Source organism: Enoplosus armatus, chromosome 1, assembly GCF_043641665.1.
Source record: "Enoplosus armatus isolate fEnoArm2 chromosome 1, fEnoArm2.hap1, whole genome shotgun sequence".
Taxonomy (NCBI): Eukaryota; Metazoa; Chordata; class Actinopteri; order Centrarchiformes; family Enoplosidae; genus Enoplosus; species Enoplosus armatus.
The window spans coordinates 8,717,103-8,832,048 of NC_092180.1; the positions used below are offsets into that span (position 1 = coordinate 8,717,103).

Genomic DNA, 114,946 nt, shown 5'->3' on the forward strand with positions numbered 1-114,946 from the left:
TCAATCAGGCCCTCCAAGCTCCAACCAGGGATACAACTCCCATCATCAGAGACCACATTATGACCGCTACTGATCTCTACTCTAAGCTCTCAGGTGTTGTCAATATTTGTAGTATTCGCAGTGTTACTTGCATTGCAATACCATATGTGGCAAAACTGTTGATTTCTTTTGTATGGCTCTCAGATAGTTTTGCAGCTACATCTTTTACATGCTTTGATATCAGATTGTTGGGAATTATACAGGACAGTATTGTTGAAAACAGTGTTTCTGATTTTCCAGAGAGAATCTATTTGTAATGCTGCTTTATTTTTCTGTGTCACAACATTATGTTTGGATACTCATGATCTGAGCTGTTGTCAATAAACATGTATTTTCTTAAATTGTGTTTTGTGTTTTTTATGGTTATGGTGCTCAACATTAACAAAATGTAACTCCTTGTCAGTCCTAGTCAGCACACTATCATTACGTATTACAGGCGTTTTGTAGCAATGCACCAAATTGAAACGCTGGAGTGGTATCTGTGCTTTTTAAGGGGATCAGGTATTCAAATATGATTAAAAGCATAAGATAGAAAGATAACCCTAACGCACAAGGAGTTGCTAGTAGACATTGACTTGTTTTAAGGGGCTATAAGCTAAAAGGGAACCACTGATTTACAGTTGGACATATTGCTTTAGAGTTGAAACTGCCTTCCCAGATGTGGTCTGTGAGACAATTTTGTAAGCCCCACTGCACCCTCTCCAAATCTTAAACTCTCATTTAAACATATTAAAAGTGTAGATCAACAAATTGTCTCCTAGAATATGTAATTATGCTTGTTTTAAAACTCTCCCTATACGCTCAGACACCAAGAATTTACTGAAGCCACATTTCACCACTCTCACTGTTTCAGCCTTTAATGTCTGTCTAATGGATGGCACATTAAACCAGATGGCCTGAACAACTGTATTGCGTGTGGAGGGAAAGCAGCATTCACAGTAAATGGCTCAGAAGAAGCCTAAGACCAATAGTTCACATTGTGAAAAGCAACTGAAATATTTATGTGCATCATTAATGCATTATAACTACATGCATCGTTGGCTATGGCATATGTAGCACATTGCCTAAAGATGTCAGCGCTTGTGTACCTCTGTCCATTCACAGCAGATCTCCATTAACAAATTAACAAATTGGTGACTTTGGACGCCCACTCCAGTGATCCACAACACAAGCAGGAACATTCTGCATTGTTTTATCACTGCCTGAATGCCATTCTGTGGTTACTATTTATGGCCATGGTGAAGACGGGGTTAACAGTTCATTTAGACCTCAGCAGTGCAATCAGCTGTGATGATGAGGGAGGAGGTTAGGGAGAAAGTGTGTGGGGGATGTGCTGAAACTGGCACACAGCGGGAAAAGCTGTCATCGCCGCTGTAATCAGTTTAGATTAGAGAAACTTCAGCCTAGATTGCTGTGTCTTCACAGAAGGGATGTCCTGGACAGAGATGGAGACAGTAAGAGTAAAACAGGGATTTATTAGCAAAGAAATATCAAAATGTCACTGATGCACTGGCATGGAAAATGAATTAGATTTGTGCAAAGGGAATAAACATGTCTTTAAATTTTACAGTTAAACAAATAGTTGAACATGTTTAGAAATACCCATATTCACTTTCCTGCTGAGTCTGTTATGTCTGTCCATTAAATAGAAGCTACTGCCAGCAGCTAGTTAGCTTAGCACAAAGACTGTAAACAGGGGGAAACAGCTAGCCTGGCTCTGTCCAAACTAACTAACAAACACATTGTCATTTAAGCCTTAATTTTGTGTACAAACGAAACATTGTGGTTTTATAGGGGGGTTATATGCCAGATTATTTCTTGACCGGGCAAAGTAACCTCCTGGAGCTAATAAATGTATTTCCCAAAATGTCAAACTATTCCTTTAAGGGTCAAGTCATATTTCTCATGGAGCTGTTTTTAGCCTTGGCTCTATGGATGGCAGTATCAGTCAGGTCACTTAGTTGGTTCCCATTTGTGGTTTTGAGTGAAATGTCTTAACAAATATTTGATGGATTGTCATAAAATTTGGTTCAGACATTCATGTTCCTGTCAAGATGAATTGTAATCACTTTTGTGACCCCTTAACTTTGCCATCATCAGGTCAAATGTTTAATCCTTCCCACTTTACTTTGGTTTATGTCCAAATATCTGCAAAACTAATGTCATTCCCATCAGCCTCAGCTGTACTTTGTGTTTCGTGCTAATTAGCAAATGTTAGCGTAGCCACACTAAACTAAACTAATTTGGTGAACATAAACATTACACCTGCTGAACATCAGCATGTTAGCATTGTCATTGTGAATATGTTAGAATTTAGCTCAGTACAGCCTCACAGAGCTGGTAGCATGGCTGTAAACTTGCTCTCTCTTGTCATTTATTCCATGTGAACACACTACATACTCAAAACCTGCTTTGAATCTGTGCACAGTATGGAATTTAGTACACAGCTAATAATAGGGTTTCTGATGAAAACAACTGTCCTTTAGAGTAAGATACACTGACATCCTCTGGAAATCCTAAAGAGCTTGACCCTGTGTAAAGTTCACACTGCTACCAAGACTAATCCAACATGTTAATCTGATCCTTTGGGTGCCACAGAGCATTAAGTATGTCTTACTCAGTCATTGCACTCATCTTGTTAATGGAGCATAAAGTATTTGGATTTCAGGGTGAGTACATTTTTTCTTATTGCTACATTAAGAAATAAATCAGCACTATTAGCATTGTTTCAGTTAAGGATTCATTCAACTCCTTGCTGTTACATTTTAATTAATAATCTGTAAATGCATAGTGAAGCTTGTAGAATGTGAGAGATAGAAAACAATAGAGAGAGAGCCACAGCGAAGGACCAGTGAGAGTCCCCTCGGTCTGGTCTGTCGGGCTGTCAGGCTTCATGTGGCCTGTTTGTGACAATGCAATGTGACAGCAATGGAGACAGTGTGCTGGGGGCCATGTCCTTGATGATGAACTCACTACAATCATCACTCTACCCCCCCCCCCGCCCCCCCCCCCTTTAAGTCCATACACACATACACGTTTGCGCACAAAACACCACAACCTCCAAACCAACGCACACACATACCACATCCCCCAGCCCCTGCAGCACTCGCCGACCTACATCTGGTGTTGGAGAGTGCAGGGGCTAAGGTTGGCCCAGGCCATGCAGCCCCCAGCAGACAGTGGGTTGTGTTCATGATGTAGCGTGTGACGTATGTGAATGGCGGAGTACTCTTTCTGATGAAATATACGCCCCCAGCTTTTTAAGGTTCATACAAATCTGGCACAATTGCGCCCTGTCACATGAACACACACGTGCAGATACTCATACATGCACTTAGACTTAATATAGACCCTAATAATTGCTGCTGCAGATCAGATTTGATGACATCTTGTCCCCTGCTCATCCAACTGCATGCTCTGTAACTTAATCATGCAGCCGCTCAGGTCATCCATGTAAAGACAGTGGACTCTCCTGCCGAGGGGAGCTTGTTAGTCTGATTATATCTGGTGGTACCTCCACAGGAAGATGCGGGCAGGCTTTAGGAATACTCAGCCGTGGAAGAAGTACTCAGATCCTTTACTTGAGTAAAAGCACCAATACATCAACGTAAAAAATAGTCCATCACATTACATTCTCTAATCTTTGCTTTTTGTGAACTATCATTTGAATTCGAACATTTATTTGAATGAAACCATGTGAGAAGTTTAGAGGGGAAATCTCTCTTTAGTGGAACAACCCATAGACATCTGAAACGTGACAAGGGGCCCCAAATAGACACTGATTTTTCATAAGGGGTCATAAGCCAAAAAATGTCTTTTGTTTGTTTTTAATGTACAATTCAGTTTTAGTCTGGAAACGAACTAGGAACTTTAACTATTAAATACGGACACCACAAGTCAAGATACTTCTATTTTGCATTTGTTTCAAATGTAATACTTTTTTTCATTACAAATGAAAATATCAGCTTACCAAGTGTTTAAAAAGTTTAATCTTTGAAAAATGTACAGCACTTTCAGAAAATCTTAGTATTTGGTATGTTCCCCTTTAATGACAGCATGCACTCCGTTATCCCAGCATGATTTGACAATGTTTCCAAAGGGCTTCTTGTGATGTCACAGAGTGTTTGATTTTCTGAGTCTTCAAGTGCCCCCATAAATAGTTCAATGGGGTTGAAGTCAGGTGACTGTGGAGGAAAGTCCATGACAGTCACGACTCCTTGGTCTTCTTTGGTCCTCAAGTAGTTCTTGCAAAACTTTAGGTGTGTTTGGGGTCATTATCCAGCTGCAGTATGAATCCCTCTCCACAAATATGCAAACCAGAGAGTATAGCATGTCTCTGAAGAATGGAGTGGGACTTCTCCTTGGTCGGATTGTAGTTGATTTGGTGCAGGTGTCCAACTCCAGAGTAGGCAAAACACCCCCAGACTTGAATATTCCCACCACCATGTTTCACTGTTGGTTTGATACACTGTGATATCATTCTCTCTGCAGTTTCTGCTGGAAACTTGAGGCACAGCCATATTTATAACAGGTGAACACTGGCTGCAGGCTGACTTAATTGAACGATACTGAGTAGATCAAGTCCACCTGAGTGTCATCTGAATGCATGCTTTGATTGAAGGGATACGACTTTAGGAAATCTGACCTTTTGTATGAAGGAGTTAAGTTGGTCAGTGCCACAAATTTGCTTAAATTTGATTGGTGACCTAAAAATAACTTCATCATAACTTCTTGTGTTTTTAAATATCTCTGAATCCTCAAACTTTGTGATTATTTCCAGGTTTACGTGAACATATTTGAGATTTTCATTGTTGTCTCAGACTTTTGGACCCTACTGTACATTCCCTCTGAATTGTTGTGGAGTAAAATAAATTAGCAGAAAATGGAAATACTCAAGTTAAGTACAAGTTCCTCAAAAGTAGCAGTACTTGAGTAAATGTACTTTACTTTTACTTTCCACGACTGGGAATAGTGCCACACACAGTATGGTAAGAAATAAGTATTTCACTTGTAATGAAAACGTCCTGGTCGATCTCCAGAACCAAGAACTTTGTGAGAACTGAGCTCAAATAAACTGAGCCATCTGTCAAGACGTCACATCCAGTGTTCAGTGCATCTCTATCATTCAAACCAACCAACCAATCAAAAAGGAGTCAAATTACAAACACCTGAGACAATTAAATCATCAGTAACAGGCCTTTTTCACAGAGGACATTTTGACACGTCACAGTATGAAAAGCACAGATGTAAATGATAAAGATTAATGATGGCTGAATTCCATTTAGCGGATTCACTTTCAGGCTCCTGGTAATGTGCATGCTGATGGCTCGCTGCCACACTCGAATAGAGCGGAGCCAATCGTTAATGTAATTAGTGACCCCTGTGATTTTCCTATTGTGAGAAGTCAAAATGTCTGCTGTGAAAAAGGCCTGTTGATAAAAAAAAAAGACATCCCTAAAATAAAACATGTTTCTTATAATTTATGGAATATCAATGGAAGCCAATTTCTGCCAACAAAAGAAAAAATAATGAAGAATTAGACATTATAAAGATAAAATTCATTCATATTAAACCAATAATATGATTTACTATAAGTCAGAATTATGACATAGTAAGACAAGTACAGTTTTGACTCACAATGCCATTATTTTGATCTCAGCATTTTCATTTCTCTCATGAATAGCTTTTATTGTTTTCTACTCCTGGTGGAAATGAGCTTCCAAAGTATACAATAGAAAAATGATAATAGAAAAGAACAGAAAATGCAAAACAAGTAACTTTTAACAACTGAAGAAGTTCAAATTGAGGAGGGGGAGAAAGATCTGACAGCAACCAGACTCATATGCAAACTGGAAATAACCTCAACCTTATAACCTTAACGAAAAATAGATTATACAAAAAACAAAAGTCTACTAATGAAGACAGATAGATAGAATCAATTACTATTAAATGAATATTAAGTAAATAGTCTACTATTACACAAGACTTTGGTCTGCTCTTTTCTTTCTTTGCACCTGTCCACCTGGTGTGCATGGACTTTTCACTGCTGTCACTATAATCATATTTTCATGTATCCTCCATCAAGACCAACAAAAGCAAACTTCTGTAAAACCTGTATTTGACACAGTGAGACAGGAAAACCAAAATGGCCGCCCTCTTCTCTTTCCTCTTGTGAACTATAAAGTGAGAGAAGTCACAAATTAGCAGTTGCAGTTGACATGAACAAAGTTCAACACCCAACGGTTCAGAGGCTCAGGGGGTTAGTGATGCTCACCACACAGTCCTATATCTGTATGTGGTAATTAATTACCCAACAGTCTTACATCATTGAAATGCAGATTGCATAACTCCCACCAGCTGGACAAGGAGGGACTCACACATGCACACACTCCAGTGCTGGATCTCACACCAGAACATTCTGTATAAATGTTTTTAAATGGATTACAGCCGCTGAGGATGTGTCATACTAACTAACGGCTAAGATTAATCACGATGGCAAATTGCAGAATACGCTGCACAATGAAGTCAAATTTCAGGATGACAGAATTGAGTCTTGGACTAACCCAATTCAGTTTTCAGGAACATCCTCAAAAAAGGATTTTACAAATGGCCTAATGTGATTCAAACTAATCAGACTGCACAAAGGAGATAGAATGGGACTGAATGAAGCCCCAAAATAACTTAAACTGAATATCTTAAAGGGGAACGCCACCGATTTTACACAGTTATTTGCCTTTTTGTGGCTGTCAGCCTTTGAGTTGCATTATGGGTAATGTAGCCAGGTTTTTGACAAGGAAGAATAATGCATCATGGAATAAAACAAATCTCTGATTTTAAACTGTTCATCATGAGACTGAGAATGTGACAGGAGAGCAATGCAAGATTGGTGCATTTAAGTCATCAAAAGTGTAGAAGACAAAGAACTGACTTCAGTTTATGTATTTTTAATGACTATTTTATGGATGATTCTTCACATCTGAGTGAATCTCTTGCTTTCGTGAAGTCGCTATTGTCATGAGGATGCACTCTGTCTCACCCTTCAGCCACTTTTCACTTCACAGCATTTCTAAGGAACTCTCCAGACCTGCGATATACCACCTGTCCACCAGATGCCCTCAACCGTTCCCACCTTTCCCACATCACCTGATCCTTATTTTCCAGCCTTCTGCCTGACTGTTCCTGGTTCCCTGCTCTTGCCTGCCTTGATCCTGTTCTAGTCATGTTGTGATCTTGCACGTGTTTTGACCAGCTGCCTGTCCCTGACATCATATTTCATTGACTGAAGTTATTTAGTGATTAAATTTTCACAATAAATCTGCACAACAGTAGTTACAATCATCGAGGATTAAACCACAATATATGTATGTTAAAAAATGAAGTCTAGGGGTGAATCTGATCTGAAAATGTTTATTACAATTCAGAAATTAAAAAGATTGTTATTGTTGATTAAAATGTAATCAACACCTGTTGTATCTCATGCACTCTGTGTACATTCATATTCTTTGTTGTTTATTCTGTTTGTTGCTGTTTGTTGTGGTACAATGAATAAATATCCATGTGTGTAGTAATGTGTGTATAGTATACAGTATGTTTATGTATTCAGGTGTGTGTGTACTATGTGTACATATACGTGTGTGCATGCGTATATATGTACTGTATGAATGGATGTATGAGTATATGAGTATGCATGAAAATATAAGTATGTTTGTGTGTGCATAACTACCTCTTTATTCACTGTGCGGACTGTGCAGGTTGACCATAAATGTTGTATTTTTTGTATTGTGAGAAAGGAGGGCGTAATGAGCTCCGGCTTCAGCCTACATCTTATCAATCATTGTTATAATCTGCTTTTGTCATTTACTCATTCATTTGTGGCTGTTTAAGCACTCTGATGCATTACTGTTTCAGATGATCAAATTATCAAACAACATAATGAAAATTAAAAGCAGGCTGTTCACCAACCAGTTTGACCAAAGATTTTGCCTTCATGTGGAAACAGGGTTGTGGGCTGTATTTGATGTCTTGTTTGCTTATGGCAATATAAATCTGACTCTGCAACACTTCAGTCCTGTACACTCATATGTCATCAGAGGCATAAATCCTCTCCCCTGCTCTCAGTGTTCAAGCAGAAGGCTCAAAATGAGAAAGACAGCCCATTCTGCTGCTGTCTACCCACACACACACACACACACACACACACACACACACACACACACACACACACACACACACACAGTAACACTACCACACACATCAGAAAATCAGTGTCATGGATTTAGCTGTAAGAAACCATCCACACGCTTGAGTTATTCCCCATAAGCTTCATATTTGCCTCTTTAATGCCTCAGTATCAGTGGAAACGTCCCTCCATCATCCTCAGAATACATGACAAAGAGCTTTTTTTAGTCCCTTAAGACCTTGAAACATTGTTTGACACAACACAGGTGAGAGCAGACGACAGTTAGTCTTGTAAAGTGTTGGTCCTCCTGGTTTTTGAGCGTTTTGTGTGTAGTGGGTGGTGAAAACTTGTCTCAAACTGATTTTCTTGGTTCTTCCTGTTTTAAAGGCTGTCTAAGTGGGTAGTCAGCGGGAGAAGCTCTCAGGTCCCGGTGACTCACCTGACAGCCTCCGTGGATCACTCTCCTCGTCAAAGCCCACTCACAGCCGTCTAAAGTGGCCTTGTTTCCACCGCCTTTCTCATATGAATGTGCAGATTATGCAATTTAAGAGCCCTTCATCTCTGTACTGTAGACGCAGCTTTCAGCAGACAGCGCGGCTTTATTTTATTTTCACTGGCAGAATAAGAACAAAGCCCATCCAACAAGAAATAATCTGCCATGATTTGCAAAAGGATTTAGGACGATTTAACTGAGGCTAAACTGACAATGCTGATTATTTTTTTGTTTGTCTTTCTTACAGTAGTTACTGTCTGATTTGAGGGATACAATACTTTGCTGCACTTTTAGCATCTTAAATGCTTGATCTTCAATTGCAAGATTCTAATAAAATATGTTTAATAACAAATACAATTTTGAGCACAATACTTTATAATTAAAACTGATCTATCATCAACCTTTTTGGCTTGTGACCCCTTAAACTCAACTACAGCACATAAATAAAATTCTGAGGTATGTGTACTTAAGTATTTCAATTTATGCTTAAACTTCTACTTTCAGAGGAAAGTACGTTTTACTACATATTGTTGACAACTAGTTATTACTTTCATTACAGATTAAAATTAAGTTTTTTGTATACATCATTACACATTAAGCAGTACACAAAGTAGTAGTACAAATAGCTCCACCTGGACCAGCTGCAACAACCTTTTTCTTCATCCATCGTCTTCATCACCTCACAACCGTCAGATTTAACCCCAACGTTGGAAGCCACTGATCTATCCCCTCCTACTCAGCAGTTAATCTGTCAAGTACTTTGATAGCTGGCTGTTCGAAGTATCTGGCGTCACCTAGTGACAGAAAGAGGAACGATATGAACTACACAAACAATTTAACGACTTAATGTGGAGTTTATCAAAGGAAACAATCTGACTTTCTTCTTACCACATTTTATTTCCAAAAAGCTAAAAATAGAGTTGTTTTTTTTTATTTATTTCACCATAAAAGTCCTGGAGCGTTCTTTTATTTGTTGTTGCTTTACATTTTAATGATGTGCTAAGCAAACATGTAGTCATAAATTACAACATGTACCACTGGCAAAGTTACAGAACACACATGGATCCTTAATACAATGCAAAAACAAAGTACTTGAAGACACCTGCTGAATAAATGATAACAGTGCACAATAAAAAATATGCAAATATTATACTTTCGGTAAATGCATCAGCAAAAAATGACAAAAAATAACAAAATGAAATAGCGTCGACCAACATATGGTAGCAGTCTCTGTAGTTTCACTCGTGCAGGATAAACTCCTGCACTGACAGCTTACTGGTAACAACACACAGACAGGACATCAGTATTTAGACCATTTACAACCGATGATAGTTTATGCCCTAAAAGCTTTTTTTTTTCCCCCACACCAGAGCTGTGATTTTCCCACAGCTCCGACTGTTTCCACATTCCTGATCATGTCTGTACACCACTATTGTATAGACAGATACACACATACAGCATACACACACACACTCAAACGCACACATTCTTTATTACAAGGGATCATGAGGCACTACGTTTATCTCCAGCAGTCCAGTCTTCCCAGCAGTCTGAGGTCTCCCTGGTTCAGTGTACCTGCACAACACCGTGTTCAGTCTAGGTGTGGTAGATGATCTCTGGTATCTGCCCGTCCTCCACTGATGTACCATTGTTATTTCCAGGTGAGCTAAAAAAGAAAAACGTTGTCTTGGTCCCCGTTGCCAATTCCTTGGTCACCTTCTTCAACCCTTTCGTGCCGTAATGGGAGTCTGGGCCCTGAGATGTGTAAATAAAAAGCAGGTGTTTGGTTAATCCTAATATGAGCTAAAACAGATCTTGTTCATTTATTGTAGGACATATTTTCAATACAGCAAGTTCAGACTGACCTTTAAGGTGGCACATGCAGTGTAGCTGACATTGGGTAGGATTTCCACAGGCTCTTTGAACATCACTCTGAACGTGTTTGCTGTGCCGTCACAGCTGAAACCTGTGTCGTTCTGTCCCAGTGTAATGCGTTTGTCGCTCTCTAAGATCTACAGAACAGAATAATGTCTTTATTGAATGAACAACAAGGTACAAAAGGAAAAGTGTACTGTATAATAACTTATAAATTGTTGAAAACACAGCTGGCTGGTACTTTGTGTTTGAGTTCATCTGTTTGGTGGTGTATTTTTCTGGTTGGCAACTGAAAGTACTGGCTGTTCTCGAAATCATTTATTATCCATTATATATTCCACTATGTCCCTTTTCAGTGTTGACTAAATTATACCTGCTTTAGTGGTGCTTTAATTCATTCAAACATAAATTAGTTTTTTTCTTGCATTGCTGCTTGTGTTAAGACACAGTTGACTTTTGAGAAGGTTTACTTTTTTTGTGATTTCTGATGATATTGGTATTGAAACTGGTTTATTGTATCAGTACTGATATAAACTTCTTTTTTAATGTTTTAGGCTAATAAACATTTAATGATACCCACCCCTACCAGAAAGTGTAAATTACAACTCTCTATCACACACACTGAAATTAGCAGTTTTTTCCGTCAACATCATTATGCTTTAATGTCTGTTACCTGTATGTTGACCTGATAGTCAGTAGGTCCATGTATTGAACCATACAAGCCAAAACCCACTATGGATATTCTTCTGTTAACATTGAATCTACAGAGGGAGAAAGACAGACAGACGGAGAGAAAATGAGAAAAAAAAAAACTTAAATTCAGTTTGCTCAGATTAACCAACTGACAGCTGATGTTCGTCATTTCACCTGATTCGGTCGCTGGTACCACTGTACCCCCATCGACTCTCAACCTGCTGGAATCTATTAATGCTGCACTCCTCCCCCCTGAGGCAGCAGCGGGGCCTGTCAATGTAGTCGACCCGTGGTTTGGGGTTTACTGTAAAGTGTAAAAACAGATTTACCACCTCCCGATCGAACAATATTCCAGACTGGGCAGGCCCTGTTGCACAAGAAAGAATATCAAACTGGTTTCTGTGGTTTGAGTTGTATGGACACATCAGGAACATGACGATTATGTTCAGTAATGGCTGAATTGGTCAGTAAAGTGTAAAAATAAAAAAGTGACATTGCAGCATGAGAAACAAGTTATATTTTTGTGATAGGCTTACCTGCAGCAAACTCCTCAACAGTCATGAGCGGAAAGCGTATGAGAGGGAGGGCTTTCCCCAGAACCTTCTGTTTGTTCTCCGAGGTCGGGGGAAGCTGTTGTCTGTAACACTCGGCCTCTGCCCAGCGTACCACCGCCCCAAACAGACGGTTCTCCCTGATGCTGAGTGTGTCTCTTTGTAGCACTGCACATAAAGTGTCTACACACACAAATACACAAAACATTCATCATTTCACATCCAAAGAGGTTGTAGAAAAGGAAATATCAGGTAAAGAAGACTCACATACCAAGGTCAATATCTGTAAAACCCTCTGCATTTATTGCGTCCGCAGTGCTTTTGTCTATGGTGTCTAAGCAGAGACTGGCAAGTTGAGGCTCATCAAATAGCCTTGCCTGTAATGAAAGCACAAAAGAAGCCACAAAAGCATTTATTAGATGATACTGGTTGTTTACTTCACATGCACCAAAGAAGAATTTATTTATTGACTAAATATTGTGTATTAACCAAAAAGATATTGGGCTGAATAAAATGTTAAATTTAATGAAAACACTCTAAGTACATTTTCCATATCTCGAATTATGACATCACCTGATTTGGGAAATCCTACAATTAAGTCTGACAAATTGACAAAAATATCCTTCAAACTTTATAAAATGTTAATGAAATTAAAATATACAAGCAATGACATTTAAGAGTAGACTGCTGGGATATGACTTGTTTTCTTTGGATTACTTAAGGTGGTTTATAGCCAACTGTTCTTTCTGTTGCCGTGCTGGACGAGAAAAAAAGGAGTGTGTTTTTTTTTTTTAAATCAGAAAACAGCTCCACATGCAGCCTGAAGGCATAGCAGCCAGCAGCAGAACAAAATGCTGAGCCCAAACAAATGGCAGCATAAACCAAAAATAGAACAGCTAATGTCATAAAAACTCAACCATCGATGGCTGGAAGATGGTCTGCTGTGGACACAAAGAAAAAAATGGTTTCATCCTCTGTTGGAAGGGCTATAAAGACAGCTTCCAGCAGAACACAAAATTGTTATTACATTATTTAATTTATTGCCCCAGAAAACACTGATCTTATTTTGGTGCCTTATGTCTTAAAGGTTGAGTTCACCTAAAATACTATGAACAGATTTTCTCATGTTGGTATCTGGCCAAGCAGCGGGTTTTGGTTCTCTGTGGTAAGATTTGGAGATAACCGCAAGTTTCTGCTGCCATTCCAATACAATGGAGGTTAAATGGAATTTAATTTGTGCTGATGAAAGCCTCAAAATATTATATCTGAAAAACTCGACAGCAATGTGAGTTTCCAGAAAGAATGGCCCAGACGTTAATGGTTTTCATATGAACTATTTCTTTGGCAGAAAGTAGATCCAGTGAAAACTGATCACAGTAAAGTCTGTGAATTATCCAGACCACCATTGCAACCATTTCTGGAAATACATGTTGCTGTCAAATGTCATTTTTCAAGACTTTGAGGACCACAAATGAAATCCAAGAGAATCTCAGAGACAGATAACTCAAAACCTCAGCACATGAAAGTATCTGTGTGTCTGAGTGTAATATCTCGTAACGATGTACTGTACAGAAGATGTGAGTGACAATAACCTGAGTGAGGAGCATGAACGCGTTGTCGGCTCTGAGGTGCTTGGTGAGGAACTCCACACAGTGACCCTCCAGAGCAGGGACCGCGTACTTCTTAGCCGTATACAGAGTTGTCATCACAGTCTCTGGACCAATGTGGACCTCGTCAGAATACAGAAACCTGTACAGAGGAAACAGAAGCATGTGTGCGGTCGGGTATTCATGTTGTTACCTGCAGTATAATCCGGAAAGCCATCACATTTCAGGCTGAGAGATATTGCAAATATTTGCAGCATGTAGATAGATAGAAAGAGGCTGGGTATCAAACCTCAGCACTTCTTTTATACTGACTGAAATCTGTCATGCAGAGTATCGAAAACTGGCATCAAATGTGTGGTCAGATTTATGGTCTTGTGTACTTAATCTCTTATCAGACAGTACCTGATTTACATCATCGTTTTGCCAAAGCTCTAGTACAGCTGCTCGTTTTCATTTTTTTTTTTTTTTGAAAAACATGTTTTTATATCTTAAAGTAAGGTATCTAAAAAAGTATTGTTTTGGTGTCAGACATGAAACCAAGCATTTTCACAAATTAAGGGTATTTTATTAAAACCTGTAGCCCTTAAATCATCATTTAATGAGCAATAAAACATTAAATGGACTTCATCTTCAGTCCCACCTAAATCACATAGCAAACAAAGTCTTTTCTCTTGAGGGACACCAGTAAACATGCCTGTTTGTACAGTTAATGATAATGACACCTGAAAGTAACGGTACAAAAGAGATGTTTGACTTCTGGCCAAATTCTGTTTCACAATTTAGGTTTGTACCAAACATCAACAGACCACCTTTCTTTGTACGTCAGGAACAATTTGTGCCGAGTAACATGAATACTACACTGTTTCAGCTCTACTGTATACTATACTCTAATGCTAATGCTTTTTAATCTAGGAGTGTCTATAATGATCTGAGGGTTATACTATTACATTTACTTACTGCTACTGTCATGATGTTCCCATTTAGTTATTCCAGTGTACAGTGCAAACAACTAAACATCCTCCTTCAAATGTAACTGAAGCTCGGTGTTGGAGGACATTGAGATTAGTGGGCTTTAATTTAGCTAGTGGATGGTGATCACTTGTCCTACCTGAGCAGGGCGAGGAAGGCTGCCGGTTCCACATCAGGCAGCTCTATTTCAGTCGAAGTTGTGGCCATCCCTCCGTTGAACATGGCATCAAAAACGGCACTGCCAGCGGCCAGGACGAATTTATGGGCCGGTATCCTCTGGGCCTGCCTGCCCTTCCCCACGATGAACCTTACGTCGCTGAGCAGCTCGTTGTTGAAGAGGAAGGCGAAGCGCTCCTTCAGGGAGCTCTTCGTCGCCTGCCAGTTGTACATGGGCTCCCGGTGAAGGCCGAGGACAGGTGGGGAGGCGGACCGGGCAGGACCGGAGGCTGGCACGTTGGAGAGCCCTGCTGCGGCTCCAGACTGAGCCGAGTTGGATGCTGCCTCCTGACCGTCATGGTTTGACGCTAAGCCGCCGCCGACGCTGCCGCCGCTCCCGGTCGCCATAACGACACACTTCTATTTCTTATTCAACCTCTACAAAGAACCAGCAATGACACACGAACATACACCGACCGTACCGTACGTGTTATTTATTTACGTGGTATCCATCGCAGCAGACGCCATCGCTCTTAGATGTTTAGCTAGTTACCTGCTAGCTTGCGTCGCTCCAAAAATGACGCAGGCGCACACCACACTTTCTTCAAAATAATTTTTTCATTAAACTTTATTGCTGAATTCAAGAGCAGCAAACAAACAAAGCAACAGTGTCATAAAGTGACATGGTAATATCTATATATGCGAAATTAAGACTCAAAATAATGGACCAATAAAAAATAAAAAATAAAATAAATATGTGATATATATTACGTATACATTGACTTTCTTATTTAAGGCGGATGAGGTTGGGGCAATTTAATGTTCCGTTTCCCTCAAATGTACAGCAAAGCCAAGTTTATTTATATTTGTAAATTAAAATCTGTGAATTTTGCCACAATGAGAATCACATTTATAAGAAAATACTGTCTTTAGGATAACGCAGATATAAACCAAATATAATATCTTCAAAAGAAAAGCAAACGTTTTACATAATATTTTCAACTATGATGGTCAAAGTTCAAAGAATATATATATATATTTATATATATTATATTATATTACACTGGTCCTTATTTTATTTATATAAAATGTATCTATTATCTCTATGTTGTTCAAGTAATTGAATTATATTTTGTGTTTCATATTGCCTGTATTGCCTCGTATAATGCACGATTATCCTGCTGCCTGCTTCAAGTTGTCCAATCGACCGCTAGATGTCAGAGTCTGCACTTTCACTAACAACATATAAAAATCTTCAGAGCCTATTTATAGATGATAATAATGAAAGGTAAACAAATTATATTTATTCTGCTAAGCACTACAACTCAAGCTCGTTTATTAAATAAAGCAGCGGTTTAAGATCCTTCACAGTCTGAACAGCTGCGTGTGTGTTTGTGTATGTGTGTGCGTGCGTGCTTGACAGTAGGTAGGAGGCAGAGAGAGAGAGAAAGCCAGAGGGACCAGAAGAACAAGACAGAGCATGCAACCAGAAGCAGACCTGCAAGTTTGTGTCTTGTTCACATTGAGAGACACACCGTGACTTTTTCCCCATTCCTTGAACTATGACTCGCCGACTAAACGTGAGAGTTTTTTGCGGATGAATTGTTTTAAATTCTCAATTCTCGCACAAGATAAATCGCTCAAAGCTGCAAAATGAGCGCGTCTGCAGGGACTGGGGTGTTTGTGCTTTCCTTGATGTCCATCCCCATCTGCTATTTATTTAATTCCCTCATTTACAGCAACAGGTGAGTGACAGCATGCCTTTATCTTTACATTTTTAATAGATGTTACCTCTGATTTATCTGCTGATTAATAAACTGTTGCCACCAGTGGAGCATCATTTGAAAAGCATGTGTCAGATGTTTAAAAATATACATTTCTTTTAGTGCTGAAGCTTTCTTCTTCGCTGGGTGTACAGCAGTCCTCATCCTGGCCATTTCAGCCCGTTTTATGCTCAAGAAGAAGGCTCCAATAGATCCTTTTTTCTATGGTATGAATTTATTCATTTCTTGTTGTGACCAAACCTTTTTTCTTTATTTTTGCAGTCTTTGGAGAGAAATATTGATTTAACACCAAGTCATGAGCTGTGAATCATCAACTTCTGTCTGACTTTTAAATCAAAATATAGATATCTGCATATAGGTTATTGTATGTGTGGTGTTATATTAATAAAACCTTGTGGTGTTAAATATTTAAAAGTGACGCACAGCACATTATGTTTGCATGGTGTCCATCTGAGATAGAAATTTGTAATTCCAGACTTAGGAGCCAGTGTGCTGTTTTGTCATCCGATTGAAATACACTGAATGTGTCTATCTGCATCTATCTGTCCAGTTTATGCAGTGCATGCATTCCTCAGTGTGGTGAATCTGATCATCGGGTTGGAGCAGGACAACATCATTGATGGATTTGTGACATTTTATCTTAAAGAGGCAAGTGTTGTGCTGTGAGACCTGTGTTTGAGTTGTCCATAATGTTTCTCCACACATTCTTACTGATAAATCTACCCTGTGTTTCAGGCAGATCCACACATTAATACAGCATATGGGCACATGATCTCCTATTGGGATGGCTGTGTGCACTATCTCATGTATCTGCTCATGATTGCTGCGATTACGTGGGGGTAAGAGTTGCATTATCACAGCTGCATCACTAAATGAGGAAGAATATGTCTCACTTTTTTCAATAGTCTATACAATATTATTTGATATATTAAGTTTACTATCTAATCGATTTGAGTATAATATCTTCATGTGGCTTTGACAATGGCAGTGTTTCATGGTTTGCACAGGGACAGTTACCGAGCCATTGGACTCTACTGGGTGGGATCTTTTCTCATGCGTGCCATAGTCTACATTCTTGGGAATGCTGTGGGTAAGTACACTAAAAATAATGGGATGCTTTTAGATGGCTAGTGTAGGGTAGCACCTGTAACCTACTGCACATACTTCCCCTGAGAATAAATATGGTCCAAACTTTACAATTTTTTGTAGAGTTTAACAAGATGCACCCTTTGCTGTAAATGCTGCTACTTGTTGTATTTTGTATGTTGTGTTTTGGTCTGTATCTTTCCCACAGTGAGATATGATCTTGTTATGTCTTTTTCCAGGGAAATATGGGACCCAAGTTGGTCCTCTCTTCCTCCTCCACATGCTATATATCTCAGTGTCTGTCTGGGCCTGCTTCCGCATCTTTAGCCAGCCCAGCGCACAGGACGCTCAGTTGACAGTAAGTCAGTAAGATCAAAAAAATGTATTTAGGATTCCCATAAATAGCTTTTAATGAACTGTTTTATTCTATATGAAGAAATGCAGTGTGCAGAACAGTTTTTAATTATGAGATGTCACAATTTGACTTCTATTTTTCAACACATCAACCACTAAAGCAATGCAAAAGATGTGATTAAATTATAATCCCCCCCCCTCAAACAAGGGGAACTGCTTAGGAAGTATACACTGAAAGTGCTATACAAGTTCAATCTTTGGCATTGTTTAAATAAGCAAGGAATGGGCACCACGTTCATTTCAGGCAATTGGTTCTCATAAAAATTTGTTTTTCTGTCTTTATAATCGAGACCATTTCAGTCACCCGCCTTTGAAAACAGGAGCATGATTTCCAGCCCATCACAGCACGATTAGTCTCTTGGCTGTGATCAATCCGAGCTTCATATATGTTGTATGGCTGTAGGTAGATACAATGTAGATTCTAAACTCCAGGCTTAATGTTTTTGTCATACGTCTCAGAGTACCAGCCAAAAATGTCTGACCTGCTAGAGAGCACAGTTTGAATATCATGTTGTTGCTTTCTCTCAGAGCATCCAGGAGGCTGAAAGAAAACATTTACTCCACAGACCTCTGGACTTACTGTTCATTATCTGCCTCATCCCTGCTTTGGCTTTCTGTGTCTTCAGAGGCCTGGTAAGAAACCCTAAGATGATCAACTGCCCAATTCACGCAGTGTTAGAATAATGTCTTTATGTAGAGTGCTTCTGTATTTCAAACTGTTTGGGTTTTAGATTGTTCTGGACTGTTCCAGCAAATGGTGTCAAGACTACACACAACAGTATGAGCCTTACCTGAAAGACCCCTCAGCCTATCCTAAAGTACAGGTAACTCAGTGAAGTTATGAACACCAAACTTTCATGGCAGCATTTATCATGACACAAATCTCTGAGGCGGTAAATTGTGTCCATGTTTGTCAGATGCTGGTGAGCATGCTGTACTCTGGTCCATACTACATCATTACCCTCTACGGGCTGATGGTACCAGGATGTGAGTGGATGCCAGACCTGACTCTTGTACACTCGGGAGCAGTGGCACAGGTACGTCCTGTTGGTTATTCCTCGCTTAGGATAACTTAGCCTTTCCAGTTAAAGACCCTGCACTAGCACACAATTGTTTTCACATAATCTGGATGATTAGACCTCTGTTTGGGGTGACTGCACCTCTACGAGTGCAACAAAACTAATAGGAGGAACATTAAACAAGCATACAGTCCAGAGAAGAGGTCGAAGTTATCCAACTTATAAATATTGTTCACGTCAACATCCAAGTCATAATTATAACTGGGAAAGTCAGACTTTTTTTGAAAGCTTGACTCAAAAAACTGAAAATCAAGCAAACATGGACGCCTCTCGTCAGCCAAAGTCCGTCGTTCAATGTAATCAAACCCACATTTAATGGATAGTGTGCTATAATGTCAATGCTCAGTATCTTTAACCCTCAATCGAACTGCAAGTTGTTAACATGGGAATCTTCCTCATCTAAACCATTCATCCCGTGTGACGTGAGCGCAGCATAATCAGGCACGATAAGTGAAACACCTGTGTGGGTGGACCGTAGGTGTGTAGGGTCTTTAAAGCCCCCAGACTAACCCTTTTTTGTGAATATTTAATTTGTCTTCTGAATTCACAACTCAACTCCTGCCATCTTGTGTTTTGTTTGTTTTTATCTACTTTTTTTATTATGTTGTGTGCTCCTTGTGTTTTATGATGTTTGTATTTTGCATTTGTTTTGTGTGTTATCTTATCTGCAGAATACTAAGTCTTTAATTTTACAACATACAGAGGAAATTACACTGAACCATCTGTGCAAAATCTTTTCTTTTCCCACATGACAACATTCCAGGTAGATTAGGCATGCTAGACCAAGAGTGGGTGACCAAGTGTAGGCTGTTCCCTAACTCTCTCTATATAGTGGTGACAGATTGGTCTCTGAGATTATTCTTCACTGCAGTCAAACACCAGCGGCTGTGCATGAAGATATATGGTCTGAATCAGCGCCAAATACACTTATCTGTTTACATCTAGAGATGGAAACTGTGACGAGTGGTCACATCTCAACTATACAAAGCAGCTATTGTGTTGGAGCATCAGGCTGACGCATCACTCATCGGCGGGATAAGGGCAGAGGCTGACTTCAGACCAAGAGGAATGGTGGTATTGGTGGTATTCACTTAAATGTCAGCTGTTCAGTCAGGCTATAAATAAGGACGCTGATGCTGCTACAGTCATGGTTGCTATGAGACATGTCATGTCATGTGACTTTCTTTGAAAAGCTAACTGGCAGGAGTGTTAGACTGAAAAATATTTGAGGATGAGTGGCAATATCAGAATAAGTCAAGGTTTTATGGGTCCGTTAAAGGGATAATCCACCCTTAAACTAATGTTCCCTGGGGTTATTTTGTTGATTAATAATTTAATAATTTCCTGTATGAACTGTAGAAAATGTAGACAAGGTGATGCTGCGTCAAGGTATTTTAAACACTGCTACAAGGCAATTTGATAGCGTACTTTTTTCAGCAAACGTCCAGGATTTGGTATCAGATGATTTCCCTCCAGATTCACAATTTTGCACTCATGTTTAACACAATAATATAAAAATAAATCTGTTTATAGAGGAGACAAAGATAGCAAACTCGATACATTTTCAATAAGACTAAGACTCAGACAGCAGACAGATACAGCATGTCAACTAAAAAAAAACATTGCACTAAACATCACAATGAGATTCAGATATTGTGTTTTTCCATCATGAAAAAGGAATCCTAATAGGAAATTCCAGTAAGACTTTATTTAAAAATGAATCAATGGTAACATAATATTTAGAAAACTGAAGTCTTTTTTCAGATATCAATGAGACATCATCTTGATGCAGTTGTAACATCAGGAGCACAAATGATATAAGACAACAGTGTTCCTGTTAGTGTGAATGTACTAACTATGAAGCTTTTAGTCATCACTGTCATTTTCCCATTTCCCCCTCCCTGTTTCACTTCACAGGCCCAGTTCTCTCATATCGGTGCGTCTCTTCACACACGGACGCCATTCTCCTACAGAGTGCCTGCTGCCAGTCAGCCTGTCTTCCTGCTGGTCAATGTCCTGTACGCTGTGGTGCCTCAGGCTCTCTGCTACCGATGCTGCACCAGGCCTGCCTTCTTCCTCAGGCCAACGCCAGAAAAGAAGACTGAATGACAGAGAGTGGCAGGGAGAGAGAGTGCCCGGGATGTCAAGGATGCCTAAATAAAAGGATGAAGTACTTGCAAAGTACTGCTCTGTGTTTGCAGTTATTAGCAGTTGCTATTTTTGGAGAGGGAGCTGCCACCCGTAATTTTAATGAGGGCTAGCTGGAGGTTTTGGAAACATAACAAAACACTCCAGTGTCAAACAGAGTTTGTCATCTAGCATTTATGTTCTGCGGCTTATTTTGAAAATGTGTGTAAAACAACCAAGCACAGGAAGGCACACACAGTGTCACAGTACAGATGTTTTAGTGCTGTATGACTTGTGTATGGGATTCAAACTACTTGACAATACTTATTCTTATCTTTTTGGTATGTTTTTTGGTTACAAAAACTGCTCTCCTGTTGACATTGAGGTTTCTGTGTAATGTCTTTTTGAGAGTGGGTTGGCAAATAAAGAATAAAGAGAAGAATGTGTCTGTATGTTTTATAATATAAAGTATTATTTATACAATGCTCACGTTAAAACAAAAAGATATGAATCTCAAAATTTCTCAAATAGAAAAAAAAACAATATTTGAATAGAGGTTTTAAACCGGAAGTTCTTTGTGTTCACTCCACCGCTTCCTCTGACGTTTATTAGCAATACAACTCCACATGCAGCTAACTAACGTTTATAACAAACAGAAATTATTCAGTTATGTCACTACCTTGACGAACCAAATCCACTTTGGAAGTAGCTCGTCCTGCCAGAGAACATCTGGCGTAATGTTTTTTAATGAAACGCGGATGAGAAGAAATAACGAGGGCTAAAATTTGTTGGCTGCTAAAGGTAGCCGAACAAGCTAACTAACTACCTAAGCTACCTATCCTTAGCTGTGATGGCAGCACTGATTTCTGCTCCTGTGTTAAGGTCTGTGTCTCTTTTTGAGTCATGTGGAGATAACTTGATAATCTACTAATGTCTGGGTGGTGGATCACAATAACAAACAGTTTAAACGCTATTATAATGTTGCAAAGTCAATGCAATAACGCAAGTTCTGTCGTAGCTACTAAGCTAACTGCTAGCAAAACACGTTTGTAAAGTTAAACATCGGTTAACCGTTACACGTTTATTTTGAGACTATAGAAAGATGATAAAAAATCTGGTAATTTTGAGACAAAGCAAATATACATTGCATTAGTCCCGGTGTAATACTACCCAATTATTTTTTTTAGGCAATCGCAACGCTAAGCTAATAATACTATAATGCCCAGGACACGCTGAAGTTGTATTAAAGAGGTGTTCATTGAGCTCTACAACGTTATCACAGTAACTTACCGAGATTTTATCGGTTACAGTTGTGTTTGACAGGTTAACATAGTTAACTCAAGTGTCACTACACAGTTTTCACCCTGGTCATTTCTGAAATGGCTTGGCACCCCCCAGGAGCACTTCTTTCTACTCCTCTGATCTGATTATTGTTTCAAATGTCATCTTTTTCACTTTAGTCAAAAGCAACGCAGGGCTGCTCTGAGGAAAGAGAGAAGAAAACGGAAACGGCAAGCTGTCGCCCAAGCCAGAGAATGCGGTACGAAGATAGCTGTCATGTTGCTGTCTACAGATGCACCGTTAGCCAGACTAACCACATGCACTCTGTTATAGGTTTAAAAAATGGAGCACTTGAAGAGGAAGAAATAAATGATGATGATGATGATGAGGATAATGACATTGCTAAGGAGGAAAGGTAGGTCAATACTAACTTCACTCTGCTATCCTAGAGCTGCGTCTTCAGTGATAGGCAGAACAGAAACCTGATGTATTTGTATTTATCTTCATTGTGTTTGCATTGTGTCTTTCTCTAAGACTGCGGCTGCATGAAGAGTGGTTGGAAAAAGAGAGGCTTGCCCAGGAGGAATTCAGGATGAAGTCTGAGAGGGAGGAAGCTGCAAGGAAAAGGAAAGAGGAGGAGGAGGTAATCTGCTGTTTGTATTCATCATAGGGAGCATGTACAATTCAAGAAACCTGACTATTTTTGAAAACATATTTACACTTTGTAAACATGGTAAGTTTACACATCTTTATGTGTTCACGCTGATGATGTGTCGTGTCTAGATGGTAACCCTAGATTTGTGAAACTCTCCTGAGATTTTACAAACACAGAAACCAAGTCAACGTTGAGTTATTATTTTAATCCAAACCATGATCTTGAACCAAACCTAGTTGTAAAATGTTAATATTCACTGGCTTTATGTCTTCTTGTGTTCACAGCGGATGATAAAGGAAGAATGGGAGGCCCAGCAGAGGAGAGAACAAGAAGAAAAAGAGCAGAAGCAGCAGGAGAAGCGAGGCAGAGAGGTGAAGCGGGCCCCAGGAGGATAGAAACAAAAAGAAATATATCCTCTTCTACTTAATCATGACTATATTATCCATCCAAAGGGGAAGATAATCATTTAGTTAAACATATCTCACCAGATGAGTGTTTCTTTTGCTGTGATTTTGCTTTGTACATGGTTCTTTTTTTCCTTGACTGAGTGGCACAAGCGACCATCCAACTCCTTAACTAAGATACACACAAAGAGAAAAACTCTTCAGCTCTCACAGCAAGGATGTATCTTTTACTTTGTGTGAAAACAGTCTGTGAAATTTCTTTCCAAAAGTCCAGAAAGTTTGAAATGCCAGTCCTTGTGAAGATGGTCTTAACACACAGTAACAGATATGCTGCAGTATGTTGACCTCTACACATTTTCACCAGCCGTGTCTTTACACCATTTGTAGGAGGCTGTTCAGAAAATGTTGGATGAAGCTGAAAACCAGGTATAAACACACATGAATGTCATGTTACACAGATAACCCCAAGTTGATCATGTTGACTTTTTCACAATCAATATAACACATGGGTAAAAAACTGTCAAGACGCATTATTTGTATTACTAAAATATATATTTAGTTCAAAGTCAGTATATCTTTTTTTAAATGTATTTATTTTTTATGAAAATCTCTTGCAAACCACCCTTAGTTTAAGTAGTTTATCCTACTCCTGGTGATATGGAACTCAGTTTAATGTATATATATTTTCAAGTACAGTTCAAGGCATCATGGCTGTAGAAATAACCTTTCTAGAGCCTGAACGATAAATCAGCCAGGCTGAAATATATATTTAATGTAGTCAAAATTCTTTAATAACCAAATTAAAGATATTTCCATCAAAAAATGTTTTTTATGTATTTAAAGCCAATATATCGCTTATCAAGTTTTTAAAACCCTTTTTTATATCAATATTGGTATTGGCTCACAGTTTTCCTTGCCTTTGCATTGATCATATTTAACCTATAGATTCGACCAAATCAGTTTACTCTTATCCAGAGTGACTTACTGTGACCGCAGCACTAGAATATTGCCAAAGTATAGAAAAAACTTGTAAAAGAGTCTAGGGGTTTAGGAATATACGTCCATGACAAGTCTTGTGACCATGTTAAAGACTAGAAGCTAAGAGGTACATGAAATGTATATTTTGCACAACATCTCATTCTAGTTTAAAGTCAAACCACACAGTGTATATATACGTTTGTGTTCATGTTCTCACTTCCAGCTAGATAATGGAGGACCGTGGATGAATCCTGAGGCTCCTGTGACGGAGAACTCTGAGAACTTTGGGACAGAGCGCGACGTAGCCAACTGTCCGTTCTTCCTTAAGACCGGAGCTTGTCGATTTGGAGACAGGTACTATTTGTTTCTCTTTCGCTGTGACTTCCTGCCTTAAATTCATGAAGATGGATGTATGGACGCATTAAAGAAGTCTTTCCCCATATCTTTGTATATTCTCTTCTCTTCTGTCTTGGTGAGTCCAGATGTTCTCGGAAGCACGCTTATCCCACAGCCAGCCCAACTCTGATGATCCGTGGTATGTTTAGAACGTTTGGCATGGAGGAGTCACGCCGCGATGATTACGACATTGATGCTTGGTTGGAACACAGCGAGGAGGAGCTGCAGGAGTCTTTCCTTGAGTTCTACGATGACGTCCTGCCAGAGTTAAAGAGCATCGGCAAGGTGGTGCAATTCAAGGTAAGAAGAGATCAGGACAGTCAGTGTGTTTACATGAACTTAAATACATGAGTTACAGGCAGCGATTTCTTTATGTCTTCTTGTCTTCACGTATATGAGAAACACAGTTTCTTAATCAGAATGTTCAGAATAACATTCACTTGATGGATGATCAAATTGCTACCACTTAGAATACATATTTGGTTTCCTTGATATCTTTCCTTTTTTAGGTCAGCTGCAATTACGAACCACACCTGAGAGGAAATGTTTACGTTCAGTTTGACATGTAAGTCATCACACTACCGCTCCACAACTTTCTCCAAGTAAATAAACTGTACATGTTTGAATTCATTCTTTGTCCTCTTGTCTCTCTGTTGTCTGTCCAGAGAGGAGCAGTGTAAACAGGCCTTAATCAAGTTCAATGGGAGGTGGTATGCAGGCCGGCAGCTTCATTGTGAGATGTGTCCTGTAACACGGTGGAAGAATGCTATATGTGGTGAGTTACTTATTCACACTGATTGAGGCACATTCACTTGGTGACATTATTGCAGAGATAGAAGATTCAGTTCAGTGTGTTCACTATGTGGCTTTTGTGGTTTTCCTCTCTCAGGATTGTTTGACAGGCAGAAGTGCCCCAAAGGGAAGCACTGCAACTTCCTGCATGTATTTCGAAACCCTGGCAATGAATTCTGGGAGGCCGACAGGGACCTGCACATGTCACCAGACCGCAGCGTCAGGGGGAGTCGTAGAGACGGGTGGCATTCAGAGCGATATGGAGACCGATCGTGGAGGCAGCGTCACTACAGCAGAAGCCCGCCGAGATCTGAGAGATCCCAGAGATCCCACAGCAGACGAGGGGGTGAGAGGCGGAGGAGCAGGAGCAGGAGCAGGAGCAGGAGCAGAGAGAGGAGGGCCTCCCACCAGCAGAGGGAGGACAAATGGTCGTCTAGATCCAGACACAGTGACAGGAGGAATGATTGGCATCTGAGCAGGAATAGAGACAGGTCGAGGAGCAGAAGCAGAGACAGAGAACAAGACAGGCTGAGAAACAGGAGTAGAGATAAAGACAGGGAGCACAAGTATAGGAATAGAAGTGAAGAGAGAGACAGTAGAGACAAAGATGTAGACCCTCACGGAAAAGTGAGAGAAAGATCAAGAAGCACAAGCAGAGAAGAGGAAAGAAACAAGCACAGCAGAGAAAGGAGCCCCAAGAAATCGGATAAAAACGAGAAAGCCTTTAATGATGATCCCAACACACGCCGCCGCCACAAACACTCCAAGAAGAGCAAGAAAAAGAGCAAGAAGAAGCATAAGAAGAAAAGCCATGAAGGGACAGCCTCATCTGGAGAGTCTGAAAAGGAGAAAGGGTCAAAGGATCTCAAGGCAACCAGTCCCATTCAGGAGATAAATGAAACTAATTCAGAGATAATTCAGAAAAACAATGACTCGGATGAGCGTCCCTGTGTTGAAAGTGAGAAAAGGTTTAATCCTGAGATGAAAAGTGAACAGTCCAACACAGAAATACCAAGTGACCCTGCTGGAAATGGTGACATGAGTATCTCTTAGCGGCTTTTCTCCTTATAACTATGAATGTATAGAGTAAGTTAGCACCCATCACCAATATGTACACGTGTGAATATTTTGCTTTTGTAAAATGTTAATGTTAATGTTAATGTTGCTTTAAAATTGAACAATCGATCACTGGAGCTGTGGCACTACATGGTTATTGTTGCTGAGTAAAAACAAAACATCAAAAAGTGGGATTTCTTTTTGAATACATTTATTGTTAATAACTTTCAAATATAAGAAAACAAATGTTGGCAAGTGTGTTGGCAGTGTTTAATTAAAAAAATGATTTCTTTTGCACAAATCAAAGATGAACTTGTTTTAATAATTACTTGTGAATGTTCAACAAAAACTTTGTGGTTTTAAGAATGCAGATAAAAAAAATGTGACTGCCATACAGTTTGGGATGAGTGTCTATTCATTACTCGTTGGCTTGTTTTCCAGCATCCTACTGACAAGTGAACAAGCTGACAGTGATGAATATTAATGATGTACCCTGATATGTGCAGTTCATCTTCTTACGTTCCAATGTCAGGATAGACCGGTCTTTAAATGCATTGGAATCATTACATAATACTGTTTTTGTGTGGCCAAATAACCCCCACATACATTTTTCGTCAAACATCCTGCAGTTCTAAATCCCTTTTCTGCCATGTTAGCCTTCCATAGACACCATTGAGAAGGTAAAACACAGTGTTCTTTGGTCATATGTTAGTCTTTAAGAGTAAGCCAAAGTGTCATAATACATAGAATAGTGTTTGATTTGGGTCACTATCCTATCCTGACCTAAGATTTATCTCCAGAGGCCATTACAAACCTCAATGTTAAATGTTTTTGTCAGGAAAATAAGTCAATTGTCAGAAAAATAAAGAACAGAACGACAATTTGAACAAACATGACACTAATTACACAAACACAGCTCATGTTTACCAAAAGTAAACAATTCATCTTGAAAAGGAAATATGAAATGGTTCATTTCTGGAGGGGAATCACCAAATACAAACTTGTACAAACTTACTTAATGTATGATATTGATTATGGGTAGTTGTTTAATTTCACTTAACTGGTGGGTTGAATTTACCCGTGTAGATTGTGACAGTATCAGTGATTCCCATAACAGCACTGGCCCCAGTTGGTGCCTCATGTATTACCATTACATTCAAGTCACAGAGCTAAGCATCAGATCTTCTGAAAAATTAATACCTGATCTTTTAAAACTCCACTTCTAAAGGTCTTAAAGACTCTTCTAACCATTTGGATGATAAAAATATTCCATCCACTGCACAAATGTTTAGATTTTTGGATTCCCAAGTTGTGCCTCTTTCCTAATCCAAAGATGATAGCCCAAAATGACTCATGTCCTTGCTCAATTTGTCCGTGAACCAAACTTAAAACATTTATTATTAGTTATACTGTTATATCTTGATGGTTCTTTCCAGTATTTGAGATTCACAAACAAAATAATGTGTTAATATTTTACTGTTTCGCTAAAAGAGCAAAGACATATGTCATCTCTGCCTGGATAAGAAAAGAAAAGTTACAAACATGTTTTATTGTGCAGCACACAGTATTTGATCATCCAGATGAAGGTAGAAGAGTCTGAGGATTCGGGAAATACCTTCAAAACAGCTTTTTGTTAAACGACCTTGTGGGTTCTTCAAAGGTAGCTGAGTATTCATGAAATCGGATGCTTAGCTCTGTGACTTGAACGTGCTGGTAATACGTGAGAAGCACCAACTGCAGCTACAACAGCACCTTAAGTCCGTTAAGCCAAACAGCACATACATCTCTGCAATCGGTGATGATGGATGATCTTGATATGATGCTGGAGTTTTCATGTCATCGCTACATTGTACTCTGTGGAGTTTTTAAGAAGTTAGGAGGGTGAAGTATGCTAATAGTACTGCAGAATACAGAGAGAGAGCTTGCACATATGAGACACATTAAAACCACCGTTGGCACCACATTCAAAAGGACATTGCAGGATAGTACAGTACAGAGTAATACAGTACATAGATGGTGATTATATACAGACAACACTGACACAGTGAACAGGAAAAGACGGGATAGAGAGAGACATGGAGGTTGCCAGATCTGCATCTGGGAGTAAGAACTGCGAGGCAGCAGCAGCAGCATGATGATTTATGTCAGCCCAATTTCTTCTAAAACACTCCGTGGCGCCTCGGCCTCCTGCAGACGAAGAAAAGAAAGATAAACGATCCTTGCTGTCATACTCGCCAGTTTGTTCATCTGCCACACATTTTGTAGTACCCCTCCAAATTATAATTAATAGTACATGAGTCTGAATTGCAAGCTTCTAACTGTGTGATGGGAACAGGAGGCCATTCCAGTGAGATAAACCTTTTGCAATCCTGCACAGTGATCCATTATAACAATAGTGCTGCATGCTTTGCTATAAATAAATCACTGAGCACTGATTCTGTTGACTGCAAAAGACAACAGCTAGACAGCGACGCAAACGTGCAGGACAGCACTTGCTTTAGTGAACTTGCACAAGGGAGAGGGAGGTATTAATCAAGCACTGCAGGCTTAAAATAAATAGATGACAGCAGGTGTAGAGGGCCGCAAGGTCAAAAAAGCAATACAACAACATCTTGGATCGACCCTGCTGTCTGGTTTAACATTGTTGAGTGAAATTAATTTACACAAGTAAACATTAGTTTACACAAAGTTAAAGCTGAAACGATTACAACCATTCTGATAATCGATGAGTCAACATTTCAAGCAAATACGGCATAAAATTGCCAGTTCCATCTTCTCAAATGCAACCTTTCTTTGTCTTAAATGACAGTAGAGTGAATATCTTTGGGGTTGTTGGTCAAGCGAAAAAAGTGGAAACTTGTGATGGCCATTTATCCCAATTGTCTGACATTTTACAGCTCAAACACTTAATGAATTACTTGAGAAAATTATTGGCAGGTGAAAATAATCTACCCAAGCTATCTGTTGATAAAGAACTGTGCGTACCTCCTGCAGCAGGTCAGCCTGCTCGATGGCCTTCAGCACGTTCTTCTTGGACGTCTCCTGAGCCTCTCCACCCAGCAGGAACTCATCCAGAATAAAGTAGGCCTTCTCGAAGTTGAAGATAATATCCAACTCACACACCTGTGAAGCCACAACACCACAGACAGCAGCGGGTCAGAGGAGATCTAGTCCTGAATGAAAACGTACTTTCTTGCAGTACATTTTCTATTGTTGTTTTGTCTCCACACTATCACTCAGCATGTTACATGTGTGACGTTTACGAGACTCACACTGCCAAAATATTTGTCCAGCAGCTCCACATATCTATGGATGATCTCCAGGGTGATCAGCTCATTGTCCTGATCCTCTACAGCACAGCAGAAATACAGGCTCGCATATCTGAGGAAGTAAGGACATAAGTGTACAAATAGTAGTGCCTTTGTTCTCTCAGCAAACATTCAACATAACAGTGTTGGTAATGTGGGTGGTAATTTAGCTGTGATCACTGTCCAGAGCTGAGTCTGCAGTCACACAACAGCTGGTCTTTAAAGGAAAAATGTTACTGCATGCAAGTGTCAGTCGCTCTTCTGTATCACTCCAAGTCACATTAAAACAAAAATTACTTCCATGTAAGATACCTGTAAATGCCAAGAAAAATGCAAAAAGCTTTAAAATCTAAATACCATTGTATTTTATTCCTGAATAACAAGTGTATCTTTAAAGGTTTTATGGCTCTGCTTTTATTTTACCTTTTAAACAATCCTGCCACTTAAATCCTTCAATCAAATAGAATAAAAACAAATAAAATGACAATAAATTTGAACAAAAAAGGTCACTGTAACCTTTACACAGAAAAGATTTACTGCAGGGACCTTAAAGTTGATAAACTGGACACCTCTAACAGTACTGCATCACTGTGTCACTGTCTCCTGGCTGTTCAGTTGTTTGTCTTTGTTTATTAGTTTTTTGTTTATTATATTGATGCACATGATGACGTGTCTTTTGTATTTTTATGACTCAGCAGTCATAAGTGCGGGACAAGTCAGGCGCTCCTTATATATTTGTATCATTGTCCTCCATTCTTTGGCAGTTCTTATTTCAGAGGGGGCGTTTCTGGCTTTCATAACACACCAGAAGGTGAGATCTAAATGCCAGAAATCTCAGTGCTTGACAAAATAATCACTGAATCATTGGTTTTCATAAACAACCCCCCAAAGATACACAAGTGATGTAACAAACCAAACATTAACATCATCCTCTGAAATGCCAAAAATCAGAGAGCGGTGTATTCATACCATTGTGACATGTTTAAAAGTTTAACAAAATAATCTTACGGTCTACTTGCTATCTTTTTCCACGGATTTCAACCACAACTCAGTCTTCATCAGCAGACAAACTCCATCAGCGCAGTCTCTCCCCGTGTACAACCACCTGTTATCATGTGACCGAAACTCCACACTTAGGTCACGTTTAAAGAACTAAACCATCTCCATCCAAAATCCATCTGCTGATGACGACTGTGAGGTACAGATGAAAGCTCTGGAAAAAGCTAGTAAGTGGACCTGGAGTTAAGATTATTTTGTCAAACTAGTTTTTCCATAGTCAGGAATGAACGTTAACGCTCAACAAGTTAAAGGTAGCTGCAATATCTCTTAATAAGAAACTGGTCAGCAGCTTTTGCATGATTGATTTGGTTTCAATATGTTGATTTGAATTAACTAAATTAAGCCTGCTGCTGTTAAGAAGTAAGTGTCATAACAAGTCACAGACGAGTGGAATAACAACACCGGAAACAACCAGAGATTCAAGGTACTGTTAAAAGCCTTGTTCAGATGAAAGGAAAAGGTCTGAAAAAGCAAACTGCATGTTTGTCCATAAGAGTAAAGTACACTATAAATGCCATCAGTGAAAGACAAAGTGAGTGACTGCAAGGATATCACAGCCAGTACTTAAACCACTCTTACTCACTTACCTCTTGTACACAATCTTGAGGTCCCTCCACTCCAAGAAGCTGCACATCTTGGGCTTCCTGGCCAGTATAGTCTGTACCAGGTCTCTGGAGATCTTCTTCCTCTCCTTGTCAGACAGAGGCACATACCATTTCTGTAACCGCAGCTTTCCCTGCCGGCTGAACAACAGCATGAACTGCATCTGAAGGAGGAAGTTCAGCTAAAAGTTATCCACGGTTGAGATGAGATAAACATTAATTTACATTGTTTTGAGAGAGGGATACATTAAAGGAAGGTGAGGGAAAAATGATAGAAAAAGGGACGGAGAGTAATCAGCAACCATGTGACATTTATGATGAATATTTTTTTTCCATGACAAGAAAGTTGATTCAGTACATCTGATGGAATACTAAGTATGAAACGCCCGAACAGGAAATACATGCATTATTTTCGACGATAACACAACCTAGCCATTTGGTCACATGTACTTTAGATTAGGTCAATTTTATGTCAGGAGGTTTCTGCACAAAGTTTCATTAACTTACGTTAGCTAACTTTGCTAAATGGCCACATATTAACATCAACAACACGTTATGTGTCATTTGCGCCCCCTCCTGCGACGCTTAGCTAGCTACAGCAGACACGAGAAGTAAACACGACTCTTTACCTTCGACCGGACCTTCGGTTTAGTCACTTGGACGACTGGTAACTTCAGTAAATTCAAGCGAAAAACATAACCAAACAGAGTGAACTGATATTTCTGTGTTTCTGTGGGTTAGCTTCTTAGCCAGGTTGATGCTATACTACCTAGCGGATGGTGGTTGCTGGTGAGACAACGATTAAGACAGCGGCGCTGTGATTGGCCGAAAAAGCCACATCTATGAAATTTGATTGGCTGGAATATTCCGTTATTCGTGACGTTATTCTTAGCACGCAGCTATGGCTTCCTGTAGCTGAAAGTTGTTTTCACTTCTCTTTGTTTGGTAGAAATAATAAAAAAAAAGAATCATAGTGTATCCAGTCCTCCCCTGTTTGAAGATAATATATTTTATTATGTGTCACTTGTTCTATTCAGCATTTTCATAAAGTAATTGATTTGTATCTTATCATTACAGTTCTTCAGTGGTGGAATGTAAAAAAGTATATTTACACAAGTACTGTGCATATGATCAGTTCTGAGGTACTCATACTTTACTTCAGTATTTAAATTTTATGCTACTGTATACTTCTACACTATATTTCAGAGGGAAATATGGTAGTTATGCAACTGCATTTATGTGACAGCTAGGTACTTTGCATGTAAAGATTTTAAAAGCCCATAATGAGCATATAAAATATGATGCATTGCTATATAGTAAATAAACTACACAACAGTATATTAAATAGGTAGAATTGGCTCTGCCACAACCAGCTACTGCATTCAAACGCTGCTAACATGTTAATGCATTAATAATAATAATCCAATAGTATAATATATACAGTGGTGGAAGAAGTATTCAGGCCTCCTTAAGTAAAATTAGCAATTCCACAGTGTAGAAATACTCTTTTACAAGGTAAAGTCCTGTATCCTGAATCCATCTTACTTAAGTAAAAATACGAAAGTATTAGCATCAAAATATACTTAAAGTACCAAAAGTAAAAGTACTCGTTTCAGAATCATTCAAGATTCGTTACTGGATTATAATTAGTGATACATTCATTTGTACATCACTTTAGTGTTGCAGCTGATAAAGGTGGAACTAATTGTGATTGCTTTATATTCTCCTGGGTAGCTTAACCTCTAATATATATGTATATATTATTATTATTTATTTGTTGAGTTGAGTTGTTGAGTTAAATTTTGTATTCATCATCTGCAAAGTAAATACTAACTCTAGCTATCACATAAATGTAGTGGAGTAAAAAGTACAATATTTGCCTCCAAAAGTAGTAGTAGTAGTAGTAGTAGAAGTTTAAAAATATCATAATATGGAAATACTCAATAAAAGTACCTAAAAATTGTACTTAAGTACATGTGCTTAGTTACATTCCACCACTGAATGTATGATAATGTGACACTGACAGACTTAGAGGTCATGTTGCGCCCCCTGTCGTCAAACAATCAAACAACAAGGACATAATGTATTTTTTCAGAATGGATTCACAGTTGCTTACAAACGTTCTCCGCACGCGAGTCTCTGACTGTGAAACCTCACGTATTGTCATCTGTAAGGCCTGACATATCAGGCAGTTTGACACCGGGCTGTGTGAGTGTGTGTGTGTTAGCACAGGCTGTGAGTTTAACGTTAAATTATTTAGTCGTCAACAGCTGGATGCTACTCGGCTAGCAGGCTATAGCAGAGCAGCAGCCTCTGCAGAAGGTGTCAGATCAAATCCGTGCTGCAGGACTGCGAGGATGTGTCACTGCATGGTGAGTTACTTCAGTGATGAAGCTACATTTAGTCGTTGTATTTATCATATTTACAGACAGGCTAATAGCCGAGCTTAAAGCGCTGTGTACTTGTTCAGACATGACTTGTTGTGTGTGCAGTGATCAGTGAGGATGAGGAGCCGCAGTAACTCAGGAGTGAGGCTGGATGGCTACGCCAGGCTGGTCCAAGAGACTATTCTGTGCCACCAGGTGAGTCTAAACATACGTAGCCCTACCAGGATACAGGTGAGAAACAGTGCACAGTGCATTCAAAACCTTACTTGCATGTATTTGCATCAAAATATGCTTAAAGTTCCCACAGTAAAAGTACCTATTATGCTGCTTAGCCCATGTCAGAATCATATATGTTATATAATTGGATTATAATTATTGATGCATTACCATGTAATCAATGTTGCAGCTGGTAAAACCAGTCCAACCAGTTTGAACTGCATAGAAATAAACAAGGCGTGAGCAAAGTTCATCCCCTGGATAGGTTGAGGGCCGGGAAACTGTGTGCCTTTATCTATCAGCACTTGAGCTCACACTGAGGCACCGTCAACAGCTGTCTAAGTGAGCCAGAGGGTTCACAGCTGACAGAAAACAGTGCCAACTTTCCCCTCTCTCTTCAACCAGAACCTGAAACTATGTAAATTGCTTTATTATTAATGCACTAACCCGGCTTTAAAATGTGATGCTTTATTTGCATCTTAACTAGAAAGATCTGTCCTTGCCTGTCTTATCTTTCATTAATGTTGAATTATAGTGTTTCTAGGACAATATGATAATAACACACTATCAACAATAAATCATAATATAGATTAAATGATTTAGAATTGAAGCTACTTCTGGAGTAATTGGTAGGTCAGTAATTAATCGATTAAGAGATTGAGAATCAAGATTGAATTTTTTTTTTTTACAGAAATGTCAAACATATACAGATTTCAGCTTCTCAGATGATGATAGTAAACTGAATGAATCAAGAAAACAATTGGCGCATAAATAGATAGAGAAATTGTTACCTGCAGCTCCAAAATGATTATCCTATCTGAATTATGGCAGCTGGAGATTTTAGTGAGTAAATCAAACAGAAACTGTAAAAGTGTCGTAAAAGTGTTACAGTCCTTACTGTAAATTAAGCCCTTGTGTGTGTGTGTGTTTGTTTCAGAACCCAGTGACAGGACTTCTGCCCGCCAGTGCCCAGAAGAAGGACGCCTGGGTGAGGGATAATGTGTACAGTGTCCTGGCTGTGTGGGGGCTGGGCATGGCCTACCGCAAGAACGCAGACCGCGATGAAGACAAGGCCAAGGCCTACGAACTGGAGCAGGTGTGTTTGTGACAGAGACTGAGAGAGAGGGTTAATGTGTACACCAGTGCCTGTTTGTTCTACCTGTTATGTTTAGTTGAATATTTTAGGGTAGCAAGCTTCTGGTTTGTGCTACAGTTAAACTAAAATATAACATTAAGCTAAAACAAAATATCTCACTCTCAAATTGATGTTTAAAACACTGAATATAAAGTATGAACTAAACTATTACAGATCCTACTTGGTAAAATAATTAATTCATTGCTAAAACAAGTTAATTAATCAACTGGTTGATTTAAATGATTAATAGATAACCAATTTGTAAGAAATTAAATTAAAATTAAATTAAAAAACAGTTGCAGGTTACAACTTCAGAAAGTCAGAAATTTGCATTTTATTTTTAGATTTTTGGCTGTTAGAGTAAGTAAGCAAATTAAAAACATTACTTTTAGCTCTTTGAGTCATTGTATAGATTTAATGATTCGCAGCAAATCAGTAAGTTTAATGCAATGTTTGATTCCTCAGTAATAAACATGATTAATTTCAGTTCTTATTTTAATCCTGAAGTCATGACTTACTGTTGTATGTACTAAGGTGCATTTGAACAGTGATGCGTTCACTCACTGATGTACAAAAAAAGGGAACAAACTACATGGTGACTACGAATCTTTGAACTGAACTGAGCAAAGTGTTTTGTCATTTCCACCTCTACTTAGAATACAAAATAATTTGGATTATAGTGACATTTTGTGTGACTTTTGTTGTTTACTGATGAAGCTGTTGTTTGTTGGCAGAGTGTGGTGAAGCTAATGCAGGGGCTTCTGCAGTGCATGATGAGACAGGTAAGACACACATATGTGCTTACATTACGCGTTCTCTTGTGTTTAAACATTGTATCTGTGTGGTAGAAAATCCGATAAGCCTGTGTTCTGGTGTTCTGAGAAACCACATCATGCTATCTGGGGTACTGTGGTATTTAAACAGACTGTTTTATGCAAACAGCTTCTCTAGGTTTCTGACCACAGCCTGCTACTATCTGCACAGCTTTGGCAGGTGACATAGGTAATTAGACAGAAAAACAATGTTCTTATGATTAACAATATGCTGGTGATGTAGAAGTGTACTGTTTGTTGCTCTCACCTTCCATTACTGGGATTAAGAAGAAGATGCCAAATCCACAGCAGAGTGTTAAAATGCTGCAGTGCTCATGGAGCCATAAAGCAAAGAGGCTTCATCCTCTGTTGCTGAGATATCATCGTCATCAGTAGGCCTAAAGAAATCACTCTTGGGATGTTAAGGAGTCAAACATATAGTGACCGGAAACCTTTATTATGTTCTAATCGTGTAAACAGGGATATGAATAACCACATTGCCCGTTTCCATGTCAACATTGTGTCCTGTATATGACAAAAACAGGATATGGAGCATAAGTGGATAGTAAACACACAACTGTATGTTGCACAACTTTTTAAATGTTTTGGTAAAATTAAATAATTTCACATGAAACTGAAACTGGGCTGTTGGAAAACCTTTGAGGTGTCCTGGGGGCCAACAGGTCCATATCCAGCCCGAGGTCTTGAGCCCTTGTAAAGGGCCTCATAGCATTGTCCTACCATAAATGTATTGCTTTGTATTTTATGAAGTATTGAATTGCTCAACTGGTGATATTTCCAGATTAAATTTACGTCCAGTTTGATTCAGAATAAAACTTCTAACTTGCAAGAACCTAAAAAAATGTGTTTGAGGTAGTTTATATTTCAACCATAGTTGATCAAATGACATCATTCTGTCCCCTTCAAATGAGTCGTTCAAAATTGTAATACCACAGAGAAAACCCATTAGTCGTCATTCCTGGAAGAAAATCTGTGTTTTTTTGTATTTGAGTAATTGGTGATAAAACATCTGTTATTTTTACCTATTTCTTAGTCATATCCCAAGTCTTTCTGATTTCCTTTCAGCTCTCTACTCTGCAATGTAATGATAATAATAATAAAGGACCACCAAAAATACAAGAGGAAAAAATGTATTCTTCATGATAATCCTGCCATATCTCCAGACAACACACACACTAAGCTGTCTGTCGGTATGTGTGTGTATTTCGTGTAAACATATTTGCATGTTCATGTGTCTTCAGGTGGCCAAGGTGGAGAAATTCAAACACACCCAGAGTACAACGGATTGCTTGCATGCCAAATACGATACCCCCACCTGTGCCATGGTGGTCGGGGACGACCAGTGGGGCCACCTCCAGGTGGACGCCACCTCCATTTACCTGCTGATGCTGGCGCAGATGACAGCCTCAGGTACAGTAGTGATGAAGAGTGGTGTTCATATTTGTTGCCTTTTCTGTGTCTCAGTAAATTATTTGAGAATGTGTTTTTACCCATCTCCCATTACCCATTAAAGATAATTTTTGGTTTAAAAACGCCACACATAGGTATGGATAGTATCAAAGAAGACACAAGCTCATTATGCAACAAACAACACTGAAGATGAGCTGGTTGCTGAGTGTGTCACATTATCACGCAGGTCTTCGTATCATCTCAAACCTCGATGAGGTAGCCTTTATCCAAAACCTGGTCTTCTACATAGAGGCTGCCTACAAAGTGGCGGTGAGTAACATTTTCAGATGTTTGGGAGGACGGTAGAGGCTGACACACAGCAGAGTTTACTGAAAGGAAACGATCAGAGTAAAAGCTAAATGGGAACTTGGTAAGCATTATGTCATGAACTTTTTGTCCCCCCTGTAGGATTATGGGATGTGGGAGCGAGGTGACAAGACCAACCAGGGCATTCCTGAGCTTAATGCCAGCTCTGTAGGAATTGCTAAGGTACAGGAGTCAGCATTTATGATACATTAAAGACCAAAAGAAGAAAGTATTGTATATAATGTGTATTGGTGCGTGGATGTGTGTGTGTTGGTTTGTGTGTGTGCGTGGGCCGGGGGGGTTTGCAGGCAGCTCTGGAGGCCATAGATGAGCTGGATCTTTTTGGTGCTCATGGAGGGCCGAAGTCAGTCATCCATGTTTTGCCTGATGAAGTGGAACATTGTCAGGTACCGCTGGCTTTGCCTCCGGCCCATCTCAGCAGCGTCTCTGCTCATCTTTCCTCTGCTCAGCATGTCTGTGTGTTTTCCCCCAGTCCATCCTGTGCTCCATGCTGCCAAGAGCTTCAACTTCAAAGGAGATAGACGCCGGTCTTCTGTCTGTCATTTCCTTCCCTGCTTTTGCTGTTGAGGATGCTGACCTGGTGGCCATCACTAAGTCGGAAATCATAAGCAAACTGCAGGTACAGACACGCGAAACACTACACAGTTCAGTATTTTACTTCCACCTCTTTCCTTGTACATACATGTAAGTCAGTCAGCAGGCTCAAATTTCCACTCTTTGGTTTAATTTCAGGGTCGCTATGGCTGCTGCCGCTTCATCAGGGACGGATATCGTTGTCCTAAAGAGGTGAGATATTCTGCATGTTGAAAATCTAAATGCTGGGATTTATAATGTATTTAATTGTTGGAAACATGCAGCAGGGACGGGGATTGCTGAGCAAGAATAAGTGTCATGTTACAGATAAACACTCAATATTATGTATTGCATAATTTGAGCTGGAAGGTTCCACTGTAGTTCCTGGCTGTTGTCTCACTAGGACCCATCTCGGCTGCACTACGATCCTGCAGAGCTCAAGCTGTTTGAGAACATCGAATGTGAGTGGCCCGTGTTCTGGACTTACCTCATCCTGGACGGTATCTTCACTGAAGATCAAGTTCAGGTAATGAAACCAAACACACTGGTCCATATGCAGTTTCTACTGTATCCACACAGTCATGGAGTCACTTTGAATGACTTGTGCTGCAGATGTGAAATTAAACAAATGACTGTGTGCTTTGCATAGGTGCAGGAGTACCGTGAGGCACTGGAGGGCATTTTGATCAGAGGGAAGAACGGCATCAAACTGTTGCCTGAACTTTATGCTGTACCACATGACAAGGTAGGAATTTAGCAGATGCACCTTTATTCTAGTCACATTCACAAAACCTGCAAACCAATCAGAGGAAGCTTCATGAACAATATGAGATTAAGTGTTTCATGAAGACAGAACTGGTCCTTATGTTTTTTTTTCGGGGTGGGGGGGGGGGCTGCACAGTCTTGTGTTTTTCATGGAGCCGCTTGACGATATTTAGTTGTAATGTGTTATATTCATATTTGTTAGAGTCATAAAATCTTAACAATAATATTGGCAGTAAGATAAGCAGACCAGGTTACATCCCTCTGAAGATGTGGGGTCCTTTAATACTCTACCTGCTGTAGATGAAATTACATAAATGCCGTGCTAAACAAAATTAAAGTAAGTGAATCTGTTCTTTCATGTTTATATGAATTACATGTAGCAGGAATATCTGCCGTGAATCTTGATTTCTTTTATTCTTGTTTGACTTAATAGTTTTGACATATTCTTGATTGTTAGTATTTCTGTTTTTTGCCATGCTAACAGTATGCTAGCACCATCATCTGTCCAATACTGTGTTGTCTTAGCATTCTGACGTCAGCTTTTAGCTCAAAGCACTGTGCCGAAGTGCAGCTTCACAGAGCAGCTAGCAGGGCCGTAGACTCTACATCTTGTTTTTCAATATCTACTCTCATGTATCTGGTCTTTTTCATCTATCTTTAGTCTATTTTTTGGTCTATTTCATCCATTTTGCCTCTTCCAGGTTGAAGAGGAGTACAGCAATCCTCACTCAGTGGACAGAATGGCCATGGGGCAGCTGCCACACATGTGGGGACAGTCGCTCTACATCTTGGGCTGTCTTCTGGCCGAGGTAGTCACAGGGTCCTCGTACACCACCTCTCAAGTTGGCTTGCAACACTTGGCAGCTACCTGTTATTACTTCTATAGACAATGTCACGCATCAGGAATAAGGCAAAATTTATTTTAGAAACATAAACATGTGGTAAAAACACTGCCTCTGTTTTCCTCTGTAATAATTCTCCCTCTCTGTCTCTTATAAGGGATTTTTAGCACCAGGAGAAATAGATCCTCTCAACAGGAGGTTCTCTACAAACTTCAAGCCAGATGTTGTGGTACAAGGTTGGTGATTCATCATTAGTTTAATGTTAGCCCAGAAGTTGGATTAAAAAATGGGTTGAATCCCAGAGAAACTGGCAAAATCTGGTTTTAAAATTTAGGAAGAAGTAGAAATCAACACTCCTCCAGCCCGAACAAGTACCAAATGTTGGTGGGATTGTGTCACTTAATGAGACTGTAATGGAAGATTGTTTTTTATTGGAGTGTTGCGTAAAAGGCCTTGCTTGTTGCTCAGCTTGTTGTAGCTAAACCAACAGGGTTTATCCTCCGTAAAGTGGCTGTTTTACACATTCCTTACCCAGGCTCAACTCTACATTGTCAGACTTGGCTCGACTTTCATCAGCCTCAGTTGTACTTTGGCTCAGCTGTGCTTTTTTTCGTCCAGTTTTGTTTAATTGTGAAGGAGGACATAAATCACACGTAGCATTGGCTTATGTACAGATTTCCTCATGGAAGGCAGGATATAATATATTTCTTTTCATGTGTGTGTGTCAGTTTGTGTTGTAGCAGAGTCAGAGGGGATCCAGGAGTTGTTAAGTGATCACGGGATCACGGTCCAGACGATGTCACAAGTTCTGCCTATCAGAGTCATGCCTGCTCGCATCCTGAGCCATGTCTATGTCAAACTGGGTAAACAAGCAGCAAACACTCTTTTCCTTTCGTGTACAGGTGTGTGTGTGTAATAATAGGAATAACTTGTGTCATTGCCACAGGGAACTGCAAGAAGCTGAATTTGAGCGGGAGGCCCTACAGACACATTGGAGTTCTGGGAACATCCAAATTCTACGAGATCAGAAATCGCTCTTATATATTCACCCCACAGGTAACGCTAGCTTGAGATGTTATGATGTTCATAATCACAATGATGAAACTAGATTGAAGATGGTAGTAATGAATACTACTGATTTCTTTCTGCCTGTTTCTCTCTTTTCTTCTTTTCTGTGCTCACTGTTCAGTTTCTGGATCATCACCATTTCTACCTGGCACTGGACAACCAGATGATCGTGGAGATGTTACGTATGGAGCTGGCCTATCTCTCCTCTTGCTGGAGGATGACGGGACGGCCCACACTCACTTTCCCCATCACCCGCAGCATGCTGGGTAATAAGGCTCTTAACCCAAAGCAAATCAGTCTGTAACTGTGTCCCATGTAGTGTCCCAAATAGTATACTTAGTATGCTGTTGGCATAAAAACAGAATACTTTATGTTTTATATTAACAAGAAATGACACAAAACTTGAGCTGTTTTCTAGCTTCTGGGTTTGCTTCCTCATCGTGCGGCCCACTGCACATGCACAGTGTAGAATTGTTATGCAGTAAGGATTTGGAACACAAATTTTGTTTTCAGTGTAAATGGAAGTTTTGATGCGTGAAACCCTCTGGCATTTCATTTTATCTAGCATTTTTCATGCCAGGAGCGTGAAGAAATCTCATCGAAAACATGATTGGGGGATATCTTGATCTGAAAATCTGAAAATGAGAAGTTACATCAATGCATGCTCTGTAATACAGTCTAGGTTTTAATTGGTGGTTGTGGTTTCTGTGCATGTAGCTGTGATCTTGAATGCACACACTGTATATTTCCATATTGCTATTTTGTCAAATGATTTCACCGCACTTAACAGCTTTTATTTGCTTTTTATGTCCAGTTGAAGATGGAGATGCGATTGATCCATGTATCCTAGCAACCCTCAGGAAACTACAGGATGGCTATTTTGCTGGAGCGAGGTCCGTTTCCGTCTGTAGCGCAGGACGTCATACTATTACTGTAATCAGAATATGTGTGTTTTTACTCCAGTGTGTTGAAATGTCTGTATCATAACAGTATATGTTATTGTGTGAATGTTACTATAGGGTGCAGATGTCAGACCTCTCCAGTTTCCAGACCACTTCGTTCCACACTCACCTCAGCTTCCTGGATGAAGAGAACGATGACAGCTTACTTGAGGATGAGGAGGATGATGACGAGTATGGAGAGGAATATAGCAACTGTGGGCCCTCAGGTAGTTTGTGATGAACAAAGTGTGTGTTCATTTTAGTCATATTTGAATAATTAAACTTAAACTGTAAGTAATGGAGTGTATGTATTTAACTCCAGAGGGCTCAAAAGACATGTTTGACCAGTACCTCACCCAGCTGCTCCACAGCACCACCACCAAGTGCCATCTACCTCCCATCCAGACGGGGCAGCACCACGTCTTCAGCGCCGAACACACCACCAGAGACATCCTGTCCTTTATGGCCAAGGTCCAGGGCCTGAACATGCCCAGTGAGTTATTAGGAAGCTAATAGTCTCGCATAGCCTCTCCACACTTTGGAGAAAGGTCTGGCTCAACCCATCATCATTGTGTTATAGGGAAAAAACACTCGTTTGTTTGTATTTCTTTAAACCAATCACAATCATCTTGGGCGACGCTAAGCCCAGGATGCAGAGACGGTGCCCCTGCAGAACAGTAAAACGCAGATAGTGGGTTGCCGACTGAAATAGTCGGCCAATGGCAGAACTATCCCAGCAGCCTTCGTCCGGTGAGTCAGACTCAGAAGTCTGTTTCCTGTAATGCGGCTGTCCATGGTTGAAGCTTAATTAAGGTTAGATGCTGTAGAAATGACTGGTTAGACGCAGCGGTATGGTAAGGGAAACACAAATCGATGGGGAAACTGATTTCTATGTAGATTGGTGGTCATTGTTAGTAAGTTTAAGTTTGTTTGTTTTTGTTTACAAATCTATTAACAATTTCAACAGAAAATTTGTTATGCAATTTTCATTTTCTGTCCCCCTGTGTATGTATATGACTAAATATACTACAGTTATCTGGACCCATGTTAACATGGCTCTCCATGTTGTTTAAACCCACATTAATCAAAAAATACGGTTAGAATAATATTGATTGACAGTGCCCTTAAGAGCCCATAATGCAATGCCAGACACAATTCGATTTTTCCCCAAATGTGAGACCTCTTACTCAACTTGTTCTTTCTTTCCTTCCTCTCTAAATCTCTAAATCTAATCAAAACAACACAGTAAAAGCACACTGGACTGTCACAAGCTTAACTGGGAAATGTTGGAAATCTCTTAGTGGGGGAAAAAAATCATGTTAAACTAAGTACACCAGAAATGAAAATGAATTGGCAGGATCTCAAAAATACTCCTGTTTCACTTTGTAATATGTTTAATGTGTGTGTGTGTGTCAGAGTCTTCCATGTATCTACCTGTGACTCCGGTTAAGAGTAAACATCGCAGATCTCTCAACCTACTTGAAGTTCCTCATCCTCAGCATGGCCCACATGTAAAGCAGCAGAAAGTAGGCACAGCAGATCCTTTCACAAGCAACCTCGTTTCTCTTGTGACTTCAGTATTGTTCTGAAGTGTGTTTGTCTTACACCAACATCCCTCACAAGTCCCACAGTGCTGCTGATCTGCACCTGCCTCGAGACTCTCAGGGCAACACAGACTTTGCAGCGTTGGTGAGGCAACTGAAGGAGTGTCCAACTCTGCAGGACCAGGCGGACATCCTCTACATCCTTTACGTGATGAAGTACGGACATAGAGACAACTACGCACACACAGAGCTAATTGTCTGCATTGGCACGCTAACAAGAAAGCTATGTCATTATTGTCATTTTGTCTTCTGATGACCAGAGGAGCTGATTGGCTGGTGGAGTTGTCGGGTCCTGGGCAGGGTGGGGTCAGCGTGCACTCCCTGCTGGAGGAGCTGTATGTACAAGCTGGAGCCTGCAAAGAGTGGGGACTCATCAGATACATCTCTGGAATACTACGCAAGAGAGTGGAGGTCCTCGCTGAGGTCAGTGAGCAGCTACTTACAGACTGTTTTTAAACTGAAAAGTTCTTTGTCAGCAACATACAGTTGGCTTAAGATAAGGATCTTTTGAAGCCTGGACAACATACTTATCTTAGGGCCTTAATATATTCCTATTGAACCATATTTCAAAACTCTAATATAGTAGCTATTGAGACCTTAATTCTTTTGGAAGTTTTCTTAGTGACACCATTTGTAGCAGCAAATCCCACATTCTTTCATTTTAGATGCCAAGCATGTTCATCACATTAGGTTTGGTGAGTTATTCACTGTTGAATGGTTCCTGACAGCTGCCAATCGGGATGATGATGATGATGGCAAAGAAGATTCAATAATCAATTTACAAAAGTGGCGAAACAATTTACTTGTAACTCAACTACACATCATATATACATGTTCAAATCATGTTTATTTTTTAAAGAAAGTTAAGAGCAATCTCCTTCCCAACTAGAGCAAAACATAAAACTGACACACATTCATATCTAAACTGCCCTTATAGAATCCGCCCTGATCTAAACATCAGTGTCCTGAATGTGAATTAACAAACATGAACAATTCATGGTTAAAAACTCATGAAATTATTTCATCATACAAGTGTGGAGTTCACTTGGCATCTGGATCAATCACTGGATAAAACTGTTGTTCATGTATCAATATAAAGGAATGGCTCTAACACCATCTACTGGCCACTAGAAAAACTGCATCATAACACATTCAATACTCAGACATAATGAAGAGTCTCTGAGCTGAATACCTGCAGAACATCTCGTGTAGGCGGTCAGGGGGAAGGCTCCTCTACAGAATCAATAAATTATGATTTAATTCCTTCTGTATCTGTGTTTTCCTCAGGCCTGCACAGATCTGATTTCCCACCACAAGCAGCTGACTGTAGGTCTACCTCCTGAACCCAGGGAAAGAGTCATCACAATGTAAGTCGTAGTTACTGCCACAAAAACTGGTGAAGAGATTTTGTGCTCACATTAAGCCTTTCTTAAATGAATTACCACATAATAAACCAACTCTTCCTCCTCAATGTTTCTTCTCAGTCCTCTTCCTCCCGAGGAGCTGAACACTCTCATCTATGAAGCCAGTGGTCAGGACATCAGTATAGCTGTACTCACTCAGGTAAACCTTTAACCTTTTGAACGGCCACAGGACTTTACCAGACTCTAATCTTACGGCTGTGAACTGCGTGTGTTTGTCATATAGGAAATCATGGTCTATCTAGCCATGTACGTGCGCTCCCAGCCCGCTCTGTTTGGGGACATGCTCCGGCTCAGGATTGGACTCATCATGCAAGTGATGGCCACTGAGCTGGCTCGCAGCCTGCACTGCTCTGGTAGGAAAACCAAGCATGCATGCACACAACTGCGAACAAACACAAACTACCCTGCACAGTAAAAATGAAAAACGTTTTTGTAGGGGAGGAGGCGTCTGAGAGTTTGATGAGCCTGAGTCCTTTTGGCATGAAAAACCTGCTGCATCACATCCTCAGTGGCAAAGAGTTTGGGGTGGAGAGGAGCAGTGAGTTTTTTTCTCTGTCTCTCATTGTCTTCACATTGTCTTTATTTCAATTTCAGTCAACACTGTAGCTACAATAGCCGTCGTCAGGATCAGTTAACTTAATGTTTTTAGCCATGGTAGTAATATCTCAACATCTACTTACTTGATGGATTGGCACTAACATTTGTACAGATATACATGTTTTCCAGTCAATGTGTTTTAATGACTTTGTGTTTAGTGCAACTGCAGCAGCAGCACTAATGCTAGCACAGTAAACTAAGACGGTGAGCATGGTAAATATTACACCTGCTAAACATCTCGCATCTAGCATTTTAGCAAGTTGATATGAGCATGTAGCTCCTCACAGAACTGCTAGCGTGTCTGTTGACTAGCTGATTTAAGAGTTGTTAAGTCTATAAGTCGACTTACAACAACCTGTGCAGCTGCGTACATACCTGGCTGTGGAATAAGTGTTGCGTTGTTTTTGTCTCTGTTCATCAGTGCGTCCAATCCAGTCAACAGCCACTAGTCCTGCCATCTCCATCCATGAACTAGGCCACACTGGAGCCACCAAGACTGAACGCACGGGAATACACAAGCTGAAGAGTGAAATAAAACAGGTGGGAAGCACAAATACATGAGACATTTGTGAATATACTATGGCACGTGCTTCATGTGCTTTGCTCTATCTATCTATCTATCTATCTATCTATCTATCTATCTATCTATCTATCTATCTATCTATCTATCTATCTATCTATCAGACTAGAATAACAGTGTTCTTGCTTTTGGTTGCAGCTGGATAACTCCCGGCCTCTCAGTGTGGGTTGGGTTTTATAATATCAAGCATGTAACTGTTTCTAACAACCAAACTGCTGGCTGAGTCCTGCTCATAAACCGCTCGCTGGCTCTTAACATTTCGCGAGCCACAGCGCCTTCCATGGCTGGAACGACTCTCACTTCATCACATATCAGTAGGAGAACATGCCTTGATTAAGCTGCTTTTAAGTAGCCCACCCTCAAAACTCATTTCCTGATAGCATTTCAGCATGGAGTGGCATCATTTGTTTGTCAAATGGTCTTTTTTAGAACCGTCATTTTGTTTCCAAGAGCCTCTCTCACATCTCCGGCAACATTATCCTCCGTGTGGCTGCAGTATCATCGTGACTGTAGTATGAAGAACCATGTGAACCATCTCAAACTGTTCTCCGTCACCTGTCATCCATATCCATGTGTAGATCTTCAGCGGCGGTCTTTCCTTGAGTAGCAATGTCACGTCTCCTCGCTCCACGGTAAACCATTTCACCTCATCTGCTTCAGATTAACTAGGTTTGTCCTCTCTAGCGTTGCTGTAGTTTGAATGTATTTATACACTGAACAAACTCATCCCAAAAGAAATTCATATTTCATATTTCCTGTAGAGAAATATTCCATGTCTCTTGCTGCATTTAAGGATAAGGCTGGCATTATTTTATCTTTTTATATTACTATATATATTATTATATTATAACTATAAATGTATCCTCCTAACAAGCGTTATCCATGTAGTCAAAGCCATATATAGCTTGTGACACAACACAAAAAAGTATAATGACACCAGCCTTGTCCTTCATGTCTGCTGTAGTGTATTGTAATGCATGATATCAATATGCATGAATGATTGCATGGATTGTGTAACTACAGATGAGTGTTGAGTGATGAGATACACGACTACTGCGGTAAATATTTCAACCTTATTTACATGTATTTGTTATGGTATGATAAAAACCTTTATATGCTATTACTGTCAGTACACTGTATCTTGTGAAAAGGCTCTGTTTACCACCACCAATCATAAACATGATGATGCCGTCAGGGGCAGAGTAGAAGGAAGACATTTCAGACTAATCATTCTCCACCAATTTTACACATCAAAGGGGAGTACTATAAAAGTTATATAAAGAGAAGATATATCTGTTCTGTTGCTTTGATTTTTATCCTTTTTTTTAAACGTCCATCACGAGTTCAACAATGTTAGAGGAATGCAATACTAAATTGGTGGACTACTCTTTTAAGCTCTGAAACCAGGATAAATGCATTATATTTTACATTAAATTCATTTGACATACAACAGTGCACTCAAACTCCATAGGAATAAGAGCTACATGCCACCAACAACTGGATGTGAAACCCTCCCATTTCATAAGAAATAATATGTAAATAAGTGCTAGCATGGGGTGTCGAGGTGTAGTCTGAAAGGGTGGATTTTCAGCCTGTGGTGGAAGAAGGGCAGTGAGTCGTTCAGAGGAGTAAAGTGGTGTTGGAAAAACTGCAGTTGTTATTGATCCTGTGGTGAAAAGAGTCTGCCTGTGTGGTACAGACACTACTGACAAGTGTGATGTTGTATATAAGGAATTCATTTAAAGAACATGGAGATAAGGTTGAAAATCAGTAGGACTCCATTAAATATGTTCTAATAGTATCTTCCTGTTCTCTCACCGCAGCGTTGCAGTAGCCCCTCCACCCCCAGTGGTATCCTGTCCCCAGTGGGCCCTGGTCCAGGAGATGGACAGCTGCACTGGGAGGAGAGGCAAGGCCAGTGGCTGAGGAGACGCAGGCTGGATGGAGCTATCAACAGGGTACCAGTGGGTTTCTACCAGAAGGTCTGGAAGATCCTGCAGAAGTGTCATGGCCTGTCCATCGATGGATATGTGTTGCCCTCTTCTACCACAAGAGAGGTAGCATCTCGCAGACATGCAGCTAAAGCTTAATTTAGGACTTCCTGTGTGTGCGTGTGCATGGATGTGTGTTTATATCTGTGTTTTCTGTGTAGATGACCGAGGGAGAGATCAAGTTTGCGGTGCAGGTGGAGTCCGTCCTGAACCACGTCCCTCAACCAGAGTACCGGCAGCTGCTTGTGGAGACTGTGATGGTTCTCGGCCTGGTAGCTGATGTGGACGTGGACAGCATCGGTGGCATTATCCACGTGGACCGTATCCTGCATTTGGCCAATGACCTCTTCCTCAGTGACCAGGTACTGCTACTGGCAAGAAATACATTTTAGTTTGAAAGGATGTTCATGTGTTTGTGCATGTTCACAGGGGTTCACTCTGTTCTACCTCTGTTCTACCTCTGTTCTACCCTGCATCCCCAGAAATCCCACAGTGCCAGTGATTATTTCCTTGAGAAGGACCCAGCGACCGGAATCTGCAACTTTTTCTACGATAGCGCCCCCAGTGGCAGCTATGGCACCATGACCTATCTGTCCAAGGCGACGATCACTTATGTTCAGGACTTCCTGCCAAGTTCCAGCTGTCTGATGCAGTGAAAAATCAGACTAGTGTGTGTCGCTGCTCCTGATGGATTCGAAAAGGCAGCAAAGCTTCCCATCATAAGCTCATACAATTCATGTGGTGCTTGTAAGTATTTACTCTTCAATAAACTCTGTAGCTCTCATATACTGATGTAACATCATAGCCTGGGCAGCTGATTGCAAACCACTATATAAGAATTTTTTTTTTTTTGTGTGACTCTGGACCGTGAACTTATTTATTACTTAAACATCCTGCAAATGTGTGTTTACAGGACTTACCAACATGCGTACTGATAGCTTCCACGCTCTTTATAATTCTGTGTCGATGATACTGAAACTTACTTGTTGTAGTCTTGTATTAACATTAATCTTTATGGGAACAAGAATCATAGTTTTGATAGATGTTTTTGTTCTTGTGTATGTGTTGTGTGTTTTGTACCATTAATGAAAATGAGTCCATCCGTCTGCATATGAATGTCACCCCAAGGTTTTGCTACAGATATGGAGGTTCAGCTACCTACAGTGTTAGGTTAGGTTTATTTCTGGTATGTTGGGGTAGAATTATGCTTTAATGCATGGAGGTGTTTTATATGTATACAGTATGAATATATACAGTATATGCATGATGTATACGTTAAGAATGAAATGCAAGTACAGCCAGATATTGGTGAAGTCCCAGAGAGGTGAGGAGGATGTTGAATAAGGTCTTTGTAAGTCTGAGAAGAGCATTATCTTTAACTTTCATCCCAGTGCTTTGATTTTGAAGGCAAAACAGCAGGAAACAGTAAAATGTTGATATATTTTAATGCTAACCCTTACCCTGAAATATTTGCATTTACTTAAAACTAATATAAGAAGATATATATATATATATATTGTATATTCATATTTGAAAAAAATCATAATATAATTTTGCTATTATAATACAGATCTCCTATTTAACATTGAATGACCCTTTCAGTTATTTTAACAATGCAGTTGCTCCTCATTTCCATAAGAAAAGTATGTTTGTTATGACATTTTCAAAGTGTGTTCATACAATAATAAAACCTTTGATCAACAATGGCAACCTGTCATTTATCTTATTTAGGGTTTGCCTCTGGGTGTATTTAGCTTACATATTAATATTACATAATACTATTATTACATATTAATATTACATAATAACAATGTATCAAATGACAAAGTGAAAACACTGTGGCAATGTGAAAAAGGTCGTCCGTGGAGCTTCATAGTGAGTTTTAGCTCATTGTTTCTGTCCGGTCTGTAAATTTACTGTTTGCACTAGTTTGCAACTAGATGGTGAACATAGTGGAGCATTTAGTAGCTAAAGAGCCAGATATTTTCTCAGGAGTCGGTAGAAACCAAAAACAGCTAAAATAGAGTGAATATTTGACTTTCATTCACCAGGCAGCCAGAAATACGACTCCTAATGAAAGCTAATGTTGCTCTGTAACTGCTGGATGTGTAAATAAGCAACATATCAACTTAAAAGGTGATGAATGTCGATGTTGTGCTCATAACTTGTTTCTTGTGCTGCCAAGTGGCCAAAAAAAAAAAAAAAAGTTATTGCAAAGAGAGCTAACTTGAATTAAAGTGAATTGGAAATTGTGAATGTTAAATAAATAAATTGAATAACAAACTGTTTGAATTTAAAAGTTAATCAACAGTTAATCAGAATAAGGAATATGTTTTTGTGAGCAGCACACTGTGTGCATACAGTGGACATACTGTGTGCATGCTAACAGTGGACATTAGTTCAGGCCCACAGTGGGCAAACTGTGGGCATGCTCTGGACCCACATTGGATATTGAGGCCCCCAGTGGGCCACGCATCAAATGGGGGCCATAACAAAATTAGTTTGGTCCTACTTTGTACCTGCAGATCATTACTATTATAATGCAATAATGCATTACATCACATATGAGGTAAATAGCAGTAATAAAATTAAGAGTCATGTTTCAATACTCACATTTACTGATTGACATGAATAACTGAATTAGGATAATATATTGAGAATATTAACTTACATATGGAAAAAATATAAATATATGGTACACTGTGGTCAATATTAATTTAAGCACGAGACACAGCTACGTAAAGTTGTGTATTTTTTAACCAAGATTCAAAATTCAAATGTTTTTTCTCTGAATCAATACAGAAAATACAGTTTTAAAGGAGAAATGGCCGAATACTAAAAATCTATTTAACAAGTTGGACAGAGGCTTATTATGTAGCGTTCACCGGGAGTATAAACAGTCATTTGTTGGTTCATGGGTCACTTTCATGGGTACAAGAGTTCTTTGGGTTTTGAAGACCACAGTCAGACGATGATGCCCACTGTCAGTGTAGTCAAAGTAGTAGTGATACTCGCTTCTGTGTTACCTCCTGTCTCGTCACACAAGGAGAAGACATGAAGAGGGACAGACTTTTTGAAACCAGGATGTCTGTCTTGGCCTGACTGAGGTGCTTTCCAGCTCAGCCAGCAGTGTTCGCTGTCGTCCTTGGTAGACATTTCTTCCAGCTGTAGGGGGAGAGGCGATGGGAAGCTGGGCAGGCACATTTATGCCCACCTCTTTGGTTCACACACAGGTGAGAACACCCTCCATTCTTCCGGCTGCACTCATTAACGTCTGGAGGAGAAGTGAAGAGGAAAACTCACTCAGTATACATAACTACAGTGAATATTTACACATAAACTCTCCCTTTTATATGAATTTCACTCATAAAACAGGATTTATCACAGGATAAAAACAATAATTTGATATATTAATGAATTGGTTTTCTTTACTTTTTCTATTCATGAATTTAATGTTTATGATTAAATTTTAGTTAAATTAGAGTATCCCCGTGTTGCCTGGCAACCCCACTGTGACCCCCTTGTTTCCAGTCTTTATTGCTGAGGTAAGCTAACTGGCTGCTGGCTCCAGCTTCATATTGGACGGACAGATATCAGAGACAGAGTGGTGTCAATCTTCTCATCTAACTCTCTAAATTCTCGGCAAGAAAGCAAATAAGCATATTACCCAAAATGTTGAACTACTCCTTTATGTGAACGTGATTAATTAGGCCATTAATTACATATTTTTCCCATTAATATTAATTTTGTGCAGCAAGGTCCTCCAAATTATCTACAATTTTGGAAAAAGAAACCTGTGTTTGAAGTATAAAGTTTCTATCATGTGTCTTACCACATACCATACACCGTAGTGTTACAGATGTGTGTGTGTATGACCCCACTGACCCTTGCAGCGCCGTCCATCTCTGTGGAGTGTGTATCCTCTGGGGCAGATGCAGCAGTGAGAGCCGGGCAGGTTGACACACTGCCACTCGCACTTTTCCTCCTGGCACTCATTTATATCTGTGTGTGTGGACACAACCAGGAAGCTCAGAATTTTGACACAAGTTGGAGAAATTGATTGATTTTTTTCCTACCTACACACTCCTCCTTCAGAGCTTGTGCAGTTGAGTTCTCAGGTGTTGGTGTCGGTTGCTTCCTGTACCCAGGTGGACACTCTGCGATGCAGCTGTGGCCATCTCCGGCTAAGATGCGCCCGAAGGTGCAGGAGCATTGGTAGGATCCTGGTGAGTTGTGACACTGCTCCGCACAAGGCCCGAGCCCCTGATTAACAGCACACTCATCTATATCTGGATAAGAAGGTTTAGGAGAAGATGACAACCAAGCATAAGTCCACACCTTTTCTATTTTATTTGTATATTATATTTTATTGTCATATTATCAAAATGCAAATGCACTAGGACAAAGTTGCACAAACTGTTTTAGTATTTTATTATTTTATTTTGTGCCATATAAGTGCTGGCCACAAAAGATCACTAAATGTATAATAATAAGTCTAATAAAATAACCCTGAATGGTGTCATGTAGGAACTACACTACCAATTTTGCCGTATGTTTAAATAAATTGGTTTGAAAATGAGATTTTGAATCATTCACTTCATATTCTGGTGCACCTCAGCTACTTCGAAAACAACTCTTCACATATTTTAGGTAAGTTTAAAATTTGAGTTGTGTGTCATGGAGACGACAAAACAAGACTAAGAGTCTACAGCCAGGCTAGCTACTCTGTGAGGCTGTACTGCTACTACTGTACTACTACTAACATGCTGATATTAAACAAGTAACATTTACCATGTTACTGCAGTACTTATGTTGTTGTGGTGTTATATGCTAATTAACAAATGTTAGCACCATCTTAGTGAAGTATAACATTCTACACTGAGGCAGTGCTAATGTCTGTGCAGGTATTTGGTCATAAATCAAAGTTATGGACAAATTAAATTGAAGATGGAAGATCAGGGGACAAAAAAATATCTTAAATTTTAGTGATTTGTATACCAGATTTCATGACAATTCTTTGAACAATTGTGGAGACATTTCACTTATGACAACCTCATGGTGGCACTAGAGGAAAAATCAGGGGATCAGATGTCGAGATGTTTCAGTCTGGGTCAAAGTGGTGGACCGGCCGACCGCCACTACCATCCATCCCCGAACAAGGCATGGTTCACAGTAATAGTAATGTTTAGCGAGTGTCCCCTCACCTTGGCAGTGGCTGTCTGCAGACTGAAGGCTGTAGCCAGCAGGACACTGGCAGTGGAAGCTTCCTGGAGTGTTAACACAGCCGAACACACAGCCTGTAACAGCCGCAGGCAGCAGGCACTCATTTACATCTGGAAAGATGGAGAGCCATGTAGAAAAACACTTTGTTCATAGACGTAAATGACAAAGACAGACACAAATGTACAAATACACACAGCCACACACCTGTGCAGGAGGTCTGATCATGAGCTGGTTGATAGCCGTCGTCACAGCTGCACATAAAGGAACCAAATGTGTTGATGCATCTCTGCTGACATTGGTGCTGCGCCTCCACACACTCATCTACATCTACACACAAACATAAATAACATACAGTACATACAGTATGTTGCACTGGTTTGAATTGCACAGATTTAATAAAGCACACACTGACAAAAAACGCACAGTCCAGGCGGCACTGAGATGAAAGAAAAAGAGCAGCAGATGAAAGGCGGCCATCTCCCCTGTCGCTCTGGATCAAGCTGGAATCTGAAACCTCATTGATGTGTCTCCATGTTTTGCTGGCTGTTTTGGCCTGTAATAAGCAAACCATAACGCAGATGTTTTCTGACTTCCTGTCCTTCAGAGACAGGAAACAAGGATGTGAAGAGAGGACTCAGAAAGCCTGTATATCAGCTCTGCCCTTGTTTTCCCAGGAAAGCACCATTTCCCCAACCTTCTCGATGTACCTGCCTTTTCTGTGTTCATGGCTCAACATCTTTCCACTTTCTGACACCGTCTCTACTTAGAGAAGACCATGTGGACAAAGTCTCGTCCGGAAAGAATGTCACGTTTTGAAATGAGGACCAAAATAAAGGCACATTTTTCTTTATTTCACTTGGTTAGACAGGAGACAGAAACTTTCTGGCTAAAACTAAACTTTAATCAGTCAAACCATGATTGTCTGGACGGGAGTATCTGTCAAAGTGCACACACAATAACACGGTAAAAAAAAAAATCAACCCCATCCACTGATGGCTCTCACAAATTATAAGTTGTCTGTGAGCAGGCACGTATAACTTGAGACAATATATTAAAGTAAATGTCAGCCTTCTAAGTCCTACAAGGTGATCGTGCTGCCATAAATTTCACAGCTCACTTACGCTCGTCTGTGAGCCTTGAAACATCAAACACATAAAACATGTGAAGGAGATTCCCTGTTGTGCTGTAACATGCCTCAGTGCACGCCGTCTTGTTATTAGGAAGAGCCCGGGGCGTCCACAGGGGATTCAGGAAGAATGTTGCAGTCACAGTGAGAAAATACAATAATATGCTCACCTCGACACGTTCGCCCGTCATCCAGCAGAGTGAATCCAGGCCTGCAGTGGCACTGAGTTCTGGTCTGGGTCTGGTTGGAGCTCTGTTTGTAGTGCTGCGAGTGAGAGCACAGCTGGGAACAGCCTCCGTTGTTAACTGAACATGGTGTCAACTCTGGAGACAAACAGTAAGGATGGAGGATGGATCAGTTCAGGGGTAATTACAAATTAAAGGGTTCAACAGTTACAATGAGACTTTGACTTTCAGAGTACACTATCAGAGAGAAGTGTAGGACTGGAGAAGACCCAGTTTGAATCTGTAACAACAGTAGAGGCTGAACCTCATCAACAAGTGAGCTCAAAATAATGTTTGGCACTATCATTTCAGCATGAGATGATCTGTATAGCAGAAAAACTGTCTTTAAAACAGATGACTGACATGAAACCGCTTGATTGAAACACTAACAAAATAGATGTGACTCCACTAGAGCTGAAATGTAATAAATCAAAAAAGTAATTTTAAGCATAAATCCCCAAAAAGTTCCATCTTCTCAAATGTGAGGGTTTTCTGCCTTTTCTTTGTCTCATGTGATAGCAAACTAAATATCTTTGGGTTTTTGACTGCTGGTTATCACCTTGAGCTTCAGTAAATTGTAATGCAATTTTCACAGTTTCCTGACATTTTATGTGCCAAACAATGAATTGATTTATTGAGAAATTTCTCAGCGAATAATCATTAGTTGCAGCCCAAGACTCAACACAGACCACAGGACTGCGACGAGACAACGCTGCCTTCATCTTAGAAAATGAATACGAAAAAGTAAAAGGGAAAAAGAAAATATGAACCTGTCAAAGTCAAACAAGTGTAGTACGAATGACGGACTGTCAGTTGCAGAATGAGTTGCCATTCACAAACAAGATCTAACATAAACTCTAGATAACACTCATATGTTACAGTCATTCATGTGTAAACTGAAAACATGAATAAACGCTAAATAATATTTTAAAATGGCTGTTTGCATGCAAACTGCATGTGTATTGTTAATGTATTTACGTCTTATTTTCTTGCGTTTTCTACTGCATATATCAATTCCACACTATTTTATAATACGGATGTTATTGCATATGTGAATTTTACTTATTTTACTGATGTTTGTTTTGCAGACACATATAATGCTGATATCTATAAGATAACTTTGATTGATTGCTGTGACTGTGATGAACCCATTACCTCTCAGGAATGTAAAGTTTATGACACGGAAATCAATGACAGGCAGCTGATTTTCTTTCTGTCTTTAAATCTGCTCTGTGTTTCAGAGTTGAATTCCTGCTGGTGCAAAAGTGAAGTGGGAAGTGAAAATAAAAAAGTAAGACAAAAAAAAAAAATACTTTAGGTGAGTCCAAAATATTAAAAAATATGATCAAAATAAAATTCCAGTTGGAAAACGGCCTTATATCAACAATAAACAACAAAACAATAAAAGACTAGTGCTGGGCAGTATCATTGGCAAATAAACATCTTGCACTTTCCCTTTTCTTTACACATCAGCACGTCTTTCCTTTCTTTATCAGTTATGGAGCAGCAACGTCACCTACCGAGACAAACAGGTGTGATGCCGCTCCAGGTGCCCCCCTGCTGGCAGTAGCTGTGTACGTCTCCGTCAGCCAGCGTATAACCAGGGTAGCAGGCGTACTGTATGTAATGTCTGTACTCTCTGGGAAGTGGATTCTCTACATTACGAAAGTAAAAGGTCCCATGAGCGGGCACAGGTGGGTACGGGCACACAGGTCGTCTACTGAGGGTCAGAGACAGCAGAGGGGGTTTGGAGGTGGCATTCATTGTGAGGTTGTGGTTTTCAGTCCAACGAGATCTCGGTTCAGCGGTGGTGGAGGTGTTTGAAGGAAAGGTGACATTAGGCAGCTGTGTTTTCATATTGGGTTGGGTGGAGCTAGGACTTGAGGAAGTTGAGGCAGTAAAGGAGGGAAGAGGGAGTGATAAGGAGTGTGAGGAAGTGGAGGAAGAGCTGGTAGAAATGAAAGAAACAGAGGTAGATATAGTGTATGTTGAAGTCTCTGTGGGCTCCTCTGTATCTACAGACCCTTGCTGAGAGAAAGAAGTTTCAGCCTGTTGGTCTTCATCTGCAGTTTGTGCAGAGCCTGTTGCTACTTCAGGGGGAGTCACATCGTCCTGGGATGGTACAGGTTCTCCAAACTTGAGCGCCTTTTCACTGCCGAGCACAGGCAGAATAGATTTTGTGTGGTGGAGGGGGGAAGTTGGAGCAAACATCACAGTTGGGAGAGTTTGTTTGACAGCAGTGTTTGTGACAGCAGTGATAGCTGGTGTAATGTAAAGGGCTGTTGAAAATGGTGGTGGTGAAGACGCTGATCGCTCCGTTCCTGACACTAATGATAAGGCAGATGAGACAGTAGAAGATAGATGTGATTTAGATGCAAAGATTTGTGTAACTTTGTCCACCTTTTCTGCTTTCTCGTGTGAAGCTGTTGCCTCTGAGCCATGCCTCCCCATTCCTGTTTCCGCTCCTTGCGCTTTGTTTGAATCCTGAAGTTGAGTGTCATGATGAGTTGTTTGGACCCCCTCTGTGACTTTAAAATTGTGAATATGCTGCTGCAGGTGGACTTTTGGGTTAGTCACTTTAATCCTCTCACTGGTGGACATCTGGGATGGCGTATGAGACAACAAGCCAAATTTGAGGTTTGCTTCTTTGGAGGCAGTATTAGTGAGGGTGTCGTAGTGGGATTGTTGCTGGGTCTTTAGAACTACGGCAGCCTGGAGGTTCTGGTGTATGTTTGGCTTTTGCACACTGACACTTGAAACTGAGCTCATCATGTCGGACTCTAACAAGGAGAAAATAGGAAAAATGGTACAGTTTAGGGCAAAGCAAAGTGTTTGTACAGCAACTGTCAAATAGTCCAGTTAGAGTGCAGAATAGAAGATTGATACCACTCTTAGATATGAGAGTGGTATCAATCCAAGTCTCAGCAAGAAAGCAAACAAGCATATTCAAAATTAAAATGTCAAGTTTTTCATGCTCACCTTTGCATACAGGCTTTGTGCTATTCCACGTGTGGCCCTTACAGTACAACATTGAGGGCCCATGTAGCCAAAAGCCACTATCACAGCTGAACGCTACCCAGGAGCCATCCTCATTCATGCTGCTCGTCCCGTGGGTGAGCGGCCCCGGTTTGGAGCAGCCAGAGCCTGAAAGAGGAGGAAAATATCAAGGAAAGTGATTAAAAGGTTAAGCCTGACGAGGGACCTTTGCTGTTGTCTCTCCTCAGCGTCCCGTCAACTCTCCACTGTGCACTGTAATAAAGCAAAGTCAACAAATACTAGAACAAAAGAGTAACGTTAGCCTCCAAATGTATCTACTGACAAAAACTGAAATAGAAATCCTAAATTAAAAAGGTTTCCAGTACATGCTCATGAATGAAGCTCCTCACCAACACAGACTGGGGTGTCCCGGGACCAGTGTCCAGACACACAGCTGTTGGTTTTGTATCCATGGAGCTTGTAGCCAGGATGACAGCGGAAGATCACCAGCAGTCCACCGTAACGGAAAAACGTCTGCCCGTTCTCCAGGTGTCTAAACCCACTGCATCCCTCAGCTCCACACACTGTAGACGGTTTCACAATGAATGCCTGAGGTGGTCTGAAAGCACTGCTTCTCTTAACAACACACAAGTATGGAAATTAACATGAAAAAGTACCTGGAGCGTAGATGCAGAGCAGAGCGGCCAGTGCTGCCAGGAGCCCCATCTGAATGTATGATGACAGTACTCAGCTGAGATACCTCTAGCAACATTTGGAGGGGGAGGGATGGGAAGGAAGGCTTAAGGGTAAAGTACTTGGAGAGTGAAAGTTAAGAAGTATAAGAGAGGTTGAAGGGGAGGGGAGATGTGGTTTGGGGTTACTACAGGATGGGCAGATGGGAGAAAGGAAGGGAGGAAGGAGGGGTAAGTTGGTGCATACGCAAACCACTCTGACAGATGGATAGGGAGGTATCAGGGGAGATGCTCTTTTTGCCTGCTTTATAGTAAGTAGCAACAATTTTAGTTGTTGTTTTAATATATAAAGTGATATCACACACTCAGACATGCCAACAAATAGGGAAACGTCCAAGAACCCTGGCACTAAAACAATCAGTGTAAAAACTATTCGTCTCCACACCTCCCTGTTTGTCTTTCTGTAGCCTCTTGCAAGTAGAGTGTGGGTGAATGTGTTTTAAGTGTATGTGTAGCACAAGACGCCTTCAGTTAAATCTGAACCCATCATTTACTCAGGCTGACAGGATGCCTGGGCCTGTTTAACTGCTCTCGCCGTTTGTTAATTATAGTGGGCAGGAAGCCAGAGTGAGGTAGCATACAAACACACACACACACACACACACACACACACACACACACACAGACGGTCTGAAAATATACACAAAATACAACCATTAGTTTCAAAAAAGACATTTTATTCCTTTTTGGTAACCAGTTGAACACACACCAGCTGAAACTCTGCTATTGCTACTGCTATTTCTTCTAAAGCCTTCAGTCATCAAGACATGCAATACTACAGTAGGTAACGGTACTGCATCATACTCCTGCTGTTGTACTCACATATGACAGCACTGTGCAAGTGCTGTCATATGTGACATCTGTACTAAATCAAACTGTACCTAAAATATGTAGCCCCAGGACCTGCTTCAGACTTCTAGCAGTTATTTTGACATGGTCTGGGTTTGTGTGGGTTCTTGGTGACTTGGTCTACGCCCCTGACTTCTATCTTCTGCCAAAGTGGGTCGTCGACTAATCACGGAGCGGGGCAGTTCGATCCCCAGCTCCTCCTGTCCACATGTTTAGGCGTCCTTGGGCAAGACACTCCACCCTAAATTGCCCAATGGGATTCATCGTCTGGGAAACATGAATGTCCAACGTACCAAAATGTATGCCAATTCATCTAGTTGATGTGGAGATATTTCACTGTAGTGGAAACTTTGGCCTATTGGTGGTGCTAGATGAAAGGTCAGTGGATCACCAAACTCATTAGGATTTATCCTCTGGGAAACATGAACGTCTTGAAGATTGACACTGTCATCCTTACAGCCAGTTGTAAGGTACATCACCAAATCACTGCTATTTGTTTAGTGTTCAGGTGTATAAAGGTGAATTTTTCCTTTAAAAACTTAAGAAATACTAAATTATATCATCTTATCCCTGCTTTCCTACTTTCCTTCCTCCATTAGTTTATCTGCTTATCATGCAGGACTTCCACAGTTTAGGATTCAGATTCTCCCCTTCACGAATACTTGTCTCCATCCATCTTCCCGCTGAGTTGCTGATCCTTGTTGTCCAGTTTGTGTACCACTCTGAAGGCCTCTAGGAACTCAGTGAAGTCTATACTGCCGTCCTTGTTGAAGTCGATACTTCGGGCCAGGTCGTCGATGGCTCGGTCGTCGATGTCGACCCCTAGGTGAGCACTGAAGAGACGCCAGGTGTGACGAAACTCCTCGATGGAGATCAGACCTGATCATGAGAACACACACATTACTGAACTTTAAGAAATACATGTTGAATTATTGATGCATCCTCTTCAAAGAGATTCAGTACTTTTTTTTTTACCTGAATGGTCTTTGTCTATGATGTTGAATATTATCTCAATGTCTGTCCTGTATCTGAACAGAGTTTCAGCCAAGTTTGGAGTGACCTAAAAGCAGAAAAGAGGAAAATAATGTGCAAAAACAGAAGACTACTATACAACCACAGGATTTGTTTAACAGCTTTTGTAGAAAAGTAGAAGACTTGTGTTTAAAATGTACTGTGAGAAGTATCTCAATGCTGTAAACAGTCTGGATGTAACGGAGTCTGCACTTTAAACTACATGAAGAAAAAAGGAGGGAGCCGTTCAATGCAGAAAAGTGGGAATTAAATATGGTCTCCCCTTCTGAAAATATTAATTTAGCATGCATGATTATATGCTTAAGAATATTATCCAACCTCATCCGCTTTCTAAGATTTAAACCTAGATAAAAACAAACAAAAGCACTGTCATGGTTTTTAAAAGTTCTACAGGCATCAAATAAATGTAGTATAGTAAAAGGTAAGTTTCCCTCCAAAATGTGAAAAAAGTATAAAGTTAAAATACTAAAACAAATTACATGGATCTCAAAATAGCCTTGAAGGACAGTACTTTCCAACTCTGATAAGGATTTACTTCTCTGACCTGAGGCAGAGAAATCCCCGGCCCCATATCCTCGAAGCAGGACTGATACTCCACACTGCCATCTGCTGCCAGGCGGGCTAAGTGCGGACGAAGTGTCCTCCAGGGCAGATCCAATCTCAGCACAGACTCCAACACCTGAGCCCATTCGCTGACTGACACACTACCTGAAAAAAAAGAGATGCTTACATATGACTACTACACATGTCAACCTGGGTAAGTAATGTGTTATAAGTGAGGCAAACGAGAAGAGCGCACCGTTGTTATTGTGGTCATACTGCTGGAAGCCCGACATCAGCTCAGAGCGATGGGTGAACAGCTTCTCCTTCAGGGCCCTGAGGGCAGAGCCTTCAGCAGCTCGTACTCTGCAGACACACACGCAAACACATGTCATTAACTAAGACTGAGCTGTCTTACATCATTTACAGATATGTATTTATGTCAATTCATTAATCATTTAGTCCATGAAATGTCATAAAAAGGTGAAAGATGCTCATCACAATTATACAGAGCTCATGGCTGCATCTTCAAATTGCTTGTTTTGACCACTCAACAGTCCAAAAACACAAAGATATTGATTTTATAACGGTTTAAAAACAGACAAATGCAGAAAATCCTCACATTGGAGCTAATAAATGACCCAAACTCATGTAAAAATTGCCGGCATTTATTTTTCTTTGAATGAACTAATCCATTAATCTACTTTTCAGCACTACAACGCCCAGCTGTGGGTAATCTGCCACATTTTACACAGACGTATGCACACCAGACACCTGTTGTACCTTTGCGTCAGGGTGAGTTTCCGTGTCGTGCGGCTGACTTGGTACTGGTAGAAACGGGGAACCAGTTCTCTGCCCACTTTGATGTAGGCACCACGGTTGCTTCCCTCCTCATAATAGTTTGACGCTGAGAAAATGGTGATCACCTACAGAACACACACATTTATTTCTCCAGACTCAAAGTTTTTGAACTCAAATTTGAATGAATGTATGGCATCCCGTCTACCCGTCCACCATGACAGAGCTCATATCCCTCCTGTTTGCACTCATGGGATCTGATGAGCAGCTGGAGTCCGTGTTGGAGCAGCAGTCTCTGGGTGACGTCGGGGCCGAAGTAGCAGCCTCCTCCTCTGAATGTGTTGGGACTGCAGCCTTCTTGGGTTTTAGGGTCACTCCACAATATATCCACTACCTGCAGGAGAGAGGAAAGCACATAAAAGAGCTAAATAAGACACATCCTGATAGGGCAGAGTTGAACAATATTATCTTCCTCTGACCTGTTTCCATTCCCGTTCATGTTGTGGAGGTGAAGGAGGGGGGACAGAGGACAGAGAGTCCAGGAAAGGAACTTGGAGGACATTGATGGTGTAAGGCATGCTGGGAGAAGACGGGCACGGACGAGGCGTGAGGCAGGACGGAGTTCGAGGAGAGCAAAGCGAGGACGAGGACGAGGACGATGAGGAGGAAGAGGAAGAAACGGAGGTGGCGCTGTCTTGTCGGCTGAGCCTGCATCGCCTCTTTCTACAGAAAGAAGAGGGTAGATAGAGGGTCCTTCTTATTGTACACCTTAAAGACCATGCAACATCTGTGAGCGTCTGTGGGCTGCTGTCAGACCTCTGGTTGGGGGTTCTTTGGTTCTTGCAGTGGCTGCGACTGCTGCTGGGACGAGAGTCTTTCGATCTCATTCTTTTCATCTGTCTGCAGGAGTGACCGATGTCCAGCTGCTCCAAACTGCGTCTGGGAAACCTCAGGGCAGATTTCACCTACGACAGCAGAGCAGAGACGGAAAGACAAAAACAAAGTGAAAACCAATGTATTTGTTTGTTTTTGGTAATTTGTGATTTTGGTTTTACGACTGTAAATTAATTGTATGGTATTTCCGTCTGACCCGCTCACATCAGTGTAAAAGCTCTAACAGCAGCTCAGGGACAAAACAACCTGCTAGGGGTCCCCGGAGCAAAAATGAGCGGAGGCCTCTATTAACCCTGTGTTTCTCCAAATCCCTGTGCATTGTGTTCGAGTTGACACACAGTAATCTTGATGGTAATCCAGCCTTACAGCAGACAAACTCACTGACAGACTGTTGAAGAAAGTCTAACATGTAAGGGAGCTCATAACCCAAATATTTTGCCCAGGAGTTTGTAGAGACCACAACTAAATGGGGAGAAGCATGCCTCTAAATGCTATTGTTGCTCCATGTCTACTGGATACGAACGTAGCCAACTGTTTGCTCACATCTTAGCCACAACAACTACATTGATGTGTGGTGGCTGTGGATTTTTCAGCATTTAAAAAAGGTTTTTTTCTGACCCCTAGTGGCCAAAATTGATTATTGCAGTTAAAAGAGCTTGGATGGAGGATGAAGGTTGGCTGCCTGTTTCCACTGACCTTGTGTCTCTCTATGGAGCTGAGGAAGTCCAGGTCAGTCTGGTCTGATATCCCTCCGTGAACGATCAGGATCTTTCCATCAATGACCGTCGCGACGGGCAGAAGGCTGAAAACATCCTGAAACAGCTGGAGGATCTCGCGGCCATGAATCTGCCAGTCACACCCAATACATATATTATATAATAAAAAAATAAAAAAAATAACTGTGGGCCACCCAGCCAGTTTAATCCACCCAGCTCCACCAGCTGTGACAGTCAGCAATCACATGCTACAACCTGCAGAGTTCTGTACAAAATAGAAGCAGCATAATGACGTATCTGTACCTTGTACTTCAGCATGACTTCTTTTGTGAACCCATATCTGAAACAACAATGTACAAACATCACATTTAGATATTGTTATTCTAATTTTACCACCCTCATGTCTGTGGTAAACCTAGATGGATACACATTTTTTTTCTACTCTTCTTCCAACCCACCTGAGGTTCATTATGTGGTCTTCATGGTTTCCTCGGTTCAGGTGCATGTAATCGGGGTAAAGCAGAAGGTAGGCAAACAGGAGCACGACCACTTCGATCGACTTTTTCCCACGGTCCACAAAGTCCCCGTTAAACACATATGGCGTCTCCGCGGAGGGAAGGCCATTCTGAACAACGGCAACGTAAGATCAACACAATGTCACAAACTTAAAGTCAGCTCTTAGAGAAGTCTTGAGTGCTTCAGCTCTGTTTGATGCGGCTTCTGTCACGATCATGTGCTTGTTTCACTCTTTTGTGTATTTATATAACATCTGATGTATCTGCATAAAACATGTTGCTGTGAAATAGGTAGTGAAGGGTGCTGAATAAAAAAATAAAACATAGCTTTACCTTATAAAATATAAGTAGTAAGTCATCAAGCCGCCCGTGCAGATCACCTGTAACCAAAAGACAAATCACAACAATGGAGATACTGGAATCCTATTTCTGAATTAATTGATCCCTGATTTAACCTCCTAAGACCCAAGCTCTATCTTAATTTCTCTTTGCTATTTGGGCTTATTGGGACCTGATAAGTATAAACACTAAGCATCATCCGTTGACATGATGTGGTTCTGCATACGGGGACAATTTTGAATTTCAATATAAGCAGAATTAAGTATTATGGTAAATGTGATGTCCACGCATGTGGATGCCAGGTCTTAGGAGGTTAAAGATGATGAAAATTCCTTCAGGGTATGAAAACTAGACAGTGAATTGCTTCACCTCAAAAATCAAGCAGTGTGTTTTTTTTTGTTTTAGTCACAAGTATTCTTGAGTTTAATGAGATGCGAATCTGCAGGAGGAGGCAGCCGTGGCAGAGGAGTCAAGTGCCTGATCAGTGTGCAAATAAACAAGACCTCCTTTCTTGGAACGCTGCCATTAAGATACAGTCAACTGTATTTACAACACATTTACAGACATCAGCGATCGTTTAACTAGAGAGCAGGTCATTCATTTATTCAATGGCCCTCTGAAATCACAGCAGCGTTACGATGAGACTGAAACGTTTTTACCTTTTTGTTCTCGTTTGCACACGTGTACTGAAAGCTCACAAACTGTGGTCATGGTCACCCACCACATATAGTGATCTCTTTGGTGTACGATGTTGACAAGTGGATGATGTTGGGCATCTGTTTGAGGAGCTTTTTGGTCTCGTACAGCAGCTGCACAACATATCTGGCATGCAGAGTCTGAGTGGAAGAAAAGTAAGTAAAGCACCCAAAAATCTAAGCCAGACAATCAAAAGTGAGAGTTAGAAAGACCAAAGAGACATATTCTGTACCTGCTGCTCCTTAAATGCGCTGAGGAGAGCGTTCGTATCAGAGACGGAGAGGGGAAACGACAGGCGGGGTCCCGTGTACGACTCTGGAACAGGGATCAAGTTGTAGCAGGTCTCTCTGTCTAACCAGGGGTCGACCACCGGGTCCAGCAGCTGGGAGATCAAGTCTGGGGGACACAGTGTGAGGAGCTGTGAACATACTGAGCTCATTCTCAATAAAATCTTCTACCTCGTCATGTACGACATATTTCACAATTTCGATATATATTGTGATATACTACTGATACTGATAGACAGGAATGTCCGTTTGTGGCTAAAGCAGCAGACTGAATACCAGACAAATCAAGATATTCAGGTAATCCAATAAGGCCATAAAGCAGTCCTGCTCATTAATCTGCAACATTATCCACAATGGCCTAAAACCAGGGATATTGGAGGGCTGGAAACCATGGAATAAACACCATATCAAAATCTCACCTCAAAGTATACAGTCATCACCCACCCGATATAACCAGAACTAAAAGCAAAAAGTATAAACCCCGCACTGTTATGCTCCCAGAATAATTTTAATTACTGCAATGTTTGGATCTTTGTCAGACCTGATGAAGACTTATGATGGATCCAAACTTTAAAGAGGAACACCATCAAGTTTATTTTTTATTACTGTTTACAGGTCTTGGGGAGTACTACTGCATATGTGAAAAAACTTGCATAAAGCCTTTTCAGCGTCGGGTTGGGTCTGAAGACTACAAGTTTGAAAGTCTGGATGTGTGGAGTTTGAAAGAAGTGAGCTCACGAGACCTCTGTAGCCCGCTCCTCATCTCTGCTTGAGGCTAGTGGCTTGAGGCTACAACAGCCGCTACTAGCATAACACACCCAAATCTCAGACTGCAGTCTGATCGGAGTTGCATTGTGGGTAATGCAGGTGCCAGGTTTTGACAGGAAAGCAGAATGTGTGGAACAAAAGATGTAATTTGTAGTTCCTCTTCTGTTGTAAAAACACTGAGCAGCAGTCAGATTGCGTCTTTAAGTAACATCTTTATTTACCCACTGAACTGAAACACATCACACATTCAGATTTTAATTTGTAGCTCCTTGTAATGAACAGCTTGACACAACGCCACATCCAGCTCTGTGTGACCTCACTGTTGTATTAAAAGACCACTCCAATATGCTAATGAAAAATGATGGACTCTAATTTATTCAAACAAACAAGGCATGAGCAGACATCTACCTACGGGCCAGTTTCTCTTTTGTAAGGCTTTTGTCTATTTCCCCCTTAGTGTCTATTAAATGTCCTCTATTCTATCACACACACAAACACAGATGCTGTATATAATAAATACAGACTCCAGAATCTGGCCTCTTTGTATCACTTATGTTGACTCGACGTACTGTAAAAAAACGCATGAAGAGGATGTGCTGTAGCAATCAGGGATGAACTAAGGGTTTGCTTGTCAATGGAGCATTATGCTTTTTAGCTGGATGAGTGGGTCAATACATACTTAAGCCACAGCTGTGTCAGTGCAACACACCAACACATTGGCCTCCACATTCACGGTAGTTGCTAAGCAACAGGGTATACGCAATGGGTTTTCTAATCTAGACCGAAAATACAGTGGCATGACTAACAAAACAGTGTTAATTTGATGAAAAGTGTGAGAAATACATCTATATATAATCCTTCTGTGTTAGAAAATGAAATAACAACCATTCAACAACAACTGAAAATAAACTGGTTCTCTCACCATAATAATAATAATAATAATAATAATAATAATCTCTCACTTCTTTTAATAATTCAGTTTCACACAATAGGACGCCAGCATCAAATAACCCTAAAAAATGATGTTAAGAGCTATAAAGAAAAATACATGGATAAAAGACAAAATGCCTCAAAATAGATTTAAGGTTCAGCATGTCTGATACACAGGTAGCTCTGAAGGTGCTATCAGGAGTGAATGCAAAATAATAAAGTAGAATAATAAAGTAGTTTCTGCATTCACTGAAAATGTGTTACATCACATCCACATGAAGGCACTTTTAGTCTACAATAAAATTAACTTTACCTCCAACATTTCCAAATAACGGAGATGAAATACACATAATATCTAACGTTGATATTCTGTAGATAAAGAGTATTTTTTGCTCCTAACCTGGCCCATTTCCATTCAGCTGAGTGAAGGTGTCGAGCATGAAGCTGAAGAAACTGGAGAGCTAAAGAAAGAAACAAAAAAACAACATGTTTAAGCTTTACGATGCCTCTGAAAATGATCATACAGAGGCGCCTGTGCTGAGAGTCACCTGTAGCTGGTCCTGCTCTCCGGCATATTCAATGGACTGAAAGATGTTCCAGGTGTACCTGCGCCTCATCTCCAGGCGGGCCATGTAGCGCCGGTACCATCGCTGGATCAAAACAGCCGCCTTCATAGCTACGACAAAACACCAGCTGTTACATTTCATTTAGATGGGAGACATGTTGAAATATCTGGAGTCACTTACATAACATACGTGAACATGACATGAGAGACTCGTCAGCTCTTATTTAGTATTTCCTTACACCCGCGTCTCTCATTCAAGAACTCATTCTGCTAATTCTACTGCATCTTTTGTAAATTAGCACTCTGGAAAACATCATCACGTGAATATGTAAAAATGCACACAGACACACACACACACACACACACATGGATGCATGCACACGTCACAGACTGATCTTTGTAGATGAGCGGCGTCTTACTCAGGGCCGGGCCGGGAGTCTTAACCGTGTCATCTGTGAGACGAAAAACTACAATTCAGCACAAGATCCTGGTAATTGAATAAAATCATGTGCAAGGCAAACACACACACACACACGCACACACACACACACACACACACACACACACACACACACACACACACACACAGAGTGAGGGAGATAACAAGACACAGGGGAGGTCATGAGCAACAGTGGGACTGGAAAAACTAGGCAAATTAAAAGAGCTTTCAGGAGAAACAGCACTCATTAAAAGAGAGGAGAGAAGACAGACTGCAGAGACAGAGAAGCACCATCTGTCAAACATCTGGTGTGTGTGCGTGTGTGTGTGTGCAACAAGTGTAATGTACTACTGTAAAAATTAATTACCATCTGATTCATACTACACAGTGTGACACTGAGATGCGTAAAATGCTCAACCATGATACTGCTGCCATGGCTACTGCTAATAATAAACTATTTAAGCTGCACTTCACAAATAATGTTACAAAATGCTTCACAGAGGAGATCAAGATTAATTAACAGAGCAGGACAAGAACTTAAACAATAAAAACTGTGAAATGAACAAGAAGTTTGGTTAAAGGGGCACAGGCAGAGGTCTACTAGTAAAAAAGCTACTTTCTCAATTAATCGATGAGTTGTTTAGTCTAATAAAAAACAAAAAAGATAAAGTCCAAGATGACGTCTTCAGTTTACAATGATATAAAACAGAAAAGTAGCAAATGTTTACATTTGGGAAGTTGCAAACAGTGAAAGTTTGACAGTTTTGCTTAAAAACATTATTGAAATGATTAATCAAAAATCAAAATAGTTGTTATAATAAATAGTAGTTCATTTTGACTAATTGATTAATCCACTATTTGACTGAGGAGAGGAAAATGTGATTTGTGAAATATGAGTAACACAGTGTTTCTCAGTTTCTGAGCTTGTACTCCAATTAGTGTCCAACACATTTATGGCCCATTTGTGCTCAGCCTGCAGACCAAGTGTACAAACATGTCAGCTCTAGTTTGATGCCAATGTGTTTCTTCACACCTTTCCTCTGGGGCAACGGGTCTAAATGTCAAAACTTTATAGCTCACAGGAGAAAAAAAACAAGTCCTGAACTGACTGAAGGGACCATAACAACAACAACAACAACAACAACAACAGCAGCAGCAGCAGCTACTTGCCTTTTGAACAAGTCAGATCTGCAAACCAGCCACACATCTTTACCTGTCTCCACTCTTTTCCCTGGTGTCTCCGTAGCAACGGAGGTGCCACATCCCATTATGACCAACAAGGAGTTTCTGGGTCACATTAGTCAGTTTTTCCTAAATTGTCAGCAGCGGGTCACATCTGGCTGGTGGCATGTGACAGCTGCCATGAGACCTGGAAAGTAAGAACATCACTGTTGTCATGCTGCATCAGCCGGTGGCTGTTGATTCATACATGAAGATGCATGTAGTCAAAGATATAAAGTCAGTGGTCGAATTAGTGGGAACATTTGGGATTAAGTCTCCATGCAGTTTCCATTTAACCCTTTAAGGATAGTCAGCAAAAGTGCATGAAAATTAGGCTTCAATCTACAAACCTAAAACCACACATATGGCACAATAACGAAGCCCCAGGAATAAGATTAAGCTTGTAAATGGCTGCTGTTCACGCTTCAACACTCTCAGACAGCCCGTGCTTTTAACAGATCAGTGAATTGCACATAACAAATCAAACTAAAAGGAACATGTCTCATCACTTTTTCTACACAGGAGGATATTCCAACGACGTGCTTATTTTACGCTGAGGTAAACCATCACACTGTTTGTTTCTGATGCTTCCTACCTGCAGCTGGTATCCGCGCGATCCGGAAATCATGAATGGGACACACAATCCATGTGATGCACAAAAACAAAACAAAAAAACTTGCATCGAAACTGCAGACAAAAGGTTGCGCTAGATGTCCTCTGGACGACAGTTAAAAGAAACGTAATAATAGAAATGTTTCCAGAGACGCTGTGGACGCTGCGGGAGCTGCTGCTGCTGCAGATGGAGACCAGAGCGCGCACAGAGGAGGCGGAGGCATCACCAGGTGGATGCAAACCTCAGACACCACAACGCAGGAGGGAGGGCCCGCTGTTCCATCTTAAATAACTGAAACATTTTCCAGGTGATACTCACCATGGCTCCGTTCACTCCAAATCATCTTTGAGCCCCACGTTTCTTGTGAGATTTTGACTTTTTAGCCTCATGGAGGAGGATACCAGTTCACACTTGGAAGATGTTATGAATGGAACCAGCCACGAAAGTGGCTGTGGATTATTGTGGTCATCAGAGGATGAAGCCTAATGATCTCAATAACCTTTACTGTGGCACCACCCTCAGGCCTATTAAAACAAATTGTTTATTTTTAATCCAAAGTGTGTTTTCTGGTGTGTGAACAGCTGAAACAGGGTTATTTGGACCTTTAATCTTGTTTAACACCCAAATCCAAAGTCAACACACATAGGCCTGTGTGTGGGAAAAGTAATCAGGAGCCAATTATACTTTGTCATTTACAACAAAACTAATTGAGAGAGACGTATCAAACTAAAGGTTGAGAGATTTGATAGGAACCGAACAACAAGCGAGGACAGATGAGAGCAACTTAAGTTAAAATTTATTTATTTATTTTTTTAAAAAGAGGCAAGCAGTGAGGTTCATGTATGTTTCGAATGCAGAGCAGGCCTTACTGGATTTGAGCTGGAAGTGTCAAAAAGACTGAAAATAGCAGCAAGATAAGGGGTGTCCTACTGAATGTATGCATGTTAGCCTGTTGCTAAAATGACTTCACCCCATCAAGTGCACCAAATCTGAGAAATGCAACCAGAGAAATTATTCCAGCATGTTTCCAGGAATTTTCATCCATAACCGTCCCTAAATCCTTTTAAATCTTGACATTTCATATAATACAACTTCAATTTGTTGAACACTTAAGTTTGTCATTAATAATATTCCATAAAATCAACTAACTTACTTCTATGTGGCAAGTACTTAATGTCACTTTTCTTACATGAAAAACATGCATGTTACATAAAGACACAACAGATTCAAAGTTAGAATAAAGTCTTTAATGATAAAGTTAAGAATAAAATGATTGTACAGCTCAAGCCCAACTCTTCATGCAGCAGCTCTTGTACAAATCCTCTGTCGTACAAGTGTGACAGCAGCATTGATCTCCTGCAGAGTGATGACTTTGAGTCTGTTGGTTCTTGACAGACGAGACGCCTCCGAGCTCACCAGTCTGAGCAGGACTGGTTTGGGCAAACTGAGCCGACTTGCCTGGAAGTTGGGACTCCTCATCCCAGCCGGACCGACCTGCAGGAAGAGATGAAGAGTAACACTTTAGACAAGGAGTCTTATCATGGTCTTAATCCAAAGCCCTGTAACCTCCACAGTCCACTGGGAAAGACAGGCTTTTCTTGGACCTATGTAATATTAAAATCATCCCATGTCTTTTAAACACCACACGTCCACTCAAGTTACTGCTTCTGCTGTTGTTCTGACCTCTTTGTGAGCCCTGTAGATGAGAGCGGAGTGAGCTCGAATCCTCCTCTTTGTTTGGGGAGGAATCCTGCGTGTTGTTCGGACAGGAGCCTTCATGTCACCGTCCAGTTTCGTCAAAAACAAACTCACAAAAAGAAACCAACTGATGAAATGTATAGCAGCTTTTTAAGGAGCCCACCAGGAGTGAGAGCAGGACAGAAAATTATGTTCTAATGAACACAAATTGAAAACAGCTTTGCTTAATTAGGCTTAATTACTTTCACCCACCAAGCTTTGAAACCCGCAGTGTGAGTTCAGACGTCTTTAGCCTGAATAGAGAGAGTACAGTAGAGAGAAAAGTCATCATCAAATATAGACAGGAACATGAATGTACATTAATTTGTTTTGTATGTTTATATGAGATTGTCCCCTGCTGTGGTTCTATATTAACTTGTTATATTATCTCTTTTCTATCTTTTTCATTAAGTCATCTACTTAGAATATATAAGATATCAGTATCTCAATATCAGTAATTGTTCTATGTACAAGTGAAGAGGGAACATTAATGCATCTTTTGTGGTTTTTTGGCATCTGGTCATTTTCACTATATTAATGTTAGAGATTAAAGGATCATTATACGCTTGTTTATAACTTTTGAAGGCCATGCCTGATCTTATTCTTGAGATAATAGAAGATGTTGAATTCTAATCGTGACTTCATCTTGCAAAGAAATGTATTTTCTGGAGTGAAAAACGTTCTCTATTTAGGCTTTTCTTTCATCACTTATCACAATTCTTATCACTAGAGAAATGAACTCATAAAGATGCAAAATTAGGGATTTATTTTTGAACCTCATTTTACAGTATAAATTAGAAAACTTCAGCTGTGAGAATTTGTAGATCCACTTGAGTGTAGAGGAGGTGTTGAAATGCAAACAGATTTTATTATAGGGAACGCTTTTTGTGTTTGTTTTAATGGCGTCTAAAGCTTCATGTGACAATCCAATTAAATTCTTTGGCACATCAACAACACTGGATTACTGAGCCTGATACAGATATTTAAGAGTGTAAAAACAACAAGAATATCAGCTGATATTTTTTTTTATTTTATATAAACACATAGCATAAACCAACATTTAAGAATCCTTTAAATTTGGCTCTGAAAGATTAGTGACCAAGATGTTTCTGAGTGGGACTTTTACAGTTTAAAAATAAACGTGTTAGTGTTTCTAAATGACCTCAAACGTACTGTATCTTTGGCAGAAATGACTTGTCACTTATCGACCGACATATACTGTTATATTTGTGAAAAGCCAATATCAGCGATTTAGAGTTTCAGCTCTACTAGTTTTGTTGCTGGACTATTGAGGAACCTTGTGGGAATGAAATGTTGGCTACATGTATGTAAATATATTTATTGTTCTTTCTTTTATTATATATTAAAATTGACATGATAATGCAAATGTAAAATGCAGCAAACATATAAGGAGAGCCATAAATTCACCTAAAAGTAGACCTTCTGGTCAATCATATGGATCACAAGGCCCAGCATAAGCCATCACCACCCTCCAGTCCATTCTCTCTCACTCTCTTGCACACACACACACACACAACACAACACACACACACACACACACAACCCAAATCTGTCACATGACCAATTGACCACACTGGCTTTTGATTTTTCTGCAGGATTTTTGACTTGACCCCTGTGACTCTGCAGTGATTTCCAGAATGTGTGGTGCTGGTGCTGGTGGTCGCTGATGGTGGTGCGTGAACAGCTGTAGGAGGGGCTTTGTCAGATAAGGACGGCATTAGGTAAGGCCATTAGCGTCCTGTGGATTATTGTAATCCAGCCTCTCTATCACTGCTGGTTCGGTTGCTCAGTCTACAGTCGGTCGGTTGGAAGATGGCTCTCAACGTGCAGCGTTTCCTGCTGGCCCTGCTTCTTCTGGGAGCTAACGGTACGATTTCACTCTTTACATTCTGGTCCTTGTGAACCCATCTATGTGATCAGACATCTTTGAAGGAGTTAAGTCACCTCAAACTGGATGGCATGTTGAAGAAAACCTCTGAAACCCTGCTGTGAAAGGACAAACTGATTACGAGAGGAGAATTTGACAAATATAGCAGATTTCCTCAGTAATCCTTGAGATTATCATACTTGATTCTCTTCTGTTGTTGTTGTTGTAATGTGGTTTAATTGACAGATTGATGCACAGATTTTGTTTGCTACAATGGGTGACTACTGTGTCCTAACAGTCTTTTTTTTTCTCCTCTGTGCTTCGTCGACTGGCTGGCATTTGTTTTGTCTTTCTGTCCATCTGCCTGAACAGTGTTCATCAGCGCTCAAGAGGTACGAAGAAGCCTCGGCAAAATGTCAGAGATGATTTCACTCTTAATGCGTTAAAATGTTTTTTCAACACTTCTAGATCAGCCACAACAGAGACATTTCAACTTGGAGTTTAGCTACCTCTCTCCAGTTGACATTGGTCAATGTCAAATGATTTCCATTAAAAAAACATTGAAAATCTGCTGTGATGAGATACTAGAAGGTTCAGTCTCTTTGCTGCATCATTGTCTTTTCAGTCATGCGTGAAATTATGTTTTTTGCATTTTATTTTGAAAACCATCTGTATTTTCAAGTAACGGTATTTATATTTAGATTGCATCTATTAAATGTTGTTTCTGTGTGTTTATATGAGGTGGGAGTGTCTGAAGCGTGGACCAGCAGGTCTTGCAAATGTGATTGTGAAGGAGGAGAATCCCCAACTGAGTTTTCCTCCATCGGGACTGGCTCTTCCATGGTGCGAGGAGTGGACTGCATGCCAGGTAAGACCCATCAAATACACAATAACTGTTAGTTTGTTTGTGCCAATACACTTTAAATACACCCATTCATTAGTGCAAAATACAATACAAAATAATTACATTTCACATCACACGTGCACTTTACCACACACTGAGCATCTCTAATGAGGCCACTCTTTGACATACTAATGAAGTGGCTTTTATTGATTAGATGATCAAATTCAATCATTAAACTAATGATAGTATTTGTAACGAGGAGTAAATTGTGATGGCAGAGTGAGATTCAGATAATGACCATGCAAAGCTGTGAGCTGACTGAGAGAGTGGAATTTGCAGAATATTTTCTCAATTGATGGATTAATCGTTTTGTGTATGAAATCCAAAGAAAGTCAATTTAGTATAATATAAGTAAAACTGCAAATCTTCACAGGCTGAAATCACCAATTTGTAGTTATTTTGCTTGAAAATTTATTCAAATCAAAACAAAATTCCTGTCGATTGAAGAATCGATTATTTGAGAAATCATTTAAGCTCTACAATGCAGATGGATGGAGAGTGTGTGTGTGTGATAGAGACAGAGAGAAGGAGAATCTCTATACATATATGTACATGCATGAGTGCATTAGACTCCAGATTTGACGCAGTAGGGTGGACATGCTCCATTGGACATCCTCAGAGGAGATGATGCAGATGGAGCCATGAAAAGAAGCAGAAATACCTCCGCCAAGGCTGCACAATCCTCTGAATTTAGTATTTGCTTAACAGAAAATCTCAATCTGGATCTTAATTTGCACCAAAATACATAATGTAGACAGATACAGGCAATCATGGGATACATTCATTCAAGTAAGTGCAGCAGGTCATGTTCAAAAACACTCAAACAAGCTGTATCTCACGTTATCCCTGGACCTGCACATGGATCCAGATACCAACCAAACATTACTCACTTGGTTGAAAATGAAAGTTCATTCTTGATCTTGAAAACTGCAACTGACAAAATAATCTTCACAACGTCCAATCACATTCACCAGCAGATGGAAATCTCCCTTTTTCTGATCACTTTAAGGACTGGTGTTTGACTTTCCACCAAATCTCTAAAATCTGCAAACCTGTTTTTGAGATCTCCTGCAAAGAAATAAACAAAAAAGGACTGATGGCTGCTTCATTGGCCCCGAGATATAAAGATCAGACTTGATGTCAGGCTTGAAGAGAAGAAGAAGAAGAAACAATTGATGTACAGTGAAAGGGTTTTCCTCAGTGAATCAGTGTGTGTCAACTGAGCCACAAATCACATGGCAACCGGTGACGGAGAGGAGAAAGGAGTTCAGCAGATAATCATTATCTCAGAACATGATGCTCAGATTACGGGGCTTGTAATAGACCGTGCCAATGGCACAACTACAGAAACCAGTAATTACCACGACATGGACCTGGTGATGTTAAATGATGAGTGAGGAAGACTTTCCTGCTCGGCCTCAGACTTTATTCCACCTGAATTCCTCACGTCTCACCTCTTGTTTTTTCCCCCATTAATTCAGCCATCTGAATATGTTTCACTTATCTCCTGACTCACACAGGCGCTGCTGCTGCTGTATGCGTTGTAATACTGGGATTAGACAGGATGTGACCCTGTGCCAGATAGGCTTAAGCCAGTAGTAAACAAAAGCGCAGCAGGTTTCTGCTCCACGCATCCACAGCTGATGTGTTTTTTTTCTGAAGCTTTAGGGGGAAAAAACCTCACTCATGTGCAGCACTCTCATCTGTCCCATTCATATAGTTATAATGTAAATTTACTAAGTCAACGAAGGACTTGCTCTCATGTGTTTTTAGTGGGAGTGAGAGGGCAGATTGACAGATCAAAACATGGAAGCAACACAGAGCTAAAGCTGTGGAGAGTAGAACATGGCCATCTGTCCGCCTACCGCCCTAATGGACATCACTGATCTCTCACTGTGGAGAATTAAACTGCAGGCTTTTAGGATGGGATATGGGTCACACTGGGTCTGCTGACGGCGGGGGCTTTGGGAGCGGGAGGGTGTGAGGATGGGAGTCGGCAGGGGTGAGGATGGAGAGATGGAGAACTAAGCACCTACTGTGGAAAGGCTTAGTGATGATCATTTGCTGGTCACATTTCACTGTTTTAATGCTTTGCTGTTGGCAGACGTGTTTGTGTTCTCCTCTGCTGAAGGGGTGACCTTGAGATCCATGGATCCAGGAGGTCTCCAAGTGAAAAACAGATTCAAATAAAGACCCTTGTTATAACTATGTCTCTGTCCCTCCTGCAGAGTGTCCGTACCACAAGCCTCTGGGCTTCGAGGCCGGATCGGTGAGTCTAGACCAGATCACCTGCTCCAACCAGGAGCAGTACACCGGCTGGTTCTCCTCATGGCTCCCGAGCAGGGCCCGGCTCAACAGTCAGGGCTTCGGGTAGGTACAGACCAACATGTAGACTCGTAAACAAAACATAAGCAGAGTTACATAGCTGCATGTATTTTTAATCTCTGGCAATGATTTCTGAGATTTGTCTATAATTTTAACTCGCAAGATGTTGCTTTTGCCAGAGACGGCTGACGGTAGACCCTAATAAACAAATGTCTAGGTACTTGCCATCTGTGAGAAACAGTATGAAAAAAAAATGTAACCCATCTCTCATTACATAAGGGGCATTTGGTAAGGTTGACATGCCAATACGCTCTTGTTTAAAAACATAAAAATATAAATAAGACAGGCAATGCAAGAATATGCTAAAGGAAGCATACAGACTCTGAGGAGCTGTTATGCTCAGTAACGAAGGCCACATGTGTTGTAACACTTGTGTTACTGTAAGTTACTCTTTTAGCGAAGAAATTGCATAAAGAGAAACGTCTACCCTGTATATTTCTGTAAAAACAAGTAAAAAAAAAGAGACATAATTGTAAGAATTAACCCCTCCGCAGAAGATAAATAAAATGAGTAAATATAAGACATAAATAAACTATATAATGTCATATTTCCCCCCAAAGAATAATAAAATGAATGATGGCTGAGTTCCATTTAGCTGCTTCAGTTTCAGAGTCCTGGTATTGTGCATGCTGACTCACTGTAACACTGTCATGACCGGGACATTTGAATAGAACAGAGCCATCGCTAATGTTATTAGTAACACCTGTGCTTTACCTCCTATGTCAAGTCAAACTGTCTACTATGAACCTGCTCTAGTTATGTGTCTTTTCTCTTTTAATTGGCTCTGATTCATACATCTCTGCTATTTGCTCTAAGAAAACTGAACCCTGGACCATGTGTTGTAAACTGCTGCATTATATTCACTGTTTGTGTTTCTCCTCCAGGTGTGCCTGGCTGTCTAAGTTCCAGGACAACAGTCAGTGGCTGCAGATTGACCTGAGGGAGGTGATGGTGGTGTCGGGGATCCTCACTCAGGGCCGCTGTGACGCTGACGAGTGGATCACCAAGTACAGTGTTCAGTACCGCACGGACGAGAAACTCAACTGGATCTATTACAAAGACCAGACTGGAAACAACAGGGTCAGTTGAACCCAGTCAAAACAAAAAAACAACAATATAGAGTATATGTGACACCAACAAAACATGAAGCTTGAGGTAACATCTCAGACACCACTGGTCTTTATTTGACAAAATCTGAAAGGATGAAGTCTTAACGACGGTTCACATTTTTAACTTTTGTGATGAAATCTGATCTGAAATCTGATGAAGAGCTGTTATCATCTTCACGTCTTTTAATTTAGATTTTGAATATGTGTTACTGAAGAACGTCTTTTATTTTTGATGTTTCACCTACGAAGCTGTCTTGTACAGATGAACTAATTGATTGACAGAAAATTAGTCTTGATAATCACATAATCGTTTTAGTCATTTATCAAGCAAACATCTGATGGTTCCAATTGTTGGTTTTGGCCTGTTGTTCTGACAAAACAAACAATTTGAAGATGTCAGTTTGAGTCCAAACTAACTGACTTCCCTCCTCTCTCCTCAGGTGTTTTACGGAAACTCTGACCGCTCCTCGTCTGTGCAAAACCTCCTGCGGCCGCCCATCGTGGCGCGCTACATCCGCATCCTCCCCCTCGGGTGGCACACACGCATCGCTCTGCGCCTGGAGCTGCTGCTCTGCATGAACAAATGCATCTGAACCTTTCCTCCCTCTGTCCCCGAGGCCTTCTCCCAAAACGTCATCAATACCTAAAGCCCCATCGTCTGAGTGTGTGGTCCGTTATTATGTCCACAGGTTTGGCCCCCTCCAGCTACATGTATAAAACCACAAGTTGAGACAAAATATTAAAACCTTTTAAAAATGCACATAACAACAGTTTGACTTAATTTCATTAAAATATTTGTTTGATATGCTCAATAAGCTTTCATTCACTCCACTCTCCATTGTCTGTGTTGAACCAGTCTCACATTGGGGCTTTAATTTGGTGAGTTCTCAATAGATTGTTTCATTTGCAGTGAAATGGCATAAATTCAAAGCAATAATTAGGCATGGAGAGGGAGAGGCAGCGTTGCTATGGAGGTTGTATCCACCAGTCTTCCAAAACATATGTGTCCTTCTGTGAAATCCTGTCAGCTTCTCCTGATATTTAATGGTAAACAGGGAATTTACAGCTCTGCACCTCTCAGTCTTTTTATTTTCCTAAAAGGAGTTGGCTGGTCATGTTCTAAATCTTTCTTACTGTTAAAAAATCCCATGAAAAGACCAAAACCAACAAGTTAATTGATCCTGCCAACAAGTTTCAAGTATTAATATTCCCAAAAACTATTAAAAACACAGTAATGAGCCACACTGTTGCAGTGGGTGAGATGTTCCGTCATTACTAAGAACACAGGCACTGTAGTTTATTTTGAGTCTGTAACATAACGGTCCTGCTGCTCTAAACACTCAGTGTGTATCAAGTGTGTATTAATCCGCAACTGAAAATAGTCCCACCAAATGCACTATTTATCCCTGTTTGAGTAATGTTTTTTAAAAACTACAGTTCGAAGCTTTTTTAGGAAGTTACTTAGCCTTTTTTTTTAAATATAAAAGTATTTAATTGTGACCCTTTTTAAAAGTATGAACAAATGGTGACATTAGAGAAGCCAGAAAGTATTGAGAAAAGGACTACGTTGTTGATTTTGGGCTTTACATGGGATTTGTTGATGGTGAGATAAATGTGGAATAATTCCAGGCTTTTTCTTTAAATATGACTGTTATTTGTTTTCTGTTTCTTTTTCATCATTTTTATCTCAGGCACTTTTTAAAAAATATATATCATAAAGATCGAGGGATGGAAAATTCAGTCATATTCAGATGTGATTTTGTATTGTGGTTAACTCCTGATTTTTTTCTGTAACATTTCAATTCAATTTCCCATGGTGCTTTGGGGATACATTTCAGAGTTTTATTTACTCTGAGTGTGTTTTCTTTATTGAATCCTTAAACTATTTCCTTGATTAAATTAATACTTGTGTCATGTCTGTTCTCATGTCGTGTCCGTCTGTGCTACGAAACAAACATATGGGCCGTTTAAAAATGTACAGTTGGCTTTTATTATGAGACCCTATCATTTTTAAAGTAGAATGGTCAGTATAGATACACTCTATTATTTCTATTTACACCCTGTAAGAAGTGGGAAACAGCTTAATGAAAAAAAAGAACTGATGTTTTTAGGAAACACATTCATAGTTGTGAACAAAAATTCTTTTTCTCATCTCAGTTCTCAGTGTAAGTGACTTACTGGTGGTTGAAGCCTCCATTTCCATCTGAAGTGTTGAGTCAGTAAGCTAATATAAGGCTTCGGGTCACTGGCAAGGCAAGCTTTGTCATCACTCTGTCCCATTAATGATATACACAAACCCACGTCAGCAGTCATTTACAATCATTGGCAATCAGGATTTTCTATAATACACAACATGGGGCAGTTTTACCTGTCCTGGGTCATGTTCAAGGACAAATTGAAAATAAAAAATGTATTGCAGAGAGATGTCTTGATATTATATGTGGACACTTGCTTTAATCACAGTCTCCTACTGGAAATCCTTTTATGTGCTATATTTGGCTCCAATTTAACCAGCCACTGATTTGGTACAATCTGCATCAGTCTGAGTCTCTTACTGTATGTTATTGCTTTCAATCAGCCACGTAGTCAATTGGTTCATTTGCTTCTTCTTTCTTTTTTTTGCTAGTGTATTTTCATCCTAGATGAAAAACAAAACATGAAATTCTCCAAAACTTAATTCTCTCTTTAGTCCACAGATGTCTTTAATTTTGAACAGATGCATCCATCATCCTTTCCTTCGTTTCGCCCTCCTGTGATTTAAAAAGCTTTTCTTCTTCCTTTTAAGCTTTAAAACCACAGAGGAAGAGGAAAGAACAAAGGATAAAGGTTAGTCTGGAAGGAAAACTATGTTGTGTATTTGCCTAGGCCACAAATAGTATTTTGTTCTATACTCTACTACTTTTTTTTTTTTATCATCCACAGGTCAGTAGACAACAAGTAAATGCTTTCATGAATAACCTATTTAGGTAAAATCATCCCTGATCATGACTATTAATATTATAAATAAAAGTTGTAATGCGAATACAGTAGGAAAACCAAATTCTGATTTACAAAAGGCTTTTACAAAAACTTTGACAACACAAGCTTTTAAAATGCACACAGAAAAATGTAAACACACACATTAAAGGATAAGTCTGTTATTCCATATCTTTCTTATCAATAAATCCCATGAAATAAACAAAAACATAAATGTGTTAACGGGCCCAAAACAGCCCTATGTTAAAACAATGCAAGGGGCTATGTTGGCGGGGGTGTGTTGTTTCAGGCACTGGTGAGGCGTGAAATACGATCCAGGAAGTCCAGTTGGAGAAAGAGATGAATGTGTCTGAAGGCTTATTAGATGCCACAACACTGCACAGCGGTTTATAATACTCTGAGACAGGATTTTACAACCCTGGAAAGTTATCACGAGGCAATTATTTTATCTATCATCACGACAATAGTGAGATAAACAGAACAAACACAGTGTTCACGTTACAAGCAACAAGTAATCTACCAACAATGTGCGCTAGTATGTACGTAAATCTTTAAAAACTAGTCACAAATGTATAGTTTTATTTTCTTTTATTCCTAAATCATGCTGAAGACTAAAATCTTTTTTTCAATTAGGGGTCACAATCGTATACTTTTATATTTAAAAAAGGTTAAGTAATTTCCTAAAACATTAATCACTAATGTGTATTTAATAGTTTCTGCATAACAACTACGGCACAGAGCAACAAGCTATATCAGGTTTCAGATACACAGACAACACTTGTTAGTAGCTTCAATTCATTGTTGGTTTTTGCTTTTTCATGGGATTTATTGACATTAAGAAAATATAAAACACAACCAGACTTGATCTTTAACATCTTAAAGGTTGTAGGTGAGGTATGCCTTTTTGCAGAATGCTCTCCTACTATCTTGAACGCTTAGATGTTGTATTTGAGTTTGTCAGACCTCACTTCAAGAGGCTAATGTTTCACCACCAATGGGCACCAAAGTCTTGATGCATGTTACTTGCTGTTAAGGCTGTAGACAAAACCAACATGGCAGCACGGAGCTGGAAAGCTGAAAATGGGGCTTATTTTAAAATGGTGACACCAAGAGTGGGACATAAAGTGAACTGACAATTACCATATGTGAAGCGCAGAGCCTAACAGTCTCACTCTGGCTGTTCTGCTACCAAACCCTGTTGACAAAAGCCCGACTTGTCACAAAACTTCAAAACTAATGTCACGAGGGTGATGGGCAGATTTGTACCAGATGTTATGTCTGAGATATTTTTTTCCCACTTTGGGCAACAAGTATTTATCAATATTTCTTTACATATTGATGAAACAAACAGAAAAAAGGGTAAAAATAACACAATATAACGTGAAAATCTGTTAATAACATCAAATTGAACAAAAAAAGGACATTCACCATTATTAAATATTCCTTGTGACATATTGTATTATCAACACATAAATATCTATGCATTTCTTTGTGTCGAAACTAAAGCTCTCGCAATTACACATTTAATTCTATATTACCTTATAATATTCCCATATAGCCTACATACTGTGTCATTTATAGCTTATATCCTTGAATTTAAAACAAATAAATATTCAATAAATAATGTTGATATAAATCTTTTTTTTTTCTGTTCTTATCAAATATCAGAGCTTGAAAAACATTTGAGTTTATTTGGCCACCTGTGTGACAGTGGCTGTCTGATGTGTTGCTGTAGTGTCCTGTAAGCAGAAGATGGCAGCAAAGAGGCCACATGGGCAGTGTCTCCTTGACAGGAAAGATCAGCTTATTCTGATGTTCTAACCTTGTTAATTAGAGAGAGAATAACGTACAACTGATACAGTACTGGCAACCCGACAGGGAGTGGGCCCTTTCATGTCTTTGACTCCCTAAACAACACTGCCTCTGGTGTTTGTGTTTGGCCTGTCAACTTCTAGTCTTTGTAGATTTCAGAGACATGAGCATCAACAAATAACTATGTTTCTGAATGAGGACTTGATCCAGTGAAATAGGCTTTCATGTAAACTTTCACTACAGTACCATGATGTCTGCGTCTGGCAGATGCTTCCAGGATGGAGACACATTGGAGGTGGTGTGGTTCGGGGGACTGGGGGGGGTTTACAGCGCGGTCTCCTTCAGGTCGTTGAGGTTTGGCATCCTGGTGCGGGAGGCTCGGGTAAAAGTGGGTCCGTTCTGCCCTGGTTTGATGCCCAGCTGTTCGGGGGTGAACTGAGCACCCTCCGCCCGCTGTAAAGCAGACACGTGCCAGCTGGACTCAATCTGTCCGGGGAGGGGGTAGCTGGCCTTGCGGCTCTTAGCCTGGGCGGAGCTGCTCACCCCGGGGTGCCCCCTGCTGTCGACGTGCCCTCGACCCTCAGAATAGCCCGCTTTGGAGGAGGACTGAGGGGGGTTGGGGAGGGGGGCTTGGAAGCGCAGGTCTGGAGGAGGAGGAGGAGGCTGTCCTTGATTTGAGGAAGAAGGGGAGAGGTGAAGGAGCCTGCGGAGTGACTTGAGAGGTTGACTCTGTGAGGAGAGACAGAGACACAGTTGATAAATGATCTTAAAGGATGAGGCTTCTACATTTTTCTTATTGTCCTCAAGTCCCACGAAAAGACCAAACAATCTCAGTACTCGGACTCTCCTGCCCTGTCCGTGTTCATTCCTACTGAAGGTGTAATTCTTAAAAGTAAATGTAGGAATATTGTATACTGTATGTTCTGTCTAATCACCATGAAATCAGCAGGATGGAATCCAGCCTGTAAACTGTATACCGCAGCCTTTGTCATGTAAGCCATTTTTACCTTTTCCGTGCAATAAATATAAGTTGTGCACACAACTACCTGCCTGTAAATAATATATCTCTGACATGTTATGTGGAAAGTGGATGATGTTCACAGAGGCTGGAATGGAACTTTTATATCATAGTATGCATATTACAGTCTAATACTTTATTGCATTTATAGTTTCATTGAAATAACTAAATGAGATCAGACTCAACACCTTGTTTGCCACACTTCCTGGTGACAACCCCTGCATTTCTGAATACAAAACCTCACATTTCAGGGGATATCATATGCACAGAATCTGCGGAACCACTTTGTGCGGCCTCACCTACAAATACCTATTGTGTGACTTAAACAACATGATTCACATATAATTTACGTATTCATGACTGATACTACGGGGCTGTTTTGGTTAAAATACAAAATGGCATTATGATATGGTCATTTTGGTGATTTAGTCTGTGCTCTGGGCCATGACCTTCAAACAAATACAAACTATCTCCTGTATGTACATACCTGAGAGTGTGAGTCTACTGGTTTGTCTGGTGGCCAGTCATTGACTCTCTCTCTCTCCCTCCCTCTTTCCCTCTCTCTCTCCCTTTCTCTCTCTCTTTCTCTCTCCCGTTCTCTCTCTCTCTCTCTGTCCCGGTCCCGGCTCTGTTCTCGCTCCCGGTCTCTGTCTCGGGATCGCTCCCGGTTTTTCCGCCGGCTGCCGTGGTGAGAGGACGACTTGGAGCTCCTCTGCAGGGACAGGTGTTCTTGTCCGTTACCAGGAACCTAACATTTCGTAAACAAAACACGGGGACATTATTATTAGTTATCCAAATTATTTACGTACTCTACGGCGAGGTTACCACCACACTCATTTTCATCACAGGACACATCTCACTGAAATCACATCTCAAATCCCGGTGAGGTTCTTCATGCACTCTGGCAGCACCAGACAAAACACAAGGAGGTGGTGATGGTGATGACTTTATACAGAAAAAAATGCACAAGGTTTTCAAACGTTTTGTGTCTGAGTGTGTTTTCACAAACTTTAATATACAGTAGGGATGCAACTAATAATTATTTTCATTATCAATTAATCTGTTGATTATTGTTTGATTAATGGATTAATCGTTGTCTGTAAAACATCAGAAAATAGTGAAAATAATAATAATAATTTTCTTCAAATTGCTTGTCTTGTCTAATTGACTATCCAAAAACAAGGAGATTAAATCTAAATTGATAAAAAACAAAGACAAGCAGCAAATTCTCATTTGAGAATATTATATTATATTATATTATATACATACTAGAAAATATTTATTTTTTATCTTGCTGTAAGCAGATTTTGTTACCTCTGGACAGAGCCAGGCTAGCTATTTGCCCCCCATTTCCAGTATTTTTTCTAAGCTAAGCTAACTGGCTGCTGTCTGTAGTCTCGTATTTAACAGACATATATGAGAGTGGTATCTACCTTCTCATCTAACTCGTGACAAGAAAAATATTTCCCAAAATGTTGAACTATTCCTTTAATCAATTCAGTCTATTATTTCAAAACTATCCAGAGTCATAAATGTTTAGTTGACAGTATGAGTTTGGATACATGTCTGGGTTCATGTGCTTATAAATGTGTAATGTGAATATGTTCATGACCCTCATATGATAACATCATGTTTTATATGAAAAGGATGAGTCTCGACGTGCATAAGTGTCTGCCTCACAAACAGCACACACTGCGGCATGAAATCAATGTCTTACAATGCAATGTGAATGCAAGGTGACTGCACTTGACATACATTATAGCGAGACAAAATGGATGCACAAGCACCGTGCAGTATTAGACTCGAAACATATTTGAAATCCCTTCAATTTGGAATATATCTCTGTCAATGAATTATAAAACGCTTGAGAGGATTTCAAACCAGGTCATTCTGGTGAGTGCAGAGTGAGTTAACATGCAGCCGTAGTGTTGAGGTTAGATTACTGGTGAGGCAGGGTAGGGCGCGGGAGGCTGGTGTTGTACCATGGGCGAGGCGACTACAGGTAGGACTTTCACAGCTGAGTTGTGCTTTAAGCTATTCTTAGAGCTAAAGAGGGGGAAAAGGCTTTTCTTGATGCTGGGGTTCCTCCCGTCCTCCATGTCCGTCTGTGGAGCAGAAGACGCACAGCCACAACTCTCAACACAAATCTCTGACAGCAAACTACTGCAGCACCTGAGCCTCAACCATCTAAAGAAATACCACTTAACAGTAGATAGAAAATATGAATATTTGATTGTTAAGACAAACAAGGAGGAACACAGGGAGGGTGGAAATTCAGACCGGCATTGAAGGATAATTCTGCTTTATCACAACTTTGGCCATCATTTCTATCTGTTATAATAACATTGTACTGTCTAAAGTAATTGACATGGCGACATCACTACAATGAAGTACGACGGGGCAAGAATGAGTAGTAAGATGATCAGACAGGTTGTAAACAAGACAATATTTTAGTCAGGTTATTTAAAAAACGTTATTTGGAGGTATAACCAAGCGTGCTTAGGCTACGTGAAATAGATCAAACACCCTTGCATTGTCAGCACTAGACAATCTAATCCATATTTGAAAGTCTGACTAGATTAAATCTAAATATAGGATTATTTCACTTTGTTTTTGCTGTGCTGCCTTTCTCTGATGTCGGCTAACAGAAGCATTCAGTATATGTTATGGCTTATGTTACTTAATTCCCCTAGACGTAACAAATCATTTCTACAGTACTACGTATGCCATGACACAGCCGGTAATGAATGCTTAAATACAGCTGGAGTCATCGAGGCAAAACAGTCTTTTGGTTTTCATTCTTTAATTGTCATTCTTTGGTGGTCTTTGGCTTCTCCTGACAAACCCGGACATTGTTTTTCATTTCATTTGAGACCTTTCAACAGAAAGTGTTTAGACAAAGTCATTTCATTTGAGACTACAACTTCTCACATCAATACATATGGCTTTGTACCTGACTTCAGCATTTCTGAGCCCCTACAAATGGACCAGCGATCTGATTTCCAGCTTTCTAGGCAAGACAGAAAATGAGGCCCTTGTCAAACAGGTCAAGGAGCTGAAAACTCAGCTCGAAAGAGCAGAGGGTTACTGAACTCTCCACCAACCTGGAGTCAGAGACCAAATATAACAAGTCTCTCTGGGACTAGGTTGTTTTTTTAACCAATGCGCTCCACCAAGAGACAAAATGGAGACAGCACCAGACCAATCTGTGCCACAAAGAGAGAGCCTGTGGTCGGGAGCAGTATTCTCTGAGGATCCAGTTTGGCAAACAACTGGAGGAAATGAAAAAACAGTTGGCTAAGCAGGAAACAAAGATCAAGGAGCTCACTGATACAAACAATGACCTAAACCGGGCATACTATGATATCTATCATGCATACAACAAGAACCAGCAAAGGTGTGACATGGAGCTCAAGGCAGCAAACCAGATGTATGTTACCCTCCAGCTGAAACTCGAGACGCAGATGATGCATCATGCTAAAAAGGTGTCAGAGTACGAGAAGCTGGTTGTGTGTATGAAGTCTGAGAATACCGCCTTGCATCAGAAAATGGAACAGGACACCAAACTCTTGCAACAAGAGGCCACTGAGAGGGAGAAGTCACTGTGCATGGAGTTGGAAGATCTGAAAATCCAACTCCATGAACTGACTCAAAAAACACTGAGCTTATTCCTGAACTCAAGGCTGAGGAAGAAGTCTGTCAAGTCCTCCCCAAAGAAATTGTCCAACTCAAGGAAGAGCTTAAGGACCAGGTGTGTCAGCAAGAGGAGGAGTCCCCTGCTTTTTTACAGGAACCAGAACTTGTGGAAGAGGAGTCAGTCTGTTATTTACAAGACACAGAACTTGTGGCAGAAGAGTCCTTCTGTGTTTTACAGGGCCCAGAACTTGTTGAAGAGGCGTCCGTCTGTGCTTTACAGGTTCCAGAACTTGTGGAAGAGGAGTCCGTCTGTGTTTTACAGGGCCCAGAACTTGTTGAAGAGGCGTCCGTCTGTGCTTTACAGGTTCCAGAACTTGTGGAAGAGGAGTCCGTCTGTGTTTTACAGGGCCCAGAACTTGCCAAAGAAGCATCCGTCTGTGTTTTACAGGACCCAGAACTTGTCGAGGAGGAGTCCGTCTGTGTTTTACAGGGCCCAGAACTTGGGGAAGAGGAGTCTGTCTGTGTTTTACAGGGCCCAGAACTTGTCGAAGAGGCGTCCGTCTGTGTTTTACAGGACCAAAACTTGTCGAAGAGGTGTCCGTCTCTGTTTTACAGGGCTCAGAACTTGTCGAAGAGGAGTCCGTCTGTGTTTTACAGGGCCCAGAACTTGTCAAAGAGGCGTCCATCTTTGTTTTACAGGGCCCAGAACTTGTCAAAGAGACGTCCGTCTGTGTTTTACATGACGCAGAACTTGTCAAAGAGGAGTCAGTCTGTATTTTACAGGGCCCAGAACTTGTCGAAGAGGCATCCATCTTTGTTTTACAGGGCCCAGAACTTGTGGAAGAGGATTCTGTCTGTGTTTTACAGGACCCAGAACTTGTGGAAGAGGAGTCCGTCTGTGCTTTACAGGGCCCAGAACTTGTCAAAGAAGCATCCGTCTGTGTTTTACAGGGCCCAGAACTTGTCGAGGAGGCATCCATCTTTGTTTTACAGGGCCCAGAACTTGTCAAAGAGGAGTCCGTCTGTGTTTTACAGGTTCCAGAACTTGTGGAAGAGGAGTCCGTCTGTGTTTTACAGGGCCCAGAACTTGCCAAAGAAGCATCCGTCTGTGTTTTACAGGACCCAGAACTTGTCGAGGAGGAGTCCGTCTGTGTTTTACAGGGCCCAGAACTTGGGGAAGAGGAGTCTGTCTGTGTTTTACAGGGCCCAGAACTTGTCGAAGAGGCGTCCGTCTGTGTTTTACAGGACCAAAACTTGTCGAAGAGGTGTCCGTCTCTGTTTTACAGGGCTCAGAACTTGTCGAAGAGGAGTCCGTCTGTGTTTTACAGGGCCCAGAACTTGTCAAAGAGGCGTCCATCTTTGTTTTACAGGGCCCAGAACTTGTCAAAGAGACGTCCGTCTGTGTTTTACATGACGCAGAACTTGTCAAAGAGGAGTCAGTCTGTATTTTACAGGGCCCAGAACTTGTCGAAGAGGCATCCATCTTTGTTTTACAGGGCCCAGAACTTGTGGAAGAGGATTCTGTCTGTGTTTTACAGGACCCAGAACTTGTGGAAGAGGAGTCCGTCTGTGCTTTACAGGGCCCAGAACTTGTCAAAGAAGCATCCGTCTGTGTTTTACAGGGCCCAGAACTTGTCGAGGAGGCATCCATCTTTGTTTTACAGGGCCCAGAACTTGTCAAAGAGGAGTCCGTCTGTGTTTTACAGGGCCCAGAACTTGTCAAAGAGGCGTCCATCTTTGTTTTACAGGGCCTAGAACTTGTCAAAGAGACGTCCGTTTGTGTTTTACATGATGCAGAACTTGTCAAAGAGGAGTCCGTCTGTGTTTTACAGGGCCCGGAAATTGTCAAAGGCGTCCGTCTGTGAGGAGAAGGCTATAGAGAAAAAGAAAGAAGAAAGAAGCCTTTCTGGAAAAGAATCCGCCACTTCCTTGGTTTGAGGAAAAAAAGGGGGGTGTCCAAAAGTGACACCTGAGTGGGTTTTTCCATTGTCCACAGAGCCTGTTACAGCTGGCCTGAACGTCTGAATGCTCGAGCTTCTTGGCATGTCGCACTTCATTGTCTCCAGATTTTAGCAATCAGCTTGGTGAGTCTAATGTTATTATAATTAATAGGAATGATGGCAGAAACTATGAAAATAAGACCCATGTTGTAATGAACCAGAATTACCCTTTAACACTCTTGGTGGTAAATATCAGTGTTAATTCACACAGTAAGTTCACAGAGTTAGTTTTCACAGTGTTAAGCACATGTAAAACACTGATGCCAAGAGATACTGATGCTACAGATAATCATTTTCAAATGTACTGATTTGAAAAGCCTACTGATTAGCATTTACTACACACTAAAATAAACTTCATAAATAAGGGAAACAACACCGAACCAAAGGAAATATTTTTATGTGTGCTGGATGAAATGACAGGTGATGGCTTCAATGATCTTACTATTTGTGTCTTCTTCTTTTTCTTTTTAATGGCTCTGAAGAAGCCTTGCTTTTCCTTCTCTTTGGTGGGCTCTGGAGGATTCATGACCATTGCCTCTGCGGTGGTCCTATGTGGCAAATGTGGAAAATTGTTCATATGACTCATGTTTGTGATTACAAGCTCAGGATTACATCGTGCCTTTTTCTCAGGTGTGTCTCATATGCTCGGGGACAAACTAAATAGATAATGTAGTGAATAACACATTTACAGTGTGAAAAGACACTGGTCCTAAAGTAGCGCAATGGAGGACTGTGTTTGAATAATTCTCAATTTTAAGATTTCAACTTTAAGTCAGCTAATAACTACTCAGATTATTCTCTTCAAAACATAAAATAAAAAAACATAAAATTGTTCACTTAATATTAGATGTGCACTCTTGTGGTTTATCATGACAATACGGTAAATACAGACAATAAATATTGCCGCTTTTTCAACTGTCAACACAGTCAACACAAGGAAGAAAGTATTTGTTTCAATCAAATGACAATGCCACATACCTGACAATGTGTTTTCATTCATTTCATTTCAGTCATTTAGAGACTGTGATACTTCATGTTTTTACAGCAGCACCACAAAGTAAACTTAAAGTAAAGGACCTTAATTATTGTTGTGACTGAAATCATGTGAGTTTTAAAAACACTACAGTTTGATCTAGTGGCTGAATTTCCTTATATAACACAGAAAATATTGTAAATGTTTTTCATCATTCAATGTCTACTCCTGAACTTATTGTAGAAGTGCAGTTGCTAAGAGTACAGAAATGTATCTGTGCCGGGAAGACCTGTCAAGTTTTACAAATATAAACGTGGACTTCAGATTAAGTCAAGCATGTTTCCTTGACACAACCTTGAATGTATGTTGACTGTAGCACCGCCTGATGTTACAGTCATGAAAAATGCCATGCCAGTTCAAAATATAAATTCTCACCAGTCAAAAGCCGTCTGGCGTTTGGAGTGGTTGGCCATGGCAACAGGGTCTCCAGGTACAACAGGTACGACTGGCCCTCGACCCTGCCCGTCATGGAAAGAGGAGGAGTTATCTGGTCTCGGGGATGGGACTGAGGAGAAACAATGAGGAGAGAAAATTATTAAATGTATATCAATGCCGATTTCACTGAGGAGTGTTTGTTGATACGAGGACAATGATATTATTAATCTGTGAGGTTTAATGTATTCTGGCGTGTAGTCTATTCTCGATGTGTTTTTGGTGCACTCATTTAGGGATATTAATTTATCATGAAATGTAGGGCTATTTATTCTTATACTTATACTTCTTATATCTTACACTTAAACTGTACTGCATTTTTAAACGGCTTCTATTTATTTGTTTTTATACTATTATAGCTTATTTTTCCACACTAGTTGTGTGGTTTTAGGAATGGCAGTATTGGTCAGTTGGCTGGTGCACCACTTTGGTCGAGAGTGAAATATCTTGACAGACTAACAGGAAATGTTGTGCAGGCATTCATGGTCCCCAGAGGGTGAATCCTACTGACTTTTCTGTTTTTCTCTTTTCATCAGCTGACTTTTACTCAGGTGCTACCAGCAGCAGTTAGATGGATTGTCAATAATTTAGGTACAGACAGTCCCGGCTTTTCCTCTAGTGCCATCATGAATTTGTCCAATACTTTCGTTTTTGACCAAAACTAAGATGGTGAACATGGTAAACATTAAACTTGCTAAACATCAACATGTTAGCATTATTGTGAGCATGTTAGCATTCTAACATTAGCTTTAAGCTCTGCTGTGCCGCAGTACTCTCAACCTTGTATATTCTATTTATTCTGCTTCTATTTAATTTTATTCTTTTAAAATTCTATTTATATGTGTATCTTTATGTTGCTGTGTATTTCTTTTATATCTTGTCTAATTGCCTCATTCTGTGTAAAGCAGTTTGCTTCTCCTTGTAGTTGAAAGGTGCTACACAAATAACACACACTCCTGTTCCTTACCTCTGTAGAAGCTGCCTACTCTCCGAGGCATGGACTCAGTGAAGATCATCCGGTTCTCCTTGGAGGAACCTCCATCCTCACCATGAGGGTCGTGATACATACCGACCTAAGAAACACACACATAATGTGGACGCACAAACGCACAAATACACACATGGACACAGGACCATACAAAGTTCCTTAGAATCTTCAGCTTTGTGATTGATAATCTCTATTTAATCTTCATTGCTTATCATTAGCTATCACACTCTTTGCCGCCTCACATCACAAGACATTCGGGACAATTATAGAGCTTTTCAGTGAGGTTACATTTATACCAGCGACAACGTGCAGTGAAGCTGTTGAACTGGGTTAGAAACAGAAAAAGCTATGGAAACCAGCGGTCAGAAGAGCTATTGTGTGTGTTTGATGAACTGGTTGGAGGTAGGGAGGTAGGGGGTCGGACCTCGTTTTTAGAGCGCTGTGTATGAAAAGCAGCAGTGTTGTCCCTCGCAGAGTCTTTGATGGGGGCACAAGGGTGGCTCATGTCTTTAGGGGACTGCTCACTCTGTTGAGGAGACGGACAGGCGCAGGTCAAAGCAGACTGGAGAAGCAGCATGAAGCAGAGGCAATGATAATGTGAGACAGTGACAGTACCTGCACACACACACACACACACACACACACACACACACACGCGCACACACATTTTCAACACGTGTTTTAAAGAAAAGATTCACCCTGAGACACTCTTACACTGTTTAATATCCTGAATGTGTGGGCTTGAATGCATGTCAGGAAATGTGGTATTTTATTTCTGTGTATGAACCCGTTTTTCATTAACCTGCCTCACCGTCTCCTGCTTCAGTAATTTCCTAGATTTAATGGCGCTTAGATGTGGGTTTTAATTGCAGGTGGAGAGCTTATACTTCCTAAATACTCTCCATCTTGTGGCTGCATTGCATTATGGTCTCTTGAGGTGGAGAAATTAAGTTAAAATGTCAGGTGCTAGTAAAAAATAAGTAATAACTGGCGCCACTGGCTACACTGTCATCTGCATATTTATTGCCTCTTGCCTCGTCTTGTTCTTAGGTCCATTACTTATGACTGGCATTTTATTAATTGAGTTTTATTTATATAGTTTGACTTTTTAATTTTGAGGCTATGCTGGCTCCTGAGCTACACTAATGTCCCCCTGTGTTAGTGTTGATATTGTTGTGGCAGTTTGTCTTTCATATGTCACGTGTCGTTTCTCTGTGTTATTTTACTGTACACGGGCAACTAAATACTAATTTGAAGATAAGAAAGCTAATAATTACTTATACCATATTACTTGAACAAGGTAAACTTAGCAACAACATTTTAAATCAGCTGCAAGTGCCCAGCATAACCTCACCAGCACGAGAAGTGTTTGACTAACCAGCAATCGAAATATGTATATAAATAATTTTTTGTTTTGTTTTGTTCTATAGAATCATTTGACAGAAAAAGAGTTACCTACCAACTGAGTTATAACCATCTGTTTTCTTTATTTCATCTCCTATACCTCCATGTCGAAATGGTATTTATACGATATAATGGAGCCTTTGCACAGTGTTAGTGTTAGTATTGTAGGGTGAATGTTTCCTTTAACTACCACCACACTCACAGGACTGTCTGCCACTAACCCTCGTCATGTCATCAGTGCAGTCCTCTCTAGAAGAGCTCACTGAGTGTCCAGTGAGGGTGGTCCGGTGCTGCAGTTGAGGGGAGAGGAGCTGCAGGCTACTGGCACGTGTCGGTATCGCCTGCCCCGGCGCAGGCAGGCCCGCCATCCCGCCCTCCACCCCGTGCGGTCGGTGGCGCTCCCTCCTCACGTACATGGAGTGGCGCTGAGGCCGTTGCTGAGAGGAGAAGGGAGAGGTGTAGCCCAGGCCGTAATGATAAGACTCATGTGGGGAAGGCAGAGTGTGGGTGGAGGGCATCCCTGCTCCTCCTGGGTCTAAGAGCTCTGGAGCACCGGCCTCCTCTGGAGACGAAGACAGGAGAGAAGCCAGAAGACCAAAGTCTGAATTAGAATTAGAGCTTCAAGTAATGATTATTTTCATTGGCGATTATTCTGTTATTACCGTGTGAAAAATGCACACGACCAGTGTGGAGAGTCCACAGTGACATCTTCAAATGTCTTACTTTGTTCAACCAAAAGTACCAAAATCAAAAGTGCTTAATTTACAGAGACATAAAAGTGAAAAAAAGATGGAACTGGACATTTTTCACTGTTATTTTTTAATTTATAGTTGTATCCTGAAGATGTTTGATACTTTTCAATGAACAGAGGACTCTGTTTTGGGATGGGATGGTCCATAGACTTATCTTGAAAAAATAGTGTTTGATGCACTGGATGTAAATACTTCAAAAGACAAAGAAAAAAAGCCTGAAGCCAGAGGGAATTTTCCATTCTTAATCCGGTGGACAATGAAGTTGACTCTTGAATACAAATTTGACTCTTCAACCTACCTGGTGCTAAAGATTTATGTCTGGATTTGTGTCTGGATGAGGAGTCCAGTGTGCTGCTCTCCATGCGGACATTGCCGCTGCTACGAGAGGCGGGGCTGTGCCCGGATCGATCACTGTGTCGAGCAGAGGGGCTGCCAGGCGGCCCCGGAGGACCTGAAGGGGCGTTGAGGTCTAAACAGCTGGCAGGGAAGAAGCGGGCACCAGGTCCCACCCCTGCTGTTGCGTTGGCGTTTTGGTCATCTGGGTGGAGTCGGCCATCGCTGAGGTTCCCAACAGATTTGGCATCACTCAGCGCGCTGTGGCTCTTGGACAGGCTGAGATAAGAGGCTGAACTCTTAGAGGAGGAGGACATGGATCCGTGGGCAGAGTCGGCCATACTGTGGGCATGTCGGCCATGTTGTTTCTCCGCTCCAGACTGCAGTGTGTTGGTCTTGCCTTCCAGAAAGGTGTGGCGGCCGACCTGCTGCTGCTGCTGCTGCTGCTGCTGCTGCTGCTGAGAGCGAGAGGAGTTGGGTTTGCTGTGGCCATACTTCGCCCCGTGGTCCGCCAGCTTTGGGGAGGCTCCCAAGCTGAAGTCAAACTCTGTCTTGCCTTTGGCTTCTTTGGGACTGAGGAGGTGTGGCAGGTTGTTGTTCGCCAGGTCTTTGTTGGATGAGGCAGAACGATTGAGGGTCTGGGACATGTACTGGCTCTTTGGGTGGAGCGTAGGACTTAAACTGGTTGGGGGTGGTTTGTTACCATTAAGGAAACTCTTGTTGCTGAGGTGATGGAGGTCGCCGTGGCGAGGGAGGCTGGAACATTCTTTGCTGTTGGAGCGACGGCTCGTGCTCTTAGTGTGACTCCTGGAGGGGCAGATAAGGGAGTGTCAATATTATATGACGCTTTGTCTTAAAGCCCTAATCCTTTTGGATGGAAACTCTCTCGACTCTCTCTGTTCCACTCTCTTGGTTGGAAGTTGGAGGAAATCTATCCTTGGATGGGAAATCCTCTCTAAGGAAACAATGCTTGTGTCACAAAGCAATGATGGCAGCCATTATAGCAAATTGCTTAGACTTTTTTAATGAAGTGCCACCTAAAAGTTATGTTGTTTTGTACAAAAAATATAGAAATAAATTATTACATTGAAATATAATCATTAGTACTATAATAATGACAAACTGTATTTATACCACACTTTTCAAAACAAAGAACAAAATAATACAAAAGTAAAATACCCAACAACAATATAAGATAAAAAGATAAGTGATTCATCCACATCAGCCAGCCCTTGTCCCCCTGGTTACTAAGTGGGATTCAAAATGGTGATTTTAAGATGACTGCAGGAGTGGGTGGGGTCTAACCTTGTAGGAACTGTGTTCTCTCCATGATGGTGTGTTTTCCTCTTGGAGGAGCGCGGTGGGTTGGGAGACGCAGGAGGAGGCCTCTCTCGCTCTGCCTGCCTCAGAGGCTGGAAGGCCGGATGGTTCAAACTCTGCTCTGTCAGATAACGCTCAGTCGGGTTTAGCAGCAACAGGTTCTGATGGGAAAAGACGTGGAGCACAACGACGTATCTTAGCGGCTTGTTCTCTCTTTTCTTGATACAAATATGAGTTATTGACTAACAAGAACATAAGTGGATAGATTAAGCATGGATAACACATCATGTCCATGTAAATTACATAATATAGATTTTGAGTACTTAAGAGTGTTTCTTGGTCTTTTACCTTCATCAGATCCAACATCAAACCACTCAAGATGCCTTGGTATCTTCTCTCCAAAGTCTGAGGATGACTAACTGAGGGAAACTGGCACACACACACACACTGGATCAAATTCTTATCCAAACTTTTTTGTGCATTGAAAATTACTATTTACGATTTCCAACATACAGTAGCTCTCAGTTCAATTCACACAGAAATATATCACTGGATCACACTAAACAAACTACCAAACACACACACACACACACACACACACACACACACACACACACACACACACACACACAGTCTTGTTCGGCCTTCTGGGACTTTTTCTCTTGCTGCTAAACTCAACACCAACCACCTATCTCATGAGTCATAGCAATCCACTCAGTCATGGTGCTGGGAACGCTGCCACAAGAGAGATAGCGAGAGAGAGAGGAGGAGACAGAGCTGGAGAGTGAAGGAAAGGAGGTGAAAACAGAGAGGAGGAGGAGGAGGAGGAGGAGGACAAAGAAGCAAAGAAGGAGAACGCTAGTGACTGGAGGAGAAACGTTTCCTACCCTGATTCCATGAAAGCGAGGGTTGTTGTAGAAGAGTTTCATCTGTTCTGCAGGAAGAGGCCCCAAAACCTTCTGAATGGTGAAGAGCTGGAGATGAAATGAAGCAGCATCATTGTTAATAGTGTGACAGTGGACTTAACAGCCCTCGTCGGGGTATATCCGTTTTGTTTTTAACACCATGTGTAAAACTCTCCTTTTCCAACATTTGAGAGCATTTTAAAAGAAGCTGTAAAAATTTACAAGAATAGCATCAAAGTTCATACTTAACCTTGGAGACAGCAGTTGACAAAATAATCTCACCTCAAGGCCCATTTTTTCTTTTGTCAACAGCTGTTACCAAAGGTCAAGAATGAACTTTCAATCTCAACCTTTCAACTGTGGACAAGACGTCCTCAAAGTGCAAGGTGAATTTTATGCTTTAATTGCATTTAAAAGAGAACATTATCCTCTATGAGTTGTTTGTGAACATGTCTACCTTTTTTTGTTTAAACCTGCATTGATTGATTTTTTTGTCCACTTGGGGGCAGCAGAAACAAGCTGTAAACAAGACAATGACATATTATCACCTTTTAAATTTTTATGGCAAACATGTTACAGTGGCTTATTTACACATTTAGCAGTTACGGAGCAACAGTAGCATTATTTTGGAGTGTCTGTGTCCACCGGATGAACGCATGTCCAATATTCACTCTCCTTTTAACTCTGTTTTCCTCTCCATCAACTCCTGAAGGAAATATAACTGTCTCTTTAGCTCCTAAATGCTCCACTATGTTCACCAGCTTTGCCTGTCTGTTGCTGTGTTGGTGTTCAGTCACTTCTAGAAGCTTGTTGTTGAAAACACCTGCAGGTGAGAGTGAAACAAAACTAAAAATTAAAACAACAAGCTAAAACACTCTTAGGGGAAGCTTAAGGGAAGCTCCAGAGTCAGATGATAATAGTGTCGACACTACAAGCAACCCGTTATGTACATGAAATCAACATTGTTAATATAAAAACAGGGAATGCAGATGAAACATATTAATGTTACTTAAAGTGTGTTGTCCCTAACAAATAGGCAAAATGAATAAGAGTTAACAATATTCCTTCTCTCTCTGGCTATTTCTTTCCATCATTGTGGAGATACAGTGCACTGTTTTATCAGGGGTAGTGGTGATAATGATGGAAATCAGGAGAGCACCCAATGCACTGACGTTTTCCAATTTCCCATTTCACTATTGTTGGGATAAAAGATTGGATACGTAAATCCATAAAGTCTCATGATGGCTTGGGCTGAAACTAATGATTATTCATATTTATTGATTCATCCATTTGCTAATTTTTCAATTAGTTGATTAGTTGTTTCCTATGTTGTATGGATTGTAAAGCACTCTTGTGATTTTGGGCTGTATATAAATAATTTTAACTGGACTCCAAGAGCCCACCATGCTGTCTTCCAATTGCTTATTTCATTTGACAAATTACTTAAAAAGATAAACTATTTGATAAATATAATGGATTCCTCGTTTCATTACCAACCTGATCTATCTCACTTTCCCCTGGAAACAAGGGCTGTCCGTCACTCAGCTCTCCGAGGATACACCCCACCGACCACATGTCCACTGCCTTTCCGTAGGGAGCTCTGAGGTGGATAGAGAGAGAAGGAGAGAAAATGTTATTCATGTGAAGAACGTCAATGATAGCTTGTGACAAAATTGTCAGGGGTGAAGATGATGAGGATGAAAATAAGAATGTGGAGAAGTCACCAAATAAAGAGGAGATTATGAGCATGATGGTGATGACGTTATCAGTGGTGGTGGTGCAGTTAAATAAAACGATGGATGCTGTATTTCTGAAGGAGATGCTCACAAAGAAGATGGTCATTTCTGAGGGAACGGAGCTGAGGAGTCTGGTGAGAAATGGCGAGAGATCTGGCAGCAGAGAAGCAGAGGAGCGGTGGTGTTGGAGGGAGAGAGTATTTGAGTGGGCGGCATTCAAACGCTGTCTCAATAAATGTTCCAGGGCATTTACTAAATCAGGCTACAGCAGTGAGGCTAGATGACGCTCAGCTGTCTCCGAGCTAGAGTGGACATTCAATGCAGCAAAAGCATCAAAAACAACATAAGCAACGAAAACAACAGCGAAACAGAAATTTGATCTCAGGATACGGTGCGTACACGGTGGTGCGCGTCGTAATGTTGTAGCAGGTGAATCATCACTGTTTCCCAGTGATGTGAGCTAAAACAATGAGGATGAAAAGGGGAACACGGAAATTACACAAAATGTGTATGTGATTCAACTTTGCGCACAAAGACTAAAAATAATATAACTATAAAATAATAATGAAATAAAATGGTTCCGTGGTTGTTTGCCACTGCCAACCACTCAAGTTACAGTTTACATCCACGACTGTCCAGACTCATATAATGTACGTAGTGAATACTTGGAAGGACGCTCGAAATTCAGAACAGGGCAGGAAGTGAAAGGCAGAATGGACGAGATGGAGGAAAGGCTGAACTGTGCTGGTTATTATTTACTCATTGTGTCGTCCCAGTCAGCATGTGTGTGACTGGTCTGATCTGGAGTCGCCCAATTCATTCTTAATTTATGGCTAAAACCCTACTTTGAGGTCACAATGACCTTTGACCTTTGAGTCACAACCTCCCCGTCTGTTCCTGAGTTATGGTGTTAAATAATGGCCCTTCAAAGTGTTTTTCCAGGAAATTATGATGTCACAGTGAAGTTGACCTTTGACCTTTTGGGTAAAAAATGTCATCTTTTTCGTTGCATCTCACTTAACATCTTTGTGAAATCTTGTCATAATTACCGCATTCATTTTTGAATTATGGCCAAAAATGTGTTTGTCAAGGCCATTTTGAGGTCACAGTGACCTTTGACCTTCGAGTCAAAAGTGTCACCAGTTCATTGTCCAAACAACTGTGAAATATGGTCATCAACTCTTGAGTTATGGCCAAAAAAAGTGTTTTGTGAGGTCACAGTGACCTTTGACCACCAAATTGTAATCAGTTCATCCTCGAGTCCAAGTGGACGTTTGTGCCAAATTTGAAGAAATTCCCTGACGGCGTTCCTGAGATATCGCGCCCACGAGAATGGGATGGATGGACGGACAGATGGACAGACAACCCGGAAACATAATGCCTCCGGCCACGGCTAAAAGTATAATAGTAAAGCCTAATAATAGAGCTTACCAGATGGGTGAAATTTACCACAAAGGACAATACTTCATTTAACCCTTGTGTTTTGTTAATATTAACAAAACTTTCATTGACCTTTACTAAAAGCCAATATGTAGAAACGTTTTGAAGTGGTGACCCTTTCCTTTCCCACAAACTTGGCTTGCACATTTGATGAAGGTGACAAAATAAGGAAATTACCAAAGAGCAAAGATATTACACCGAATAATGAAACAAAAAAAACAACAAACATTTTCTGGTTCCAGCTTCTCCAATGACAAGAAGTGTTACTTCTCCCTGTTTTTGATCATTGTCAACTGAACATCTTTAGGGATTTTAACTGTTGGTCAGACAAAACGAGACATTTAAGGACGCCACCATGGGCTGTAGGAAATTGTAATATTTTACACTGTTCTGCTGATGTTTTAAAGACCAAATGATAATCAGTTAATCAAGAAAATCATCAGCAGGTTAATCTATGCGTCTCCAAATTTGGTGACTTTGTCCGATAAACTGAAGGATTAAGCGTTCCTCTATAGCTTGACAAAATTCCCTACTTCTAAAGCTAAATTAACAATAAAAAAACACTGGATTATGACAATATGGTAGATATGACTGGACACATAACTGTGCAGTATTAGGAATGACAACCAAGAGCAGAGTAGCAGTTTCTTATTAAAGTAACTTCTGCTGCTCGTTGCTCTGGGGACTTCCTGTAATTCCCTCATGGATCAGTGGAAACCACGAGGAAACCGCTTGCTATCTGTGTCAAACTACTTTCACTATCTCAAACTGGAGATGCACTAATCCGCTATGCCAGATCAGTATCAGCACCAACACTGGTCTTATAAAACAGGCAGGCAGGTTCGAACCCATAAACCTCTATAAGGAGACAGTGCTAACCACTGCACCACCGTTTCTCACTCCCACACAAACAAACACACACACACACACACACACACCTGCACCATTCAATCAGATGGAACTATAATAATATAATAGCATGTCTCCTGCATCACTTTTGACTAATTTCCGGGAAACGCATTTGGCATCTTTGGAAACTTTGGTCTCAGTTTGTGATGACTGGCACACTGGTGGGTCGCTTTATTTACAGTTTCTTTGGTGTTATTATAAAACTCAGTGTTTTTGTTATCACTTACTTTCATTCGGTCGTGACTCAAGTTATTCGTGCCACAGCAATCCCTGGCCCTCATGTTACCTTACGTACAAATAAGACTTTGTATTTGAGATCTTCACAGTGAGTTTGTCAGATTCTGAAATTGGGAAAAGGGGAGCACTGGCACTGGATCGGATCTCTGTATCGGTTGATGTCCTGAATTGAGGTATTGGAAACGATATCGGCAGAGAAAATGATGGATTGCTATGGATCCCTATCTGATACAATCTTGTGCAAAAACTCCACCCATCTGATGCTCAGAGAAGACAAAAAAATAAATGCTGAGAATGAATTGCAACAGCCAACAGAATGAGATGTCTTTCTCTCTCTCCTTGTTTCTCACTTAGTATCCTACACACACACACACACACACACAAGCACAGACAGACTCACCCCAGCAGCAGCTCAGGCGAGCGGTACCACCTTGTAGCCACATACTCAGTGTAGTTGGCATCTGTTCCTTCAGACAGGTTACGAGCAAAACCTGAGCCAGAGTAACATGGAGATGAATAAATCACACAGACCTGATGCTGTATTTCAGACATCCAGTCCTTCACATAAGGTATAAATGGCTAATTAGAAAGAATAAAGCTTTGTATGGCCAGCTACACTAACAACATGGTCATCATCTCATGTGACCAGACTCTAATTAGTTGTGTCACTGCAGGCGGGCTGAGACCATGCTTTAGATAACAGTTGTACAGAGAGTCAATTTTAAGCATGAAAAATCACAATAAACAGAATGCCAGCTTTAACAGTGAATAACAAACAAATCTCACCCCAGCTGACTCAGTGGTGCTGCATTAGCCAATTATGCAATGCTGATTGACCATGTGATTTCGCAAAGACTCTTTCTTCCAAATGTAGAACATAAACCTATAGAATGTGTTAGTATTTTACAGGGGAAACAGGTGCCTAACATTAACCTGACTTCCTTGAAAGACACCTTTTGGCAGATTTATTGTGGAAAAACAACCACCAGAGTTCATTTTATAGTGATGGTTGGCAGCTTTATTTGACGAGGCAAACGTGCAGAGACTGTATGGCTTTACTGCATTGCACATGTAAATCTCAACAACTCAACGTGACAATATGGCTGCTGTAAAGAACAGAAGTAGGAGACCAAAGACTCACCAAAGTCACAGAGTTTGAGAACATCCTCAGAGCTGATGAGGAGGTTCTCTGGCTTGATATCTGGAGGAGAGACGCAGACAAAAGGATGTTAGCAACGTGTTTCAGTTGCATCACTACTCCTGCGTCTGCGTCTTTGACAGTCAGAGGTGCAGTATGTGAATGTGGTTAGGGAGTTTGTAACCAGAGTTTTGTTACTGTCTGAGCCACACTTTTCACCTCCATCAACATCCCTTCACTTTTCTCTGAGAATCAAAATCAGACAGGAGAGATTGTTACAAGTAGTGAAAGGCACCCAGGATGTGTTTTATGTGTACATGAAGAGAAAAGATTAAATACACTTAAAAAAACATACTTCACAACAAGTCATTTAGTCAAGTGTTGACTTGAAGACCTGTTTTTCCTTTATACGGTGGAAAAAGCCTGCCAGTGGGTGCCGGGCTGAAGCCAGGATTTTAGTTGCTATTATTTTTTAACTGAAAGAAACAGTGATTTTCCACATTTCATTTATTCACTGAACTATTTTCGGAAAATGTTATTTTCCTACATACTAATCCTAAATCCTTAATGCTGTTTCAAAGCCTTCTACCCACTGCCAAGAAAAGAAATATGTTAAGGAAGCACTTCGGTTATACTTGTTGGCCTACAGGTAATGAAATTCAAAGCTATTTTAAGTCTAAAAATATTGTAATCAACCTCTAAATTAGCCTGATAATCAGACCTGACTGTTGTTAGTGGATTTCCCTATTGGTAGAGGAGGCATCTCGTTCTGTTTTGCCCTAACCACTCAGTAGCGAATGGTGTATCATCGCTTCAGCCGACTTCATTTTCAGTTGACAACTGTGGTAGCGGTTTCTGGGAGCAGTTTTTCACATTGATCAAAGAAATGAGTCAAAATAAGAGTTGTTTTTTCTGCAAGTCGACTTATAACAAGTTTTACAGCTGCTGCAACCTCCTTTTTTAAGAATTTCTCATAATGAAGTAGCAACATCTGACATAAGGAAGATCACTTCAAGCATCAAACACGTCGCAAATTTCTTTTTTCCCCTTGTTTTATGTAGGAAAAATGTGACTTTGAGACTCAACACCAGGCTAGGTGACATGGATATTTGTGCAGTAGAGACAAATAAATATAGAAATAAAGATAATAACCTCCTCACCTCTGTGTACTATTTCATTCTTGTGACACCAGTTGATGGCTTTGATGAGCTGGTAGATGTAGCTGCGGACTTTATCGGGCGGTGCACCGTTGGGCAGTTCCTCTAAGAGCTCCAGCATGTTCTGCAAACCACAAAAAAAACAACATGTGCCTGTAGAAAGAGCTAGGATGTGTGGCTGCAGGTTTAACTGTTTGGCTCGGTGAGAGTGTGCTATAAAATATGAATGTTGTTAATTCCTCCAGTGGGGATTCCTCTCCCTGGTCTTGTTTTTTTTTTTCATTTTCAAACCCTGACCGGGGAGCAAGAGGGGACGCCATGCTAAAATGACTAGAGTACAGTATGAAAATAAATCCTGTCATGAAATAAACACTTGGCCGGATACCCTGGCAACACAGTGGGGAATACCATTATTCACCAACTGCATAGTTCATATGTTGCCATGGTGATGCTTTTTTAATGCTTAGCCGAGCAGTCTCAACATCCTGAAACTTAAGAGTCCAGATACAGCAGAACAGAGACATGTAATGTAAGAATGAATGTGTGCACAGTGAAATAACAACGATAGTGTCATTAAGCTGACCCTCTCAACATATTCAAAGACAAGGTAGAGTTTCCCTCTCCTGCGAAAGGCCTCCTTCAGCTCGACGATGTTGTCCTGCTTCAGCGTCCGAAGCATCTTCAGCTCCCGAAGAGTCGTCTCCTTGACCTCCTCATTTTCTGTGCGGAAATTAAAGAGACAGAAATGATGCAGCTCTTTCCTCCACCCCTCCCTCCTTTTCTCCCTCCCTCCCTCCCTCCCTCCTTCACTCACCTTCGCTGTCTTTGAACTTCTTAATGGCCACCAGCTCATTGGTGTCCTGTTAAGAAATGAGATATATAGAAAGATATATAGATACCAAGATGCAAAGAACATTAAGATCAGAGTAGAAGTAAGAAATATAGAATATTTGTACAAGGAAAGAATAGAAATAGATATTTAAATTCATTTCCTGCCCATTCTTAATATGAAAAACAAAAAATGTGTGCCCAAGTTGCCGGCAGTGCTAACACAAGAGCCATGCTGGTGCTCTCATTTCAATCATTTCACCACAGGGCACTCGCACATGAAAAACAGCACGTCCTTGGCATAGTTAATATGCATCTTCAGCTTCTTGCAGGTTGCTTGATTGACCTTGCTGAATTTTACAAGCTGGTGTGGTTGCAGATTCAGAGATTTCCCGTGGCTTTATTTCAAAAGGATGTGCTGCAGCTGGAATGCTACGGCTCAGACATCAAATATATATCGTTGAGTTTTACTGGAAACAATAACAGGGTAGGTTTTGTTTTGCTTTAGTTTTGGGAAACTTGTGATTTTGCTGCAGCTTTTCACAGGGCTAAAACAGGAGAATGTTGAGATCATCTTTTTTTTTTGGTCTTCAAAAAACATCAGAAATCTTCTTTGCAAACAGGACACTCACTGGTATAGTCGCACATGTCTTCATATACTCTTTATCAGGTTTTATTGTATTTATATCTACATCCACGCTGGAGTCAGGAAATTGGGCAAAACACAGTGAATACAACCAGATAGCAATCAAGCTTTCACCACCCTTTTTTCAGTGGAATATATAAAGAAATATGAGGCTATATCGTGAGCTACAATCCCATTACTGAAAAATTTCAGTAATGGGATTGTAGTTTTCCAGCAACTTTAGTCAAGGTTAGTAGTCTGAAAATATATAGAGAATATATTTGCTGTGACATGACAATTTTTTTTTTTATTAAACGGGAAATCCAATGTTTATGTTGTACCCTGAGGCTAAAGACAGGAATTACAAAATAGACCAGTCCTCTGCTACTCTCATGTTCCTCTATTGTCCTTTTGTTTACGGAGGGTCAGACAACAGAGTCGGCCTCAGTGTCGAGGAGAGGCCACGCGGTGAGGAGCTGCACGCCACTGGTAGAGCTCTCGCTCACACAAGCCGATTGTTTTACTTAACGCGCTTGTTAAATACAAAGCTGCCTGTTTAGAGATTTTCACTTCAGAGACGAACAAAATTAAACAACATGGATTTACAAATCTAACAACACTTAATCCTGAGAGGAAAGTTTCCAGTGAAGGGAAGTATATCTGAGTAGCAAACTGGGAGATTTACTGTGCAACATACATACAAACACCCACACAGCACATGTGACATTTGGTGCTGATGATGCTTGTGCTCATATATGGCGTCCCTGACCTCCACTGACTTAACTTTTAAGCCACTGTTAAGTCAGCACACCTAAAAATAGCTGCAGGCTTGCTAATTTTCTGCCGATGTCATGAGCAGGTTGCGATCGTCACATTACACAAAAGAGTAAAGCTTTCGAACGTTTCGCTTTTTTCCCCACATCAGCCATGAATGTTTTAGCATACCGAGGCATAATAAATGTACTGTGCCATAGAAGTGGTGATGTTGCTGCAGCTGTTTAGTTGCCCACTTATCTTTCAATATCAATACATTATTATTATGATAATTGGGAAAAGTGGGAATTATTTATTAATGGGCAACCATTAATGGGAGCCAATAGGACGGCTCTTTTTTCCCCTGAAGTACCTCCATTTTTTTCTCCCTTTTTCTTCAACACCATCTTTTTATGTAATGAAGAAAGTGCATACAGTTGTTTTACTGATCGTCCTGCAGTTTACTTATGCTCAGTCTTCCCCTAAAACCCCTTCCTTTGTTTTCTTAGTTATCAGTTTTCTTCCAACTCATTCTGCCTTTAAATGTGATTTTTGCATCAGTGTGATGACGTTTCTTGATTTGTCTGTTTTTAATTCACTGGATTAAACTAAATCAGACATTTTCATCTGGTTATCTTATCCAGTTATTCTCAGTTTGGCAATTTTAACTCACAGTCCAGTTACTTCGCCAGAAAAAGCACTATACGTTTGTTGATATTGTAACACAAAATGACAAAAACCATGATGGAGGACTTTATCCATACTGCCTGCTCCTAACCACACTCTGCAGAGATGCAGTCAAAATAAAACAGTCAACGTTTGCATCTGAAACTGTGACAAAACCTCATTTAAAACAGAAGAAACGAACAGTTATTTTCATCACTTCCTTTTTTGATAATCACCAAATCAAAAGTAACTACAGCCCAGCAAATGTTTTGTGTTTTTACTTGACTTTAATGGTTAACCAGTTATCAAAGAGTAACTGATTAATTTTCTGTTGATTAGCTCCCGCTAATTAATTAACGTGTCACTTCAGCACAACAATGCAGCACAGAGATACTGTATAGGCACCAGGAAACACTGGCTAGCGTGTAGGTTGTGCTATTGTGGCTCCAAAAACACAAATTCAAGATAACACATAAGCCTCCATACACACACCCACATACGCTAATACAACACTTCCATAAAGTGGCAGAACATTGCACAAACGCTAGCACACATTTGCTTGGCTAATTAAATGTTCCATCAAACACATACCATACTGAAAAGTCTACATAATTCATACAGGAACACACATTTAAAATTCTTTTCATTCCTTGGTAGTACAGCCGGAGCTTCTTCTGAGTCACCTGGTTGGGTTTTACACCCCGACGCTCAGAGTCTCTATGATTCCCTCGACCATATACAGGTCTGCTGTAGACTCTTAACAGGGTGACCCATTTACCATCAGCATAGTCTCCATATTCAATACCTCCCTCTTCCTCTCCTCCTCTCCATCACACACACACACACACACACACACACACACACACACACACACACACACACACACACACACACACACACACACTCTCTCTCCCTCTACCACCCTTTTCTCTTTTGCCCTGCTTCCAGCTGAGAAAAGTAAAAATAACTGCTCTCTTGCAGCAAAGCTAAAAAGCTTTTATTGCCATGGTCTGAGTCTCTGGCTCTACATTTGAAAATGAATCCCCTACCCTGTTATTCACTGTAAGTGGGACACGTGTCACATCTCACTTCTCAGTAACTTAGTGGAACGGAAAGGACACTTGGTTTAACATAACCACACTGTGACAGCTATCTACATTGAGATTTGGAGATTGAGACAAAATGATTAATTTAAGATAATCAAATGACCTAAAATGTTATTGGCTCAGGTTTATTTGTGCTATGCAAGCATGGAAACATTTTGTCATAACATTTTCAGCCACAGTATATTTTGTGTAATTTCTTTAATGATTAAGTAGTCCTACTTTCATTTTTCACACAGTAGTTGAACAATATGACACATCTCCTGGCGCCTTCATGACACAGAATAGAAGCTATAATCAATAACTAAGTCTTAATAACGAGTCTTCTGCCTCCCACTCTCTCTCTGTCTCACCAAAATAACCTATGTTAGCTATAGCTGCACACAAATAACAATCAAGCCAAGTCATTTTTATTTATATATGTATATATTTGTTCCTTTGTGAACTAGTGTTGATAGAGAAACATTGTCTCTCATTTAACTTTAACAAAGACCTTAATGGGAGCACAAACACTCAAGCGTTGCCCATATGACGGACACACATCTTTGGAAGACGAGACGAGGGAAACGTGACAACACATTTCCACTTTCACAATCATTCTGCATTTGATGCAGATCGTCCTCTAGTTTAGCTTTAATCTGCCTCCGCTGGGTTGCAACTACCTCTCTAACCGTCATGTTCTGCTTACCATGTCATTTTGTTCATGGCTCAAGAATGCAAACGCTTGCATATTTATGATTTCACTCAATGTATATAATTCATGGCTCATTTAAAATGTTCATGAAGCATAACGTTGAGAAAACGTCTTGGTCAAGGGACAAATGTAGGGCATAAAATGAAATAAACATGGCATGTATAGAAAGAGGGACCACGAGACAAACCATAATGAATCAAGCCATTTTAAATTCAGAAACACAAACTCGTACTGGTTTCACACCAGTTTAGTTTAAATTCCCCTTCATCTGTCACACAATGTGGGCAGTAATAACCTACATTTGTTTGCTATCAAGCACAGGATCTTTGAAATCACTGCACATATTTAATTTTAAACAATAACGATGACCAAATATGAAGTTTTACTTCTTTCTTAACGTAAATCCTCTCTGAGAAACACGTTAGGATAGCAGCAGCATTAAACATTTAAAAAGTCTCCCTCTCTCTTGTTGACTCTGCTGCGACTGTCACTCCTCCCACAGTCGTCCGCTCTCGCTCTTCGTGTGGAGTTAGGTGTTTTTCACAAATATATTATTTTCATAAATGTGCTGAGAGAACGAACAACATAAAATTAGACTATAGAATATGTAACTCTACGCAGTCAAAGCAGAACATGTTGCTTTGTCCTCACAGATGAATCTTTACTACAGAACACTGTGGCTCAGTTTGATTCAGTTTAGTAGAGTCAAAGTATTTCCTCCACAAGTGAGAATCCTATTTTAAGAATATAGGTAAAATCTAGACACAATTTTTAAAGATGATGTCTGGAATGAGAAAAGTGCCACAGGCTTGATGGAATGAGAATAATATAAGATAAATGGCTCACTTACATTTTTGTTTCAGCAGTAGTTAAAGTGGATATTACTATTTTATTTTTTGTAGCTGCTGTGACTCCTCACGGTTTCCTCCCAGTAAACGGGCATCTAAAATTATCTTTAATCACAATTTCCAAGTTTACTTTTTTACACATTATTGAATAAAGAAAAAAGTAAAATGGCACATTTCTGGCAATGGTTCTCGAATGTCTATTTATCTGCAGTACATTGCGGTCTGATTATCTAAAATTTGTATGTCTAGGATTACTTTCACCATCGGCAAAAGTTATTTGGGAGTTGTCACTAATATTTTTCTGCGATTATTATGTCACCATCGTTGCTGGCACTGGTGGTGATGTTAACTACACCATGGAATAAACATGTACAGGCAGTTACTAAACTGATTATTTCTTATGTTTCTCTGCTCTGATTTGTTTATTGTATTTTATCAAGCACAATGTGGATCAATTCATTCAATCAATTAATTATTAAAGCAAAATGTCTCACACCCAAACCTATGATAACTTATGAAACAGGCAGTGTGATTGTTGATGGGTCACCTTTACAGTAACCGCGTCTTTTGTTCAGATTAAACTCTTAAGTAACATCACTTTATTAATGAGGCCTTCCATGCCGGTGCTAATAATAGTTGCAGTAATCTGCCATTAACCCCATTTGTGGCTGATCAGTTTGGTGTTTCATTCATAACAATGTTGATGGATTTAAATACGTTTTAGCTTCGAATATTGTTTCTAAGTGTAACTTTTTAAAGATAAAATACATTCCTTATTTTACAAATGATAGTTGAATTAATAAGCAATAAAACACACATTTGCTCATTTTTTTAAATTTCAAATTGAAACTACTCTTTGAAGGTAGGGAAAAGTCTAATATTCAAACTGTAATAATCAGTTCAAATTCAAAATTCACAGTGTATAAAACACACTGTCACTTGGACCTGCACGCCCTGTTGATCAGTAAAATAGGCTAATGTTGTTCTCTTTGCTGACAGAAAATTTGCCAGCTGTGTATCAACAAGTACTCGTGACACCAAAACTTTTTCTGCGAGGATTTGCGACTCAGAGCATCACAGGTTTAAAACATTGCCTTTGCTTGATAAAAACCCTGCAGAGAAACAACAAGAAGAGGAAGATATGGACACAATACATGAGCTGGAAACCATGCAGTCACGTATGGTAGGCACTGCTGGATGAGTCACACCAGCAGGCCATGCTTTCATGCATACTAAACACATTAATGGCATACATTTAAATACTTTTTTGAAGAGCCACGGCTGGAACCCACATTATACGCCAGTCTCTTTCTCGGAGAACATTCATATAATGTGACATAAATAATCCATGTGAGAGAGTGGGTCAGTGCCACGTGACACAAGTTTATGAGTCTGCACACCACGAGCAACTGGTGACATTAAGGTAGAAATGTAGACAGTATTTCCCAGCTTGTGTGTGGAAATTCCCATTGTTGATGACATTTACAATCAATTATGGTCTTCATGGACTTCCCATATATAGAGCTTTTCAACCTACAGATTAGGCCTCATTCACCCATTCACACACTGATGGCGACCGAGCTGCCATGCAAGGTGCTGGCCTCCATCGTTGAGCAACTTAGGGTTCAGTGTCTTGCTCAAGGACACTTCGACATATGGACGAGGGGGAGCAACAGTGCTAACCACTGCACCACCATGTCACCAAAATCTGCTGGTGACATAAGGAAAGGTAGAGGTTATCTATTATGATTATTCAAAAATTTCACAGACATTTAGTACTTACTTTTTACATTAACTAGAAGCCCAATGAAACCAAAATAACTGACATCCTCTTCCCAGTTTTGTTTCATGTAGGGCTGCAACTAAGGAATATTTTCATTATCGATTATTCTGCCGATTATTTTCTTGATTTTGGGTGGTAATTTGGGTTGTGAAAAAGTAAAGAAAACGCTCATGACAACTTCCCAAAGCACAAAGAAATGCTCTTAATTTGCTTGTTTTAGCCGACCAATAATCCAAAAACAAGCAGCAAATCCTCTCATACGAGGAGCTGGAACTGGTACATATTAATTATAATTTTCTTTTGATCGACTAAGCGATTGATCAACTAATTGTTGCAGCTCTAGTTTCATTGTCGACTTATTTACATTTGATTCTTCATCATGGCCTGATTTTAACATCTCAAAATACACTGCGATACAACAATACATATTTTCATACAAATGACAGTCAGACCTACAGAAATGAGAAATGCTGTCTTACCTTATGCCTGCACTTAAGCACCACTCCATATGCTCCTGGACAGAGAAATAGAGAGAAAGATACAAAAGATCAATGAAAAGTGCGACTGAGACGTGTGCTTAAGTTTCAACATCTTAATTACGCTTTGGCCTCCTAAACCTCGAACAAACATGTTCTTAGAAAACAAAGTGCAGGAGGTGAGAACCACCAGAGAAACAACTGTTAATAGGTGAGGCGGAGGCATACGTACTCCCCCACACACTCAACACACACGTATGCCTTTATCTTTTCACACACACACACACACACACACACACACACACACACACACACACACACACACACACACACACACAAACTCACACAGTGTCCCTGTAGCTTTCTGTCTTTGCTAAGTACTCCATGTTCTCGGTTGATCATCCATATTTCAGATGTCAGCTCTACGGCAGCAAATCTGTTTTTTTCAGGCAGGTCAGCCAGACTAGCATTGGTTGAAGTTAATTATTTTACATATCTTTCCAAACTGCTTTCGTTGCCATTGAAATCACACATGCAGCATAATAAGGTTGGGTAAATGCTGCTGATCTCAGACACTATGAATCCACTGCCAGTTGTTCCTGATACAGTTTAAATTCTTAATTCAACTGGGGAACGAGGCAAGAACAAACAAATCGTCCCTGTCTCAGTAATAATCCTACCTGTTTTCACCTCATGCATTATGTAAAATTTTGTATTATTGTATTTTGCAATAACATGCATTATCCCCCACAGTTTGTCAATCAGAAATATTGTGCTGCATGATGGATGAATAAACACACAGATAAAATCGAGTTGTAGCTCCCCGCCCAGTTTTCTCATGTTACTAATTTACAAAATAAATCAATCATATATTACTACTAGTCTTTCTGACATCCCAGCTGGCTCAGGGAGGTGTATTTCAGCCATCATTGCCACCTGGCCTTTTTTTTTAATTGTGTCTGATGGAGATCTGAGGTCAGTCTTGCTAGCCTCTGTCACACTAGCATCTGTAACAAAAATGGCTTTTCCTTTCTTTTAGACATCCACCCGATTAGTGAGCGCTTCTTACACGCAGATCACAAATGGTTGCAGCATCCCTTTTCACAAATAACTTATGTTCGCACAAGATCGATAGATTTGTGAGTCTGACTGTACGGACCTCTCACGTGCTCTTATGTGGGTCGCAAGCGCGTTTGTTTTGATTATTGAAATGTTTCAAAGTTAATCGCACATTTGGTGGAACGGGCTCCCGAGTTCGAGACATAAGAATGTATTTTCTCCACAGACAATGTTAGGCAAGTGGCGGTTGGAGGACACAGGCTTAGATGGACCTCAGGATTGAATTATCGGTACAAAAGAAGAGCAAACGCATTAGAAAATATCTGTTTCTTTAATAATAAGTTAGAGCTACAAGAATGTGTATATAAACAGTGAGGAGAGAAGTCAACAGTGACTTCTAAGGAGTATTACTGTAAGAAACACCCAATCAGAGAGCTTAATTCTCTTGTGTACAGCTAAGTGTGAGCTGAAGCTAAAGGTTATGCTTTGTGGAAACCTGAAAATGCAGTCAGTTGTTTAAAACAGATCACTTTTTGAATACTGGGTCAATCTTGAAAGAATTCAGCAACTACAATACAGTGTTTTGTTCCTATATTGCAACAACAAAGTGTTCTGAATTGACTACAGCTCTGATTCATGACTCTGACGGGCCTCTTCTTCATAGACTTAGTGGCTGCGGCTCGCAGGCACCGAGGTATTTAGAGTCATTTGTCATTTCAAACACACAGGAAATGCGTGTTTTATTGGAATAAAAAGTTGAAATAATTCAAACTAGACTGCATTGTTTCTATGTTGAGGAACATTCACAATGTTGTTGTTCAAGTGGATGCACTTGCATGATTCAACTGATGCATTTCTTGGATTGTATCCACATGGCTGAAATACACTTATTGTAAGTCGCTTTGGATAAAAGCGTCAGCTACATAAATGTAATGTACTGTAATATCATTAAAAGAAAACTCTCAATGTGAATTCAAAATGCTGAAAAAACGGATTGCCTTTAACGTATGCCATCTAAATGATTTGAAAAGATGTTATAAGCAACTTCACAAACAAATTCTACACATAGTGACTTCAAGACACGTAAAAGCAAAGAAAACGTTGTTGCTGTGTCTTTAAATCTTCAATCATTTAGTTGCAGTTGTTTGTGTCTTTAACTTTTTGATTAATGTATGCTGACAAGCACTGATGTAGATCACAGTTATCAACAGTACAATAAACACTCGGTTACTCTGCCTTCTCAAATTAGAGTGAAGCCAGGGATGCCTGTCAGTCCAACTCAGTGAAATGAGCTACAAATGATGCCGCTGACTGAAACAAATAATTGCTGCATGGTTTGATGTGTTAAGGACCTGTGTGTCGAATACTTGAGAGTCATTTTGCAGCTAGACTTAAAATCTTATCCTCATTTATTTAATTTTTTGGCCAACCATCAATGTTGTCACTCGAGTTGAGCAGCCTTTATATTCTTCAGCAAAACACCACACACACAAGCACACAAACATACTGATACACACGATGGAGGCTTATGCTCATGACGTATTTTAGATATTTTCTGCAAGGGTAAAAGTTTCTCTGGGAGAGGAATAAAATTCTGGTCAGGAAATATTGAATCCCTTTGTATTTTAAACTGTTCCTCAGCTTAAAAGCACTTTAAAAGGTACCTATAGAGTGGCAGTAAAGTCGTTGAAATTACCAAATTTTCCAGCTGCAACATTAAAGTGACAAACACGTTAATGCATCACTAATTATGATTCAGTAAAATAATATATATGATTCTGAAACCGGCCATACTGCATAATGAGTGCTTTTACTTTTGGTCAGTAAAGTTTGATGCTAATACTTTTGTATTTTTAGTACAAGATTTTGAATGCAGGACTTGTAACAGAGTACTTTTACACGGTGGTATTGCTACTTTTACTTAAGTAAAAGATCTGGGTACTTCTTCTACCCCTCCCTGTACTCTGATAGCTCACCAGTTCACCATATTGTACATTTCCACAGCACTACTTCCATCAGCACTACAGTCTCATGTCAAACTCACCACTCTGGTTTCTCTTTTTAACACAAATACAATTTTAATCCACGAATGAATTCCAGTAGCTTCCAAGCGTGGTTTGGCTACAGTATGTGAAACTCAACACTTCCTGCAGATTAAACCAGGAAGGGGATGGATCAGGCCATTTGAGCTGCTGGAAGGCTTTTAATGTGTTACACCAATCCAGGAAGTGTTGCATTTCAACCAAAAAAAAAAGTAGAGCAGCAGAGTGGTGAGTATGACTTGACTCTATTATGGTACTGTGTGGACCTAGCGCTGTGGAAACACACTACTACAAACATGGAGGGTGTTTTGAGTTTGCATCGACAGCAAATTAAAGTGGGAGCAGATCAGGAGACTAAAATCTGATAAGATATACTTATAAAACAGGGAAATGTAGGAATAAAGACCAGTCAAATAAAAGCCTGTTTCAGATAAAGGTTCTCACGGCAGTTGGGGTAAACAGAGGTCCAGGAAATTACTTGAGAATACACGGTAAACAAATGACTAACGCTGTCGTTTTTCTTGTAAGGACAATCTTAAAGGCTTACATACTACTCTATGAGAAACTTCTACAACCTCTCAGGCTCACAGACCCCTTTAAAATCCCTCTGCATTGTGCATTGTGTCCCCTCGAAAGGGGACAAGATCTTACCACAGTGATGTGTACAATGAAAACTGCACCTTTAGGCTGCTTAAACACCCACATTTCCACTAAAAACGTACAGTGGATCTGACCTCAGCTGGCCTGACCTCCAGCATCAGAGTTGTAGGTTAACAACAGCACGTACAGTCCATACGTTCTACAAACATGCAGTAAAATCTGCTGTGTAAAACCACCCACCTTCTCCCACAATGCCAAGGACTTCAAACTTATTCATCACATCACCGAGGGTGGGGGCTCCTCCAGCAGGTGAAATGAGCTGCTCTGGTTTTTAGCGAGGAGACTCCTGCTTTGGCCGGCGGCTGACGACGTGAACTGTAGAGTCCAGGAGAAATGTGGCAA

General features: G+C 40.4%; 8 protein-coding genes across 16 annotated transcripts; 4 read left to right on the top strand and 4 right to left on the bottom strand.

Moving 5' to 3' along the window:
- Positions 1-9,662: 9,662 nt before the first annotated feature.
- On the bottom strand, positions 9,663-14,970 carry LOC139282414 (BTB/POZ domain-containing protein 1). 2 transcript variants are annotated; one of them, XM_070902117.1, is made up of 8 exons: positions 14,546-14,970; positions 13,423-13,579; positions 12,102-12,207; positions 11,816-12,013; positions 11,454-11,646; positions 11,260-11,347; positions 10,577-10,723; positions 9,663-10,466 (listed from the first exon to the last, which is right to left on the bottom strand). In XM_070902117.1, exons 1-8 carry the CDS (start codon positions 14,968-14,970, stop codon positions 10,308-10,310), a joined length of 1,473 nt encoding a protein of 490 aa, XP_070758218.1. In that variant the 3' UTR covers positions 9,663-10,307. The 2 variants fall into 2 exon arrangements, with proteins under 2 accessions (XP_070758218.1, XP_070758227.1); XM_070902126.1 differs by having other exon boundaries at positions 11,454-11,583; positions 14,546-14,890.
- Positions 14,971-16,202: 1,232 nt separating this feature from the next.
- On the top strand, positions 16,203-21,481 carry LOC139289312 (transmembrane 6 superfamily member 1-like). 5 transcript variants are annotated; one of them, XR_011597472.1, is made up of 11 exons: positions 16,203-16,307; positions 16,449-16,552; positions 16,897-16,998; positions 17,086-17,185; positions 17,354-17,436; positions 17,672-17,790; positions 18,375-18,479; positions 18,578-18,670; positions 18,764-18,883; positions 19,871-19,996; positions 20,843-20,906. XR_011597472.1 is itself a non-coding variant. In XM_070911008.1 (10 exons), the coding sequence occupies exons 1-10, from the start codon at positions 16,216-16,218 to the stop codon at positions 21,032-21,034; spliced, it is 1,110 nt and encodes a 369-aa protein (XP_070767109.1). In that variant the 5' UTR covers positions 16,203-16,215; the 3' UTR covers positions 21,035-21,481. The 5 variants fall into 5 exon arrangements, 4 of the variants coding, with proteins under 4 accessions (XP_070767109.1, XP_070767187.1, XP_070767261.1 ...); XM_070911008.1 differs by lacking the exon at positions 19,871-19,996 and having other exon boundaries at positions 20,843-21,481; XM_070911086.1 differs by lacking the exon at positions 19,871-19,996 and having other exon boundaries at positions 16,897-16,994; positions 17,082-17,185; positions 20,843-21,481.
- A 243-nt stretch (positions 21,482-21,724) lies between these two features.
- zrsr2 (zinc finger (CCCH type), RNA-binding motif and serine/arginine rich 2) lies at positions 21,725-26,980 on the top strand. The gene is made up of 11 exons (XM_070910814.1): positions 21,725-21,934; positions 22,513-22,592; positions 22,667-22,748; positions 22,868-22,976; positions 23,273-23,359; positions 23,780-23,818; positions 24,594-24,724; positions 24,853-25,066; positions 25,276-25,331; positions 25,432-25,541; positions 25,656-26,980. Exons 1-11 carry the CDS (start codon positions 21,903-21,905, stop codon positions 26,609-26,611), a joined length of 1,896 nt encoding a protein of 631 aa, XP_070766915.1. The 5' UTR covers positions 21,725-21,902; the 3' UTR covers positions 26,612-26,980.
- On the bottom strand, positions 26,841-32,308 carry ap1s2 (adaptor related protein complex 1 subunit sigma 2). The gene is made up of 5 exons (XM_070911285.1): positions 32,213-32,308; positions 31,569-31,747; positions 29,887-29,995; positions 29,600-29,737; positions 26,841-28,801 (listed from the first exon to the last, which is right to left on the bottom strand). Exons 2-5 carry the CDS (start codon positions 31,745-31,747, stop codon positions 28,754-28,756), a joined length of 474 nt encoding a protein of 157 aa, XP_070767386.1. The 5' UTR covers positions 32,213-32,308; the 3' UTR covers positions 26,841-28,753.
- A 1,779-nt stretch (positions 32,309-34,087) lies between these two features.
- Positions 34,088-48,971, top strand: phka2 (phosphorylase kinase, alpha 2 (liver)). Of its 4 annotated transcripts, none has more exons than XM_070902010.1 (32): positions 34,088-34,165; positions 35,124-35,282; positions 36,056-36,103; positions 37,396-37,564; positions 37,791-37,873; positions 38,012-38,092; positions 38,218-38,316; positions 38,403-38,549; positions 38,663-38,716; positions 38,907-39,029; positions 39,153-39,248; positions 39,970-40,077; positions 40,268-40,346; positions 40,839-40,973; positions 41,057-41,166; positions 41,300-41,444; positions 41,993-42,071; positions 42,198-42,346; positions 42,442-42,612; positions 43,536-43,645; positions 43,743-43,879; positions 43,984-44,146; positions 45,011-45,090; positions 45,208-45,286; positions 45,371-45,500; positions 45,584-45,685; positions 46,166-46,284; positions 46,463-46,486; positions 46,903-46,956; positions 48,148-48,381; positions 48,477-48,677; positions 48,798-48,971. In XM_070902010.1, the coding sequence occupies exons 1-32, from the start codon at positions 34,088-34,090 to the stop codon at positions 48,969-48,971; spliced, it is 3,720 nt and encodes a 1,239-aa protein (XP_070758111.1). The 4 variants fall into 4 exon arrangements, with proteins under 4 accessions (XP_070758111.1, XP_070758130.1, XP_070758103.1 ...); XM_070902029.1 differs by having other exon boundaries at positions 42,198-42,308; positions 42,419-42,612; XM_070902002.1 differs by lacking the exon at positions 46,463-46,486.
- Positions 48,972-60,117: 11,146 nt separating this feature from the next.
- Positions 60,118-69,252, bottom strand: ppef1 (protein phosphatase, EF-hand calcium binding domain 1). Its single transcript, XM_070904252.1, has 18 exons — positions 69,198-69,252; positions 67,965-67,997; positions 67,529-67,656; positions 67,381-67,441; positions 65,228-65,391; positions 65,021-65,135; positions 64,294-64,340; positions 63,904-64,070; positions 63,749-63,785; positions 63,426-63,575; positions 62,652-62,800; positions 62,315-62,558; positions 62,044-62,229; positions 61,821-61,963; positions 61,297-61,403; positions 61,042-61,205; positions 60,441-60,525; positions 60,118-60,344 (listed from the first exon to the last, which is right to left on the bottom strand). The coding sequence occupies exons 1-18, from the start codon at positions 69,250-69,252 to the stop codon at positions 60,118-60,120; spliced, it is 2,262 nt and encodes a 753-aa protein (XP_070760353.1).
- Positions 69,253-73,388: 4,136 nt separating this feature from the next.
- On the top strand, positions 73,389-78,434 carry rs1a (retinoschisin 1a). The gene is made up of 6 exons (XM_070910029.1): positions 73,389-73,443; positions 73,816-73,835; positions 74,185-74,311; positions 76,576-76,717; positions 77,617-77,812; positions 78,282-78,434. The coding sequence occupies exons 1-6, from the start codon at positions 73,389-73,391 to the stop codon at positions 78,432-78,434; spliced, it is 693 nt and encodes a 230-aa protein (XP_070766130.1).
- Positions 78,435-82,953: 4,519 nt separating this feature from the next.
- Positions 82,954-111,542, bottom strand: cdkl5 (cyclin dependent kinase like 5). The gene is made up of 21 exons (XM_070905858.1): positions 111,524-111,542; positions 110,847-110,881; positions 103,882-103,927; positions 103,651-103,787; positions 103,071-103,191; positions 101,914-101,973; positions 101,173-101,263; positions 97,948-98,050; positions 96,433-96,519; positions 95,894-95,974; positions 95,531-95,706; positions 94,191-95,032; positions 93,362-93,702; positions 92,161-92,262; positions 91,716-91,821; positions 90,692-90,821; positions 89,726-89,831; positions 85,630-85,752; positions 84,280-84,395; positions 84,135-84,177; positions 82,954-83,358 (listed from the first exon to the last, which is right to left on the bottom strand). The coding sequence occupies exons 1-21, from the start codon at positions 111,540-111,542 to the stop codon at positions 82,954-82,956; spliced, it is 3,270 nt and encodes a 1,089-aa protein (XP_070761959.1).
- Between the last annotated feature and the right edge of the window lie 3,404 nt (positions 111,543-114,946).

Excerpts from the sequence above, each read along its gene's own strand:
- rs1a (XM_070910029.1), top strand. The coding sequence starts at position 73,389 with ATGGCTCTCAACGTGCAGCGTTTCCTGCTGGCCCTGCTTCTTCTGGGA. Across the intron at positions 76,718-77,616 it reads CTCAACAGTCAGGGCTTCGG|GTGTGCCTGGCTGTCTAAGT; the intron begins GTAGGTACAGAC and ends TTTCTCCTCCAG. Across the intron at positions 77,813-78,281 it reads ACCAGACTGGAAACAACAGG|GTGTTTTACGGAAACTCTGA; the intron begins GTCAGTTGAACC and ends CTCTCTCCTCAG.
- cdkl5 (XM_070905858.1), bottom strand. Across the intron at positions 95,975-96,432 it reads CTCGCTTTCATGGAATCAGG|TTTCCCTCAGTTAGTCATCC; the intron begins GTAGGAAACGTT and ends TGTGTGTGCCAG. Across the intron at positions 84,396-85,629 it reads CTGTAGTCGCCTCGCCCATG|GTTCCTGGTAACGGACAAGA; the intron begins GTACAACACCAG and ends ACGAAATGTTAG.
- zrsr2 (XM_070910814.1), top strand. The coding sequence starts at position 21,903 with ATGGCAGCACTGATTTCTGCTCCTGTGTTAAG. Across the intron at positions 21,935-22,512 it reads ATTTCTGCTCCTGTGTTAAG|TCAAAAGCAACGCAGGGCTG; the intron begins GTCTGTGTCTCT and ends TTTTCACTTTAG. Across the intron at positions 25,332-25,431 it reads GTTTACGTTCAGTTTGACAT|AGAGGAGCAGTGTAAACAGG; the intron begins GTAAGTCATCAC and ends TTGTCTGTCCAG.
- LOC139282414 (XM_070902117.1), bottom strand. The coding sequence starts at position 14,970 with ATGGCGACCGGGAGCGGCGGCAGCGTCGGCGGCGGCTTAGCGTCAAAC. Across the intron at positions 12,208-13,422 it reads CGTTCATGCTCCTCACTCAG|GCAAGGCTATTTGATGAGCC; the intron begins GTTATTGTCACT and ends CTTTCATTACAG. Across the intron at positions 11,348-11,453 it reads GGTACCAGCGACCGAATCAG|ATTCAATGTTAACAGAAGAA; the intron begins GTGAAATGACGA and ends CTCCCTCTGTAG.
- ap1s2 (XM_070911285.1), bottom strand. The coding sequence starts at position 31,747 with ATGCAGTTCATGCTGTTGTTCAGCCGGCAGGGAAAGCTGCGGTTACAG. Across the intron at positions 29,996-31,568 it reads CTCAAGATTGTGTACAAGAG|ATATGCGAGCCTGTATTTCT; the intron begins GTAAGTGAGTAA and ends TTACTTCCTCAG. Across the intron at positions 28,802-29,599 it reads AGGCTGACCTGCTGCAGGAG|GAGGCCGAGGCGCCACGGAG; the intron begins GTACGCACAGTT and ends CTTCGTCTGCAG.
- phka2 (XM_070902019.1), top strand. The coding sequence starts at position 34,088 with ATGAGGAGCCGCAGTAACTCAGGAGTGAGGCTGGATGGCTACGCCAGG. Across the intron at positions 42,072-42,197 it reads GGCTATTTTGCTGGAGCGAG|GGTGCAGATGTCAGACCTCT; the intron begins GTCCGTTTCCGT and ends ATGTTACTATAG. Across the intron at positions 45,686-46,165 it reads GTTTGGGGTGGAGAGGAGCA|TGCGTCCAATCCAGTCAACA; the intron begins GTGAGTTTTTTT and ends TCTGTTCATCAG.
- ppef1 (XM_070904252.1), bottom strand. The coding sequence starts at position 69,252 with ATGGGATGTGGCACCTCCGTTGCTACGGAGACACCAGGGAAAAGAGTG. Across the intron at positions 67,442-67,528 it reads GAGAGCAGGACCAGCTACAG|CTCTCCAGTTTCTTCAGCTT; the intron begins GTGACTCTCAGC and ends TTCTTTCTTTAG. Across the intron at positions 65,392-67,380 it reads GCTGAATGGAAATGGGCCAG|ACTTGATCTCCCAGCTGCTG; the intron begins GTTAGGAGCAAA and ends TGTGTCCCCCAG.
- LOC139289312 (XM_070910929.1), top strand. The coding sequence starts at position 16,216 with ATGAGCGCGTCTGCAGGGACTGGGGTGTTTGTGCTTTCCTTGATGTCC. Across the intron at positions 16,553-16,896 it reads AATAGATCCTTTTTTCTATG|TTTATGCAGTGCATGCATTC; the intron begins GTATGAATTTAT and ends CTATCTGTCCAG. Across the intron at positions 18,884-20,842 it reads ACTCGGGAGCAGTGGCACAG|GCCCAGTTCTCTCATATCGG; the intron begins GTACGTCCTGTT and ends TTCACTTCACAG.